This window comes from Astyanax mexicanus, chromosome 17 (assembly GCF_023375975.1).
Source record: "Astyanax mexicanus isolate ESR-SI-001 chromosome 17, AstMex3_surface, whole genome shotgun sequence".
NCBI lineage: Eukaryota > Metazoa > Chordata > Actinopteri > Characiformes > Acestrorhamphidae > Astyanax > Astyanax mexicanus.
Window position 1 is genome coordinate 30,286,846 of NC_064424.1, and position 123,155 is coordinate 30,410,000.

General features: G+C 39.9%; 1 protein-coding gene and 1 long non-coding RNA gene across 2 annotated transcripts; both read right to left on the minus strand.

Moving 5' to 3' along the window:
• Window positions 1-58,153: 58,153 nt before the first annotated feature.
• Window positions 58,154-58,926, minus strand: LOC125782447 (uncharacterized). The gene is made up of 2 exons (XR_007425135.1): window positions 58,763-58,926; window positions 58,154-58,273 (listed from the first exon to the last, which is right to left on the minus strand). It is a non-coding gene; the product is annotated as an uncharacterized LOC125782447 (long non-coding RNA).
• Window positions 58,927-66,128: 7,202 nt separating this feature from the next.
• On the minus strand, window positions 66,129-119,807 carry tnfrsfa (tumor necrosis factor receptor superfamily, member a). Its single transcript, XM_007237223.4, has 10 exons — window positions 119,530-119,807; window positions 82,092-82,251; window positions 78,709-78,837; window positions 76,399-76,510; window positions 75,486-75,628; window positions 75,298-75,387; window positions 72,482-72,522; window positions 72,053-72,361; window positions 70,844-70,880; window positions 66,129-70,136 (listed from the first exon to the last, which is right to left on the minus strand). Exons 1-10 carry the CDS (start codon window positions 119,557-119,559, stop codon window positions 69,847-69,849), a joined length of 1,341 nt encoding a protein of 446 aa, XP_007237285.3. The 5' UTR covers window positions 119,560-119,807; the 3' UTR covers window positions 66,129-69,846.
• Between the last annotated feature and the right edge of the window lie 3,348 nt (window positions 119,808-123,155).

The window sequence follows — 123,155 nt, forward strand, 5'->3', positions numbered from 1 at the left end:
GCCTGTAGCTGGGCAGAAGCCTGTGAATGGGCAGAAGCCTGTGAATGGTCAGAAGCCTGTAGCTGGGCAGAAACCTGTGCATGGCCAGAAGCCTGTGAATGGGCAGAAGCCTGTAGCTGGGCAGAAGCCTGTGAATGGGCAGAAGCCTGTAGCTGGGCAGAAGCCTGTGAATGGGCAGAAACCTGTAAATGGAAAGAAGCCTGTAGCTGTGCAGAAGCCTGTAGCTGGGCAGAAGCCTGTGAATGGGCAGAAGCCTGTGAATGGGCAGAAGCCTGTAGCTGGGCAGAAGCCTGTGAATGGGCAGAAGCCTGTAGCTGGGCAGAAGCTTGTAGCTTGTCAGAAGCCTATAAATGGACAGAAGCCTGTAAATGGACAGAAGCCTGTAGCTGGGCAGAAGCCTGTAGCTGGGCAGAAGCCTGTGAATTGGCAGAAGCCTGTAGCTGTGCAGAAGCCTGTAGCTGGGCAGAAGCCGGTGAATGGGCAAAAGCCTGTTGCTGGGAAAAAAGCCTGTTGCTGGGCAGAAGCCTGTGAATGGGCAGAAACCTGTGAATGGTCAGAAGCCTGTAGCTGGGCAGAAACCTGTGAATGGGCAGAAGCCTGTGAATGGGTAGAAGCCTGTAGCTGGGCAGAAGCCTGTGAATGGGCAGAAGCCTGTACCTGGGCAGAAGCCTGTGAATGGGCAGAAGCCTGTAGCTGTGCAGAAGCCTGTAGCTGGGCAGAAGCCTGTGAATGGGCAGAAGCCTGTGAATGGGCAGAAGCCTGTAGCTGGGCAGAAGCCTGTGAATGGGCAGAAGCCTGTAGCTGGGCAGAAGCTTGTAGCTGGTCAGAAGCCTGTAAATGGACAGAAGCCTGTAAATGGACAGAAGCCTGTAGCTGGGCAGAAGCCTGTAGCTGGGCAGAAGCCTGTAGTTGGGCAGAAGCCTGTAGCTGGGCAGAAGCCGGTGAATGGGCAAAAGCCTGTTGCTGGGCAAAAGCCTGTAGCTGGGCAGAAGCCTGTGAATGGGCAGAAGCCTGTGAATGGTCAGAAGCCTGTAGCTGGGCAGAAACCTGTGAATGGGCAGAAGCCTGTGAATGGGCAGAAGCCTGTGAATGGGCAGAAGCCTGTACCTGGCCAGGAGCCTGTGAATGGGCAGAAGCCTGTACCTGGCCAGAAGCCTGTGAATGGGCAAAAGCCTGTAGCTGGGCAGAAGCCTGTGAATGGGCAGAAGCCTGTGAATGGTCAGAAGCCTGTAGCTGGGCAGAAACCTGTGAATGGCCAGAAGCCTGTGAATGGGCAGAAGCCTGTACCTGGTCAGAAGCCTGTGAATGGGCAAAAGCCTGTAGCTGGGCAGAAGCCTGTGAATGGGCAGAAGCCTGTGAATGGGAAGAAGCCTTTACCTGGCCAGGAGCCTGTGAATGGGCAGAAGCCTGTACCTGGCCAGAAGCCTGTGAATGGGCAAAAGCCTGTAGCTGGGCAGAAGCCTGTGAATGGGCAGAAGCCTGTGAATGGTCAGAAGCCTGTAGCTGGGCAGAAACCTATTCATGGGCAAAAGCCTGTAGCTGGGCAGAAGCCTGTGAATGGGCAGAAACCTGTAAATGGAAAGAAGCCTGTAGCTGTGCAGAAGCCTGTAGCTTGGCAGAAGCCTGTGAATGGGCAGAAGCCTGTGAATGGGCAGAAGCCTGTAGCTGGGCAGAAGCCTGTGAATGGGCAGAAGCCTGTAGCTGGGCAGAAGCCTGTAGCTGGGCAGAAGACTGTGAATGGGCAGAAGCATGTAGCTGGGCAGAAGCCTGTAGCTGGGCAGAAGCCTGTGAATGGGCAGAAGCCTGTAGCTGGGCAGAAGCCTGTGAATGTGCAGAAGCCTCTAGCTGGGCAGAAGCCTGTAAATAGACAGAAGCCTGTGAATGGGCAGAAGCCTGTAGCTGGGCAGAAGCCTGTAGCTGGGCAGAAGCCTGTGAATGGGCAGAAGCCTGTAGCTGGGCAGAAGCTTGTAGCTGGTCAGAAGCCTGTAAATGGACAGAAGCCTGTAAATGGACAGAAGCCTGTAGCTGGGCAGAAGCCTGTAGCTGGGCAGAAGCCTGTGAATTGGCAGAAGCCTGTAGCTTGGCAGAAGCCTGTAGCTGGGCAGAAGCCGGTGAATGGGCAAAAGCCTGTTGCTGGGCAAAAGCCTGTAGCTGGTCAGAAGCCTGTAAATGGACAGAAGCCTGTAAATGGACAGAAGCCTGTAGCTGGGCAGAAGCCTGTAGCTGGGCAGAAGCCTGTGAATTGGCAGAAGCCTGTAGCTTGGCAGAAGCCTGTAGCTGGGCAGAAGCCGGTGAATGGGCAAAAGCCTGTTGCTGGGCAAAAGCCTGTAGCTGGGCAGAAGCCTGTGAATGGGCAGAAGCCTGTGAATAGTCAGAAGCCTGTACCTGGCCAGAAGCCTGTGAATGGGCAGAAGCCTGTACCTGGCCAGAAGCCTGTGAATGGGCAAAAGCCTGTAGCTGAGCAGAAGCCTGTGAATGGGCAGAAGCCTGTGAATGGGCAGAAGCCTTTACCTGGGCAGAAGCCTGTAGCTGGGCAGAAGCCTGTGAATGGGCAGAAACCTGTAAATGGACAGAAGCCTGTAGCTGTGCAGAAGCCTGTAGCTTGGCAGAAGCCTGTGAATGGGCAGAAGCCTGTAGCTGGGCAGAAGCCTGTAGCTGGGCAGAAGCCTGTGAATGGGCAGAAGCCTGTAGCTGGGCAGAAGCCTGTAGCTGGGCAGAAGCCTGTGAATGGGCAGAAGCCTCTAGCTGGGCAGAAGCCTGTAAATGGACAGAAGCCTGTGAATGGGCAGAAGCCTGTAGCTGGGCAGAAGCCTGTAGCTGGGCAGAAGCCTGTGAATGGGCAGAAGCCTGTAGCTGGGCAGAAGCCTGTGAATGGGCAGAAGGCCTGTAGCTGGGCAGAAGCTTGTAGCTGGTCAGAAGCCTGTAAATGGACAGAAGCCTGTAAATGGACAGAAGCCTGTAGCTGGGCAGAAGCCTGTAGCTGGGCAGAAGCCTGTGAATTGGCAGAAGCCTGTAGCTGGGCAGAAGCCTGTAGCTGGGCAGAAGCCGGTGAATGGGCAAAAGTCTGTTGCTGGGCAAAAGCCTGTAGCTGGGCAGAAGCCTGTGAATGGGCAGAAGCCTGTGAATAGTCAAAAGCCTGTAGCTGGGCAGAAACCTGTGAATGGGCAGAAGCCTGTTAATGGGCAGAAGCCTGTACCTGGCCAGAAGCCTGTGAATGGGCAGAAGCCTGTACCTGGCCAGAAGCCTGTGAATGGGCAAAAGCCTGTAGCTGAGCAGAAGCCTGTGAATGGGCAGAAGCCTGTGAATGGGCAGAAGCCTTTACCTGGGCAGAAGCCTGTAGCTGGGCAGAAGCCTGTGAATGGGCAGAAACCTGTAAATGGACAGAAGCCTGTAGCTGTGCAGAAGCCTGTAGCTTGGCAGAAGCCTGTGAATGGGCAGAAGCCTGTAGCTGTGCAGAAGCCTGTAGCTTGGCAGAAGCCTGTGAATGGGCAGAAGCCTGTAGCTGGGCAGAAGCCTATAGCTGGACAGAAGCCTGTGAATGGGCAGAAGCCTGCAGCTGGGCAGAAGCCTGTAGCTGGGCAGAAGCCTGTGAATGGGCAGAAGCCTCTAGCTGGGCAGAAGCCTGTAAATGGACAGAAGCCTGTGAATGGGCAGAAGCCTGTAGCTGGGCAGAAGCCTGTAGCTGGGCAGAAGCCTGTGAATGGGCAGAAGCCTGTAGCTGGGAAGAAGCCTGTGAATGGGCTGAAGCCTGTAGCTGGGCAGAAGCTTGTAGCTGGTCAGAAGCCTGTAAATGGACAGAAGCCTATAAGTGGACAGAAGCCTGTGAATGGGCAGAAGCCTGTAGCTGGGCAGAAGCCTGTAGCTGGGCAGAAGCCTGTGAATGGGCAGAAGCCTGTAGCTGGGAAGAAGCCTGTGAATGGGCAGAAGCCTGTAGCTGGGCAGAAGCTTGTAGCTGGTCAGAAGCCTGTAAATGGACAGAAGCCTGTAAATGGACAGAAGCCTGTAGCTGGGCAGAAGCCAGTAGCTGGGCAGAAGCCGGTGAATGGGCAAAAGCCTGTTGCTGGGCAAAAGCCTGTAGCTGGGCAGAAGCCTGTGAATGGGCAAAAGCCTGTAGCTGGGCAGAAGCCTGTGAATGGGCAGAAACCTGTGAATGGGCAGAAGCCTGTAGCTGGGCAGAAGCCTGTAGCTGGGCAGAAGCCTGTAGTTGGGCAGAAGCCTGTAAATGGGCAGAAGCCTGTAGCTGGGCAGAAGCCTGTAGGTCGGCAGAAGCCTGTGAATGGGCAGAAGCCTGTAGCTGGGCAGAAAACTGTAGCTCGGCAGAAGCCTGTAGCTGGGCAGAAGCCTGTAGCTGGGCAGAAGACTGTGAATGGGCAGAAGCCTGTAGCTGGGCAGAAGCCTGTAGCTGGGCAGAAGCCTGTGAATGGACAGAAGCCTGTACCTGGGCAGAAGCCTGTTAATGGGCAGAAGCCTGTAGCTGTGCAGAAGCCTGTAGCTGGTCAGAAGCCTGTAAATGGACAGAAGCCTGTAAATGGACAGAAGCCTGTAGCTGGGCAGAAGCCTGTAGCTGGGCAGAAGCCTGTGAATTGGCAGAAGCCTGTAGCTGGGCAGAAGCCTGTAGCTGGGCAGAAGCCGGTGAATGGGCAAAAGCCTGTTGCTGGGCAAAAGCCTGTAGCTGGGCAGAAGCCTGTGAATGGGCAGAAGCCTGTGAATGGTCAGAAGCCTGTAGCTGGGCAGAAACCTGTGAATCGGCAGAAGCCTGTGAATGGGCAGAAGCCTGTACCTGGCCAGGAGCCTGTGAATGGGCAGAAGCCTGTACCTGGCCAGAAGCCTGTGAATGGGCAAAAGCCTGTAGCTGGGCAGAAGCCTGTGAATGGCCAGAAGCCTGTGAATGGGAAGAAGCCTTTACCTGGCCAGGAGCCTGTGAATGGGCAGAAGCCTGTACCTGGCCAGAAGCCTGTGAATGGGCAAAAGCCTGTAGCTGGGCAGAAGCCTGTGAATGGGCAGAAGCCTGTGAATGGTCAGAAGCCTGTAGCTGGGCAGAAACCTGTGCATGGGCAAAAGCCTGTAGCTGGGCAGAAGCCTGTGAATGGGCAGAAACCTGTAAATGGAAAGAAGCCTGTAGCTGTGCAGAAGCCTGTAGCTGGGCAGAAGCCTGTGAATGGGCAGAAGCCTGTGAATGGGCAGAAGCCTGTGAATGGGCAGAAGCCTGTGAATGGGCAGAAGCCTGTAGCTGGGCAGAAGCCTGTAGCTGGGCAGAAGCCTGTGAATGGGCAGAAGCATGTAGCTTGGCAGAAGCCTGTTAATGGGCAGAAGCCTGTAGCTGGGCAGAAGCCTGTGAATGGGCAGAAGCCTCTAGCTGGGCAGAAGCCTGTAAATAGACAGAAGCCTGTGAATGGGCAGAAGCCTGTAGCTGGGCAGAAGCCTGTGAATGGGCAGAAGCCTGTAGCTGGGCAGAAGCTTGTAGCTGGTCAGAAGCCTGTAAATGGACAGAAGCCTGTAAATGGACAGAAGCCTGTAGCTGGGCAGAAGCCTGTAGCTGGGCAGAAGCCTGTGAATTGGCAGAAGCCTGTAGCTGGGCAGAAGCCTGTAGCTGGACAGAAGCCGGTGAATGGGCAAAAGCCTGTTGCTGGGCAAAAGCCTGTAGCTGGGCAGAAGCCTGTGAATAGGCAGAAGCCTGTGAATAGTCAGAAGCCTGTAGCTGGGCAGAAACCTGTGAATGGGCAGAAGCCTGTGAATGGGCAGAAGCCTGTACCTGGCCAGAAGCCTGTGAATGGGCAGAAGCCTGTACCTGGCCAGAAGCCTGTGAATGGGCAAAAGCCTGTAGCTGAGCAGAAGCCTGTGAATGGGCAGAAGCCTGTGAATGGGCAGAAGCCTTTACCTGAGCAGAAGCCTGTAGCTGGGCAGAAGCCTGTGAATGGGCAGAAACCTGTAAATGGACAGAAGCCTGTAGCTGTGCAGAAGCCTGTAGCTTGGCAGAAGCCTGTGAATGGGCAGAAGCCTGTGAATGGGCAGAAGCCTGTAGCTGGGCAGAAGCCTGTGAATGGGCAGAAGCCTGTAGCTGGGCAGAAGCCTGTAGCTGGGCAGAAGCCTGTGAATGGGCAGAAGCCTCTAGCTGGGCAGAAGCCTGTAAATGGACAGAAGCCTGTGAATGGGCAGAAGCCTGTAGCTGGGCAGAAGCCTGTAGCTGGGCAGAAGCCTGTGAATGGGCAGAAGCCTGTAGCTGGGCAGAAGCCTGTGAATGGGCAGAAGCCTGTAGCTGGGCAGAAGCTTGTAGCTGGTCAGAAGCCTGTAAATGGACAGAAGCCTGTAAATGGACAGAAGCCTGTAGCTGGGCAGAAGCCAGTAGCTGGGCAGAAGCCGGTGAATGGGCAAAAGCCTGTTGCTGGGCAAAAGCCTGTAGCTGGGCAGAAGCCTGTGAATGGGCAAAAGCCTGTAGCTGGGCAGAAGCCTGTGAATGGGCAGAAGCCTGTGAATGGGCAGAAGCCTGTAGCTGGGCAGAAGCCTGTGAATGGGCAGAAGCCTGTAGCTGGGCAGAAGCCTGTAGTTGGGCAGAAGCCTGTGAATGGGCAGAAGCCTGTAGCTGGGCAGAAGCCTGTAGGTCGGCAGAAGCCTGTGAATGGGCAGAAGCCTGTAGCTGGGCAGAAAACTGTAGCTGGGCAGAAGCCTGTAGCTGGGCAGAAGCCTGTAGCTGGGCAGAAGCCTGTGAATGGGCAGAAGCCTGTAGCTGGGCAGAAGCCTGTAAATGGACAAAAGCCTGTAAATGGACAGAAGCCTGTAGCTGGGCAGAAGCCTGTAGCTGGGCAGAAGCCTGTGAATGGGCAGAAGCCTGTACCTGGGCAGAAGCCTGTGAATGGGCAGAAGCCTGTAGCTGTGCAGAAGCCTGTAGCTGGGCAGAAGCCTGTGAATGGGCAGAAGCCTGTGAATGGGCAGAAGCCTGTGAATGGGCAGAAGCCTGTAGCTGGGCAGAAGCCTGTGAATGGGCAGAAGCCTGTAGCTGGGCAGAAGCCTGTAGCTGGGCAGAAGCCTGTGAATGGGCAGAATCCTCTAGCTGGGCAGAAGCCTGTAAATGGACAGAAGCATGTGAATGGGCAGAAGCCTGTAGCTGGGCAGAAGTCTGTAGCTGGGCAGAAGCCTGTGAATGGGCAGAAGCCTGTAGCTGGGCAGAAGCCGGTGAATGGGCAAAAGCCTGTTGCTGGGCAAAAGCCTGTAGCTGGGCAGAAGCCTGTGAATGGGCAGAAGCCTGTGAATGGTCAGAAGCCTGTATCTGGGCAGATACCTGTGACTGGGCAGAAGCCTGTGAATGGGCAGAAGCCTGTAACTGGCCAGAAGCCTGTGAATGGGCAATAGCCTGTAGCCGGGCAGAAGCCTGTGAATGGGCAGAAGCCTGTGAATGGGCAGAAGCCTGTAGCTGGGCAGAAGCCTGTGATTGGACAGAAGCCTGTAGCTGGGCAGAAGCCTGTAGCTGGGCAGAAGCCTCTGAATGGACAGCAGCCTGTGAATGGGCAGAAGCCTGTACCTGGCCAGAAGCCTGTGAATGGGCAGAAGCCTGTAGCTGGGCAGAAGCCTGTACCTGGGCAGAAGCCTGTGAATGGGCAGAAGCCTGTAGCTGTGCAGAAGCCTGTAGCTGTGCAGAAGCCTGCAGCTGTGCAGAAGCCTGTAGCTCTGCAGAAGCCTGTGAATGGGCAAAAGCCTATAGCTGGGCAGAAGCCTGTGAATGGGCAGAAGCCTGTGAATGGGCAGAAGCCTGTAGCTGGGCAGAACCCTGTAGCTGGGCAGAAGCCTGTGAATGGGCAGAAGCCTGTAGCTGGGCAGAAGCCTGTGAATGGGCAGAAGACTGTAGCTGGGCAGAAGCCTGTAGGTGGGCAGAAGCCTGTGAATGGACAGAAGCCTGTACCTGGGCAGAAAACTGTAGCTGGGCAGAAGCCTGTGAATGGGCAGAAGCCTGTAGCTGGGCAGAAGCCTGTGAATGGGCAGAAGCCTGTAGCTGGGCAGAAGCCTGTAGCTGGGACGAAGCCTGTGAATGGACAGAAGCCTGTACCTGGGCAGAAGCCTGTGAATGGGCAGAAGCCTGTAGCTGTGCAGAAGCCTGTAGCTGGGCAGAAGCCTGTGAATGGGCAGAAGCCTGTGAATGGGCAGAAGCCTGTAGCTGGGCAGAAGCCTGTGAATGGGCAGAAGCCTGTACCTGGGCAGAAGCCTGTGAATGGGCAGAAGCCTGTAGCTGTGCAGAAGCCTGTAGCTGGGCAGAAGCCTGTGAATGGGCAGAAACCTGTGAATGGGCAGAAGCCTGTAGCTGGGCAGAAGCCTGTGAATGGGCAGAAGCCTGTAGCTGGGCAGAAGCTTGTAGCTGGGCAGAAGCCTGTAAATGGACAGAAGCCTGTAAATGGGCAGAAGCCTGTGAATAGGCAGAAGCCTGTAGCTGGGCAGAAGCCTGTGAATTGGCAGAAGCCTGTAGCTGGGCAGAAACCTGTAGCTGGGCAGAAGCCAGTGAATGGGCAAAAGCCTGTTGCTGGGCAAAAGCCTGTAGGTGGGCAGAAGCCTGTGAATGGACAGAAGCCTGTACCTGGGCAGAAAAGTGTAGCTGGGCAGGAGCCTGTGAATGGGCAGAAGCCTGTAGCTGGGCAGAAGCCTGTAGCTGGGCAGAAGCCTGTGAATGGGCAGAAGCCTGTAGCTGGGCAGAAGCCTGTAGCTGGGACGAAGCCTGTGAATGGACAGAAGCCTGTACCTGGGCAGAAGCCTGTGAATGGGCAGAAGCCTGTAGCTGTGCAGAAGCCTGTAGCTGTGCAGAAGCCTGTAGCTGGGCAGAAGCCTGTGAATGGGCAGAAGCCTGTGAATGGGCAGAAGCCTGTAGCTGGGCAGAAGCCTGTGAATGGGCAGAAGCCTGTGAATGGGCAGAAGCCTGTAGCTGTGCAGAAGCCTGTAGCTGGGCAGAAGCCTGTGAATGGGCAGAAGCCTGTGAACGGGCAGAAGCCTGTGAATGGGCAGAAGCCTGTAGCTGGACAGAAGCCTGTGAATGGGCAGAAGCCTGTAGCTGGGCAGAAGCTTGTAGCTGGTCAGAAGCCTGTAAATGGACAGAAGCCTGTAAATGGACAGAAGCCTGTGAATGGGCAGAAGCCTGTAGCTGGGCAGAAGCCTGTGAATTGGCAGAAGCCTGTAGCTGGGCAGAAGCCTGTAGCTGGGCAGAAGCCTGTGAATGGGCAGAAGCCTGTAGCTGTGCAGACGCCTGTAGCTGTGCAGAAGCCTGTAGCTGGGCAGAAGCCTGTGAATGGGCAGAAGCCTGTGAATGGGCAGAAGCCTGTGAATGGGCAGAAGCCTGTAGCTGGGCAGAAGCCTGTGAATGGGCAGAAGCCTGTACCTGGGCAGAAGCCTGTGAATGGGCAGAAGCCTGTAGCTGTGCAGAAGCCTGTAGCTGGGCAGAAGCCTGTGAATGGGCAGAAGCCTGTGAATGGGAAGAAGCCTGTAGCTGGGCAGAAGCCTGTGAATGGGCAGAAGCCTGTAGCTGGGCAGAAGCTTGTAGCTGGGCAGAAGCCTGTAAATGGACAGAAGCCTGTAAATGGATAGAAGCCTGTGAATGGGCAGAAGCCTGTAGCTGGGCAGAAGCCTGTGAATTGGCAGAAGCCTGTAGCTGGGCAGAAGCCTGTAGCTGGGCAGAAGCCGGTGAATGGGCAAAAGCCTGTTGCTGGGCAAAAGCCTGTAGGTGGGCAGAAGCCTGTGAATGGACAGAAGCCTGTAGCTGGGCAGAAGCCTGTGAATGGGCAGAAGCCTGTAGCTGGGCAGAAGCCTGTGAATGGGCAGAAGCCTGTGAATGGGCAGAAGCCTGTAGCTGGGCAGAAGCCTGTGAATGGGCAGAAGCCTGTACCTGGGCAGAAGCCTGTACCTGGGCAGAAGCCTGTGAATGGGCAGAAGCCTGTAGCTGTGCAGAAGCCTGTAGCTGGGCAGAAGCCTGTGAATGGGCAGAAGCCTGTGAATGGGCAGAAGCCTGTAGCTGGGCAGAAGCCTGTGAATGGGCAGAAGCCTGTAGCTGGGCAGAAGCTTGTAGCTGGTCAGAAGCCTGTAAATGGACAGAAGCCTGTAAATGGACAGAAGCCTGTGAATGGGCAGAAGCCTGTAGCTGGGCAGAAGCCTGTGAATTGGCAGAAGCCTGTAGCTGGGCAGAAGCCTGTAGCTGGGAAGAAGCCTGTGAATGGGCAGAAGCCTGTAGCTGTGCAGAAGCCTGTAGCTGTGCAGAAGCCTGTAGCTGGGCAGAAGCCTGTGAATGGGCAGAAGCCTGTGAATGGGCAGAAGCCTGTAGCTGGGCAGAAGCCTGTGAATGGGCAGAAGCCTGTACCTGGGCAGAAGCCTGTGAATGGGCAGAAGCCTGTGAATGGGCAGAAGCCTGTAGCTGGGCAGAAGCCTGTGAATGGGCAGAAGCCTGTAGCTGGGCAGAAGCTTGTAGCTGGGCAGAAGCCTGTAAATGGACAGAAGCCTGTAAATGGACAGAAGCCTGTGAATGGGCAGAAGCCTGTAGCTGGGCAGAAGCCTGTGAATTGGCAGAAGCCTGTAGCTGGGCAGAAGCCTGTAGCTGGGCAGAAGCCGGTGAATGGGCAAAAGCCTGTTGCTGGGCAAAAGCCTGTAGGTGGGCAGAAGCCTGTGAATGGACAGAAGCCTGTACCTGGGCAGAAAACTGTAGTTGGGCAGGAGCCTGTGAATGGGCAGAAGCCTGTCGCTGGGCAGAAGCCTGTAGCTGGGCAGAAGCCTGTGAATGGGCAGAAGCCTGTAGCTGGGCAGAAGACTGTAGCTGGGACGAAGCCTGTGAATGGACAGAAGCCTGTACCTGGGCAGAAGCCTGTAGCTGTGCAGAAGCCTGTAGCTGTGCAGAAGCCTGTAGCTGGGCAGAAGCCTGTGAATGGGCAGAAGCCTGTACCTGGACAGAAGCCTGTGAATGGGCAGAAGCCTGTAGCTGTGCAGAAGCCTGTAGCTGGGCAGAAGCCTGTGAATGGGCAGAAGCCTGTGAATGGGCAGAAGCCTGTAGCTGGGCAGAAGCCTGTGAATGGGCAGAAGCCTGTAGCTGGGCAGAAGCTTGTAGCTGGGCAGAAGCCTGTAAATGGACAGAAGCCTGTAAATGGATAGAAGCCTGTGAATGGGCAGAAGCCTGTAGCTGGGCAGAAGCCTGTGAATTGGCAGAAGCCTGTAGCTGGGCAGAAGCCTGTAGCTGGGCAGAAGCCGGTGAATGGGCAAAAGCCTGTTGCTGGGCAAAAGCCTGTAGGTGGGCAGAAGCCTGTGAATGGACAGAAGCCTGTACCTGGGCAGAAAACTGTAGTTGGGCAGGAGCCTGTGAATGGGCAGAAGCCTGTCGCTGGGCAGAAGCCTGTAGCTGGGCAGAAGCCTGTGAATGGGCAGAAGCCTGTAGCTGGGCAGAAGCCTGTAGCTGGGACGAAGCCTGTGAATGGACAGAAGCCTGTACCTGGGCAGAAGCCTGTGAATGGACAGAAGCCTGTACCTGGGCAGAAGCCTGTGAATGGGCAGAAGCCTGTAGCTGTGCAGAAGCCTGTAGCTGTGCAGAAGCCTGTAGCTGGGCAGAAGCCTGTGAATGGGCAGAAGCCTGTGAATGGGCAGAAGCCTGTAGCTGGGCAGAAGCCTGTGAATGGGCAGAAGCCTGTACCTGGGCAGAAGCCTGTGAATGGGCAGAAGCCTGTAGCTGTGCAGAAGCCTGTAGCTGGGCAGAAGCCTGTGAATGGGCAGAAGCCTGTGAATGGGCAGAAGCCTGTAGCTGGGCAGAAGCCTGTGAATGGGCAGAAGCCTGTAGCTGGGCAGAAGCTTGTAGCTGGTCAGAAGCCTGTAAATGGACAGAAGCCTGTAAATGGACAGAAGCCTGTGAATGGGCAGAAGCCTGTAGCTGTGCAGAAGCCTGTAGCTGTGCAGAAGCCTGTGAATGGGCAGAAGCCTGTGAATTGGCAGAAGCCTGTAGCTGGGCAGAAGCCTGTGAATGGGCAGAAGCCTGTGAATGGGCAGAAGCCTGTAGCTGGGCAGAAGCCTGTAGCTGGGCAGAAGCCTGTGAATGGGCAGAAGCCTGTGAACGGGCAGAAGCCTGTGAATGGGCAGAAGCCTGTAGCTGGGCAGAAGCCTGTGAATGGGCAGAAGCCTGTAGCTGGGCAGAAGCTTGTAGCTGGTCAGAAGCCTGTAAATGGACAGAAGCCTGTAAATGGACAGAAGCCTGTGAATGGGCAGAAGCCTGTAGCTGGGCAGAAGCCTGTGAATTGGCAGAAGCCTGTAGCTGGGCAGAAGCCTGTAGCTGGGACGAAGCCGGTGAATGGGCAAAAGCCTGTTGCTGGGCAAAAGCCTGTAGGTGGGCAGAAGCCTGTGAATGGACAGAAGCCTGTAGCTGGGCAGAAGCCTGTGAATGGGCAGAAGCCTGTAGCTGGGCAGAAGCCTGTGAATGGGCAGAAGCCTGTGAATGGGCAGAAGCCTGTAGCTGGGCAGAAGCCTGTGAATGGGCAGAAGCCTGTACCTGGGCAGAAGCCTGTGAATGGGCAGAAGCCTGTGAATGGGCAGAAGCCTGTAGCTGGGCAGAAGCCTGTGAATGGGCAGAAGCCTGTAGCTGGGCAGAAGCTTGTAGCTGGGCAGAAGCCTGTAAATGGACAGAAGCCTGTAAATGGACAGAAGCCTGTGAATGGGCAGAAGCCTGTAGCTGGGCAGAAGCCTGTGAATTGGCAGAAGCCTGTAGCTGGGCAGAAGCCTGTAGCTGGGCAGAAGCCGGTGAATGGTTAAAAGCCTGTTGCTGGGCAAAAGCCTGTAGGTGGGCAGAAGCCTGTGAATGGACAGAAGCCTGTACCTGGGCAGAAAACTGTAGTTGGGCAGGAGCCTGTGAATGGGCAGAAGCCTGTCGCTGGGCAGAAGCCTGTAGCTGGGCAGAAGCCTGTGAATGGGCAGAAGCCTGTAGCTGGGCAGAAGACTGTAGCTGGGACGAAGCCTGTGAATGGACAGAAGCCTGTACCTGGGCAGAAGCCTGTAGCTGTGCAGAAGCCTGTAGCTGTGCAGAAGCCTGTAGCTGGGCAGAAGCCTGTGAATGGGCAGAAGCCTGTACCTGGACAGAAGCCTGTGAATGGGCAGAAGCCTGTAGCTGTGCAGAAGCCTGTAGCTGGGCAGAAGCCTGTGAATGGGCAGAAGCCTGTGAATGGGCAGAAGCCTGTAGCTGGGCAGAAGCCTGTGAATGGGCAGAAGCCTGTAGCTGGGCAGAAGCTTGTAGCTGGTCAGAAGCCTGTAAATGGACAGAAGCCTGTGAATGGGCAGAAGCCTGTAGCTGGGCAGAAGCCTGTAGCTGGGCAGAAGCCTGTGAATTGGCAGAAGCCTGTAGCTGGGCAGAAGCCTGTAGCTGGGAAGAAGCCTGTGAATGGGCAGAAGCCTGTAGCTGTGCAGAAGCCTGTAGCTGTGCAGAAGCCTGTAGCTGGGCAGAAGCCTGTGAATGGGCAGAAGCCTGTGAATGGGCAGAAGCCTGTAGCTTTGCAGAAGCCTGTGAATGGGCAGAAGCCTGTACCTGGGCAGAAGCCTGTGAATGGGCAGAAGCCTGTAGCTTGGCAGATGCCTGTGAATGGGCAGAAGCCTGTGAATGGGCAGAAGCCTGTGAATGGGCAGAAGCCTGTAGCTGGGCAGAAGCCTGTGAATGGGCAGAAGCCTGTAGCTGGGCAGAAGCTTGTAGCTGGGCAGAAGCCTGTAAATGGACAGAAGCCTGTAAATGGGCAGAAGCCTGTGAATGGGCAGAAGCCTGTAGCTGGGCAGAAGCCTGTGAATTGGCAGAAGCCTGTAGCTGGGCAGAAGCCTGTAGCTGGGCAGAAGCCGGTGAATGGGCAAAAGCCTGTTGCTGGGCAAAAGCCTGTAGGTGGGCAGAAGCCTGTGAATGGACAGAAGCCTGTACCTGGGCAGAAAACTGTAGTTGGGCAGGAGCCTGTGAATGGGCAGAAGCCTGTCGCTGGGCAGAAGCCTGTAGCTGGGCAGAAGCCTGTGAATGGGCAGAAGCCTGTAGCTGGGCAGAAGCCTGTAGCTGGGACGAAGCCTGTGAATGGACAGAAGCCTGTACCTGGGCAGAAGCCTGTGAATGGGCAGAAGCCTGTAGCTGTGCAGAAGCCTGTAGCTGTGCAGAAGCCTGTAGCTGGGCAGAAGCCTGTGAATGGGCAGAAGCCTGTGAATGGGCAGAAGCCTGTACCTGGGCAGAAGCCTGTGAATGGGCAGAAGCCTGTAGCTGTGCAGAAGCCTGTAGCTGGGCAGAAGCCTGTGAATGGGCAGAAGCCTGTGAATGGGCAGAAGCCTGTAGCTGGGCAGAAGCCTGTGAATGGGCAGAAGCCTGTAGCTGGGCAGAAGCTTGTAGCTGGTCAGAAGCCTGTAAATGGACAGAAGCCTGTAAATGGACAGAAGCCTGTGAATGGGCAGAAGCCTGTAGCTGTGCAGAAGCCTGTAGCTGTGCAGAAGCCTGTGAATCGGCAGAAGCCTGTGAATGGGCAGAAGCCTGTAGCTGGGCAGAAGCCTGTGAATGGGCAGAAGCCTGTGAATGGGCAGAAGCCTGTAGCTGGGCAGAAGCCTGTAGCTGGGCAGAAGCCTGTGAATGGGCAGAAGCCTGTGAACGGGCAGAAGCCTGTGAATGGGCAGAAGCCTGTAGCTGGGCAGAAGCCTGTGAATGGGCAGAAGCCTGTAGCTGGGCAGAAGCTTGTAGCTGGTCAGAAGCCTGTAAATGGACAGAAGCCTGTAAATGGACAGAAGCCTGTGAATGGGCAGAAGCCTGTAGCTGGGCAGAAGCCTGTGAATTGGCAGAAGCCTGTAGCTGGGCAGAAGCCTGTAGCTGGGACGAAGCCGGTGAATGGGCAAAAGCCTGTTGCTGGGCAAAAGCCTGTAGGTGGGCAGAAGCCTGTGAATGGACAGAAGCCTGTAGCTGGGCAGAAGCCTGTGAATGGGCAGAAGCCTGTAGCTGGGCAGAAGCCTGTGAATGGGCAGAAGCCTGTGAATGGGCAGAAGCCTGTAGCTGGGCAGAAGCCTGTGAATGGGCAGAAGCCTGTACCTGGGCAGAAGCCTGTACCTGGGCAGAAGCCTGTGAATGGGCAGAAGCCTGTAGCTGTGCAGAAGCCTGTAGCTGGGCAGAAGCCTGTGAATGGGCAGAAGCCTGTGAATGGGCAGAAGCCTGTAGCTGGGCAGAAGCCTGTGAATGGGCAGAAGCCTGTAGCTGGGCAGAAGCTTGTAGCTGGTCAGAAGCCTGTAAATGGACAGAAGCCTGTAAATGGACAGAAGCCTGTGAATGGGCAGAAGCCTGTAGCTGGGCAGAAGCCTGTGAATTGGCAGAAGCCTGTAGCTGGGCAGAAGCCTGTAGCTGGGAAGAAGCCTGTGAATGGGCAGAAGCCTGTAGCTGTGCAGAAGCCTGTAGCTGTGCAGAAGCCTGTAGCTGGGCAGAAGCCTGTGAATGGGCAGAAGCCTGTGAATGGGCAGAAGCCTGTAGCTGGGCAGAAGCCTGTGAATGGGCAGAAGCCTGTACCTGGGCAGAAGCCTGTGAATGGGCAGAAGCCTGTGAATGGGCAGAAGCCTGTAGCTGGGCAGAAGCCTGTGAATGGGCAGAAGCCTGTAGCTGGGCAGAAGCTTGTAGCTGGGCAGAAGCCTGTAAATGGACAGAAGCCTGTAAATGGACAGAAGCCTGTGAATGGGCAGAAGCCTGTAGCTGGGCAGAAGCCTGTGAATTGGCAGAAGCCTGTAGCTGGGCAGAAGCCTGTAGCTGGGCAGAAGCCGGTGAATGGGCAAAAGCCTGTTGCTGGGCAAAAGCCTGTAGGTGGGCAGAAGCCTGTGAATGGACAGAAGCCTGTACCTGGGCAGAAAACTGTAGTTGGGCAGGAGCCTGTGAATGGGCAGAAGCCTGTCGCTGGGCAGAAGCCTGTAGCTGGGCAGAAGCCTGTGAATGGGCAGAAGCCTGTAGCTGGGCAGAAGACTGTAGCTGGGACGAAGCCTGTGAATGGACAGAAGCCTGTACCTGGGCAGAAGCCTGTAGCTGTGCAGAAGCCTGTAGCTGTGCAGAAGCCTGTAGCTGGGCAGAAGCCTGTGAATGGGCAGAAGCCTGTACCTGGACAGAAGCCTGTGAATGGGCAGAAGCCTGTAGCTGTGCAGAAGCCTGTAGCTGGGCAGAAGCCTGTGAATGGGCAGAAGCCTGTGAATGGGCAGAAGCCTGTAGCTGGGCAGAAGCCTGTGAATGGGCAGAAGCCTGTAGCTGGGCAGAAGCTTGTAGCTGGTCAGAAGCCTGTAAATGGACAGAAGCCTGTGAATGGGCAGAAGCCTGTAGCTGGGCAGAAGCCTGTAGCTGGGCAGAAGCCTGTGAATTGGCAGAAGCCTGTAGCTGGGCAGAAGCCTGTAGCTGGGAAGAAGCCTGTGAATGGGCAGAAGCCTGTGAATGGGCAGAAGCCTGTAGCTGGGCAGAAGCCTGTGAATGGGCAGAAGCCTGTAGCTGGGCAGAAGCTTGTAGCTGGGCAGAAGCCTGTAAATGGACAGAAGCCTGTAAATGGACAGAAGCCTGTGAATGGGCAGAAGCTTGTAGCTGGGCAGAAGCCTGTGAATTGGCAGAAGCCTGTAGCTGGGCAGAAGCCTGTAGCTGGGCAGAAGCCGGTGAATGGGCAAAAGCCTGTTGCTGGGCAAAAGCCTGTAGGTGGGCAGAAGCCTGTGAATGGACAGAAGCCTGTACCTGGGCAGAAAACTGTAGTTGGGCAGGAGCCTGTGAATGGGCAGAAGCCTGTCGCTGGGCAGAAGCCTGTCGCTGGGCAGAAGCCTGTAGCTGGGCAGAAGCCTGTAGCTGGGACGAAGCCTGTGAATGGACAGAAGCCTGTACCTGGGCAGAAGCCTGTGAATGGGCAGAAGCCTGTAGCTGTGCAGAAGCCTGTAGCTGTGCAGAAGCCTGTGAATGGGCAGAAGCCTGTGAATGGGCAGAAGCCTGTGAATGGGCAGAAGCCTGTAGCTGGGCAGAAGCCTGTGAATGGGCAGAAGCCTGTACCTGGGCAGAAGCCTGTGAATGGGCAGAAGCCTGTAGCTGTGCAGAAGCCTGTAGCTGGGCAGAAGCCTGTGAATGGGCAGAAGCCTGTGAATGGGCAGAAGCCTGTAGCTGGGCAGAAGCCTGTGAATGGGCAGAAGCCTGTAGCTGGGCAGAAGCTTGTAGCTGGTCAGAAGCCTGTAAATGGACAGAAGCCTGTAAATGGACAGAAGCCTGTGAATGGGCAGAAGCCTGTAGCTGGGCAGAAGCCTGTGAATTGGAGGAAGCCTGTAGCTGGGCAGAAGCCTGTAGCTGGGCAGAAGCCTGTAGCTGGGCAGAAGCCTGTGAATGGGCAGAAGCCTGTAGCTGTGCAGAAGCCTGTAGCTGTGCAGAAGCCTGTAGCTGGGCAGAAGCCTGTGAATGGGCAGAAGCCTGTGAATGGGCAGAAGCCTGTGAATGGGCAGAAGCCTGTGAATGGGCAGAAGCCTGTACCTGGGCAGAACCCTGTGAATGGGCAGAAGCCTGTAGCTGTGCAGAAGCCTGTAGCTGGGCAGAAGCCTGTGAATGGGCAGAAGCCTGTGAATGGGCAGAAGCCTGTAGCTGGGCAGAAGCCTGTGAATGGGCAGAAGCCTGTAGCTGGGCAGAAGCTTGTAGCTGGTCAGAAGCCTGTAAATGGACAGAAGCCTGTAAATGGACAGAAGCCTGTGAATGGGCAGAAGCCTGAAGCTGGGCAGAAGCCTGTGAATTGGCAGAAGCCTGTAGCTGGGCAGAAGCCTGTAGCTGGGCAGAAGCCGGTGAATGGGCAAAAGCCTGTGAATGGGCAAAAGCCTGTAGCTGGGCAGAAGCCTGTGAATGGGCAGAAGCCTGTGAATGGTCAGAAGCTTGTAGCTGGTCAGAAACCTGTGAATGGGCAGAAGCCTGTGAATGGGCAGAAGCCTGTACCTGGCCAGGAGCCTGTGAATTGGCAGAAGCCTGTACCTGGCCAGAAGCCTGTGAATGGGCAAAAGCCTGTAGCTGGGCAGAAGCCTGTGAATGGGCAGAAGCCTGTGAATGGTCAGAAGCCTGTAGCTGGGCAGAAACCTGTGAATGGCCAGAAGCCTGTGAATGGGCAAAAGCCTGTAGCTGGGCAGAAGCCTGTGAATGGGAAGAAGCCTTTACCTGGGCAGAAGCCTGTAGCTGGGCAGAAGCCTGAGAATGGGCAGAAACCTGTAAATGGACAGAAGCCTGTAGCTGTGCAGAAGCCTGTAGCTAGTCAGAAGCCTGTGAATGGGCAGAAGCCTGTGAATGGGCAGAAGCCTGTAGCTGGGCAGACGCCTGTGAATGGGCAGAAGCCTGTAGCTGGGCAGAAGCCTGTAGCTGGGCAGAAGCCTGTGAATGGGCAGAAGCCTGTAGCTGGGCAGAAGCCTGTGAATGGGCAGAAGCCTGTAGCTGGGCAGAAGCCTGTAGCTGGGCAGAAGCCTGTGAATGGGCAAAAGCCTGTTGCTGGGCAAAAGCCTGTAGCTGGGCAGAAGCCTGTACCTGGGCAGAAGCCTGTGAATGGTCAGAAGCCTGTAGCTGGGCAGATACCTGTGACTGGGCAGAAGCCTGTGAATGGGCAGAAGCCTGTACCTGGCCAGAAGCCTGTGAATGGGCAGAAGCCTGTACCTGGCCAGAAGCCTGTGAATGGGCAAAAGCCTGTAGCTGAGCAGAAGCCTGTAGCTGGGCAGAAGCCTGTGAATGGGCAGAAGCCTGTAGCTGGGCAGAAGCCTGTAGCTGGGACGAAGCCTGTGAATGGACAGAAGCCTGTACCTGGGCAGAAGCCTGTGAATGGGCAGAAGCCTGTAGCTGTGCAGAAGCCTGTAGCTGTGCAGAAGCCTGTGAATGGGCAGAAGCCTGTGAATGGGCAGAAGCCTGTGAATGGGCAGAAGCCTGTAGCTGGGCAGAAGCCTGTGAATGGGCAGAAGCCTGTACCTGGGCAGAAGCCTGTGAATGGGCAGAAGCCTGTAGCTGTGCAGAAGCCTGTAGCTGTGCAGAAGCCTGTAGCTGGGCAGAAGCCTGTAGCTGGGCAGAAGCCTGTAGCTGGGCAGAAGCCTGTGAATGGGCAGAAGCCTGTAGCTGGGCAGAAGCTTGTAGCTGGTCAGAAGCCTGTAAATGGACAGAAGCCTGTAAATGGACACAAGCCTGTGAATGGGCAGAAGCCTGTAGCTGGGCAGAAGCCTGTGAATTGGCAGAAGCCTGTAGCTGGGCAGAAGCCAGTAGCTGAGCAGAAGCCTGTGAATGGGCAGAAGCCTGTAGCTGTGCAGAAGCCTGTAGCTGTGCAGAAGCCTGTAGCTGGGCAGAAGCCTGTGAATGGGCAGAAGCCTGTGAATGGGCAGAAGCCTGTAGCTGGCCAGAAGCCTGTGAATGGGCAGAAGCCTGTACCTGGGCAGAAGCCTGTGAATGGGCAGAAGCCTGTAGCTGTGCAGAACCCTGTAGCTGGGCAGAAGCCTGTGAATGGGCAGAAGCCTGTGAATGGGCAGAAGCCTGTAGCTGGGCAGAAGCCTGTGAATGGGCAGAAGCCTGTAGCTGGGCAGAAGCTTGTAGCTGGTCAGAAGCCTGTAAATGGAAAGAAGCCTGTAAATGGACAGAAGCCTGTGAATGGGCAGAAGCCTGAAGCTGGGCAGAAGCCTGTGAATTGGCAGAAGCCTGTAGCTGGGCAGAAGCCTGTAGCTGGGCAGAAGCCGGTGAATGGGCAAAAGCCTGTTGCTGGGCAAAAGCCTGTAGCTGGGCAGAAGCCTGTGAATGGGCAGAAGCCTGTGAATGGTCAGAAGCTTGTAGCTGGTCAGAAACCTGTGAATGGGCAGAAGCCTGTGAATGGGCAGAAGCCTGTACCTGGCCAGGAGCCTGTGAATGGGCAGAAGCCTGTACCTGGCCAGAAGGCTGTGAATGGGCAAAAGCCTGTAGCTGGGCAGAAGCCTGTGAATGGGCAGAAGCCTGTGAATGGGCAAAAGCCTGTAGCTGGGCAGAAGCCTGTGAATGGGCAGAAGCCTGTGAATGGGAAGAAGCCTTTACCTGGGCAGAAGCCTGTAGCTGGGCAGAAGCCTGTGAATGGGCAGAGACCTGTAAATGGACAGAAGCCTGTAGCTGTGCAGAAGCCTGTAGCTAGTCAGAAGCCTGTGAATGGGCAGAAGCCTGTGAATGGGCAGAAGCCTGTGAAAGGGCAGAAGCCTGTAGCTGGGCAGACGCCTGTGAATGGGCAGAAGCCTGTAGCTGGGCAGAAGCCTGTAGCTGGGCAGAAGCCTGTGAATTGGCAGAAGCCTGTAGCTGGGCAGAAGCCTGTGAATGGGCAGAAGCCTGTAGCTGGGCAGAAGCCTGTAGCTGGGCAGAAGCCTGTGAATGGGCAAAAGCCTGTTGCTGGGCAAAAGCCTGTAGCTGGGCAGAAGCCTGTACCTGGGCAGAAGCCTGTGAATGGTCAGAAGCCTGTAGCTGGGCAGATACCTGTGACTGGGCAGAAGCCTGTGAATGGCCAGAAGCCTGTGAATGGGCAGAAGCCTGTACCTGGCCAGAAGCCTGTGAATGGGCAAAAGCCTGTAGCTGAGCAGAAGCCTGTGAATGGGCAGAAGCCTGTAGCTGGGCAGAAGCCTGTGAATGAGCAGAAGCCTGTAGCTGGGCAGAAACCTGTGAATGGGCAGAAGCCTGTACCTGGCCAGAAGCCTGTGAATAGGCAGAAGCCTGTACCTGGCCAGAAGCCTGTGAATGGGCAAAAGCCTGTAGCTGGGCAGAAGCCTGTGAATGGGCAGAAGCCTGTGAATGGGCAGAAGCCTGTAGCTGGGCAGAAGCCTGTAGCTGGGCAGAAGCCTGTGAATGGGCAGAAGCCTGTACCTGGGCAGAAGCCTGTAGGTGGGCAGAAGCCTGTGAATGGACAGAAGCCTGTACCTGGGCAGAAAACTGTAGCTGGGCAGAAGCCTGTGAATGGACAGAAGCCTGTACCTGGGCAGAAGCCTGTGAATGGGCAGAAGCCTGTAGCTGTGCAGAAGCCTGTAGCTGGGCAGAAGCCTGTGAATGGACAGAAGCTTTTTTTGTGAGTCACAATTTTTTTGGTCCCAAAATTTTTCGAACTTTTTTTTGGCTCAAAATTTTTTTGGTCCCAAAATTTTTCGAACTTTTTTTTGGCTCAATATTTTTTTGGTCCCAAAATTTTTCGAACTTTTTTTTGGGTCAATTTTTTTTTTGGTCCCAAAATTTTTCGAACTTTTTTTTTGGTCAAAATTTTTTTGGTCCCAAAATTTTTCGAACTTTTTTTTGGCTCAAAATTTTATTGGTCCCAAAATTTTACGTTTTTTTTTTTTGGCTCAAAATTTTTTTGGTATCAAAATTTTTCGAATTTTTTTTTTTGGGTCAAAATTTTTTTGGTCCCAAAATTTTTTGAACTTTTTTTTGGGTCAAAATTTTTTCGAAGTTTTTATTGGGTCAAAATTTTTTTGGTCAAAAAATTTTTCAAACTTTTTTTTGGGTCATAATTTTTTTGGTCCCAAAATTTTTTGAACTTTTTTTTGGCTCAATATTTTTTTGGTCCCAAAATTTTTCGAACTTTTTTTTCGGTCAAAATTTTTTTGGTCCCAAAATTTTTCGAACTTTTTTTTGGCTCAAAATTTTTCGAACTTTTCTTTGGCTCAAAATGTTTTTGGTCCCAAAATTTTTAGAACTTTTTTTTGGCTCAAAATTTTTTCGAAGTTTTTTTTTGGGTTAAATATTTTTCAAACTTCTTTTAGGGACAAAATTTTTTTGGTCCCAAAATTTTTTCGAACTTTTTTTTGGGTCAAATTTTTTTTGGTCCCAAAATTTTTGAAGTTTTTTTTGGGTCAAAATTTTTTAGGTCCCAAAATTTTTCAAACTTTTTTTGGGGTCAAAATTTTTTTGGTCCCAAAATTTTTCGAACTTTTTTTTGGCTCAAAATTTTTTTGGTCCCAAAATTTTTTAAACTTTTTTTTGGCTCAAAATTTTTTTGGGTCAAAATTTTTTCAAACTTTTTTTTGGGTCAAAATTTTTTTGGTCCCAAAATTTTTCGAACTTTTTTTTGGCTCAATATTTGTTTGGTCCCAAAATTTTTCAAACTTTTTTTTGGGTCAAAATTTTTTCGAAGTTTTTTTTTGGTCAAAATTTTTTTGGTCCCAAAATTTTTTAAACTTTTTTTTGGCTCAAAATTTTTTTGGTCCCAAAATTTTATGAACTTTTTTTTTGGTCGCAAAATTTTTTGCACTTTTTTTGGTCCAAAAATTTTTCGAACTTTTTTTTGGGTCAAATTTTTTTTGGTCCCAAAATTTTTCGAACTTTTTTTATGGTCAAAATTTTTTTGGTCCCAAAGTTTTTCAAACTTTTTTTTGGGTCAAAATTTTTTCGAAGTTTGTTTGCGTCAAAATTTTTTTGGGTCAAAATTTTTTCAAACTCTTTTTTGGGTCAAAATTTTTTTGGTCCCAAAATTTTTTGAACTTCTTTTTGGGTCAAAATTTTTTGGTTCCCAAAATTTTTCGAACTTTTTTTTTGGTCAAAATTTTTTTGGTCCCAAATTTTTTTGAACTTTTTTTGGTCCCAAAATTTTTCGAACTTTTTTTTGGGTCAAATTTTTTTGGTCCCAAAATTTTTCGAACTTTTTTTTTGGTCAAAATTTTTTTGGTCCCAAAATTTTTCGAACTTTTTTTTGGCTCAAAATTTTATTGGTCCCAAAATTTTTCAATTTTTTTTTTGGCTCAAAATTTTTTTGGTACCAAAATTTTTTAAACTTTGTTTTGGCTCAAAATTTTTTTGGGTCAAATTTTTTCAAACTTTTTTTTGGGTCAAAATTTTTTTGGTCCCAAAATTTTTCGAACTTTCTTTTGGGTCAAATTTTCTTTGGTCCCAAAGTTTTTGAAGTTTTTTTTTGGTCAAAATTTTTTAGGTCCCAAAATTTTTCAAACTTTTTTTTGGGTCAAAATATTTTCGAATTTTTTTTTGGGTCAAAATTTTTTGGGTCCCAAAATTTTTCAAACTTTTTTATGGCTCAAAATGTTTTTGGTCCCAAAGTTTTTCAAACTTTTTTTTGGGTCAAAATTTTTTCGAAGTTTGTTTTGGGTCAAAATTTTTTTGGGTCAAAATTTTTTCAAACTCTTTTTTGGGTCAAGATTTTTTTGGTCCCAAAATTTTTTGAACTTTTTTTTTGGGTCAAAATTTTTTGGATCTCAAAATTTTTCGAACTTTTTTTTTTGGTCAAAATTTTTTTGGTCCCAAAATTTTTCGAACTTTTTTTTGGGTCAAAATTTTTTCGAAGTTTTTTTTTGGGTTAAATATTTTTCAAACTTCTTTTAGGGACAAAATTTTTTTGGTCCCAAAATTTTTTCGAACTTTTTTTTGGGTCAAATTTTTTTTGGTCCCAAAATTTTTGAAGTTTTTTTTGGGTCAAAATTTTTTAGGTCCCAAAATTTTTCAAACTTTTTTTGGGGTCAAAATTTTTTTGGTCCCAAAATTTTTCGAATTTTTTTTTGGCTCAAAATTTTTTTGGTCCCAAAATTTTTTGAACTTTTTTTTGGGTCAAAATTTTTTGGATCCCAAAATTTTTCGAACTTTTTTTTTTGGTCAAAATTTTTTTGGTCCCAAAATTTTTCGAACTTCTTTTTGGGTCAAAATTTTTTCGAAGTTTTTTTTGGGTAAAAAATTTTTTTGGTCAAAAAATTTTTCGAACTTTTTTTTGGGTCATAATTTTTTTGGTCCCAAAATTTTTCGAACTTTTTTTTGGGTAAAAATTTTTTCGAAGTTTTTTTTGGGTCAAAATTTTTTCAAACTTTTTTTTGGGTCAAAATTTTTTTGGTCCGAAAATTTTTCGAACTTTTCTTTGGCTCAAAATTTTTTTGGTCCCAAAATTTTTTGAACTTTTTTTGGTCCCAAAATTTTTCGAACTTTTTTTTGGGTCAATTTTTTTTTTGGTCCCAAAATTTTTCGAACTTTTTTTTTGGTCAAAATTTTTTTGGTCCCAAAATTTTTTTGGTCCCAAAATTTTTTTGGTCCGAAAATTTTTCGAATTTTTTTTTTTTTGGGTCAAAATTTTTTTGATCCCAAAATTTTTCGAACTTTTTTTTGGGTCAAAATTTTTTTGGTCCCAAAATTTTTCGAACTTTCTTTTGGGTCAAAATTTTTTCGAAGTTTTTTTTTGGTCAAAATTTTTTGGGTCCCAAAATTTTTCAAACTTTTTTATGGCTCAAAATTTTTTTGGTCCCAAAGTTTTTCAAACTTTTTTTTGGGTCAAAATTTTTTCGAAGTTTGTTTTGGGTCAAAATTTTTTTGGGTCAAAATTTTTTCAAACTCTTTTTTGGGTCAAAATTTTTTTGGTCCCAAAATTTTTTGAACTTTTTTTTGAGTCAAAACTTTTTGGATCCCAAAATTTTTCGAACTTTTTTTTTGGTCAAAATTTTTTTGGTCCCAAAATTTTTCAAACTTTTTTTTGGGCCAAAATTTTTTCGAAGTTTTTTTTGGGTCAAAATTTTTTTGGTTAAAAAATTTTTCGAACTTTTTTTTGGGTCATAATTTTTTTGGTCCCAAAATTTTTTGAACTTTTTTTGGGTCAAAATTTTTTTGGTCCCAAAATTTTTCGAACTTTTTTTAGGGTCAAAATTTTTTCGAAGTTTTTTTTGGGTGAAAATTTTTTTGGATCAAACTTTTTTTGGTCTTAAAATTTTTCAACCTTTTTTTTGGGTCAAAGTTTTTTCGAAGTTTTTTTTGGGTCAAAATTTTTCCGAAGTTTTTTTGAGGTCAATATTTTTTTTGGTCCCAAAATTTTTCGAACTTTTTTTGTCAAATTTTTTTTGGTCCCAAAATTTTTCGAACTTTTTTTTGGGTCAAATTTTTTTTGGTCCCAAAATTTTTCGAAGTTTTTTTTGGGTAAAAATTTTTTTGGTCCCAAAATTTTTCAAACTTTTTTTTGGCTCAAAATTTTTTTGGGTCAAACTTTTTTTGAACTTTTTTTTGCATCAAAATTTTTTTGGTCCAAAAATTTTTCAAACTTTTTTTGGTCCCAATATTTTTCGAACTTTTTTTTGGGTCAAATTTTTTTTGGTCCCAAAATTTTTCGAACTTTTTTTTGGGTGAACATTTTTTCGAAGTTTTTTTTGGGTCAAAATTTTTTTGGGTCTAAATTTTATCAAAGTTTTTTATGGGTAAAAATTTTTTTGGGTCAAACTTTTTTCGAACTTTTTTTTTCGTCAAAATTTTTTTGGTCCCAAAATTTTTCGAACTTTTTTTGGTCCCAATATTTTTCGAACTTTTTTTTGGGTCAAATTTTTTTTGGTCCCAAAATTTTTCGAACTTTTTTTTGGTCAAAATTTTTTTGGTCCCAAAATTTTTCGAACTTTTTTTTGGCTCAAAATTTTATTGGTCCCAAAATTTTTCAAACTTTTTTTTGGGTCAAAATTTTTTTGGGTCTAAATTTTATCAAAGTTTTTTTTGGGTAAAAATTTTTTTGGTCCCAAAATTTTTCAAATTTTTTTTTGGCTCAACATTTTTTTGGGTCAACCTTTTTTCGAACTTTTTTTTGCGTCAAAATTTTTTTGGTCCCAAAATTTTTCGAACTTTTTTTGGTCCCAATATTTTTCGAACTTTTTTTTGGGTCAAATTTTTTTTGGTCCCAAAATTTTTCGAACTTTTTTTTTGGTCAAAATTTTTTTGGTCCCAAAATTTTTCGAACTTTTTTTTGGCTCAAAATTTTTTTGGTCCCAAAATGTTTCGAACTTTTTTTTGGCTCAAAATTTTATTGGTCCCAAAATTTTTCGATTTTTTTTTGGCTCAAAATTTTTTTGGTCCCAAAATTTTTCGATTTTTTTTTTTGGGTCAAAATTTTTTAGGTCCCAAAATTTTTAAAACTTTTTTTTTGGGTCAAAATTTTTTCGAAGTTTTTTTTGGGTCAAAATTTTTTGGGTCCCAAAATTTTTCAAACTTTTTTTTGGCTCAAAATTTTTTTGGTCCCAAAATTTTTAGAACTTTTTTTTGGCTCAAAATTTTATTGGTCCCAAAATTTTTCAAACTTTTGTTTGGGTCAAAATTTTTTTGGGTCTAAATTTTATCAAAGTATTTTTTGGGTAAAAATTTTTTTGTGTCAAACTTTTTTCGAACTTTTTTTTGGGTCAAATTTTTTTTGGTCCCAAAATTTTTCGAACATTTTTTTTGGTCAAAATTTTTTTGGTCCCAAAATTTTTCGAACTTTTTTTTGGTTCAAAATTTTTTTGGTCCCAAAATGTTTCGAACTTTTTTTTGGCTCAAAATTTTATTGGTCCCAAAATTTTTCAAACTTTTTTTTGGGTCAAAATTTTTTTGGGTCTAAATTTTATCAAATTTTTTTTTGGGTAAAAATTTTTTTGGGTCAACCTTTTTTCGAACTTTTTTTTGGTCAAAATTTTTTTGGTCCCAAAATTTTTCAAACTTTTTTTTGGGTCAAAATTTTTTTGGGTCTAAATTTTATCAAAGTTTTTTTTGGGTAAAAATTTTTTTGGTCCCAAAACTTTTCAAATTTTTTTTTGGCTCAACATTTTTTTGGTCCCAAAATGTTTCGAACTTTTTTTTGGCTCAAAATTTTATTGGTCCCAAAATTTTTAGATTTTTTTTTTGGCTCAAAATTTTTTTGGTCCCAAAATTTTTCGATTTTTTTTTTGGGTCAAAATTTTTTTGGTCCCAAAATTTGTCGATTTTTTTTTATTGGTCAAAATTTTTTTGGTCCCAAAATTTTTCGATTTTTTTTTTGGGTCAAAATTTTTTTGGTCCCAAAATTTTTCGAACTTTTTTCTGGCTCAAAATTTTTTTGGTCCCAAAATGTTTCGAACTTTTTTTTGGCTCAAAATTTTATTGGTCCCAAAATTTTTTGATTTTTTTTTTGGCTCAAAATTTTTTTGGTCCCAAAATTTTTCGAACTTTTTTTTGGGTCAAAATTTTTTTGGTCCAAAATTTTTCAAACTTTTTTTTGTGTCAACATTTTTTCGAAGTTTTTTTTGGTTCAAATATTTTTGGGGTCTAAATTTTATCAAAGTTTTTTTGGGTAAAAATTTTTTTGGTCCCAAAATTTTTCAAACTTTTTTTGGCTCAACATTTTTTTGGGTCAAACTTTTTTCGAACTTTTTTTTGCGTCAAAATTTTTTTGGTCCCAAAATTTTTCGAACTTTTTTTGGTCCCAATATTTTTCGAACTTTTTTTTGGGTCAAATTTTTTTTGGTCCAAAAATTTTTCAAACTTTTTTTTTGGTCAAAACTTTTTTGGTCCCAAAATTTTTCGAACTTTTTTTTGGCTCAAAATTTTTTTGGTCCCAAAATTTTTCGATTTTTTTTTTGGCTCAAAATTTTTTTGCTCCCAAAATTTTTCGATTTTTTTTTTTGGGTCAAAATTTTTTGGTCCCAAAATTTGTCGATTTTTTTTTTGGGTCAAAATTTTTTTGGTCCAAAATTTTTCAAACTTTTTTTTGGCTCAAAATTTTTTTGGTCCCAAAATTTTTCGATGTTTTTTTTCGGTCAAATTTTTTTGGTCCCAAAATTTTTCAAACTTTTTGTTGGCTCAACATTTTTTTGGGTCAAACTTTTTTCGAACTTTTTTTTGGGTAAAAATTTTTTTGGTCCCAAAATTTTTCAAACTTTTTTTTGGCTCAACATTTTTTTCGGTCAAACTTTTTTCGAATTTTTTTTGCGTCAAAATTTTTTTGGTCCCAAAATTTTTCGAACTTTTTTGGTCCCAAAATTTTTCGAACTTTTTTTTTGGTCAAAATTTTATTGGTCCCAATATTTTTCGAACTTTTTTTTTGGTCAAAATTTTATTGGTCCCAAAATTTTTCGAACTTTCTTTTGGGTCAAAATTTTTTAGGTCCCAAAATTTTTCAAACTTTTTTTTGGGTCAAAATTTTTGAAGTTTTTTTTGGGTCAAAATTTTTTAGGTCTCAAAATTTTTCAAACTTTTTTTTTAGGTCAAAATTTTTTTGGTCCCAAAATTTTTCGAACTTTTTTTTGGCTCAAAATTTTTTTGGTCCCAAAATTTTTCGAACTTTTCTTTGGCTCAAAATGTTTTTGGTCCCAAATTTTTTTGAACTTTTTTTTGCCTCAAAATTTTTTCGAAGTTTTTTTTGGGTTAAATATTTTTCAAACTACTTTTTGGGTCAAAATTTTTTTGGTCCCAAAATTTTTCGAACTTTTTTTTGGGTCAAAATTTTTTTGGTCCCAAAATTTTTTCGAACTTTTCTTTGGGTCAAAATTTTTTCGGTCCCAAAATTTTTCGAACTTTTTTTTAGGTCAAATTTTTTTTGGTCCCAAAATTTTTCGAAGTTTTTTTTGGGTCAAAATTTTTTTGGGTCAAAATTTTTTCTAACTTTTTTTTGGGTCAAAATTTTTTTGGTACCAAAATTTTTCGAACTTTTTTTTTGGTCAAAATTTTTTTGGTCCCAAAATTTTTCAAACTTTTTTTTGGCTCAAAATTTTTTTGGGTCAAAATTTTTTCGAACTTTTTTTTTGGTCAAAATTTTTTTGGTCCCAAAATTTTTCAAACTTTTTTTTGGGTCAAAATTTTTTCGAATTTTTTTTTGGGTCAAATTTTTTTTGGTCCCAAAATTTTTCGAACTTTTTTTTGGGTCAAATTTTTTTTGGTCCCAAAATTTTTCGAACTTTTTTTTTGGTCAAAATTTTTTTGATCCCAAAATTTTTCAAACTTTTTTTTGGCTCAAAACTTTTTTGGTCCCAAAATTTTTTCGAACTTTTTTTTGGGTCAAAATTTTTTCGAAGTTTTTTTTGGGTCAAAATTTTTTTGGTCCCAAAATTTTTCGAACTTTTTTTTGGCTCAAAATTTTTTCGAAGTTTTTTTTGGGTTCAATATTTTTCGAACTTTTTTTTGGGTCAAAATTTTTTTGGTCCCAAAATTTTTCGGACTTTTTTTTGGGTCAAAATTTTTTTGGTCCCAAAATTTTTCAAACTTTTTTTTCAGTCAAATTTTTTTTTGGGTCAAAATTTTTCAAACTTTTTTTTGGCTCAAAATTTTATTGGTCCCAAAATTTTTTGATTTTTTTTTTTGGCTCAAAATTTTTTTGCTCCCAAAATTTTTCGATTTTTTTTTTGGGTCACAATTTTTTTGGTCCCAAAATTTTTCAAACTTTTTTTTGGCTCAAAATTTTTTTGGTCCCAAAATTTTTCGATGTTTTTTTTCGGTCAAATTTTTTTGGTCCCAAAATTTTTCAAACTTTTTTTGGTCCCAATATTTTTCGAACTTTTTTTTTGGTCAAAATTTTTTTGGTCCCAAAATTTTTCAAACTTTTTTTTTGGGTCAAAATTTTTTCGAAGTTTTTTTTGGGTCAAAATGTTTTTGGTCACAAATTTTTTCAAACTTTTTTTTGGCTCAAAAATTTTTTTGGGTCAATTTTTTCAAACTTTTTTTTGGGTCAAAATTTTTTTGGTCCCAAAATTTTTCGAACTTTCTTTTTGGGTCAAATTTTTTTTGGTCCCTAAATTTTATCAAAGTTTTTTTTGGCTCCAAATTTTTTTGGTGCCAAAATTTTTCAAACTTTTTTTTGGCTCAACATTTTTTTGGGTCAAACTTTTTTTGAACTTTTTTTTGCGTCAAAATTTTTTTGCTCCCAAAATTTTTCGAACTTTTTTTGGTCCCAATATTTTTCGAACTTTTTTTTGGGTCAAATTTTTTTTGGTCCCAAAATTTTTCGAACTTTTTTTTTGGTCAAAATTTTTTTGGTCCCAAAATTTTTCAAACTTTTTTTTGGCTCAAAATTTTTTTGGTCCCAAAATTTTTCAAACTTTTTTTTTGGGTCAAAATGTTTTTGGTCACAAATTTTTTAGAACTTTTTTTTGGCTCAAAAATTTTTTTGGGTCAAAATTTTTTCAAACTTTTTTTTGGGTCAAAATTTTTTTGGTCCCAAAATTTTTCGAACTTTCTTTTTGGGTCAAAATTTTTTTGGTCCCTAAATTTTATCAAAGTTTTTTTTGGGTCAAAATTTTTTTGGTCCCAAAATTTTTCAAACTTTTTTTTGGCTCAACATTTTTTTGGGTCAAACTTTTTTTGAACTTTTTTTTGCGTCAAAATTTTTTTGCTCCCAAAATTTTTCGAACTTTTTTTGGTCCCAATATTTTTCGAACTTTTTTTTGGGTCAAATTTTTTTTGGTCCCAAAATTTTTCGAACTTTTTTTTTGGTCAAAATTTTTTTGGTCCCAAAATTTTTCTAACTTTTTTTTGGCTCAAAATTTTTTTGGTCCCAAAATTTTTCGAACTTTTTTTTTGGTCAAAATTTTTTTGGTCCCAAAATTTTTCGAACTTTTTTTTGGCTCAAAATTTTTTTGGTCCCAAAATTTTTTGATTTTTTTTTTTGGGTCAAAATTTTTTTGGTCCCAAAATTTTTCGAACTTTTTCTTGGGTCAAAATTTTTTTGGTCCAAAATTTTTCAAACTTTTTTTTGGCTCAAAATTTTTTTGGTCCCAAAATTTTTCGATGTTTTTTTTCGGTCAAATTTTTTTTGGTCCCAAAATTTTTAAAACTTTTTTTTTGGGTCAAAATTTTTTCGAAGTTTTTTTTGGGTCAAAATCTTTTTGGTCACAAATTTTTTCGAACTTTTTTTATGCTCAAAATTTTTTTGGGTCAAAATTTTTTCAAACTTTTTTTTGGGTCAAAATTTTTTTGGTCCCAAAATTTTTCGAACTTTTTTTTTGGTCAAAATTTTTTTGGTCCCAAAATTTTTCAAACTTTTTTTTTGGGTCAAAATTTTTTCGAAGTTTTTTTTGGGTCAAAATGTTTTTGGTCACAAATTTTTTCGAACTTTTTTTTGGCTCAAAATTTTTTTGGGTCAAAATTTTTTCAAACTTTTTTTTGGGTCAAAATTTTTTTGGTCCCAAAATTTTTCGAACTTTCTTTTTGGGTCAAAATTTTTTTGGTCCCTAAATTTTATCAAAGTTTTTTTTGGCTCAAAATTTTTTTGGTCCCAAAATTTTTCAAACTTTTTTTTGGCTCAACATTTTTTTGGGTCAAACTTTTTTTGAACTTTTTTTTGCGTCAAAATTTTTTTGGTCCCAAAATTTTTCGAACTTTTTTTGGTCCCAATATTTTTCGAACTTTTTTTTTGGTCAAAATTTTTTTGGTCCCAAAATTTTTCAAACTTTTTTTTTGGGTCAAAATTTTTTCGAAGTTTTTTTTGGGTCAAAATGTTTTTGGTCACAAATTTTTTCAAACTTTTTTTTGGCTCAAAAATTTTTTGGGGTCAATTTTTTCAAATTTTTTTTGGGTCAAAATTTTTTTGGTCCCAAAATTTTTCGAACTTTCTTTTTGGGTCAAATTTTTTTTGGTCCCTAAATTTTATCAAAGTTTTTTTTGGCTCCAAATTTTTTTGGTCCCAAAATTTTTCAAACTTTTTTTTGGCTCAACATTTTTTTGGGTCAAACTTTTTTTGAACTTTTTTTTGCGTCAAAATTTTTTTGCTCCCAAAATTTTTCGAACTTTTTTTGGTCCCAATATTTTTCGAACTTTTTTTGGGTCAAATTTTTTTTGGTCCCAAAATTTTTCGATGTTTTTTTTCGGTCAAATTTTTTTTGGTCCCAAAATTTTTAAAACTTTTTTTTTGGGTCAAAATTTTTTCGAAGTTTTTTTTGGGTCAAAATCTTTTTGGTCACAAATTTTTTCGAACTTTTTTTATGCTCAAAATTTTTTTCGGTCAAAATTTTTTCAAACTTTTTTTTGGGTCAAAATTTTTTTGGTCCCAAAATTTTTCGAACTTTTTTTTTGGTCAAAATTTTTTTGGTCCCAAAATTTTTCAAACTTTTTTTTTGGGTCAAAATTTTTTCGAAGTTTTTTTTGGGTCAAAATGTTTTTGGTCACAAATTTTTTCGAACTTTTTTTTGGCTCAAAATTTTTTTGGGTCAAAATTTTTTCAAACTTTTTTTTGGGTCAAAATTTTTTTGGTCCCAAAATTTTTCGAACTTTCTTTTTGGGTCAAAATTTTTTTGGTCCCTAAATTTTATCAAAGTTTTTTTTGGCTCCAAATTTTTTTGGTCCCAAAATTTTTCAAACTTTTTTTTGGCTCAACATTTTTTTGGGTCAAACTTTTTTTGAACTTTTTTTTGCGTCAAAATTTTTTTGCTCCCAAAATTTTTCGAACTTTTTTTGGTCCCAATATTTTTCGAACTTTTTTTTGGGTCAAATTTTTTTTGGTCCCAAAATTTTTCGAACTTTTTTTTTGGTCAAAATTTTTTTGGTCCCAAAATTTTTCAAACTTTTTTTTTGGGTCAAAATTTTTTCGAAGTTTTTTTTGGGTCAAAATGTTTTTGGTCACAAATTTTTTCGAACTTTTTTTTGGCTCAAAATTTTTTTGGGTCAAAATTTTTTCAAACTTTTTTTTGGGTCAAAATTTTTTTGGTCCCAAAATTTTTCGAACTTTCTTTTTGGGTCAAAATTTTTTTGGTCCCTAAATTTTATCAAAGTTTTTTTTGGCTCCAAATTTTTTTGGTCCCAAAATTTTTCAAACTTTTTTTTGGCTCAACATTTTTTTGGGTCAAACTTTTTTTGAACTTTTTTTTGCGTCAAAATTTTTTTGCTCCCAAAATTTTTCGAACTTTTTTTGGTCCCAATATTTTTCGAACTTTTTTTTGGGTCAAATTTTTTTTGGTCCCAAAATTTTTCGAACTTTTTTTTTGGTCAAAATTTTTTTGGTCCCAAAATTTTTCGAACTTTTTTTTGGCTCAAAATTTTTTTGGTCCCAAAATTTTTCGATTTTTTTTTTGGGTCAAAATTTTTTTGGTCCCAAAATTTTTCGATTTTTTTTTTGGGTCAAAATTTTTTTGGTCCCAAAATTTTTCGAACTTTTTTTGGGTCAAAATTTTTTTGGTCCAAAATATTTCAAACTTTTTTTTGGCTCAAATTTTTTTTGGTCCCAAAATTTTTCGATGTTTTTTTTCGGTCAAATTTTTTTTGGTCCCAAAATTTTTAAAACTTTTTTTTTGGGTCAAAATTTTTTCGAAGTTTTTTTTGGGTCAAAATTTTTTTGGTCACAAATTTTTTCGAACTTTTTTTTGGCTCAAAATTTTTTTGGGTCAAAATTTTTTTGGGTCAAAATTTTTTCAAACTTTTTTTTGGGTCAAAATTTTTTTGGTCCCAAAATTTTTCGAACTTTCTTTTTCGGTCAAAATTTTTTTGGTCCCTAAATTTTATCAAAGTTTTTTTTGGCTCAAAATTTTTTTGGTCCCAAAGTTTTTCAAACTTTTTTTTGGCTCAACATTTTTTTGGGTCAAACTTTTTTTGAACTTTTTTTTGCCTCAAAATTTTTTTGGTCTCAAAATTTTTCGAACTTTTTTTGGTCCCAATATTTTTCGAACTTTTTTTTGGGTCAATTTTTTTTTGGTCCCAAAATTTTTCGAACTTTTTTTTTGGTCAAAATTTTTTTGGTCCCAAAATTTTTCGAACTTTTTTTTGGCTCAAAATTTTATTGGTCCCAAAATTTTTTGATTTTTTTTTTTGGCTCAAAATTTTTTTGCTCCCAAAATTTTTCGATTTTTTTTTTGGGTCAAAATTTTTTTGGTCCCAAAATTTGTCGATTTTTTTTTTGGGTCAATATTTTTTTGGTCCAAAATTTTTCAAACTTTTTTTTGGCTCAAAATTTTTTTGGTCCCAAAATTTTTCGATGTTTTTTTTCGGTCAAATTTTTTTGGTCCCAAAATTTTTCAAACTTTTTGTTGGCTCAACATTTTTTTGGGTCAAACTTTTTTCGAACTTTTTTTTGGGTAAAAATTTTTTTGGTCCCAAAATTTTTCAAACTTTTTTTTGGCTCAACATTTTTCGAACTTTTTTTTTGGTCAAAATTTTTTTGGTCCCAAAATTTTTCGAACTTTCTTTTGGGTCAAAATTTTTTAGGTCCCAAAATTTTTCAAACTTTTTTTTGGGTCAAAATTTTTGAAGTTTTTTTTGGGTCAAAATTTTTTAGGTCTCAAAATTTTTCAAACTTTTTTTTTGGGTCAAAATTTTTTTGGTCCCAAAATTTTTCGAAGTTTTTTTTGGCTCAAAATTTTTTTGGTCCCAAAATTTTTCGAACTTTTCTTTGGCTCAAAATGTTTTTGGTCCCAAATTTTTTTGAACTTTTTTTTGCCTCAAAAAAAAAAGTTTTTTTTGGGTTAAATATTTTTTCAAACTACTTTTTGGGTCAAAATTTTTTTGGTCCCAAAATTTTTCGAACTTTTTTTTGGGTCAATTTTTTTGGTCCCAAAATTTTTTCGAACTTTTTTTTGGGTCAAAATTTTTTCGGTCCCAAAATTTTTCGAACTTTTTTTTAGGTCAAATTTTTTTTGGTCCCAAAATTTTTCGAAGTTTTTTTTGGGTCAAAATTTTTTTGGGTCAAAATTTTTTCTAACTTTTTTTTGGGTCAAAATTTTTTTGGGTCAAAATTTTTCGAACTTTTTTTTGGTCAAAATTTTTTTGGTCCCAAAATTTTTCAAACTTTTTTTTGGCTCAAAATTTTTTTGGGTCAAAATTTTTTCGAACTTTTTTTTTGGTCAAAATTTTTTTGGTCCCAAAATTTTTCAAACTTTTTTTTGGGTCAAAATTTTTCGAATTTTTTTTTGGGTCAAATTTTTTTTGGTCCCAAAATTTTTCGAACTTTTTTTTGGGTCAAATTTTTTTTGGTCCCAAAATTTTTCGAACTTTTTTTTTGGTCAAAATTTTTTTGATCCCAAAATTTTTCAAACTTTTTTTTGGCTCAAAACTTTTTTGGTCCCAAAATTTTTTCGAACTTTTTTTTGGGTCAAAATTTTTTCGAAGTTTTTTTTGGGTCAAAATTTTTTTGGTCCCAAAATTTTTCGAACTTTTTTTTGGCTCAAAATTTTTTCGAAGTTTTTTTTGGGTTCAATATTTTTCGAACTTTTTTTTGGGTCAAAATTTTTTTGGTCCCAAAATTTTTCGAACTTTTTTTTGGGTCAAAATTTTTTCAAAGTTTTTTTTGGCTCAAAATTTTTTTGGGTCAAAATTTTTTCAAAGTTTTATTTGGGTCAAAATTTTTTTGGTCCCAAAATTTTTCAAACTTTTTTTTGGCTCAAAATTTTTTTAGGTCAAAATTTTTCGAACTTTTTTTTGGGTCAAAATTTTTTTGGGTTCAATATTTTTCGAACTTTTTTTTGGGTCAAACTTTTTTTGGTCCCAAAATTTTTCGAACTTTTTTTGGGTCAAAATTTTTTTGGTCCCAAAATTTTTCGAACTTTTTTTTGGCTCAAAATTTTTTTGGTCCCAAAATTTTTCGAACTTTTCTTTGGCTCAAAATGTTTTTGGTCCCAAAATTTTTTGAACTTTTTTTTGCCTCAAAATTTTTTCGAACTTTTTTTTCGGTTAAATATTTTTCAAACTTCTTTTTGGGTCAAAATTTTTTTGGTCCCAAAATTTTTCGAACTTTTTTTTGGGTCAAAATTTTTTCGGTCCCAAAATTTTTTCGAACTTTTTTTTGGGTCAAATTTTTTTTGGTCCCATAATTTTTCGAAGTTTTTTTTTGGTCAAAATTTTTTAGGTCCCAAAATTTTTAAAACTTTTTTTTGGGGTCAAAATTTTTTCGAAGTTTTTTTTGGGTCAAAATTTTTTTGGTCACAAATTTTTTCGAACTTTTTTTTGGCTCAAAATTTTTTTGGGTCAAAATTTTTTCAAACTTTTTTTTGGGTCAATATTTTTTTGGTCCGAAAATTTTTCAAACTTTTTTTTTGGTCAAAATTTTTTTGGTCCCAAAATTTTTCAAACTTTTTTTTGGGTCAAAATTTTTTTGGGTCAAAATTTTTTCTAACTTTTTTTTGGGTCAAAATTTTTTTGGGTCAAAATTTTTCGAACTTTTTTTTGGTCAAAATTTTTTTGGTCCCAAAATTTTTCAAACTTTTTTTTGGCTCAAAATTTTTTTGGGTCAAAATTTTTTCGAACTTTTTTTTTGGTCAAAATTTTTTTGGTCCCAAAATTTTTCAAACTTTTTTTTGGGTCAAAATTTTTCGAATTTTTTTTTGGGTCAAATTTTTTTTGGTCCCAAAATTTTTCGAACTTTTTTTTGGGTCAAATTTTTTTTGGTCCCAAAATTTTTCGAACTTTTTTTTTGGTCAAAATTTTTTTGATCCCAAAATTTTTCAAACTTTTTTTTGGCTCAAAACTTTTTTGGTCCCAAAATTTTTTCGAACTTTTTTTTGGGTCAAAATTTTTTCGAAGTTTTTTTTGGGTCAAAATTTTTTTGGTCCCAAAATTTTTCGAACTTTTTTTTGGCTCAAAATTTTTTCGAAGTTTTTTTTGGGTTCAATATTTTTCGAACTTTTTTTTGGGTCAAAATTTTTTTGGTCCCAAAATTTTTCGAACTTTTTTTTGGGTCAAAATTTTTTCAAAGTTTTTTTTGGCTCAAAATTTTTTTGGGTCAAAATTTTTTCAAAGTTTTATTTGGGTCAAAATTTTTTTGGTCCCAAAATTTTTCAAACTTTTTTTTGGCTCAAAATTTTTTTAGGTCAAAATTTTTCGAACTTTTTTTTGGGTCAAAATTTTTTTGGGTTCAATATTTTTCGAACTTTTTTTTGGGTCAAACTTTTTTTGGTCCCAAAATTTTTCGAACTTTTTTTGGGTCAAAATTTTTTTGGTCCCAAAATTTTTCGAACTTTTTTTTGGCTCAAAATTTTTTTGGTCCCAAAATTTTTCGAACTTTTCTTTGGCTCAAAATGTTTTTGGTCCCAAAATTTTTTGAACTTTTTTTTGCCTCAAAATTTTTTCGAACTTTTTTTTCGGTTAAATATTTTTCAAACTTCTTTTTGGGTCAAAATTTTTTTGGTCCCAAAATTTTTCGAACTTTTTTTTGGGTCAAAATTTTTTCGGTCCCAAAATTTTTTCGAACTTTTTTTTGGGTCAAATTTTTTTTGGTCCCATAATTTTTCGAAGTTTTTTTTTGGTCAAAATTTTTTAGGTCCCAAAATTTTTAAAACTTTTTTTTGGGGTCAAAATTTTTTCGAAGTTTTTTTTGGGTCAAAATTTTTTTGGTCACAAATTTTTTCGAACTTTTTTTTGGCTCAAAATTTTTTTGGGTCAAAATTTTTTCAAACTTTTTTTTGGGTCAATATTTTTTTGGTCCGAAAATTTTTCAAACTTTTTTTTTGGTCAAAATTTTTTTGGTCCCAAAATTTTTCAAACTTTTTTTTTGGGTCAAAATTTTTTCGAAGTTTTTTTTGTGTCAAAATGTTTTTGGTCACAAATTTTTTCGAACTTTTTTTTGGCTCAAAATTTTTTTGGGTCAAAATTTTTCGAAGATTTTTTTGGGTCAAAATTTTTCTAGGTTTTTTTTGGGTCAAAATTGTTTTCGTCCCAAAATTTTTGCAAATTTTTTTTTTAGTCAAAATGTTTTTGGGTCCAAAATTTTTCAAAGTTTTTTTTGGGTCAAAATTTTTTTCGTCCCACAATTTTTCGAAGTTTTTTTTTGGTCAAAATTTTTTTTTTTGGGGTCCAAAATTTTTCGAAGATTTTTTTGGGGTCAAAATTTTTCGAAGTTTTTTTTTTGGGTCAAATTTTTTTTCGTCCCAAAATTTTTCGAAGTTTTTTTTTCTGGTAAAAATTTTTTTGGGTCCAAAATTTTTCGAAGTTTTTTTTGGGTCAAAATTTTTTTCGTCCCAAAATTTTTCGAATTTTTTTTTTTTTGGGTCAAAATTTTTCAAAGTTTTTTTTGGTCAAAATTTTTCGAAGTTTTTCTTGGGTCAAAATTTTTTTTGGTCAAAATTTTTTTCGTCCCAAAATTTTTCAAATTTTTTTTTTGGGTCAACATTTTTTTGGGTCCAAAATTTTTCGAAGTTATTTTTGGGTCAAAATTTTTTTCATCCCAAAATTTTTCGAAGTTTTTTTTTGGTCAAAATTTTTTTGGGTCCAAAATTTTTCAAAGTTTTTTTCGAAGTTTTTTTTGGGTCAAAATTTTTTTCGTCCCAAAATTTTTCGAAGTTTTTTTTTTTGTCAAAATTTTTTTGGGTCCAAAATTTTTCAAAGTTTTTTTTGGTCAAAATTTTTCGAAGTTTTTCTTGGGTCAAAATTTTTTTGGTCAAAATTTTTTTCATCCCAAAATTTTTCAAATTTTTTTTTTGGGTCAACATTTTTTTGGGTCCAAAATTTTTCGAAGTTTTTTTTGGTCAAAATTTTTTTGGGTCCAAAATTTTTCGAAGTTTTTTTTGGTCAAAATTTTTTTGGGTCCAAAATTTTTCGAAGTTTTTTTTGGGTCAAAATTTTTTTCATCCCAAAATTTTTCGAAGTTTTTTTTTTGGTCAAAATTTTTTTTGGTAAAAATGTTTTTGGGTCCAACATTTTTCGAAGTTTTTTTTGGGTCAATTTTTTTCGTCCCAAAATTTTTCAAAGTTTTTTTTTTGGTCAAAATTTTTTTGGGTCCAAAATTTTTCGAAGTTTTTTTTGGGTCCAAAATTTTTCGAAGTTATTTTTGGGTCAAAATTTTTTTCATCCCAAAATTTTTCGAATTTTTTTTTTGGTCAAATTTTTTTTTGGTAAAAATTTTTTTGGGTCCAACATTTTTCGAAGTTTTTTTTGGTCAAAATTTTTTTGGGTCCAAAATTTTTCAAACTTTTTTTCGAAGTTTTTTTTGGGTCAAAATTTTTTTGGGTCCAACATTTTTCGAAGTTTTTTTTGGGTCAAAATTTTTTTGGGTCCAAAATTTTTCGAAGTTTTTTTTGGGTCAAAATTTTTTTCGTCCCAAAATTTTTCGAAGTTTTTTTTTGGTCAAAATTTTTTTGGGTCCAAAATTTTTCGAAGTTTTTTTGGGTCCAAAATTTTTCGAAGTTATTTTTGGGTCAAAATTTTTTTCATCCCAAAATTTTTCGAATTTTTTTTTTGGTCAATTTTTTTTTGGTAAAAATTTTTTTGGGTCCAACATTTTTCAAAGTTTTTTTTGGTCAAAATTTTTTTGGGTCCAAAATTTTTCAAACTTTTTTTCGAAGTTTTTTTTGGGTCAAAATTTTTTTGGGTCCAAAATTTTTCGAAGTTTTTTTTGGGTCAAAATTTTTTTGGGTCCAAAATTTTTCGAAGTTTTTTTTGGGTCAAATTTTTTTTCGTCCCAAAATTTTTCGAAGTTTTTTTTTGGTCAAAATTTTTTTGGGTCCAAAAATTTTCAAAGTTTTTTTCGAAGTTTTTTTTGGGTTAAAATTTTTTTCGTCCCAAATTTTTTCTAATTTTTTTTTTTTGGTAAAAATTTTTTTGGGTACAAAATTTTTCGTCATTTTTTTTGGGTCAAAATTTTTTTCGTCCCAAAATTTTTCGAAGTTTTTTTTTTGGGTCAAAATTTTTTTGGGTCCAAAATTTTTCGAAGTTTTTTTTTGGGTCCAAAATTTTTCGAAGTTTTATTTGTGTCAAAATTTTTTTTTGTGCCAAAATTTTTCAACGTTTTTTTTTTGGGTCAAAATTTTTTTCGTCCCAAAATTTTTCGAAGTTTTTTTTTTGGGTCAAAATTTTTTTCGTCCCAAAATTTTTCGAAGATTTTTTTTGGTCAAAATTTTTTTGGGTCCAAAATTTTTCAAAGTTTTTTTGGGTCAAAATTTTTTTCATCCCAAAATTTTTCGAAGTTTTTTTTTTGGTCAAAATTTTTTTGGGTCAAAATTTTTTTGGGTCCAAAATTTTTTGAAGTTTTTTTTTGGTCAAAATTTTTTTGGGTCCAAAATTTTTCAAAGTTTTTTTGGGTCAAAATTTTTTTTGGTCAAAATTTTTTTGGGTCAACATTTTTTTGGGTCCAAAATTTTTCGAAGTTTTTTTTGGGACAAAAATTTTTTCGTCCCAAAATTTTTCGAAGTTTTTTTTGGGTCAAAATTTTTTTGGGTCCAAAATTTTTCGAAGTTTTTTTTGGGTCAAAATTTTTTTGAGTCCAAAATCTTTCGAAGTTTTTTTTGGTCAAAATTTTTTTGGGTCCAAAATTTTTCGAAGTTTTCTTTGGGTCAAAATTTTTTTGAGTCCAAAATCTTTCGAAGTTTTTTTTGGGTCAAAATTTTTTTCGTCCCAAAATTTTTCGAAGTTTTTTTTTTTGGTAAAAATGTTTTTGGGTCCAAAATTTTTCGAAGTTTTTTTTGGGTCAAAATTTTTTTTGTCCCAAAATTTTTCGAAGTTTTTTTTGGGTCAAAATTTTTCGAGGTTTTTTTTGGGTCAAAATTGTTTTCGTCCCAAAATTTTTGGAAATTTTTTTTTTAGTCAAAATGTTTTTGGGTCCAAAATTTTTCAAAGTTTTTTTTGGGTCAAAATTTTTTTCGTCCCACAATTTTTCGAAGTTTTTTTTTGGTCAAAATTTTTTTTTTTTGGGTCCAAAATTTTTCGAAGATTTTTTTGGGGTCAAAATTTTTCGAAGTTTTTTTTTTGGGTCAAATTTTTTTTCGTCCCAAAATTTTTCGAAGTTTTTTTTTTTGGTAAAAATTTTTTTGGGTCCAAAATTTTTCGAAGTTTTTTTTGGGTCAAAATTTTTTTCGTCCCAAAATTTTTCGAATTTTTTTTTTTTGGGTCAAAATTTTTTTGGGTCCAAAATTTTTCGAAGTTTTTTTTGGGTCAAAATTTTTTTCGTCCCAAAATTTTTCGAAGTTTTTTTTTTTGGTCAAAATTTTTTTCGTCCCAAAATTTTTCGAAATTTTTTTTTTAGTCAAAATGTTTTTGGGTCCATAATTTTTCGAAGATTTTTTTGGGTCAAACTTTTTTTGTGTACAAAATTTTTCGAAGTTTTTTTTTTGGGTCAAAATGTTTTTGGGTCGAAAGTATTTTTGGGTCCAAAATTTTTCAAAGTTTTTTTTGGGTCAAAATTTTTTTGGGTCTAAAATTTTTCGAAGTTTTTTTTGGTCAAAATTTTTTTCGTCCCAAAATTTTTCGATGTTTTTTTTTTGGGTCAACATTTTTTTTGAAGTTTTTTTTGGGTCAAAATTTTTTTGGGTCCAAAATTTTTTGAAGTTTTTTTTGGGTCAAAATTTTTTTCGTCCCAAAATTTTTCGAAGTTTTTTTTGGGTCAAAATTTTTTTGGGTCCAAAATTTTTCGAAGTATTTTTTGGGCCAAAATTTTTTTCGTCCCAAAATTTTTCGAAGTTTTTTTTTGGTCAAAATTTTTTTGGGTCAATATTTTTTTAGGTCCAAAATTTTTCAAAGTTTTTTTTGGGTCAAAATTTTTTTGGGTCTAAAATTTTTGGAATTCTTTTTTTGGGTCAAAATTTTTCGAAGTTTTTCTCATTTGAGCCAAAAGTTGAAAAGTGTTTTTTGTCGCATTTCTAAGCACAATTTTCTCCAATTTACCATGCATATGCATTTCCCCACTCTTTTGAGTAATTTTTCATGGAAAAAACAAGGTTTCATGAATGGACAAAATTTTCACCAAATCGACATACCGCCGCCTTACCATTTTTTCTCATTTGGGCCAAAAATTGAAAAGTGCTTTTTGTCGCATTTCTAAGCACAATTTGCTCCAATTTACAATGCATATGCATTTCCCCACTCTTTTGAGTCATTTTTCATGGAAAAAACAAGGTTTCATGAATGGACAAAATTTTCACCAAATCGACATACCGCCACCTTACCATTTTTTCTCATTTGGGCCAAAAACTGAAAAGTGTTTTTTGTTGCATTTCTAAGCACAATTTTCTCCAATTTACCATGCATATGCATTTCCCCACTTCCTTGAATCATTTTTCACCATTTTCCAAATTTTCACCAAATCGACATACCGCCGCCTTACCATTTTTTCTCATTTGGGCCAAAAATTGAAAAGTGCTTTTTGTCGCATTTCTAAGCACAATTTGCTCCAATTTACAATGCATATGCATTTCCCCACTCTTTTGAGTCATTTTCAAGGAAAAAACAAGGTTTCATGAATGGTCAAAATTTTCACCAAATCGACATACCGCCGCCTTACCATTTTTTCTCATTTGGGCCAAAAATTGAAAAGTGTTTTTTGTTGCATTTCTAAGCACAATTTGCTCCAATTTACCATGCATGTGCATTTCCCCAGTATTTTGAGTCATTTTTCATGGAAAAAACAAGGTTTCATGAATGGTCAAAATTTTCACCAAATCGACATACCGCCGCCTTACCATTTTTTCTCATTTGGGCCAAAAATTGAAAAGTGCTTTTTGTCGCATTTCTAAGCACAATTTGCTCCAATTTACCATGCATATGCATTTTCCCATTTCTATGAGTCATTTTTCATGGAAAAAACAAGGTTTCATGAATGGTCAAAATTTTCACCAAATCGTCATACCGCCTACTTACCATTTTTTCTCATTTGGGCCAAAAATTGAAAAGTGTTTTTTGTCGCATTTCTAAGCACAATTTGCTCCAATTTACCTTGCATATGCATTTTCCCACTCTTTTGAATCATTTTTCATGGAAAAAGCAAGGTTTGATGAATGGTCAAAATTTTCACCAAATCGACATACCGCCTTACAGTTTTTTCTCATTTGGGCCAAAAATTGAAAAGTGCTTTTTGTCGCATTTCTAAGCACAATATGCTCCAATTTACCATGCATATGCATTTTCCCACTCTTTTGAATCATTTTTCATGGAAAAAGCAAGGTTTGATGAATGGTCAGAATTTTCACCAAATCGACATACCGCCTGCTGCCTTACCATTTTTTCTCATTTGGGCCAAAAATTGAAAAGTGTTTTTTGTCGCATTTCTAAGCGCAATTTGCTCCAGTTTACCATGCATGTGCAATTCCCCACTCTTTTGAGTCATTTTTCATGGAAAAAACAAGGTTTCATAAATGGTCAAAATTTTCACCAAATTGACATACCGCCACCTTACCATTTTTTCTCATTTGGGCCAAAAATTGAAAAGTGTTTTTTGTCGCATTTCTAAGCACAATTTGCTCCAATTTACCATGCATGTGCAATTCCCCATTCTTTTGAGTCATTTTCTTGGAAAAAACAAGGTTTCATGAATGGTCAAAATTTTCACCAAATCGACATACCGCCGCCTTACCGTTTTTTTTCATTTGGGCCAAAAATTGAAAAGTGTTTTTTGTCGCATTTCTAAGCACAATTTGCTCCAATTTACCATGCACATGCATTTCCCCACTCTTTTGAGTCATTTTTCATGGAAAAAACAAGGTTTCATGAATGGTCAAAATTTTTACCAAATCGACATACCGCCGCCTTACCATTTTTTCTCATTTGGGCCATGTGATGACGTAAGAAGTCTCCCTCATCACCAAAGCTGTTGCTAGAGATTTAATGTTCTGTAAAGACAATTGTTTTAACAAACACATGGAGATACTTACCTGAGAAGGGGGTTCCAAAGGACTGGCAGCCATTACAGTTCCTCTTCTTGTACTAGCCAGAAGGGCCCATGGCAGTGCAGTAGAGAGGGGAGCTGGAGTGAAGAACCTGTAAAAGAAAAAGACTAAGTTAATTAAAAGGAATACTTACCGGTAGATGTTGTGATGTAATGGCCATTTTAAATCTGTTTGAGAATATGTGCACATTGTAGAAAATGTTAATGTTTGTATGCATTTAATTAGAGAGTCATTTAGTAAGCTCAGTGAAGTACTGTCCTGAAGCCTAGGCACAGTATTTTTTGTAGGGCTGCTGTTCAATGCTAAGTTGCATTATAGTCCTTTAATTTGCATTGTATTTTTTAATTCTTTATTTTTCTTTTTTTCTTTAATTACACTTTTTTTTTAATAAATTCTGCACTTTGAACTTACCTGGAGGTATCCTTTGATCTTGGTGTGGTGGATTTCGATCTCCTTCCTTGGCGCTTTCCACACGTAAATCCTTAAGTTCCCCTGGTTTCACACACCTTCCAGTGGAGAACTTCTACAGACGGTGGCAGCGGTGTAGAAACGTGAAGGCACGGCAGCGCAGACATCCCATCAAACAAGCTACAACAGAAACAAGAGGACGTCAGCAGATGACATTGAGCACTTTCTTACCATGTTTGAGCCAGTCGCTCAAACATGGTAAGAAAGTGCTCAATGTCATCTGTTTCTTTAAGCATTGGCATTCTTGGCGTTGGTAGTGCTTGGGCTGGTACTGCTGCTTGGGCCGGCACAGGTGGTTCTTGACCCAATCTTGGCGTCTTCTCCGTCCATGGCCACATATGCTGCCCTTGCTCTGCCTTCTAACAGCGGGACCAAGTGAAATGCCCCGCTGTTAGAAGGCAGAGCAAGGGCGGTATATGTGGCCATGGACGGAGAAGACGCCTGTGAGTATGAGAAGGTCAAAGAGGCCATACTGAAGAAGTATGAAATAAACAAAGAAACTTACAGACAGCGATTCCGGAGCAACACAGTGCGACAAGATGAAACCCCAAGAGAGCTCTTCACCAGACTGAAAGGTCTCTATATGAAGTGGATGATGCCGAAAGGGAAGTCAAAGGAGGACATTGGAAATGCCATCGTGCTCGAGCAGTACCTGAGGATGCTGAAACCAGAGCTGAGGAGCTGGATAACAGAGCGCAGTCCAACATCGGCAGACCAGGCTGTGGAGATGGCGGAGTCGTTTGTTGCTGCTAGACAAGCTGAGGGTGAATTCCGGTTCGGGAACTACTACGAGCAACGTCATCAGACTTTTCCCAGTAAGTTTGGGGGTGGAGCTGGTAGTGGTCCTAAGCTGCAGTATACCAAAGTAGCCACACAGGGTAACTGGCGTAATGGCAAAAACAGTGATAAAGTCACGGTAAACAGTAGGCGTCTGGCTGAAGGATTGTTAAGGTGCTTTAACTGTGACCAGGTTGGCCACAAAGCAAATGTATGCCCCAAGCTTGAGAGTAGCCACAACAGATTATGTTACATTCCTAAAAAAGACACATGTAGTGAACAACTTGAAATCAATTCTGACAGCGTAGTACCTGTAAAAATAGGTGGGAAAAAATTCAAAGCCTTAATAGATACAGGTGCTAGCCAAACTATGATTTCCACAAGATGTTTACTAGACACAGTGCCAAACTACGCCGGAAAAATACGGGTAAAATGTATACACGGCGATGAGCAGGTTTACCCAACAGCTGAGGTCAGCATAGAAATCAATGAGCAAGCTTATATCCTAAGAGTAGGGGTTATGCAGAGATCACCGTATGCTGTAATTCTAGGTAGAGACGTACCAATTTTGGTGGACCTCCTAGCGGAGCAACAAAATAGGGCAGATGTGCTGGTAGCAACTAGGCTACAAACTAAACAAGGAAAAGCTCAGGAAGAAGCAAAATCTTTGCTTAAAGAACTGCCATGTAGTGAAGTGGTAAGGACCAAGAAAACTAAACAACAAAAAAGACAGGACAAAGTAAAAGGCACAGTACTGGTCGAAAATCTAGAATGTCCAATTACCGGATCCAAAATTTTACCCAGCAATATAGCGCAACTTCAGAGCCAGGATGAGTCACTTAAACCCCTGTTTGCAAAATGTACAAACGATAGTACTGCAGGTAAAAGTGACAGTGGTCTTCTTGTAAAAGAAAACATTCTTTACAGGGTAAAAGGTGCTTATGAACAACTAGTGGTCCCAAAAACTCTGAGGCAGCAAGTAATTAAATTGGCACATTCAGAACCATGGGTAGGTCATTTAGGACATGCAAAAACCCTAAGCCGAATTGCGTGCAGGTTTTACTGGCCTAGTCAACATCAGGATGTAGCAGAGTATTGCAAAACGTGTCCTGAATGTCAACTAACATCACCATCAAAAAAGTCTGACAGAGTACCCATGATTAACCGACCCATAGTAGAAACACCTTTCTCACGTATAGCTATGGATATAGTTGGGCCTTTACCCAGAAGTCGAGAGGGTAACCGCTATATTTTGGTCATCTGCAACTATGCCACCCGCTATCCTGAAACATTCCCCCTGAGGAAGGTCAAAACACGGCAGTTAGTTAATGCACTAATTCAACTAATCTCCAGGGTAGGAGTACCTAGGGAAATTCTGACCGATCAGGGCACCAAATTTACTTCCAAGCAGTTTAAGGAAGTGTTTGCACTACTAGGCATAAAGGGCATAAGGACCACACCATATCACCCCGAAACAGATGGTCTCGTTGAACGCTTCAAGAAGACACTGAAAGGCATGCTGAAGAAGTTTGTGGCAGACACAGGGGCTGACTGGGATACATGGATCCCATATCTTCTCTTCGCATACCCTGAAGTGCCACAAGCATCCACTGGGTTTTCCCCTTTCCAGTTGCTCTATGGGAGAGAAGTGAGAGGCCCACTTGATGTCCTGAAGGAAGCATGGGAGGGTGACAACACTGACCAGAGACTGAACTGCTTGTCTTACGTCCTAAAGATGAGGGAGAGAATGGCGTCATTGACGGAGATGGTTCGAGTGAACATGGAAAAGGCCCAGCAAAGACAGAAGACGGGGTACGACAGGGCAGCAAAGAACAGAGAACTGGTACCAGGAGAAAAAGCTCTTGTTCTGTTGCCCACGTCAGAATCAAGTCTTCTGGCCAAGTGGCAAGGGCCTTATGAGGTTCTGCGGCGAATTGGCCAGACGTCATATGAGCTGCTTCTCCCTGACAAGAAGAAGAAGAAACAGGTGTTTCACATCAACATGCTCAGGCAGTGGAGAGAGCCCAAGGGGGTTGTCACTGAGCAGATGTGGATAAGAGCTGTTGAGGATGAGGAAGAAACCAGAGAGCAGTAATTCCCAATGAAAGGTGGGAGCACTTCACCACTGGACTTCTCACACCTCAAGCCGAAGCAACGTCAGGAACTGGAACAAGTCATCCCTTCAGGTCTCTTCAGAGAAGAGCCAGGCAGGACTGACATCATGCAGCACAACATCCATCTGCTGAAAGAAGACCCCATCAGGCAGACAAACTGCAGGGTGCCAGCACGCCTGATTCCAGACCTAAAGAAGGAAGTGGAGACAATGCTGGAGCTGGGTGTGATTGAGCCATCAAGGAGCGAATGGTGTAGTCCTGTGGTGTTGGTCCCAAAAGAGGATGGTGGTCTTCGATTCTGCATAGACTTTTCCAAGGTGAATGCTGTGTCGGCTTTTGACGCTTACCCTATGCCAAGAGCTGATGAACTGATAGAGAGGCTGGGTAGGGCAAAGTATCTGACAACTCTTGACTTGTGCAAGGGCTATTGGCAAATCCCATTGGCACCAGGAGCAAAAGAACTGACGGCATTTCGCACACCCAGTGGGCTGTACCACTTTTCTGTCATGCCTTTTGGTCTGCACGGAGCAGCAGCAACCTTCCAGCGGCTGATGGATGAGGTTCTCAAAGACACAGACAACTTTGCAGCTGCATACATCGATGATGTTGTCATCTTCAGTGCGACCTGGGCTGAGCATGTACAGCATGTGGGAGCGGTGCTTCGAAAGATTGCGGATGCTGGATTGACGGCCAACCCTGCCAAATGTCATCTTGCACAGGGTGAAGTTTCATACCTGGGTTACATCCTAGGGGGTGGAGTCATTCGTCCTCAAGTGAGCAAGATTGAAGCAGTCAAAGCATGTCCTGCACCGAACACTAAAAGGAGGGTGAGGTCTTTCCTGGGTCTGATTGGATGGTACCGCCGGTTCATACCAAACTTCTCCAGTAGGGCAGCAGTGCTAACTGACCTGGTGAAGAAAGACAAGCCTCAAAGGGTGAAGTGGACAGAGGAATGCGAGACAGCTTTTCAAGATCTGAAATCTTGTTTGTGCTGCGAACCGATTCTGTGGAGTCCGGATTTTGAGAAGCCCTTCCTGGTGCAGACAGATGCATCTGGTAGTGGACTGGGTGCAGTACTACATCAAGGGGAGGAAGAAGACATGAAGCCGGTCCTCTACATCAGTAGGAAGCTGTTCCCCAGGGAAATTAATTATTCCACTGTCGAAAAGGAAGCATTAGCAGTGAAGTGACTGCTGAAGAGTTAGTAAGCTCAGTGAAGTACTGTCCTGAAGCCTAGGCACAGTATTTATTTGTAGGGCTGCTGTTCAATGCTAAGTTGCATTATAGTCCTTTAATTTGCATTGTATTTTTTAATTCTTTATTTTTCTTTTTTTCTTTAATTACACTTTTTTTTTTTGAATAAATTCTGCACTTTGAACTTACCTGGAGGTAACCTTTGATCTTGGTGTGGTGGATTCCGATCTCCTTCCTTGGCGCTTTCCACACGTAAATCCTTAAGCTCCCCTGGTTTCACACACCTTCCAGTGGAGAACTTCTACAGGCCAAAAATTGAAAAGTGTTTTATGTCACATTTCTAAGCACAATTTGCTCCAATTTACCATGCATATGCATTTTCCCACTCTTTTAAGTCATTTTTCATGGAAAAAACAAGGTTTCATGAATAGTCAAAATTTTCACCAAATCGACATACCGCCGCCTTACCGTTTTTTCTCATTTGGGCAAAAAATTAAAAAATGTGTTTTTTTGTCGCATTTCTAAGCACAATTTGCTCCAATTTACCATGCACATGCATTTCTCCAATCTTTTGAGTCATTTTTCATGGAAAAAACAAGGTTTCATGAATGGTCAAAATTTTCACCAAATCGACATACCGCCGCCTTACCGTTTTTATTTCATTTGGGCCAAATATTGAAAAGTGTTTTTTGTCGCATTTCTAAGCACAATTTGCTCCAATTTACCACGCATGTGCAATTCCCCACTCTTTTGAGTCATTTTTCATGGAAAAAACAAGGTTTCATGAAAGGTCAAAATTTTTACCAAATTGACATATCGCCGCCTTACCATTTTTTCTCATTTGCGCCAAAAATTGAAAAGTGTTTTTTGTCGCATTTCTAAGCACAATTTGCTCCAATTTAACATGCATATGCATTTCCCCACTCTTTTGAGTCATTTTTCATGGAAAAAACAAGGTTTCATGAATGGTCAAAATTTTCACCAATTCGACATACCGACGCCTAACCATTTTTTCTCATTTGCGCCAAAAATTGAAAAGTGTTTTTTGTCGCATTTCTAAGCACAATTTGCTCCAATTTAACATGCACATGCATTTCCTCACTCTTTTGAGTCATTTTTCATGGAAAAAACAAGGTTTCATGAATGGTGAAAATTTTCACCAAATCGACATACCACCGCCTTACCATTTTTTCTCATTTGGGCCAAAAATTGAAGTGTTTCTTGTCGCATTTCTAAGCACAATTTGCTCCAATTTACCATGCATATGCAATTCCCCACTCTTTTGAGTCATTTTTCATGGAAAAAACAAGGTTTCATGAATGGTCAAAATTTTCACCAAATCGACATACCGCCGCCTTACCATTTTTTCTCATTTGGGCTAAAAATTTAAAAGTGTTTTTTGTCGCATTTCTAAGCACAATTTGCTCCAATTTACCATGCATCATATCATGTCCATGCATATCTGAGCAAAAAATAATAATAAGCTAGCGTTACTGCTACTGTGGGCTAATGCTGGAGATGTAGTCAAAGCATGTGTTATAGGCTCATAACATGAGAAAAAGAAAAGAATAAAATTTCATACAATTATAAACTTTGATTTTGCTCAATTGCTCCACAAAAACACTGGTACAATCTGATTTCAGATTATAGAAATATAGCACATTCAAGAGTATACTCGAGCTGTATGAAATTTTTACATACTGTATTTTTCACAGTACAATGCACACTTAGTCCTTTAATTTTCCCAAAAAAATTCAGTGCACCTTATGTATGAATTTTATCAGTTAGTTTGTAAGGAGCAGTAAAGCTACTCCACTAAAGTGCAGTGTTGTACAGTTAAACAGAGTTTCAGTGAAATTTCTCCAGCACAGAGGCTGGAGCAGTATTAGAAGTATTGGAAATCTAAGCTTACTGTAAATAAACAGAAGTGCTTTACTCAAGCAAATAAACAGTTTTCAGGAGAGAAATCTGTGTAGATTAACATCCAGCTCTCGTTTGACTTTAAAAGAAAATGTTTTTTGTAAGAATTACAGTTTTGTTTAATTTGGCGCCGCTTTCCCATTAGAAGGAAAACATGGCGACACCCCTCTTCCTTACTAGTGTAGCTAAAATGTGCCTTATAATACTGCGCACCTTATGTGTAAAAATAGACCAGAAAATAGACATTCACTGATAGTGTGCCTAAAATGACCAAAATTACCCCCTAAAAATCCAATAATTATAATTTTTCTTTTATGTAAACTGCTATCTCATTTGTTTTGCGAAACTAAGTCATTATTTTGAGATAGCATGTTATTATTTTGTGATACTAGCAAATGTGTTTGCTTTTGGGAAAAAAAAAAACATTTTGTCTTTCAAAATAATGAATTACTATCACAAAATAATGAGAGTATCTCAAATAATGAGATAGTATGTCAAAATAATGAGACTTACAGTGGTGATGATGAGGACCACCAGGGGGCGCCATACCTACAACCATAATGTTTTACTCTTACTTTCATGCACTGTCCAAATTACCCGTAACCTTACAACACCCCCCCCTCCCCCCCCACACACACACATGCACTTCTAGATAAGTCTTATATATAAAAAAAAAGAATTAGTTTTAAATAAAATATATGACCTAACACAGGAAAGGTTTATTCTGATTACATGGCAGACAGTAAAAAAACATGCATATGTTTCTTTTTTTTTATATAGTTTATGTAAACTTTCGTTTTAGCTGTGTAAAGTTTATCCGGTTATCCTACAAAATCCGGATCAATTAGATTTCAATATTTCTGACCAGGTGTTCCAAGACTTTTTTTTTTAATTTTTTTTTACAGTATTTAAATCTCCATGTTGTTTTTGCAGAGATAAAGATGAAATGAACATCACTGATTATGAGTGTTTCAGTGAAGCATGTGAAGGATGCGGGTCTCTTGTTAGACAGTAACTGACCAGTTGTTTTCTCGTCCTTTTATGTGGCCCGCGATAGCTTGAAAGGTACAGTACACAGTACACGCAGCGCCCTCTTTCTCTCTCTTTCACGCGCGCATGCTGCGCCCAATGACAGTGTATATTAACTGGACCAAGCCATCCCGCTGATTTCAACGGAGCAAGGTGAGGCCAATCGTGTCACTTCCTGATCGGCTTCTCGTGGGGCGTTAACCGGGAAAGGGAGAGACTGCGCAGGCGCCAGCATGACGCAAATCTTCCGCGTGCCGTGCAAACAACCGTACTGTTTATAGGAGCTGCACAGAACTATTCACTCCACAGTGAGAAGAGCTCCATTCCATCCCAGAATGGGGCTTTTATTGAATAAACAGCAGATAAAAACTAGAATTACTGATATCCAATATTAGTCCACGGATTTACTGAAGAATATTCATAGTGTGTCTATATAACAAGCATTTAGAAACTCTAATGATAATAATAAATGTGTAATATAAACTATAGTTTTATCTATACATTATAATTCTCATGGCCTATCTTACTTCTATTTACTACTATCCTACTATCTACAATGTATTATCACTGTTAGTAGTAGTATTATATTTGCATAATAAGAGATTACTTTGACCCGGCTCCGTACCTTTGAATTTGAAGGAGCAACTTCTCCAAACATTACAGCACGGTATTTTGGGTCGCGTTTTTTTCACGTCATCGTTAGCATAGTTGTATATAAACGTTATTTTCTGAAGCTATGAACAGATTATTAATCTTAGGGATCAAATGACAGAAAAAACGTTCTTTGCAAAAAAGAACATGGGCCGTGTCATAATCGAAAACGGCTTGGAAATACATTTATTATTGGTTCAAAGACACCCCGAAATGAATGTAAGTGAATGGACAGCTTCGCTCAATTTGTCCTCTCATCACTCAGCAGCACACTTCCGGTGGCACGTTTTGGAAGGGAAAAGCTGGGGGCCTGGCTGCGCCCTATTTATCTCTTTCTCTCACGTGCGCGCCCTGTCTCTCTCTCGCGCGCGCTGCGCCCCCTTTCTTTAGCGTGCGCGCTCTCGCGCTCTCACGCTCTCGCTCTCTCGCTCTCTCTCTCTCTCTTTCTCTCTCTCCGTCACACATGTTCTTAGCAGCTCACAAATTTAGATTTTATATTAATTAAGCCTCTTTTCAGTATGTCAAATGTTTTTATTAAAGTTAATATTATAACTTGTGTTTGATGTTATTTTTTATCGTTGATTGATGGAGTTTTTTTTATAACATGATTAATTAAAGCACCAAGAAGACATATTTCTTTTCCATGCAACTGTAATGTTTTAATTAAATAAGTAACACATTCAGAGGTACTTAATATTAAGGAGTAGTTAAATTTAGTTTATATTACACTTGGTAACATTTTGTTACATTTATAAGTTATATCCATATGCCGATGTGGCTCTCGTGAAAATAAGTTCAACATCCCTGTCATAGTGGAGGTTCTGGATGTGAAAGATCTGTGGCAGGTTTTTGATGGGGATCACATCATCATGGCTGTAGATCTGGGTTGGAGCGTCAAGGCTCATCATCAGTGTGTGAGGGGACAGACTAAAGGAAAATCTGGGCTGAACCACAGCCAGAAAGGAACAGGCCTCAGAGATCTTTAATGATGATTGAGGGAGGAATGTGTAAACCCCCTGCTGTGAATGTAGCAAAAGACCAGGCCATCATCAGAAGCAGCTACAATGAACATGCGAGTGTCAGAACTACAGTGTCAAGTCTGGACCCCAGACAAATAGAGGACAGTGGTCTAGACCAGTGTGTCCTGTTTTGTTCTTTAGTCATGTGGATGGCTGGGTTCACTGTTGGAAATCTGTTGAACTGAATTTGTTAAAGCCTAAGCTGAGTTCCTAACTTGTGATTATTGATGGTAAGAAATCAAAATTTTGTCCCACAAATACAAGGAATACAGCTTAAAAGACTTTTGTTTGGCAACACCCGCTGTTTTAGAGTCTGTTGCACACATTGTACAAGACATAGATGGTGGAAAACAACCCAAGATGTTGAATCAGATAAACTGAAGATGATACAATGGGGGTTTTAGCTGCAGTAATTTGATGTACAGGGGACCCTCATGCATAAAATGGCCCAAAGACCCCAAAATATCCAAAAAGTGGACAAAATCTGAAAACTTTAAAAGGGCAGACTGGAGAGGACCAACCATGCTCTCTGTTATCTGTAGTGCTCACTTTTCAGCACCTCTGCCAGGAAAAGCAGCGTACTGACCCACACGACAACTGGATCTTAAAACTGACGCGTTTCCAACAAAATGGGAATGTAAAGAAGTTAACGAAAGGTGTTGACGAGCCTCTGTGGTCATTAAAGTAAACAGGGTAACTGTGGTTACTTCGCCCATTTTGTGTTTGTGTGTGTTTAATTGATTTGTGTGTAGAGTTCTCAGAGTATGAGGCATGCTTGCAGAAAATGTGTGTAAAAAAATCCAGAAAAACTGTAGTCACATAATTCTACTGTGATTAATTGTAGTATTTTTTTTTTATCGATTGACACCACTATTTTTTTGTTTCATCAATTGCTTTACATAATAATTATTCTTTGAATTTTATGTTAAGGTGAATAAAATAGATTTGTTGTCTTGTTTTTGAACATATCTGAAACAACATTATATATTGTTAACTTAGTACAGAAATAGTACAGAAATTTGTAATCACTTTGTGACAGAACGGGTCTGCCAGGCTTAGTTTTTCTGTTTTCTAACCCCCCAAAACATAAAATACTGTTCTGCCCCTGTTTAGTACTCACTATTTTAGTTATATGCTAGCTTGGCCATTTACACAATTTTCATATAATTCTTACTCTTACTGCAGGATTTTGCTAAGCAGAGACAGATACTTTGGACATAATCTTTCACACTTACATGGGGTAGCAGCTGTAGTTTCTGGCAGACAAAGGGTTTGCAAAATGGTTTAACCTGGTCTTTTATAGGCCCAGGGCAAGTTGGAGCATGCCCAGTGTGGGCCAAGTGGCTTGACCTATCTTGAGGGGGAAAGAATTTTCACCTATTTTTGTTCTTATAGATTTTTTTGTTATAATAGCATTTTCTAAAACTCTGTTTAGAAAAATGTGTTAATGTTGTACCCATCTTTTTAAATCTGAATGTGGCAGATATATTTGTGAAAAAATCTGTGTTTAAATATTTGGCTCCCCCCTCCACTCTAAAATGGTATGTCCTTCCTAAATTAACCACTAGGGGAGGCCTATATAAGGAGTCAGTCTTCCATGGCTGAGAGTAGGGGTGGGAATCGTTTACTATCTCACGATTCGATTCGATTCGATTCCCATTTTGGGGGCCACGATTCGATTCAAAATCGATTTTTGATTCAAAACGATTTGAATTATAAAAATTTCTGCTTCTGGCTTATGAATCTTATTGAAAAAAAACCCTCCATAATATACACTGGTCCTGGAGCAGGTAATGTGTTACAAAAACAATAAAATGTGCAGGAATGTGGGTCCTCAGTGACAGAGGAATCACTGGGATATCACAATGACGTTAATGAACAATAAATAAATAATAAATAACACTGCTTTATTACCAGGCTACTAGCGGTGGTGTGTAGGTGACGCTGCTGGGCTGATGTGATGATAGCAGTGGAGCGCTAAAGTTCAGGAGCAGCTGCTGATTAACTAGTTAATTTAAGGTCGTTGTATTTCTTCAGAAAGGGGGCAGGAGGTGGAGAAATTAATTCATATGGTCCATTCCTTAATTCCTCTGTGATGAGGAGCTGAAATTAGCTCTGATTAGCTTATTGTATTTTTCCGTTCCGCCTTAAATGCTGCAGCCCGCTGCCACCTGTAGCGTTATTTAAGGTGGAACTGGAAAGTTAGCTAGTTAGCTAGCTAACAGTTACTGAAACTAACTACTAGCGATCTTTTTTATGCTTGTTATGAAGCATTCTGCCATAAAACATTGAAACTACACGTTAATCTAATGTAATATAGTGCTTGTTCTGCCATCTTACCGGTGATTCTCAAACACCTACGCTCTGTGTGTGTCTGGAAGATCTCCGTTTGAAAGGACAAGCGCTATCCCCAGGGTTGCCAGGTCCAACAAAAATACCCAGCCCAAAATCAGTCTAAAACCCGCCCCTCAGAATCGATTTTGGGACATTTTAAATCGATTCTGAATCGTAGTAAATGAGAATCAAGATTCTTATGTGAATCGATTTTTTGGCACACCTCTAGCTGAGAGAGTGGAAATAATTAGAAAAACGGTGATATTGTGGATCACTGCTCCTGTAAAGATTAAGAAAGTGTTTTGACCAAAAACAATCTGTGGTGTTTTTGAATCTTTTAAAATTATATATATATATACTTTATTTTATTTTTTTTGTAAATATTTTTTTCTCTTCATTTTTTTTTCATCAAATGGACTCATTTTTTTCATCAAAAGCACCAATAAACACACATAAACACACGACACTGAAACCTCGGCGCATGCACCGAGCAAACAAGGCGAACCCCTGTGTCGGGCAGCGTATCATTTTAAGGAAAACCACGTGACCGATGCAGTTCCTCGCACAGTTGCTTGCAATGATTTTCTCAGTCCAGCAGATGTCGCCATTAAGTGATACAGCAACACAGTGTCAATACAGTTTGGGAAATGTGCCATACACCCAATGAGGCTTCATCTGCCCATGACTAGAAGGTGCTATGTTGTTTGGCCAATTTTTATGTGTAGAAGTGGACATTTTTAGCAGTCCCATTTAAAAGAGGCCCACAACCCTGGCGGACTCTACTACCCGCACTGCAAAGTGTGACAAAATTAAACTCCAAAAAGCTCCAAAAAGCATACTAAGATAAGTTTTGTTAGATCAACTTTTCTCCATATTTCAATTTAAGGTGAATTGATTCAATTGAGTTATATTGACTGTAAACTGACTGAACATAATTGTGATTTTTAGGGTATATTTTATGTTTTTGGGAAGAGCAACCCTGATGAATTAAAAACACACACCTTTGGCTCCCATTGGCACCTGCTAAAGTCATAGAATTTGAAAATAGCAAAAATACGTTTTGGAAAAATAAAAATACCCAGAAAGTTTTGGAAAAGAGAGTAATTTGGTCGACAAATCTTTGTGTCTCAGTTTATCGATGGAGAAAATCTATTTGGAGTTAACAAATACATCAGCACAGAGTTAATTCAGTAACTTGAGCCTACACATTGGAGCTCTCAGGATATGACACGTTTTATTATTAAAGATTGTGTGTCTGATTCATTTTAGACCTACTAGCCTACTATAATCAATTTTAACCCTCCTGCTCTTAAATTAGCACAGGAATCATTTTTACACCACCAAATTTTTCTACAACATTTTTAGCTGTGAACAATGTCTCAAAGCTGTGGTTAACTGCAGTGAAAGTACAAATAGGCACTGAAAATGTATTACAAACTGAACATTATAAATAATAAATTGAAAACCAAAGACAAAACTCAACATTAAGGTGTGTGTGTGTGTGTGTGTGTGAATTCATGCACATGAGTGGCATGTGACACTCAGGTCAGAGTGGACCTTGCAAACATAGGCAGCACATTTGCAGCACCTCAGGCTTTTGTTGTCTCTATGGGCACAGAGCTTACATGGGTTTTTTTCCATGTATACCTGCATATTCCAGGCATAGCTGCTCCTGGCATCACTTGCTGCCCAGATCTTTATTCCATATTTCCCTGTTTTTCCCTTTTTGTAGCCTCATTGTTTGAGAGATATACTCCTGCTAAAATCAACAGACCTATGTAGGCTTGGAGGTCTACCAGGGCGATTTCTCTCCAGGTGTCCCCAAACCCACGCTTCCCCTCCAGGTTTGTCATCTCTTTAGTATAATTCCCTCAATGAACTCTGGTAAAAAGGGTTGGAGGCTGGACTTGATGTCATACCAATGCATACCGTGTTGGCCCTGGAGTCAGTGACATAACAGACACCTGTCTAGGCTGGGTGAAAATATGATGCATTGTATCATCAGGAAGTTGGTTCATGTGGGAGGATCGGGACATAAGCACGGGAAAGAGATGTGTACCCGCGAAAGACATTGTTTAATCTGAAGTGTGTGTGTGTGAGTGAGTGTGTGAGTGAGCAAGTGAGTTGGGGTGGTGTGTATGGGGATGTTTTGTGTCTGATGAATGAATATATTCTGGATACCCATTCATTTCCTATGGCGGTCACTTTTGACCAGGAACACCACATGTGTAACAAGGTTAAATAAAACACTCAAAATTCAATGAAAGAAGTGATCATCACTTTTATGTGTTCAAGTGCATAGTGTGGAGGATATCATAAGGCCTTGAGGCAATCAGATGTAAAACACAATATTTACTAGTGTTTTAAATTGTAAAACGGTCAGATTTGACCCGAATACGACAGGATGGTTAATTATAGCTTTAGTTGTGTTTTTTTTTTTTTTTTTTTTTTGTTTTATTGTCCATATCTGCACTCCTAGTGTGTTTAGTGCTGGGCCGTACTAGGCAGCAATGGGTTAACTTGAACCGGTGTGCATTTCTCTCATACCGCTAGAGGGCGCTGCGGAGCTCCGTACGGAACAAAACCGTCAGAGAAGAGGATCCAAGGCTGATCTAGCTCCGTTCTGCAGAGAAACAAGAACACCTCCTGCTGCTGTTTTTTTTACTGTACGAGTGATTTTATCCCAGTAAAATAGCGCAGTAACTACAGCCCTTTTAAATATATTAATATTGTAGCTTGAAGGATGATTAGATTGTATTTGTTAACCGGAGAAAGAAGGGCATTGTAGCTGATTTAAAAACTGTAATATCTCTAATGGCTTCAGGAATAACATATAGTAAATTTATATTAAACTTGTGCAATAGAGCTTTTGAGAAATATCTCTTTGAATACTTAAACATTGAGTAATTTAGGTTTGTTTATAGTGTTTATGGAACTATTTATTAAAATATTAAATTTTGTAAAGGGATCCGTGTTAAATTTGTTAGCATGTCTATTTTTAAAGTCTATTATTTACATTCTGTAGGTGTTCTTCTGATAATAAAGTCTGATTTCTTCATATGTTATCTGCGGTCCAATCTGAAGGGAGCTGCCTATGTAGTCATTGCCTTTAAAGGCAGCTCCCTCGTTCGGCAGCATTTTCACCCATAAGGGATCTTATAAGGCAGCGCGTTCGGGACACGCTCTGGAGTCAGCATACTTTGACAGCTTCGTAGAAATGCATGAGTAATGAAACCATAATATAATAAATATTTTGTATGAGCCAGAGCTAAATTATCAAACTAAGCTACGTTTCACACAATAGTACATTCATACACAGTCAACTAATTTTTATTATATCTTTATCTTTTAGTTGCATAAAACACATGATTCATAAACTTTATTTTTTTTTATTTACCCATACCCACTAGTTGAGATGTGATACTACAATAAGCATAGTGACAATAAACACACAGCAAGCAAAAATAATAATGTTAAGAGAGAAAACTTTATTACATTCAAAGAAAAAATATATATATTCATAAAGGGAGCTAACGCTGCCTCCAGCCGGTCTGACCAGAGTTCACCTTCCCCGGCCCACGTTCATCCCTGTGGAAAAAATAAATCTGAATTAGTAACAGCGGTTTATGGAGAACACGCTCATAATTACACTATTTACACAATTAATCACTCAGTTACAGGTAAATCTAGTTATTCCCTCTAACAATTAAACTGTTTACGCATTAAATCACTGAATTACAGGTTATTCTACAGTGTTACACTATTTACACAGTAAATCACTTAGTTATACGTAACAGTGACTTAAAACAGTTAAAACTTTTTACACTGGACGGCCAGGGTGTCTTTGTTTCCTAGCGGGGGTTTCCTCAGCGCTGCAGCCGCGTTTGGTACTCTGTAAGTCGGCTAGATGCGTGTTAGCTTACCCGGTAAATTAGCGCGATAAGCTAACGGTAGCTTCCGCCGGTCAGGTCTTACATTAAAGGAAGTACAGGCGAAAACAACTTAAAACAGTCTAAAATATGCTAGTTTGATAAACCCACGCAGCGGTGAGTGGAAATACAGGAAGGAATTACTTACATTCGTACAGAAACTCCCTCGCAATGCCGGCTCCGTCCGCCATGTTTTTAAATCTGAGCGCTGGAACTCTGAGCTGGTGAAATGCATCATGGGATTGCCTTCGCCGTGAAGGATACATCTCACGCTGCCTTCAGAATCGGGGTAAAATAAGGCAGCTTCCCAGGTAGGCGAGAAGGGTATAGCTGCAGCCTGGAGCACCTCCAAAGGGGAGGAACATACCTCCAAACAGGCAGAGCCTACCTCCAAGTAAGATGGTGCTTGGTGTTACGCGGTATGGTGTTTTTCACAATGTTTTGTGCTTGTAAATAACCCTAAAGGTTAATTAATTAATCTATTTCGTTTATTAAATGTTTGTTTATTTTAAAATGCATTTTCTAAGAGTCTAAAAGCATGTTCTGCACATTGCAGCCACTTTTTATTTATTTAAAACGTTTAAACATTTGCCATGCTGTGAATTTTTAAAATTATAAAATAGTAAAGATCTAAATAATAAAGGCAGTTGTTTATTCGTAGCCAATAATATTATAAATACATACACACTACACGTATTTTATTATATTGACATTTAAGAAATATAAATAATCAATAATTGTTGACTAATATATTTATTGCCATCCATGAGCTTTTTAATCACAGAGGACTTTTTGTGGCATTCGGCAGAGAAATGGAGCTGTGTTAAGTGAGGTCTCCCTGCCTTACGAAGTAGACTTTTATATAATATAATATATTATAATGTGATAGTACATTCTATATAACATTAAATTTGATGTAATAGAATAATAGTAATAATAATCACGGAAGACTTTTATTATGATATTCGCCGGAGCCGTGGTGAGAGCGGTCTCGCGCACAAACGGTGGACTTCCCACTTGGAGGTAAGCCCCTCCCCTTTGGAGCTGTGGACCTCCTATTTGGAGGTAAGCCCCTCCCCTTTGGAGGTGCTCCAGTCTGCAGCAATACATACTTGAGGTAGGCAGCACATGCCACCTTCCGAATGGGACAGTCCTTTTCTCGGGAGCGCGCCTATGCTGCCTGAAAATGCTGCCTAGTTGGGCAGCTCCCTTCAGATTGGACCGCAGCTGTTGTGTAATTTTGTGGGACAAGGTAAACCCAGTACTAATCAAAGCCTTAATTTAAAGCCTTAGTATTTTATATACAAGTTCTTCTCAAAAAATAGCATATTGTGATAAAGTTCATTCTTTTCCAAAATGAAAAACTTAAACTTTTATATATTTTAAATTCATTGCACACCAACTGAAATATTTCATGTCTTTTATTGTTTTAATACTGATGATTTTGGCATACAGCTCATAAAAACCCCAAACTTTTGGACCAGAAACAGCGGCAGAAGCGCCTGACCTGGGCTACAGAGAAGCAGCACTGGACTGTTGCTCAATTTTTGGATGTCATTCGGAAATTAAGGTGCCAGAGTCTGTAGGAAGACTTGGGAGAAGGAAATGCCAAAATGCCTGAAGTCCAGTGTCAAGTACCCACAGTCAGTGGGTCATGGCAGTCTGGGGTGCCATGTCAGCTGCTGGTGTTCCACTGTGTTTTATCAATGCAGCTAGCTATCAGGAGATTTTGGAGCACTTTATGCTTCCATCTGCTGAAAAGCTTTATGGAGATAAAGATTTCATTTTTCAGCAGGACCTGGCACCTGCTCACAGTGCCAAAACCACTGGTAAATGGTTTACTGACCATGGTATTACTGTGCTCAATTGGCCTGCCAACTCTCCTGACCTGAACCCCATAGAGAATCTGTGGGATACTTTGAAGAGAAAGTTAAGAAATGCAAGACCCAACACTCTGGATGAGCTTGAGGCCGCTATCGAAGCATCCTGGGCCTCCATAACACCTCAGCAGTGCCACATGCTGATTGCCTCCATGCCACGCCGCATTGAAGCAGCAAGGATTCCCGACCAAGTATTGAGTGCATTACTGAACATAATTATTTGAAGGTTGACTTTTTTTTGTATTAAAAACACTTTTCTTTTATCGGTCAGATGAAATATGCTAATTTTTTTTAGATTTTTGGGATTTTATTTTTTTCTTTACTTTTTTGCCAAAATCATCAATATTAAAACAATAAAAGGCTTGAACTACTTCAGTTGTAATGAATCTAAAATAAATGAAAGTCTAATGTTTTACGGTACATTACAAAAATAATAACAATATGCAAATTTTTTGAGAAGGACCTGTATATATTATATGTATATTTCTTTTTTTTTTCTTCTTCCTGTCGGCGTCACAGCAGCCACTTCGGGAGCAAAACACGGTGCTTATTTTTTTGTTTTGTTGTTAATAACCCGATCCGAACTTGTAACCATGCAAGAGTTCGCTATGAGAGAAACTGGCACCCATATTTACGACCGACAGACCCTCCTAAACCTGCTAAAACAACCAAAAACTGTACTTATGGACGGTTTACGAGCGGAGCTACGTGTGCTAGGCCTACCAAGATTCGCAGCGTTTCCTGAGCCTGCTGGCTGAAAAAATGGCTCCCTGCAAGTGGTGCGCAAGGAGCTGGAAATGCGGTAAGAAAGCCGGAGTCTGCTAACGGTTAACTCCAGCCGGCCAGCGGTGCCATCCATCCTGTTCTCCGACGTCTGCTCCCTGGAGAACAAGCTAGACTACCTCCGGCTCCAGCGGCCAAGCCAGCGCGAGTTCAGAGACTGCTGTGTGTTCGTTTTTACATCCCGGTTTCTGCTATTAAGTTGAGCGGCATGATTTCCTTCCATGCTGACCGCGATGAGCAGCTGTCCGGTAAGACCCGCAAAGAGGGTTTGTGTTGAATATATCAACACAGCACGGTGTGACAAAGCTGCGCCGGTCTTCAGCTACTGCTCGCCGCTGGTGGAGTTTGCTATTGTCAGAGCCAGGTTATTCTACCTGCCTAGAGAGCTAAGCAACATGTACATAATAGCAGTGTATGTAGCACCCAGTGCTAATGCTAATGCTAACGGTGCTCTGCACGAGCTGTACACTGCTATCTTCAAACTCCAGAACTCACACCCTGATGGACTGTTTATTGTTCCTGGTTATTTCAATCACAGTTACCTGAAGGCTCTGATGCCCAGCTTTCACCAGTATGTGGAATTTTCAACGAATGAAGCTAACGTGCTGGATCTTTTTTACACATTCCTGGTGTGTACAGTGCTGAGCCCTGCCCCCATTACGGCTACACGGACCACATCTCTGTGATGCTCATCCCAGCATATAGACAGCTCATGAGACGTGCCAAATCACAAAAGATGCAAGTGACAACCTGGCCATCTCTGCTCTTCAGGACTGTTTTGAGCACACTGACTGGGACATGTTCGGAGAAGGTGCTACATCTGATGACTCCATCAACCTGGAGGAGTAAACAGACTCAGTGACTGGTGACATCAGCAAGTGCATTGAGGATGTTACTATAAAACAATCACAACACACCCCAACCAGAAGCCGTGTATTACTGCAGAGGTGCATGTGCTGCTGAGAACCCGGGACAAGGCCTTTAAGTCAGGAGACAAGGCAGGCCTAAGAACAGCTAGAGCCAAGCTCTCCAGGGGCATCAAAGAGACAAGCGCGACTACGCGAAGAAAATCTACGCCCACTTCCAGGACAATTCTGACACTCCTCACATGTGGCAGGGCATCCAGACCATCACCAACTACAAGACACCTCCACCTGCTTATAACAGTGATGCCACTCTTCCATGTGTGCTAAACACCTTCTACGCAAGGTTCAGAACTATACAGAACTATAGGACAGCAAGGAAGACCACACCTCCTCCAAACGACCAGGTACTGTGCCTGTCCTCAGCTGATGTGCGGAGAACTCTACTCAGAGTCAACCCAAGGAAAACCCCAGGACCAGACAGCATACCTGGCAGAGTGCTCAGAGGATGTGCAGACCAACTCAGAGATGTTCTCACGGACATTTTCAACATCTCTCTGAGCACTGCGGTCGTGCCGACGTGCTTCAAGACGACCACCATAGTCCCTGTGCCAAAGAAGACTTGAGTGTCCTGCCTCAATGACTACCGTCCCTTTGCACTTACCCTAATCATCATGAATTACTTTGAGAAGCTGGTCATGAGGCACATTAAAAACCAGACAACAAAGCCTGCTATGTTTGAATGCTGTTCATCAGCATTCAACAGCATCATCCCTCAGCACCTGATTGGAAAACTGAGCTTGCTGGGCCTGAACTCCTCCCTCTGTAACTGGGTTTTGGACTTCCTGACTGAGAGACCACAATCAGTCAGGATTGGAAACAGCACCTCCAGCACCACCATACTGAGCACTGGCGCCCCCCAGGGTTGTGCTCAGTCCACTACTGTTCACTCTGCTGACTCGTGACTGTACTGCAAAGTACAGCTCAAAACACATCATCAAGTTTGCTGATGACACAACTGTAGTTGGCCTCATCAGCAAGAACGACGAGTCAGCATACAGAGAGTAGGTGCAGTGGCTGACGGCTGACTGGTGCAGAACCAACAACCTATCTCTAAACGTGAATAAAACCAAAGAGATGGTTGTTGACTTCAGGAGAGCTCCATGTGTCCACCACCCGCTGAACATCAACGGCTCTGCTGTGGAAATTGTGGAAAACACCAAGTTCCTCGGTGTTCACATTGCAGAGAACCTCACCTGGTCCCTCAACACCAGCTCCATAACAAAGAAAGCCCAGCAGCGCCTCTACTTCCTGCGGAGACTGAGGAAAGCACATCTCCCACCTCTCATCCTCACCATGTCCTACAGAGGGACTGCAGAGAGCAACCTGAGCACCTGCATTACTGTTTGGTTTGGGAAATGCAACACTTCAGACTGCAAGACCGTACAGCGGATAGTGAGGACAGCTGAGAAGATCATCAGAGTCTCTCTTCCCTCCATCACCGACATCTTCACCACACGCTGCATCTGCGAAGCCACCAGTATTGTGGACAACCCCACCCACCCGTCACACGGACTCTTCGCTCTGATGCCGTCCGGCAGAAGATACAGGAGCATCCGAGCCTGTACTACTAGACTCTGCAACAGCTTCTTCCACCAGGCAGTCAGACTTCTCATCACACAGAACTGGACTGAACCCCCCCACCACCCTTTACACACACAAAGACTGTACTTCTCTCTCTCTCTTACGCACGCACACACTGAAACATCACTATCCTTATCAGCAATATTTGCTGCTACTCCCAAAACCATAAACTCTCTACCTCAGTAACTGCTGTGATTACATACAGTTGTGGTCAAAAGTTTACATACACTTGTAAAAAAACATAATGTTATGGCTGTCTTGAGTTTTCAATAAGTTCTACAACTCTTATTTTTCTGTGATAGAGTGATCGGAACACATACATGTTTGTCACAAAAAACAGTCATAAAATTTGGTTCTTTCATAAATTTATTATGGGTCTGCTGAAAATGTCACCAAATCTGCTGGGTCAAAAATATACATACAGCAACAAAATTTGTCAATTTTGGTGATGTAGCGAGTTGTGTCAATCAAATTAGCTTCATGTCATGGCCTCTTCACTTCTTGTAAGTGATTCTGATTGACTACAGCTGTTGACTTCTCATGAGCCCATTTAAATAGGGCTCATTTGACCCAGTGATTAGACTCAGCTACAAAAGCTACAATGGGAAAGTCAAAGGAACTCAGTGTGGATCTGAAAAAGCGAATTATTGACTTGAACAAGTCAGGGAAGTCACTTGGAGCCATTTCAAAGCAGCTACAGGTCCCAAGAGCAACTGTGCAGACAATTATACGCAAGTATAAAGTGCATGGAACAGTTGTGTCACTGCCACGATCAGGAAGAAAACGCAAGCTATCACATGCTGCCGAGAGGAGATTGGTCAGGATGGTCAAGAGTCAACCAAGAATCACCAAGAAGCAGGTCTGCAAGGATTTGGAAGCTGATGGAACACAGGTGTCAGTCTCCACAGTCAAGCGTGTTTTACATCGTCATGGACTGAGAGGCTGCCGTGCAAGAAAGAAGCCCTTGCTCCAGAAAAGGCACCTTAAGACTCGGCTGAAGTTTGCTGCTGATCACATGGACAAAGATAAAACCTTCTGGAGGAAAGTTCTCTGGTCAGACGAAACAAAAATTGAGCTGTTTGGCCACAACACCCAGCAATATGTTTGGAGGAGAAAAGGTGAGGCCTTTAATCCCAGGAACACCATGCCTACTGTCAAGCATGGTGGTGGTAGTATTATGCTCTGGGGATGTTTTGCTGCCAGTGGAACTGGTTCTTTGCAGAAAGTAAATGGGATAATGAAGAAGGAGGATTACCTCCAAATTCTGCAGGAAAACTTAAAACCATCAGCCCGAAGGTTGGGTCTTGGGCGCAGTTGGGTGTTCCAACAAGACAATGACCCAAAACACACATCAAAAGTGGTAAAGGAATGGCTAAACCAGGCTAGAATTAAGGTTTTAGAATGGCCTTCCCAAAGTCCTGACTTAAACCCCATTGAGAACATGTGGACAGTGCTAAAGAAACGGGTTCATGCAAGAAAACCATCACATTTAGCTGAACTGCACCAATTCTGTCAAGAAGAGTGGTCAAACATTCGACCTGAAGCTTGCCAGGAGCTTGTGGATGGCTACCAAAAGCGCCTAGTTGCCGTGAAAATGGCCAAGGGACATGTAACCAAATACTAATGTTGCTGTATGTATATTTTTGACCCAGCAGATTTGGTGACATTTTCAGCAGACCCATAATAAATTTATGAAAGAACCAAATTTTATGACTGTTTTTTGTGACAAACATGTATGTGTTCCGATCACTCTATCACAGAAAAATAAGAGTTGTAGAACTTATTGAAAACTCAAGACAGCCATAACATTATGTTTTTTTACAAGTGTATGTAAACTTTTGACCACAACTGTATGTCCTATATGTTACAGTATGTTACACATACTGTAACTATGACATTATTATATCGTATCGGTACTGCACTGTCCTGTTCTTTTTTTTTTTTAAATTGTCTAGTTTTTTTAATTGTATCGTTACTATTGCACTTTATGCTGTCTTCTTCTAGCCGTCTCATGTTGCACCATGGCTTTGGAGGAACATAATTTTACTACACTGTGTACCTGTACTTAGATGTAATGACAATAAAAGCCTCTTGACTTGACTTGATATCTACTCCTAACGGTACAGTAACTCACAAACCAATAATAAATCCCAGTCATGAAAAAAATAATAATACAAATACAATTGTTTCTTTGCTTACCATCAGTGTGTAGTCCCTTCCCCTTGGCTACTTCCAATGTGTGTTAATTTGAAAGTTGAGATGTGATGCAGCTAGCTAACCTGGCTTCACCTCTTAACTTACACAACAGAAAGAGCACAAAACAGTCACTTCATATCATTACATATTTCAACATAGTATGAAACTTTTATTCAAAAATGAAATCTACAATCGCATTTGCAACAGCAAACATCTTAAATTTATTATTGAGCAAACTTTTGTCTAATGGGAGGACATGTTCTAAACACAGAGCTAAAGGTGGATGAGCTAGTGCACAGGGGCTTAAAAAAAAGTTAAAGCGGACATGGGGCGGCATTAATGAAAGTAGAGGAGCTACTAAAAGTGAAGCTTATCTATAGTAGATCACGAATGTGCTCTCTTTAGAAACAAGCTAAACAAGCGAAACCCTATGCATGAAGCTGCATCAAGGCGTAAGAAGATAACTGAAGAAAAAAAAAAGAAAAAAGAAAAACAATCATCAAAAATGAGAGGACAGGAGAAAAAGTAAAAGAAACAGGTCCCTTGAAATTGATGCAGGTATCTTTTTCTTTAATAAAAACAAAAAACAGTTTTAATCTTGGTCACTAGGTGGCAGTGCCTGCACTGTATTTGAATAGACGCTGAACACAGCGATGCTCCAAGAGCCATTTCCTGCTGGTCTGGATTTCTTCACTTAGGCATATTCCAAAACCACGCATTTACAAAAGCTACGACTGATCCAGGATCTGCTTAGAAACTAAATCTAGAGCTATGAGGATCAATTCATACGGCTAAAATGTTCTAAGCTATGGTCCTATAGCTGAGTCGAGCTTAGCTCATTTATAGTACCAGTCAAATGTTTGGAGCCACCTGACTGAATGTGTTTTTATTTATTTATTTATTACCATAAAGGCTTGTGCTTAACATTTGTATGGAAGGCATGTATTGAAGTGAAGTATTGCATACTATGCAAGTCTATCCTATCAATTCCTACTTGAGCCCTTCCAGCAAGTAACCATATATCCATATCTAACTGTCTTACATTCAACTTCTATTTCTTCATTCATAAAACATTTAACATAAAATAACTTACAATCATAAAGAACATTACTGAATTCTTCTTAAGGGAAGAAGGAAACTCGAAATATGGTGCTTCATTGGAAGGGCTTAATTAGGGGAGAGCGGGGCACAAACTAATAATAATAAAAAAAACAAAACAAAACAAAAAAAAAACAAACAAAAAAAACTTTTCCACTGCATGGTACCTACACCACTCGACTGGACTCAAAACGTATTCTTATTCTAATCAAATTTTTATCAAACGTAAGACCACCTGTGGTTAATTGGATTGGGAGATTTTGGAGTGGAAAACTAGGGTTCAATTCCCAGTCTGGGTGACTATGTTGTGCTCCACCAATAAGAGTCCTCTTCAATAACGGTTTCTATAAATATGATAAATCTCTATTAATTTAACCACCTTTTTTTAACCTGCCACCAATGTAGCTTTACTCAGCAGCAATCACACTCAGAGGAAAGTGCTGGCTTCCCAGCTGTGATACATGAGCCAAAAGATGCATGTACTGGAAGCTGAGCCACTCTGAGCCGCCCTAAAACTGATACTTTTTTAGTACCTGCTCACTTGAGTTTCTAAGCAAACTCTCAGTAGGGCCTCAAAACAACATTTTTATATGGCTGAGAAAACAGTCAAACCAAGAACCTAGAACACAATCCCTTCAGCAGCCTTCAGTATTACTGCTGGAAACAATAGTGTTTTGCAATGTCACCAGATACATTTAGGGTTGTAAGCTGTGGTAGTGGAAAAAAAACAGGTACTACTTAACAAAAAAACAAACAAACAAGAAAAGTCAAATAGAACAGAGTAATGTAGATACCATGCAGTAGATTAGCATCATAATTGTAGTTTAAATATCAAATCAATATTTTTTCACCTGAAGACTAAAAGTGTCTTTGTCCATGATAAGTGAACAATATATGCCTGATACGTTAGCCCTGTATAGAAGTCACAAAATGCAGTCCTACAATATTTGTTAGCTGTAATAGAGCAATGTTTTAAGCAGGTAAAAGATAGCTAGGCTAAAGTACAGCGTATAAACATGGTGGAGGTAGTTTCACTCTCTTTTACAGCTAAAACCCCCAACATAAGTAAAAAACAAAACTGAATAAAAAAAAAAAATAATAAAAAAAAATAAAGAAATTAAACAAAGAAATAAAATAGAGAAATAAGTGCCCCACACTCTCCCCCATTTGTGGCAGGAAAGTAGTTTAAAGAACCCTGAACTTAAATTTTTAATCATTTTAATCAGCTTTTTGATACTATTCATGCTTGGGCAAAATGAATCATGAATGGTTGTTGCTATGCTCCATCTAATCAAACTGTTCAGTAGAAGGTCAATATTTGCTATTTTTAAATATAAAATGTATAAAATACTCCATGTGTCCAAACTTTTGACTGATACACAAAATGTGCCAATGGGAGCTTTTTTTAAATCTTTTTCAAGAGAACCCCATAAATTAATATCCATCCGTTCCTTCGATTCATAAGCTCTGTTTATACTTCATTCTCTTCAATAAGGGTTTCTATAAATATGATAAATCTCTATATTTGGAAGAATAGGGATTCAGTATATGACTATTTACAACCCAGGCAAGAACGAAAGCATCTTGGCCTAAATAAGAAGGAACAGAACGGTCCTTCATCTTTTCCGTGAGAACCCTTGAGAACGAACGACGAACATACATGAACGTACCAGTGCACAGCAGCACAGCCATCTTTCAGGGGACGGGGAGATAGCGAGGTCTCCTGAGAGCAGGATCAGGAAATCCTCAGATGGTGAACAAAAGTAATGCAGGCAGTGAAATATCATTTGTGTGTTTGCATTCAATGGGATGATCAAACGGTGCTCGTCCAGCGTTTTGAGGTGCTCTGTGGTGCCTGCTAAGAAATGCAAGAGCTTGTGGACCTCCAGAGGAAGAGCGTTTTAAGCTGAGCGCTTTGGCATCTCAAAACGAGCGAAAGGTCTGGCGAAAAGGACGCTCTCGCTCTTAGTCACAGTGCCTGTCGGCACAAGGCAGGCTTAGCAATCTTAACCAAACAATCTGATATTGTTAACAGGTATAAATAATTAGACGCAGTTACGTTACGCCAATAAATACATTACGTGTCTTTCTATAAATAAGGAAATGGCAGAGACTGAAGGCCCTGCCGCTCGATATTTCCTTAACAAATACAGTATGTAGATACTGGTAACATTGAACGTCTGACTGCATCACTGTTTTAAAAAAAGTTGTGAATGTGATTCAACAATCAATTTCCTACAAATTTGTTCACTTCGGCTGATGGCACTCACTCTTGCCAGCCATTGCTAAAGTTTTTTTTTTTTTTTTTTTTCTTTTGTTCAAAGTCAACTTCAACTAAAAGCAGAAGACCATGACTCAAGTCCTGACTGTAGTGTAGTCCAGGGGTTCAACTACCTGTAGTTTAAACTATTAATGTGCACTGAACAAGTCAACATGTAGTCACAAACAACTCAAAAAATGCCTGTTGGCAGTGCATTGCTTGAGGCAAAGCCCTCCAGGTTAAGAGAGCGACTTAAAAAAAAGTTGTCTCTTTAACCGGTGCTGGCGTTCGCCCGAGTCCAGTGTTGGCTTTGAAAGCCGCTTGTGGTTGCGACACGGAGCCGAGCATTGAAGCTCGACCATGAATCGTCAGTCCACATCTGGCCAACGGCCGTTTTGGGGGAGGAAGGCAGCTAGGCTAAAGTCCTCCTCTTCCTCTGCAATCTTTTTTTTTTTCAATCCATTTTGCTTTTACGAGTTCGCAAGAATGCCATTCGGTTTAATCAAAGTCACTCGTATTTGTAGTAGCCCCGCTCCACTGCCTTGCAGGAGATCTGTTCGGCGGTGTAGCGCTGGTCCAGCTCCAGCAGGGCCTGCAGCAGGTCGTTGATGTTGGCCCGGAGGCCCTCGCGCTGCATCCAGCTACGTAGCAGCTCGTAGACTTTGTCTCCGGCGTTCTGCGACTCGGCCAGCTTAATGGCATTGTCGCTCAGGCCGATGCTGCGGAAGAACTTGTTGTGCATGCGCACGTCTAGTGTGTCGAACAGGTCAAAGCTCTTGCTCAGGGACGTCTCCTCACCTGGGAAGGGAAGCAGGTAGAGAAAAGTTTCTTAGAAGGACAGTAATCCAAGAGTAGATCATTGATATCATCCAAAATCTTCTAGGATAATGTAGGCGGAGGAAGTCTCCAAGGGTAAGATGCTGGTCTTGTTTCTGTTTACGATTAAATGATGGCGCCATACACTTTTAGTGAATGGCTATGGTAGATTATAGTCCTTCTAAATATATTATAAATTATATATTATGTTGCCTGGGCTAGAAAAGGCCTAAATTTAGCAATTTATATATATTAAACAGAGCTCTAGCCCAAACACAGAGAAGTTAATACATGTATAGGTTTGAACCAAAACCTAACATCTGCTATCTGAGCCCAAAACTAGGCCAAAACTTGTTTTGCTATCTGGTACCAAAACTGGGTCACAATTTGTTTGTTATCTGTGTCCAAAAATGGGCTACAATTTGTCCGTTAAACAAGGCTACTATTGGGCCACAATTTGTTTTATTCTATTTGGGACCAAATATGGGCCACTCAACTCATGTATACATTATCTGAGCAGCATCTAAAATTACAACTATATTTTAGATCTAAAATATACAAACAAAGGATCCTATCCTCTCAAAGCTCATATAAGGTTCTTTTAAAATGTGCAGTCAGTCACACATACTACTGGTCTTGGATGTGAATAGAGGTTATCTGAAAAGCATTTGTTGGGAAAAAGTTATTACCAAGTAGCGGGATGAGCTTTCTGGGAGGGCCATCATCCTGTGAAAGAAGCAAATCATTAGTGTTCAGCTCTAGTAAAGATCACAGAGAGAAGAAAAGGACCGCTGACTTTATCATGATTCATCAATAGGGACTGCTCGAAATTCTTATCGGCTTTGACAAGTCTTTCAAAAACAAGTTTAGACATGTAAATTGCAGATCTGTAACTCCAGCTAATCTAAAGCAGATTCCTGCTTCTGGAAAGAGCTCTGTCTTGAGGTTCAGCTCCACCCTCGTCCAACACGTCTGGTCCTGACAGTCAAGGGTTTCAGGAGCGTCTGATTGTTTTCTCAGAATGTTTAAACCTTGATGCATTTTACTGTGTTTATATTTACTGGTATTTATCTGTTCTATTGTGATTTGGAGTTTTGACAGTAAATTATGTAAAAATATGTAATTATGTGCTTAGGATCATAGGGTAAATATATACACTGGCATGGCAAACAGCAGTATGTAAAGTTATCTTAAAAAGGTTAAATGGGCTTGGAAACGCCCATAAGTAACTGTCATTTACTTATTTATTATTATTATTATTATTATTATTATTTTTAGCATTATTAAACTGTTTTAATTTTAGTAAAAAAATGTTAATTTATTTGCACTTATTATTTAATATGCTATCCCTTTTCTTTTTTTTAACCGTTTTCTAGTTTATATTTTTGTTATTAAGTTTATGGTCTTATTTTTGATGTCCATGCTTAAATTTTACATGTATGTGCACTTTTTAATATCCCTTGTGTATACAGTGCTTGGCTACATTATATAGCCCTGAAAAAAGAAGAGACTACTTAAAAATACGTTTCTTTTATTTTACCAAATTAAAAATCTCTGAAATATAATCAAGAGATTTTTATTCATAAGCATTTTGTACCAGGAGTGGCATCAAGTTATCCAAAAGCAGTGTGTAAGACTGGTGGAGGAGAGATGCATGAAAACTGTGATTAAAAATGATGGTTATTCTACCAAATACTGATTTCTAAACTTTATAATATGAGCTTGTTTTTAGCATAATTTGAGGTCTGAAAGCTTTAAACGCTCTAAATAACAATATTTTTATTTGGAATTTGAGAGAAATGTTGTCTGTATTTGGGGAATTCACTTTAAATAATCTAAATCCCAACTTTTGACTGAAACCAGTATTTGTACACCTTAATTAGGGACATTTTGCTAACCTTCGCCCACGCCTCAGGTTCCTTCTCCCCATTACACATCGGTCTCTGTGATCGAGGGCTGTCGCGAGGGGATTCACCCATAGAGGGTGTGGTGATGGGCAGTGCAGACAGACTGGTCTGAGAGGAGCTGGTGGTGTTGGGCAGGCTGTCCCCCAGTCCCCTGTCCTCGTCCTCCACCGGTATACTTTTACTGCTCAGTCCCTGAGTTTCCTGCAGCAGGGGGCGGGACTCCGGCCGCGGCTCCTCCGCCTCCAGCCCGGCGTTGTGGCTGTTCTCCTTCTCCTCCTCTGACGGAACGGGCAGCCCATCCTGAGCAGAGCGACAGTCGGTGTCAATCACAGACAGCATATTTTTGATTTAAAACAAGAATTAAGTTGACTGTCAATTCATACTATGTTTTGTGTATAAAAAAAAGAAAAAATTACTTACTATTGGAATCTTCACCTCGTCATTTTTATCTACTGTGCTCGCTGAAAGAGAGAAAATACATGTATCATCATCATCACCATCACCATCCTCATCAACACTGCAGTAAATATTATAGAACTATCCCTTATTATGAACTATTATTCTATTTTCTTAAATCCACTACGAATTACACTATATCTATAATAAATGTAGTATCTACTAAGTAATAGGGGTGGGCGATATGGCCCTAAAATAATATCACGATATTTCAGGGAAATATCGCGATAACGATATTTTTGACGATATAAAAAAGATATTTTATTAATTTCAAGAAAACAGTATTGCAGAAAAAAAATTATGTCTAAGCTTTATTTAGTATAAATGCATTTCACACTTAAATATTACTTTTTTTTGCCTTTTCAAGACTCTAATGTAACAAATATCACAAACTCCTTAAAAAAAATTTGCATGATTTAAAATTTTACCTGCAACAAATTATACTAAAATATTCTAAAGCTTCAAAGTCAACAGAAGAACAAATATAAACTAAACATACAGATGACATCTAAACAACTCCACGGATATAGGGAATTATCATGTGATCTGTTTGATTTTCAGACGCTTTGGGTTGAGTGAGGAGTCGACTCACTGAGTGAATCTATTCACAAGTCAATGATCCGTGATTCAAAACATTGTTTACAAGCTCAAGCGTTGATAGCCGCAGAGCCACGGAGAAACTCAGACAGTGGATTAAACTTAAACGCGAGTTTCTGACTGAAATAAGGACTCTAAAGTTAAAACGTGAAGGAAACAGAAGCGCACATTATTGTTTAACAATATATCTAACCGCACAGCGATGACTCTGCAGTTTTTAGAAACGGTAGGATTACGAATTTCACATCGCTGAAGTAATATGTCCACTATTTTTCATTACTTGCTCGGTACCTTTCTGTTTGGCTGCGTTTGGTAAAGCCTTTCTTCTCAACAGTTTAAATTGGCATCATATCCTAAACAAATCATATCCTATAGCTAAACAAAATGCGATAATTCAGTAATTTATTTCCAGCGTTTGCTCTTTCTGTCATAGGGAGTGTATATTTCCAAAGCTGTGGCGATGTTGTGCTGAATCAGCGTAGACTTGTCTGCTTGGAGTAGCGTTACTCACACTGGCCACTGCAGTCACTCCGCGACTTTTTTGGCTTTCCTCGTACTGAACTGGGTGTTTCTGTTTTGATATTATGCGCTTCGGACATACCTTACATATTACAGTGTGTATCAGATATTTTGTCACCAAATCACTGCCACACTACTTAACTGGCTCTCCTATTCCGAACGGGCTTCTCCACAGCAGAGCCGCTTTCTGACATACTTGTTGCTGTGTCCAAACGCCCCACGTAATGAACGTACGCCACACGCGTAACTGTATGACGTACATACGTAAACAACGCAGAATACCGCTAATATCGCGATATTTATTTTTTTGTACCGTTTTAAAAATTATACCGGTATTATCGTGAACGATACGGTATAGTACACCCCTACTAAGTAACATTTTTAATTATTTAAAATATCAAATATAAAATACACTAAGCAACTCTGAATTGTTTAAATTCATCTTCTACTATTAACTATTTAGGATCTATTAAAAATATTCAGTAGTTACTATTAAAGTATTTTATTTTCCTGCATCTAAAAAAAAATAATTTTGATTTGCACTACTAATTACTTTGTACCTATTATGAATTATTCAGCACAATGAATTCCCACTAACTAATCAATATCTACTATGAAACATATTTAGTATTCATTATGATTTAGAAGGTATCAGGAATTAATTATTCAGTATCATCTTATATAGGTTACCGCTATTTTTTTTGTATCCACTATTGTTAAATTCTTCTTCTTCTTCTTCTTCTTCTTCTTCTTAAATCTCTACTATTTATAATTTAATAACTACTATTAAATGTGTTTAGTATCCATTATGAATTTTCCAATTTTTAGTAAATTTAACTTATTTACTTAAGTATCTACTATAAATTATAGAGTATCTACCATGTCTTATTCAGTATCTACAATGATTTACATGATATTATTTGTTCAGTATCCACTATGAATGACTATTTTTTTACTATTATCTATTAAGTATGTTTTAATAAAAATATGTACTATTCTATTATGCAATAGGAAATATAGTATAAAATATTCACTATTTACTGTGAATGTCCAGCTTCATTTGTTCAGTATTCACTGTAATTCAGTAGCTACTATGAGTTATTAAGTACCTATTATTAATTATTCAGTACCTACTACGAGTTATTCAGTATCTATTATTAATTATTCAGTACCTGCTATGAGTTATTGAGTACCTGCTATAAGTTATTGAATATCTATTATGAGTTATTGATTACCTTCTTTGAGTTAATGAGTATCTACTAGGAGTTATTCAGTACCAAATATTAATTATTCAGTACCTCTAATTAATTATTTAGTACCTGCTATGAGTTATTCAGTACCTGCAATGAGTTATTGAATATCTACTATGAGTTATTAAGTACCTACTATCAGTTATTGAGTATCTACTATGAGTTACTGAATACCTACTATGAGTTATTGAGTATCTACTATGAATTGTGAACTGTGGATCTGTACCATAGGACCGCTATACTTGAACATGGTTGCTGCACACTTTTAAAAAATGAAATGTAACTCTTTGAAGACTTTTAGACTGTTTAGAAGCACGATAGGACTTTATTTAAGTCCTATTAAATAATTAATTAATTAAATAATGAATAATTTCCTGTATATTTGTATTCCAGTTTTGCGCAGGGGTGTTTTACCTTGTCTTGCACAAGGAAGCTTCTTCTTCTTATTTAACCACACGAGTACGATTATGATTAAGATGACGAGCAGAATCACGACAACCACCACTGTCAAAGAAACAGAAACAAAAGGCAGGTTTTAGTGGAAGCAGATCTCGGCACAGTTGCAGACGTGCGTTAACAGTGCGAGTAGCTTTTAACGGTACCTGCAACAACAGCATCGCTGTTCTGTGGTGCGGGAGACACTGTGGGTGTGCCGGTGGGGTCGTGAGGCGAGGGAGGGCGTTTCTTGCACTTGGTGTTGGACGTGGGTGTGCACTTGCGCTCCTCAGTTTCGTCCGCTTTGCACCTGCCAAGCAGACCAGACAATAGTTACACCCTTTAAAACAGCGAAGAGTCACAAAAGCAGCTCAGCCTCATTGTTGGAGCAGACAATGGAGATGTTCTGGAAAAGATCAGCTAGGGAACATCTCAGCGCTGGAAAGATCTGATGCTTTTCTTCTTTGTACTAGAAGTCAACTGTCACTCAAACCTTGTCTGTACATAGACGCACCCAAGCCTTTTAGCCTGTGTCTAGGTCTTCATTAGGATGACCTGAATAGTGCATGTGCTTTAAAATGAATTATTTGTAGTGAACTTGATAATAAATAAACATTTTTTAGCTAAATGATGGGGACAGCTGCGTTAGCCAACAGGTAATCTGTCATCACTAGGCCTATTGCTGATTAATAATGTGGGGGATGCTATTTGATGCACCATCGACAATTCACCAGTACTGCAAAAGCTGCCTAAAACTATGTATACTTTCAAGATGCATGACACGGAACACCACTAGGAACCTCTACAACTTCACATGCATTACACATGTGTTACACACATCTGAAACTTAATTCTGGATGCAACTTTTATTATTATATTTTTTATTATTATTAAGATGATGAGTGTATTTGTCTCACAGTGACAGTCCCAAACACAGCTTGCTTCATTCAATAGCCATTTAAAAAAAAACGATTTACACCACAAGTGGAAACCAAGTATAAATGAACGATGTGGGCAGGTAGGTGTTCAGGTGAGTGACTTCAGGGGCTGGGCAGGACCTAGGTAGGCTCTGAAGCTCACCTGGTGCACTTCTTGCACACTTCGCAGGGCTCGTCGGGGATGCAGAAGAAGCCGGGCTTGCACTCGCACTGAGTGTTGGTACTGCTTGTGCACTCCCGCGTCGTTATCTGGTCTGTGGTGGTGATAGAAAGATAGAGATAGAGAGAGAGAGAGAGAGTTAGGCCACTATTTGAAGGAAAAATCAGTTCACAAGCAGTAGTGACACGTCAGATTGCATTGTCCTGATCCACACACCCACACACCTCAATGAATCAGCATCCACCTTCATTATGAGACAGGAGAAAATAATCCCATGCAACACACCCTGCAACCTTCTCTTACTCTCTCTCTTACTCTCTTTCTCTCTCTCTCTCACATACACACATACACACACAGACACAGAGACACACACACACACAAAAGGCCACAAAAAGAGCACAGGAGATAGCCACACCCTGACCGCGTAACCCTAGCCGATCAGATTCCCATGAGCGAGGCCTCCACCAGAGGAAACTCTAAACTCCGGCTATTGGCCGATTCTTCCCTGTCCTTTCACTCCGGCTTCCATGGGAATCCTATGGCGCTCCTATGGGAGAGGCGCTGCTCTAAGCTGACAGGCTGTGTGGCGTGTTTATAAGAATATGCGCTGTTTACAGCAGAGTCGGGCCTCGAACACGCAATCCGGAGGGAAAAGCAGGGAGATTCGCATACAGGCCATGAACACAGGATGCTCTCATAATAAACAAGACCTCTTCATAACAATCAGAGAGAGCGTAACAGCGAGAGAGCAGAAGAGTGAGAGCTGCTTTGTAGGAATCCACAAAATCTTCACTGCTTTTGAAAGACTATATTATTAAAGGACATTAGGGTTGCAATGGTATAATTATAGATTTTCATAGTATAATACTTATCATGTCTGTATCATGGTAATAAACAGAATTACAAACTAAATGTGATGATCACCGATGAGTACACACACTAGATGGCTGCTATGGGATTTAAACTATGAGATTTCATTTCTAAAAGTTTTTTTCCTGTTTTTCCAAGCTGGATTTCTCGCTGGTAGTTGTTGACAGACCAAGGGCTGGTTAGTTAGAGTAAGGCCTAATCCCATTTCACCCCTTTGAGTCATCATTTAGCCCTACTCCTTTGCTTTGTGCATTCCCACCTACAGGTAGGGGTGTCCCGATTTTTGTTAGGCTGGAGGCGTAAGGGGAAGTGTTGGGCTACATTGCCTATTAAATGGGGCTCACTCAAAACAGAGGGCTATAAGAATCACTGGCAGGTGATCAAGTTTTAAGTAGCTGGTTAGTCCCCACGCTAACAGTGAGCTTAGTCAGGTTAAAGCAGTGCTGCTAATAGACACACCACCTGGCCACAGGAGGGGTTGAGTGGTTTAGCCTCAATGCTAACAGTCTGCCTTAGCAGGTTAGAAGCAGCAATGGTTAGCCACAATGCTAACCAATTCTCTACAATTCTCTTATCTTTGTCTTTTTCTCCACTGTGTGTGTGTTTGAGGTTGTTTCTCCGCTGTGTGTGTTTGAGTTTGTGCATGTGCAAGTAAGAATCTCTTTTTTTCACTAATATCGGCAATAAGCTAACATCCATGGTATAATACCATGCCTTTTTATACCACAGTTTAACTTGAAACCTGTTACTGCTGCAAACCATAATGGTCACATTACTGTATTAGAAAGGGGAAAAGATCAAAACTCAACCAAGGAATGCATTAGTAATTCAAATATGTGCCCCGCACTTAACAACTGGCTCCGCGGACAGTTACATCATCGCTTCAGAGCATACCAAGTGCAATTACTCATCTCATACTGTACAGGCATTTAAGACATTCCACCAAGCTGAGAGAGAGAGAGAGAGAGAGAGAGAGAGAGAGAGAGGCAAAAAGATATGGCAGTTTGCTGGAAAACTAATACATTATTCCAGCATCAGAGACTCTGCCTGCTTGCCTCAATCCATCACTACATTTGGTACTTTGGACAACCGTGAACAAACTACATTACCCCTGTTGGATCGTCCGTCACATCTGGTTATAGGGGAGACTTTGGATGAACAATGAAAAACTACATTACCCACAAGGAGCCACCCCTAAAGATAATGTAAAAAAAACAAACAAAGAAAAACATGCATAGGTGTCCCTACTACTTTACTTTCAAGGGAAGTCAATGGAAAAAGACTCAAAGTAACTATTGGGCATTTCTATTGGTCTTCTATTGGAAAACTACCAGAATTGCATTGTCAAAAAGTGAATAAACACAAAAAAATATTTTTTGAATGAGAGTGAGGCTTTGGAAGTAATATGAAAAGCTCCATTACCCATGTGGCACTGGCTGCACTGTAAGCACTGCTCCATGCCAGTTGGATGCTCCGCGTAGGTGCCCGGCTCACATGGGGCACACAGGCCTTTCTCCTGATCAGTGCTGCACTTCTCCTTCACGTAGGTTCCTGCAGAATGAATTGAGAAAGGTGTGTTAGATGTTATTAGTATTTATTATTAGTATTAATATTATTATTATTAGTAGTAGTAGTAGTGCACTTTATGCTAATGCTGCATTCCATTTAGCTCAGAAGTTGGAAGTCAAAGCTGGGCATTTTGTCACACACAATTGATAGGGTGACAGTGAAACATATCAGATAATTGTCAGATAAGTTGTGGTTTGGAAATGTTTTGAAATATTGTACAATTAGTTACCAGTGTTTTTTGATGAACCCAATCAAAATAGGTCCCAGTTTAGCATTGTTAGCCCTCTACAGGATGGTGTTGCCCTCAGGCAACAAAAACACTTTTTCAGTTATTACTTTGACCTCTAAATGTTTTGATATGTAAGGAAGCATATTTAGAAATCCTATTTTAAGGTCCTTTTTTGGCTGTGTTGCTTTCATTTAGCTCAGGTATTTTTTTTTACTTGTTGCCTCAGGGCAACACTACACAGTTAGATCACAAGGCAGTCATGCTAAGCAGTGGTTCTCAATTGTTTTGATTGATATTACAGGTCCCCCCACAAAGTCCTAAAAAGTGGTCTGATTTTTATTCTCAACAAATACAATTATCATGCAATAGAGGGTTAGCCTTGTCATAAGTTAGCATTGCTAGCAATACCACTTGATGGCACATTATGCAGTATTTTGCACATGTTGACATCATGGAAACATGTAATGACAGATCATGGACATAGTGTACGACTAATTTATTGAGATACAAATACATAGAAGGGATAACAGCAGTAGAATTCTAATGCTTTTACTACTTTTGATTTTGATATTTTATTATATCATGATGAATTTGCTATTGTGATAAATGATACGCATCTGCTTACGAATATTGTGAATTAAAAAAATAAAAAAATCAATTACAAATTTGATTACAGAAAGTCGAATTAGTCTTGTTTATTTGGATGAAATTAAGTCATATTTGAATAACAATTACTGTATTTAAGTAACAAAAATGTAATAAGCATTTTTCAAAAATTCTGATACTGATAGGGTTGTGCCATATCGTATTGTATGCAACATTTTCAAATATTGTTATCGCAAAAATACCATGAAATACTGTGAAATTATTTTAGGGTACAATTTTTTTGTTGTTTTTAGCAAAAAGAAAACTTATACTGTTCTCATATTCTAATAAATATATATGTGAGACAGGTTATATCAGTCCATCATCATTTGTTTTACTCCAGTCCTGTAAATAGCATTATTAGTATTAGTATTGTGATGTTGATTTTGGATAATTGGCTTCTGTTACAATCTGGTGAAAATCTTAATTAGGGATGTGCATATCATACTGTATACAATGATATCACTAAATAATATTTTATATTAGTTTTGTTACATTAGTGTATTCTTGAAATACCTTTTTTATCTAATATTTTGCCATATCACCCAACCATAGACACTACTTGTGTATCATAGAACAATATTTTTATAGCCATCTTGGTGAGGCTCTCCCAACATTTCCAGCAGGCAATCTGACATTTGTGGAACTATTGTAGTTGTGTTTTAATTTCCTACTCCTTACTTAGACCATAGAGCTCAAACAGAACGCAGAATAAATGTATAGTAACAAATATATAGTATGCAGACTTACAGAAGACATGGATGGGACAGATTTGTTCTATTAATGGCATGTTTCTCTGCGCTCTGGAACAATGCAGTGCGGCTCAGTGTGACCCTGTGCGCTCTGAAAGCACTAAACGCAGGTATCCAGTTACTCCTGCTTTGTCTCACTTCATTCAGCCTCGCTCTCTATTCATGTCGAAAATAGCACACACTAAGAACTCACTATGATGGAGGAAAAAAAGCCTGCTTGGGTGTCTTCTCCTCAATATCAGTTTTAAAACTACTGGCAGGGTTTATCAGCACTTTTGGGGGGTGGGGACAACGTTAAAAGAGCTGTGACACAATGAACACAATAGAATTTATTTATTGGAAAGGTCGTTTCTGGGTTCAAATATTGAGCGTTTACAACTGAGAGCACGGCTAAACGTTACCCTAATCAAACCAACAGAGATAGAGACTGACGAGTGCGAGAGATCCTGTATCTGTGCATTTAGAGTGACTACATACTTTTCTGGGGTTCTCTCTCTCTCTGTTGTACAAGCGTAGACGTGGCAACTTTCCATTTCAACACTCTCTGCTCTCCTACTGAATGAAAGTTTTGAAATTTTAGTATTTTAGGCACTTTATGAGACGAACCTTAAATTATTTTATTTTCCCAAAATACCCATCAGTACACCTTATAATCCGATGTGACTTATGTATAAATTTTACCAGTCAGGTTTTAAGGAGCAGTAAAGCCACTCCAATGAAGTACAGCGTAAAGGAGTTTTAGTTTAGTTCTCCAGCAGTATTAGCATTAGTCACTATCCATGCTAAGCACTAGCTTTTTCGCAGTTCACAGGTAAGTATCATCGACCTGTAGCCTACTGCTAACCCTGGCTAGCACTGCTGGAGCAGCATTAGCATTAGTCGCTAACCACGCTAAGCGCTAGCTCTTTGTACATTCATAGATACGTATTATCGGCCCGTAGCCTGCGGCTAACCCCGGCTAATAATAGGCTAAAATTAGGCTACATTTACACAGCAGGTACAAGTGGGCCAAATGTGATTTTCTGACCAAATCTGATATACAGCTGTGCTCATCAATGAGAATTCAATTCAGCCTCGCTGAAAAGGACATATTTTTTAATTTCCTTTGACGCTGCAGCCGCGATCTGTAGCAGCATTTGGCCAGTTCATTAGGAACACTGCATGGCTGTGACACGAGCCTTTTAATATTACTGGAAGAAACACATCAGTACAGTATCTCATTTCCCCCTCTCAAGTCCAAGTGTTTAATGTAAATGTTGCATGAATAAAGATTTGGCAGTTTAGACATGGTGCTGTTGCTGTAAATCGGATATGTATCGGATTTTAATAGCACATATTGAAGTTACCCAAATCAGAATCGATAATGTCATATTGAGAGTATCGTTGCTGTTGTTACATAGCCACAAAAACGACATGCCTGTGTCACGTGTGACGTAAAAGATCAGATTTGGGCCACATTTGGGTGCTGTGTGAACATAGCCTTAGTTCCGCCATTCAATTTTGTCTTGTTGCCTCAGAGATGTGTGTTACAGAACCACAAAAGGCTCTCTGAAATGGAGCCCTCATGCAATCTATCCTGCATGTCCGTCTGCAGTTTCTTCAGCACTCACCAGCCTCGCAGTTCTTGCAGCAGAAGCCCATGTGTGGGTACTGCTGATTCTCCAAGCATGCCTGCTGCCGGGCCGTCCGGTTCTGGTGGGATTCTATAGGCCAGTGGCTCTCTGCTGCTCCACTGCTGACCACGCTCAGCATCAACAGGAGGAGAGGAACCTGCAGCGACACAGAAAGAAAGAGGCAATCCATTTAAATCAGTTCTCTATAGGTGTGGCCAGGTGTCTGGTACATTAACAGCTTTACTTATAAAGTAAAAAAAAAAAAAAAAAAAAACACCAAAAAAACAAAAACAAGAAAACGCAACTCAGGATGACTGACACGAGGTGTGTGTTCAGGCAGATTTAATCGTTTATAAGATCAGCACAGGGAGACTGGGGCACTCAGGTACTTTCACATTCTCAGCAAAACCAGTTCAATCAGGACTGAGGAAAGTGTCTGGACACGTCAATCGCACAGACGCTTTAACATCAACAGTTGACACTTGTGATGCGTCTGATTACAATCACTACTTACTCATGCAAAAGGATTTCCCTGCTAATCATATCTCCACCACAGCTAACAGACAGACAGATACATACCCTAACAGACAGACAGACAGACAGACAAGTAAATACACACAGACAGACATGTAGAAGAAAATATCAGAAAACTAAACAGAAATACAGACAGATGTGTGGCTATGTAGACAGTAATACAAAAATACAGAAAGATAAAAATATAGATGTACAGAAAGACAGCTACACAGAAACATATGCAGCAGAATAGGATAAAGAATAACAAATATTTATCTATTTTGGCCAAATTAACTCTTTATATATAAAGAAAGGGAACATAAAAAGACAGATTGACAGACAGACAGAAAAACAGAGCGACAGAAAGATAGGAAATATAGATAGACAGACAGGCAGACTGACAGACAGACAGAAAGTCAGACAGACAGACAGGTGTGTAACATTTATGTCAAAGATATCTGACAGGAAGTGAAAAAAAAGATAAACATAGACAGAAAGGTAAATATATATAAATACAGACACACATCAATAGATAAAGAAATAGAAAACTAGACAGAAATACAGACAGACACATGTCTAGACATATAGACAGTCAACTAGAGAGACAGACAGAAGATGAGCAGCTACACAAACAATAGACGAATAGACAAATTGACAGATAGGGATATAGACAGACTGACCAAAAGACAGACGTACTGACATGTGACAGATACGTTAAAGATATGTAACAGGAAGTGAAACAAGAAGATAGACAAAAAGGAAGACAAACAGATGGAAAGAGAGACAGGCAGAGCAATAGATAGATAGATGGACAGAGAGAGCCAGGTAAAGCAACAGACAGTCAGGTGAATAGACAAACGGACAGACAGAACTATAGATTCACAGAAAGACAGACAGACAGAAATACAGACCAACATGTGACAGACATGTTAAAGATGTGTGACAGGAAGTTAAACAAAAAGTTAGACAGACAGACAGACAGAGAGACAGGCAGAGCATCAGACAGGTAGATGGACAGTCAGGCGAATAGACAAATGGACAGACAGAAATATAGACAGACAGACAGAACTACATGTGACAGATACGTTAAAGATATGTGACAGGACGTGAAAGTCAAAGACAGACGAAGGTAGACAGACAAATAAAAATACAGATATACAGACAAACAAAGATGGATACATTCAAATGGATGAACAAACATTAATACAAAAGTATTAATACAAACAGCTCTCTGTCTCGCACTCTCTCTTTCACACACACACACACAGGTCTTTGTCTGATCTGAAGACGAGTGAAGGCTCACGGGAGATGAGAGTAGAGGAGCGGTCAATTCTTCTCCTGATGGACCTCGTGTGAGCAATCTACCCTTTAATTTAAACCATCTGATGATATAATGAGAGCAGCTGCAGAGCAAAGCAAATTAACACAGACTCTCCTGCAAAAACATGAGTCTAAACTCACACAGGGTTACCATAGTGTCTGACACACACACACACTTACTCTATCTCACACGCACACACACTCTCACTCTGCTGATATGGACTGGGGTCCTTGGCCGCTGTATCAGAGGCATTTCTGGGGAGTTCAGAGACGAGTGACGGGATTGGCCTTCAGAAGGCTTCACACGGGCCTACTGTTCAGACTTCCAGTGAAAGAAGACTAGAGGAATTCAGCTGCACAAAAGCTCAATCTTCCCCCTCTAACCCCAGATGGAGTCTATCAGTGAAAACACATTTGATGTCTGATTTGCAGTGCTTTTAGTTTTATACTGGAGGTAAATGCTAACATCGCTAACACAAGCAACACAAAATAAGAGACCACTTAATAAAAATGAGGAGTTTCTCTGATTTTACCAAACTGAAACCCTCTGAAATATATAATGAGGAGGAACATGGATGACCACAAGCCATCAAAACAAATTTAACTGCTTGCATTTTTACACCAGGAGTGGCATAAAAGTTATCCAAAATCAGCGTTTAAGACTGGATGAGGAGAACATGCCAAGATAAAGTAAAACTGTGATTAAAACCAGGATCATTCCATCAAATATAAAAAAAACTTTATGAATATGAATTTGTATTCTTTGCATTATTTGAAATTGCATTATTCTTTGCATTATTTAAAAGCTCTTTATATTTTTTGTTATTTCTAATTTTCTGCAAATAAACACTCTAAATGACAATATTTTTATTTGGAATTAGAGAGAAACTCAAAAATCAGAGAAACTGATTCAGAAACTGAAGCGATCTCTTAATTTCTTTCCAGAGCTGTAGAACAAGAAACATCTGGCCAAGTTTGAGTATTTTTATTTACAACTTTCAGTAGTAAAATACCTCAAAATGGGCTAGGCGGTTTACTGTTTAATGGAATTTATTTGTATAGATGTCCTTCTCTAAATCCTCCTTGCATCAAAGGTGGCCACAATTTTGAGGCCTGGTCCTCACAGCCTGGAACAATGACCCTAGATAACAGCAGAAGTGTTTGAGACAAACGAGTAAATCAAATATATTTGAAGAATCCAGAAGTGAAACATTTAGCATTGTTTTTAGCATCAGGTGAAGCAAGTTATATACTATTCAGTTCTGTTTATGCTGTTTTGGTTCTGGATTAATATGAGGAACATCCCAAAATGAAAAGCCACTCTTATCCCACAAAAACATTGTAAACATTGTTTACCGTACTGGGCTATTTTTTTTTTTATTTGGTGTCAGAATTTAAACTGGTTATAGCTCTGGTCTGCACTTTACACTAGGTTTAAACCTGGTTTAAAGCTGGTGTCCATGCTTAGCTAAGCTAAAGGCTAATCTTTACGAAACCAGCTTTCCCTTCCATATGTCCACTAATGCTACCTCAATAACGTGATCTGAGACTCTTCAAAAAATAAGCACACTGCGCTTTTATTTTCTTCTGAAAGATGACAGAAATGTCCCTCAGTTCCTCAGCTAGCTAAATATGCTAAAGTTAGCCTGACACTAATAATATCAGGTTCATATAGAGTGTGAGAGAGTAAGAATAGGTAGTTCATAAAGTGTGTGTGTGTGTGTGTGTGAATAAGCTGGAGAGAGAACAGCAGGTTTATGGAGTGTGTGTGTGTGTGAACAGTAAGGATAATGGTGAATGTGTATAAAGCTGTAGCTGTATTCGAGCGCTTCGCTCACTCCCTCAGGCGCTTCTCTTTATTCTCCGCTCCTTTCAGCCGGACACAATGAGACGGCCTCATTTACGGCTAAACAACACGCCTCAGAGCCGCCACTTCAAATGACCCACATTCTCCCGGCCACCGGACACCTGGGTAGAAACGCTACACCGCCGCTAACGCTAACGGCCTACATTCCCCATTGTCCTGCGGCACAAAGGTGCGCAGGCAGGGGGACCGTCCGGCCTGCGGAACAACAGGCTGCATTATCCACCCCGTCACAAAAACTCCAATCTGCAAGTGTTTAAAACACAGACGGATTCAAACCGTCCAAAACAACTATGCTGAAGTCTGCTTCTGCTTCTAAACAAGTAATATAGGAAGGCTGATGTCCATGCTAGGCTAAAGGCTAATCTCAAGCTAGTCTTTAAGAACTTTAAGAGGTCTGCTACCTCAAAAAAGCTGGAGGAACTGGTTTTTAAAAAAGGAAATAGTCAAATTTAACCATCCTATATTATAGCTGGGAGGCTAATGCAGCTAACAAGACACTTGTACATGTACAACAACTGTGTTAGACAGGGCTTGAGGAGCAGGCCCAGAGTTCACAGTATTCAAGGTTCAAGATGAAAGAGAAGTACAGTAGGAAGGTTCAAGCCCATGCTAGGCTGAAGGCGTAACCTTAAGAGACCAGCTGTTCTTTACATTTGTCCGCTATCTCGAAAAACAAAAAGTGCTGGACTGATTAACTAGTTACAGAAACTGACTAAAAAGTCAGAAATCAGTTTTACCTCTTTCGTATTATAGCTAGAAGGCTAATGCAGCTAACAAGACACTTGTACAACAGCTGTGTCAGACAGGGCTTGAGGAGCAGGCCCAGAGATCACAGTATTCAAGGATCAAGATGAAAGAGAAGTACAGTAGGAAGGTTCATGCTCATGCTAGGCTAAAGGCTAATCTTAAGAGACCAGCTGTTCTTTACATTTGCCCGCTATCTCGAAAAAAACAACAACAAAAAACAAGCACTGGACTGATTCATTAGTTACAGAAACTGACTAAAAAGTCAGATATTAATTTTATCTCTTTTGTATTATAGCTAGAAGGCTAAAGGAGCTAGCTAGGTACTTCTGTATGCACAGAAGAGCATCAGACAGGACTTGAGGACCAGGCCAGGGAAGTATCAAGAGGTTTAAGATAAAGAAAACTACAGTAGGAAGGTTTATGCTCATGCTAGGCTAAGGGGTAATATTAAGAAATCAGCTGTTCTTTACATTTGTCCGCTGCTGGACTGATTCATTGGTTACAGAAACTGACAACTCAGCCTTTTCTCTCTTTCGTATTAAAGCTAGAAGGCTAAAGAAGCTAGCTGGGAGCTAGCTAGGCCTCATCCACACAAATCTGGCTAAGTGTGGGAAAAACATCACACAGCGAGTGTGCGCTGGTTTGTTTTTTGCTTAGCCTTTTAGAATGAGCCTGAAACATGGACAGCGCCTGGATTGATCCTGTTCTCTCTGCGATTTGTGGATTAATAACACGTTTACAGCTTAATTTAACATTCCTCTTACATTATCTAGAATCCCTTCAGTCTTTGAGGGAAATGATTCAAAACAACTGTAATGAGATCGCCTGAGGATGTTCATTTTTAGCATTTTTGAGTAGTATGGCATTTCTCTTTCTTTCTCATATTATAGCTAGAAGGCTAAAGGAGCTAGTTAGTCACTACTGTGTCCACAGTGGATCATCAGACAGAGCTTGAGGACCAGGCCCAGAGAACACTGTGATACAGCAGTGCCTGGAAGGTAGCCCAAGAGGAGGCTAGAATACAAGCTAAAGGCTAACCTTAAGAGACAAGCCGTTCTTTCCAAATGCACAATATCAAAAAGGCTGTAAGCATAAAAAGAAATACTAACAAAATTTAGCTAGTGTCCTCATTTTCTATATTGCTGCTAACAAGCCGTTTCTTTCTACATGTCTGTTACCTACAAATGACTGGAAAAGCTTTTTTTTTTCATACTTTAGTATAGCCAGGTTATTTTCTTTTTGTATTATAGCTAATGAGCATATGCAGCTTACCTCAAGAAACCAGCTGTTATTTCCAAAAAAGAAAGAATACCTCAAAGAGATCAGTCAAACACAACTTTAGCCAGTTTCCTCCCTTTTAACATTACTCTTATTTTAACATAAGAGGCAAATTCAGCTATCTGGATAAATACGCTAAATGCTGATTTAAGTGTACTGGCTCATCAGTGCATCTCAAGCTCTATTTCCCTCCATTTCTATATTATTGCTGGGTAGGGAGAAGTAGTAAAGCATCGTACTTACTAAAAACTAGACAATATTGATCACATCTAAATTTCTCACTTGTGCTTCCATTTAAGACCTTTCTTACTATATTATAGCTAGAAGGCTAATGCATTGTGCTACATGCTTCAAAATACCTTAAATGTTGATTCACGCCTTAATTTCAATTTCTCAAGTCATTTGAAGTATCAGTGTTTCTTACACACTCATGCTTTTATTTATGATGGTCACACAGGACTGTATCCAGTTGCCTTCATTTCTATATTAGCTCATAGCTAGGGGCTAGGATGCAGCTAGATTTGGAAGATTATACCCCACCAATTAGCATAGTGATAACTGCATGCCTACGCCACCTGTTCAGTAATATCTAATAGACTTGCTAATGTGGTTTTGGACACTTTTATGTACAGTATAAACATAGAGGCGCAACAGATAAAAAAAAAATGGTTGAAGCCTGATAAGTGTCCATGTTTATAGATAACAGTGTGCCACATAGAGTGTCAGAAACCACACAGTCAACTGATATAGCTTTGATATTATATTTTGATATATTTTACATTATGTGGACTGGCAGAGGACTTGGCAAACTGCTCTGTCCTTAGAAACAACGTTACTAAAAGAGGCTCAGATTTAGCAGAAACAGCTGCACGATGCTGGGAGCATTAGTGTGCATGAAACGATGTAATGGAGCCCGTAACACTGTTCCCCTCGCAGATTAGGGCTTCCCACAGCGCCGCGGGCTCGTACACTGCCCTACAACTAAATAAACAAATATAAAGCAGGCTGTTCTACACATGCTGGCAAACTCAGTACTGCCTTTAAGGCTGAATGGGCTTTAGATCAGTGAGAGCTGAATCAGTGCAGTGCTATTCATAGACAAGAGTGCTATTCTACAGGGTCTGAATGAGATACCAGTTCCACTGTTTAATATAATAATATTAGTAACTTCGTAATAACATCTTAACTTGTACGTAATTGGCTGAGTAAATGGTAAGAAACAGCCAGCTAGAACAATATACTGTATTATTTGCACCATAAGGCACACTTAAAATACTAACATTTTTCCAAAAATCGAGTTTCAGTTTAGTTCTCCAGCAGTATTAGCATTACCCGCTAAACGCTAGCAATTCAGCCATTCAGAGGTGAGTATTATAGGCTTGTAGTCTGCTGCTAACCACGGCTAGCACTACTGAAGCAGTATTAGCATTACCCGCTAAATGCTAGCCATTCAGCCGTTCAGAGGTGAGTATTATAGGCTTGTAGTCTGCTGCTAACCCCGACTAGCACTGCACTACAGACTCAATACATGTCTTTTGTGATAATTCTCTATTCATAAAGTTCTCAAAAACTGTTTAATTACAAAAAAAAGTGTTTACTTTACCTCCAATCAAACAAACGCATTTACTGTGTTGCTAGAACGTTTTGTAACCCCATTAAACTGGTTGGTTGGATAGTTTGTATTTCTGAAGAAATTCAACATGATTTGATCAAACTAAGAGACCACTTCAGTTTATGATAGTGATTATAATGTTCTCTGATTTTGCTATTTATAGGTATATGTTTGAGTAAAATAAACATTGTTGTTTTATTCTATATACTTCGGACAACATTTCTCCCAAATTCCAAATAAAATAGTCATTTAGATCATTTATTTGCAGAAAATGACAAATGGCTGAAATAACAAAAAAGATGCTGAGCTTTTAGACCTCAAATAATGCAAAGAAAACAAGTTCATATTCATAAAGTTTTAAGAGTTAACCCTGGTTTTTATGCGTCTTGGCATGTTCTCCTCCACCAGTCCTACACACTGCTTTTGGATAACAGTTCAGCTTGGTTTAATGGTTTGTGCTCATCCATCTTCTTCTTGGTTATATTCCAGAAGTTTTCAATATGGTAAAATCAAAGAAACTCATTATTTTTAAGTTGTCTCTTATTTTTTGTCCTCAGAGCTGTATACATAAACATATGGTTCTAAGTATGTGAGAGTTTGAATGGCAGTTTTTAAAGTTTTTTTAGCTGCTGATATGGATGCATTTTGTCTGTTGCAAATATTTAGATAATATAATGTATCATGAAAATGTCTTTTATATATATTGTGATATAATATTTGTACCATATGCCCCAGCTCTAGGTTATAATATTACTAATGCAAATCAGTTGTGAAAGCACTGAGCGAATGAGGAATGCGAGGCAGCGGAAAGAGATAGAGATGTATAGGAATTCAGTGTGCATGTGCAAGAAATTAGAACATTAGGAGTGTGTGTGGCGAGTGTGCATGAGTGTGTGCGACTGTGTGTGAAGACTAAGCCATGCCTCGGCTCCAAAGGAACTCTCTGGAAGGCCGCCATGCCTTGTTGTTCTAAGGGAGTTTCCTGGACTAAGCAGCGCTGTCGAGACACACTCTCCCCGCTCACGTCAGAGTTTCCACAGGCTCTCGCTCTCTCTCTCTCACACTCTCTCTCTTCTGCTCCTGCTCCCACTCTCTCTCTCCCTCTCACACACACACACACTCTCGCGCACAATCGCGCCATTAAGAGCGAGCTACTGCAGAGTGCGGCGATGAGCGAAGCAAGACGGATACAAAAGACGGAGTGTGAGAGATGGAGCAAGAGAGGCTGGAAGTGTGAGAAAGGGCATACGCGAGAGAGCGCAAGAGCTACAGACAGGCAGAGAGAGAGAGAAAATAAAGAAATGCAGTGAGAGCACAGATTCCTCTCTCTTCACCAACACACTGCAGCCATTCAGGCGCTAGGAACCGTAAAAGTCTTCCTAATGAGCTGCACTAAAACTCTGTCTCACTCTCTTACACACACACACACACTCAGCTTGTAAAGCGTTTCTCCAGACAGTCTCTATGCTGAACACTCGACATACAGTGCAGCAAATGTTGGGTATCTGCGCTAGGCTTGCTGCGGCGGAGACTGAGGAATTAGTGGTGTTAATAGGCCGCACCTGTTGTGCTGCTGCATATGGGCCTCGGACCTTATATAGAGGCATCTGGGTCAAAGGTCACTGCTGCTTACTGTAAGAATGCAGGAGTAACTGGAACAGATGCAGTAAACTTTGCCATTTTAAAAAACAAAAACGTATGAGCAATTTTTAATGCTATAGATAAGCCATCATAAGCACCAAGTGTCCAAGTGCTGTGTATGTTGCAAGCTATAGCAGTGAAGTGAAACTGCTAGAGCATAATAAAAACTACGGCGCACTAGGCTTCATGTAGTGTATTAAAGGTCTGTCAGAATGACTGTGTGGAATATATGAGCATTACAGGGCATTATAGAGTGCTCCCTATGCTTCCTGTAGTGTATTACAGTCTGTCAGAAGGACCATGTGGATCATATGAGCTTTATAGAGCATTATAGTGCACCCACTATGCTTCCTGTAGTGTATTACAGCCTGTCAGAACGCACCATGTAGATCATATAATCATTATACAGCATTATAGAGCACCATCTATGCTTCTTGTGGTGTATTACAGTCCTTCAGAAGGCACCATGTGGATCATATAAGCATTATAGAGCCTTATAGAGTGCTCTCTATGCTTTCTATAGTGTTTCCTGTAGGGTTTTACAGTGTCAGAATGCAACATGTGGATCATATGAGCATTATGGAGCATTATAAAGCACCCACTATGCTTCCTGTAGTGTATTACAGTCTATCAGAATGCACCATGTGGATTATATAAACATTATAGTGCATTATAGAGCACTCACTATGCTTCCTGTAGTGTATTACAGTCTGTCAGAATGCACCATGTGGATTATATAAACATTATAGAGCATTATAGAGCACTCACTATGCTTCCTGTAGTGTATTACAGGTGCTGGTCAACGAATTAGAATAATTAGAAATAGTGCAATCATGAAATTCTTTGAATGCATTTTTTGTGCAGAAAGCAAATCAGGTGTTCACCGCACCTGTCCTACTCGTTAGACTAATCACAGAACTTGTTACCTGGAAAAAATTTGCTCAGCTGAGCTTTCCAAAAGGCCCATTTAGGCCATTTAACTGTGACACTGTTGTTTTATTGAATTAGAATAATGGAGAAACCGTTTCATTGAATTAGAATAAATGCTCAAATTTTTGTTTTCTGTGAAGAGTGTTCACTGTGCAGTATAAAGTCAGGGTTGAGTAGAATTTCTAAGTTGTAAAATCAATCATGGGTAAGCAGCACGACCTCTCAACCGGAATAGTGGCTCAAATTCAAGCCCTTCGCCAACAAGGCTTGACCCAAACTAAAATTGCTGAGCAGCTCGGCATCAGCCAGTCTTCCGTCTGCAAAGCTCTCAAGAAAAACTGCAGCAAGCGCACCAACTGTTCCGGCGTCCGAAAAACTTCTGCTCGCGACAACAAGCAGCTGAGAAAGATCGCAGTCAGCAACCGGTTCAAGTCCACTTCCGAGCTCACCGACTTGTGGAACAAGCAGACCGGCGCTGACGTCTCCAGATCAACCACTTACCGTCGTCTGCGCGAACTCGGCTTCAAATCTCGCGTTCCAGCAGTAAAACCGATGCTGAACAAGAAACAAATGGAGAAACGGCTGAAGTGGGCCAAAGAACACGGCGAGTGGACTGCTGAAGACTGGCAGAAAGTGGTCTTCAGTGACGAATCACGCTTCTGCATCCCCTTCGGTGACCAAGGTCCTCGTGTCTGGCGTCGTGGTGGCGAAACCTACAATCACGAGTGCGTGAAAAGATCCGTCAAGTTTCCCCAGAGCGTTATGGTCTGGGGATGCATGTCCGCTCGAGGTGTAGGGAAACTCTGCTTCCTCAAGAAGACTGTCAATGCTGCCGTATATCAAGATGTTCTAGAAACGTTCCTGATTCCGACTGTTGAGGAACAGTTCGGCGAAGAAGACTTCATATTTCAACAGGATCTTGCACCGGCTCATGCGGCAAAGTCGACCAAAGATTGGTTCACTAAAAAACAGCTTGAAGTTTTGGCATGGCCGGCCAACTCGCCTGACCTCAATGTCATTGAAAACCTTTGGGCCATCGTCAAGCGGAAAATTCGCGACAGAAAGCCTACTACGCTGGACCAACTGAAGCAGAACATCGCCACTGCCTGGGAAGCTGTGAGTGCGGAAACTTGCGACAAGCTGGTCAAATCGATGCCGCGGAGACTTCAGGCAGTCATACAAGCCAAGGGGGCAGCCACAAAATACTGAGAAAGTGATGATTGTAATTATAATAAAAATTATTCTAATTCAATGAAACTGTTTCTCCATTATTCTAATTCAATAAAACAACAGTGTCACAGTTAAATGGCCTAAATGGGCCTTTTGGAAAGCTCAGCTGAGCAAATTTTTCCAGCTAACGAGTTCTGTGATTAGTCTAACGAGTAGGACAGGTGCGGTGAACACCTGATTTGCTTTCTGCACAAAAAATGCATTCAAAGAATTTCATGATTGCACTATTTCAAATTATTCTAATTCGTTGACCAGCACCTGTACAGTCTGTCAGAACAGAGTGCATTTAATATGCTTCCTGTAGTGTACTACAGTTTGTGAGATTGACTTATTTTTGTTGCTTTTTATGTTATATATGGTCTTTCAGTAAACATTGTATCTTTTTTCATATTTATACAGAAAGTAATATTTTAAAACGATTGGCACGTGTGCTAGGTAAGTACCTTTATCACATTAGGAAATGTGGTCATTTTAGGATGAAATTTACCACTCACATTCTGTTTTAAATAAAAATGAGAATATTAACAAGGATAATCATGCCTACAGTGGGAACATATGCATAAATTATAAGGGTTTTGAACTACAGCTCCATAATGAATCATGTTTTTTTTAAGCTATGATGACAGCACAGAAATGTAGACCTTACAAAATGATTTCCAGTACCAACACTGGTGTGATCAAGTAAAGGGGGTGGTCCTAGCTACTGGGTGGGACTTGAACAGGATTTGACTGGGAAAAAGAAGAGAAAAACAAGCGAAGAAAATAATCCATGAATAATAAGTCTGTGGGTCTGTCTGTCTGAGCGAAACCTCACATCTTTAAAATGGTAACTCTGCAGAGGGACAAACACTTTTTTTCCCCTGAACTTTCTAAGCTAATCTTTTCCACAGCTCAGTTTCCTCATAGTTCTCTGCACGTGTGTGTGTGTTACAGTGGAGCAAGCCTGTTGTTTTAGGCAGCAGGGTGGTGCGTCTGCACCACCCTGCTGCCTAAAACAACAGGCTTGCTCTTCTGGGTTGGACAGCTCAACCGTCCGTGTGGAATCCACTGATTCACCCGGCCTGGAATGCGCCAGCCAGGCACAGGAAGTGACATCATTTCCCCCCACTGTCTCCCGCTGCTCTGCAGCTCTGCAGAAGACATGCCACCTGTCCCCTGGCGTCACACAGGCCACAGTTTTCCATGCCTTTAGCCCAAAGCTAACATTTAAACGTGAAAAAAGTAAAAGTCCTTGACATTTCAAGCCTTTCAGCGCCTACTTCAAACACTGACTTTCAGATAGGGCAAACTCTTTGGGCTGAAATGTGGTTCAAAACATCTTTAAACAATATTATAACTAAAACAATAGAAATCATATTGCCCTTTACACTTCCTGTAGTGTATTACAGCCCATCAAAATGAGTGTTTGGATCAAATAAACACTATAGAGCTTTGGAGAGCACCCCCTAACAGACATTGCAGAAGATTAAAGAGCATGTTTTGGCTCATTTTCTGCAAGCTCATTTTGGGGCAACGGGAAATGCAAAGTAAAGTGTAATCCATAAGAAAAAAAAGGGCCAAATCTGTCCAAATCTTAGCTAACGCTAAGTGTTTTGCTTTTGGATGAATTTTCGTAACCCTGGTTTGGATCTGAACAAGAATTCCGATATAATGACTCAAACCTCAAAAATGACGAATCACAAACTTTAAATGACTAGCAAACCATCTCCCAATTTCAGGAATGCCTTGCCGACACCGCTTTTCCCAGCCAAGACTGACGTTTGTCAAACAGTCAGGGTTAATAAAAGAATGCCTGACATTCCATAAGACCGCCTGCAATCATTTTCGGAGGGCCAAATAAAAAGACGGTCAATAAAACGCCTGAAATATGTTTATATTAACAAAGCAAAAGAGGACTGATGATTGTAGACCAGTCAGACACAGAGCTGCACCAGTTTACCCATTAAGTCAGTGAAGTCTGAGGTTTACGATTTACAAAACTTGGATTCCATACAAAGGCTACTTAACCAAGACTCAGTTTCCCATAATGCTGTATAGGCTGTGCTGTGCATGCAGTAAAGGTCATATGATCACGACGGCCAGCTAGACAGTGAAGGAATGTTTCTGTCTGGTATGTTGTGCAGGTGTTTGTCTGTAAAATACAGCCATGCTTTTACTTCATAGTGGAAAAGGAACACAGCAGTCATGTCTGACAGTTCAATCATTTCAATCGATTCAAAGCCACATGAGACATTTACTAGGGGATCAACAGTGGCAAAAAAAAAGTTTTGAAAGTGTTACAGGCATTACTTTGCCTTATTGCACCAGACAGATTTAATACAACAAAACCAAGTCTTCAAAACCCATCAGGTAGTGTCTCCTCAAATACTTTTCGGAACACATTTTTGCAAAGAAATTTTTATAAAAGTTTTATAAAAGTAAAGGCATATAAGTGTAAAAGAATATTACACTTAATAGTCAGTTCACTGGTTCAATTCCTAGACCCCAGTAAAGGCCTTACAGAAGCAAGCTTGTTATAGTCAGTTTGCTGGTTCAATTCCCAGACCCCAGTAAAGGCCTTTGAATAGAGGGCATGTTATAGTCAGTTCACTGGTTAAATTCCCAGACCCCAGTAACGGCCTTAGAGAAGCAAGCTTGCAATAGTCAGTTTATTGGTTCAATTCCCAGCCCCAGTAAAAGCCTTAGAGAAGCAAGCTTGTAATAGTCAATTCACTGGTTCAATTCCCAGACCCCAGTCAAGGTCATGAGCAGTAGGCTTGTAATCGTCAGTTCACTGGTTCAATTCCCAGACCCTGGTAAAGGCCTCAGAGAAGCAGAACTGTCATCATTAGTTTACCGGTTCAATTCCCAGACCCCAGTAAAGGCCTTAAAGAGACAAACTTGTGTTAGTCTGTTCGCAGGTTCAATTCCTAGACCCCAGTAAAGGCCTTAGATAAGAAAGCTTTTAATCATCAATTCACTGGTTAATTTCCCAGACCCCAGTAAAGGCCCCAGAGAAGCAGACTTTTAATTGTCAGTTCACTGGTTTGATCCCCAGAACCTGCAGCCATGGCTGATGTGTCCTTGAGCAAGGTACCCAACACCAACTAATCCGAACATGTGTTTGTACTACCCTAGTCAATAGTGTCAGTGTGTGTGTGGTCACTGCCACAGATGGGATAAATGTTCAGCTTGAATGTCTTTGTGCTGCTGTGCAATGCTTTGCTGTGGTAAAGCATGGTTTCTCTTAAAGTGGAACAGCAGCCTTTTTCCTGAAGACCTGCAGGCTCTCAATCAAACTGGGCTCATTTAAAAGACGAGGACCACCCCCACACCCTCATCCAGGAGGTAGAATCACTCGTAAACATTATGAGTAATGGTTGATTACCATGGACAACAATTCTGAAGCAAACAACTGTTTCCAAAACAGATTTACAATAAAAAGTAATGGGCATTTAGCCACACTTCAACACCTGCCTATTGGCTTCCACTGTTTGTGTGTTTCAACTCAGCGGCCTATTTTCCACTGCATGCCAGAATGGTTATGAGTATGGAGGGAACCCATTCTAGTGGCTTTTCCACACAGACACAGTTTGGCTTTGTCTAGTTTTCGCAACATGGCAACTGTTCAATGGGAGGGCTTAATGACGTAGGGATCTACTGACTGGCTAAACGTGGGCATCACCATTTTGTCAAAAAAAGATCCATAGGTCAGTGGTAACAGATATAAATCAAGTTAAGAAGCAGCAGACTCTTCCTTCGAAGCCTATAACAGATCCTATTAGCACAAATCCTTTGTTATCATTTTCTTCCAAATCTGTTTCCCTTGAGAAACTGAGACGTTACGCTGCTGCAAAGATAGAGAATTCACTCAAAAGCTCTTCTGAAAGATGAATGTTCCCATGCATAATGTTTGTGTGTGTGTGTGTGTGTGTGTGTGTGAAGCACGAGGAAAGCCTCTCTGTGGATGAGGGATGCAGTTCAGCCAGCAGGCATGACCGGGTGCAACCTCAATAAGACAGGACCTAGATCAACACACACACACACACACACTCACACACACATCCTGCTTTCCCATACAACCCCATCACACCAGCTGGTTTCCATACACAGAAATGGTTTATATGTGTAAAAATATATGCCATTATATTGTACATACTGACAAGTCAATGCCAAGCCTAAAAAAGCCTATTATAGAAAACCTAAACTTTATATGTAATACATTTAATTAATAACTCAAATGTCCAAAGTCTCCCGAAAGTTGCGGTAGTCTACCTCAGATCAATAACCGCTCCCTGGTGCCTGCAAGTCAGATAAAATCTTCAAGAATCTTAATTTAATAATCGTAATTTTAAAATGATTCTACTATTAAAATTAAGGCTGGAATTTTTATATGGTAGCTGTGAGCCAATATTGATCATATTTTTCATGTGGGCACCAGCTGCATAGCTTGGATCTTGATAACCACCAACTAGCTAAGTGGCTTACTTTCCGGCTTACTTGCTGCTCTGCTTATTTGCGGTCTTTGGAATGTTCAATGATGGTTAGGCTGAGGTACTGTAACGTCATGGCAAATATTAAGCTTGCTCCTTATATGTTAGGTTGTGTTTAGATGTTTAGAATCATAATGGTGAAATGATGATTTTGTTTGCTTACAGAATTTGCTGACATTTAAGTGACTAATTGTTCTTTCTACAATTAAAAAGTTGTGTGTGCCACTGGCGGCAACGCAAGCCCAAAGCTTGGTCCATTCATCACCATGCATAACAGTTGAAGAGGTGTTCTTTTCATTAAATTTGACACTTAAAAAAAAAAAAGAAAGAAATACAGGGCGCTTAGAGAAGTCAATGGCTGCTGGTAGTTGGGAACACTTTACAACACTTATTAAGATTTAAAATCTGCATTACCTGACATGCAGATTTGAGACCTTCTCTGGCACTTTTGGGTACCCAAATGGTAGCATGCTTCATGCTTCTTTCCCTTTTTTCACACACTCTAAAATAGTTCTTGTTACATATTTAACTTGTATATGTCTTTATCTTCGATGTACACTGAAACAACAGTTAGCGGAGGAATTGAACACACACACACACACGCACACACACACAGGCCAGACTGCGGTGCAGTCAAGCTGTAATAGGTGGTTAGGGTGCAGACCAGCGTGGTAACCTTAACCTCACTGACGGGAGCTCTCCCAAGCCACAATCACTTCACACTGGCAGCTCACCAGCGCACTCCAACACACACACACATACACAGCAAAACACACTCCTCCAACGCATCATACCGAACCACTGAACCACAGCACACAGCACAACACTCACTCCTTCAACACTTCAACACCGAGCCACACCACGCCGTCCTACAGCTCAGCACAGTCCAGTCCAGCCACCCTGAAGCAGAACCTTACGTATATCATAGAAGGTATTTCTGTGACCTTATAAAGATCGAAAATTCAGTTAATTAGGAAATGGTCAAATAATGAATCGTGATTTTATCTGATTTCAGTTTAAATCAAATCATGCACTGATAACACTCTGGTGAATTATATAGACAATAAAATCAGCTTTATAAACTAGTCTATAGTAATGAACTTTTTTTTGCCTCATAAATGTGTGTATTTGACTAGTATAAGCCTTTTAATTTCTTAATACACGTGAACAGAGCATGGAAAAAGTTCACAAGAAGAACTGCACTGGACTTCCAGCATCACTCTTCTTAGTAGAAAGTATGACACATAGAAACAAATCAAATGTTTGCAACGCCTTTGGGACATCATCATCCTTTAGGACCCCTCTCTATCATAGGTAAGTTTAAAGTTCTAAATCACTTTCTATCCTTTGTGTTTATCTGCCTCCATAATTACACAGAGAAAAAGAGAACTTATAACTTACAGCATCAACTTACAACAGTCCACAGAAATCCACAATTTCTGACCAAAGCTGAATATTAACTTATGGTTGATTGCTTGATTCTAATGACCAAGCAACCAATTACACACATCAACCATTTCTGGTCTTTTCTGCTAATAATTACCTCAGCTAACAGACAATTGTGCTTGAACCAAAGTCATTAACCCAACCTCTGATATTGCATTTCTTTTTATGGTTCAACCAGTGCTCACATTTCGGTCAAGGAGCCGAGTTCAGCCAAGAAGTTCATCCACTGAAATTTTCTAAATAATAATCTCTTATTTAGATTTCTCTATTTTTAAAATCTTTCTAACAGTGGGCCAGAAATGGCTAATGTGTGTATATCATCATGGGTAGCAAACATGACCACCATCTGATATTTAGCTTAGGTCAAAAACTAATACAGAAAAACACAATGATATCAGTTTCTACTGCCAAAATTGGTCATAATATGAGAAAATTCTCTTTTAAATTGCACTGCAAGTGGCAATCATCGGGCCCAAGAAAATAATAATTAAATACCAAATAAAAATAATTCTATTTTAGATAGAAGTTTTTAAATGATGAAAGTCTGTTTTTTTCTGTAAGTCAATCAATCAATCAGTCAAACAACCTTTATTTTGACTCGGAGGTACATTGAAGGCAACCCTTATTTTTAACGTAGTCACACATTTACAAATATAGGGATTGACATGACAAGGAAATGATAACTACATTTAAAATATCATCTTAAAATATCAGTAAATAAAATATAAAAAAAGATAGATACAAAAAAATAAAAAATAAATAATAATAATAAAATGATTTAATTGATAAGAAATTAAGATCAAAAGATAGTCAAAATTAAGCTAAAACTAACTTTTACGTAGTACAAGAAAAAACACAAATAAATAAATGAATCAAAAATAAATAATAATAAATAAAAAAAGTGTTTTAGAATTGTCAATTCCATGTTTTCTGCATGGAATGAGGCCATTGAATCCTCAACAAGGGTCTACGATTTCAATGCTTGAGTTTTCATGTCTGTAAAAGTGTAATAAGGACCACTGATAAGTTTTTATCCCGCAACCTCCCAAAGAAAATTCCAGCACTTAGACAGCTGCGCCACCTGGGAGCCACACAAGCATGCAACACATTACTGAAATATGTTTTTATGCAACAACCCTGAAGCATGGATGCAGTACACCCTTCATCTCTTCATAAAACACACCCCATCAGCACACCAGCTTTATTAAGAAATGTTTACAGTTACAGAATGTTTGCAGTCTCGCACCAGCATTCCAGCACGCGCGACACTCCTGAGGCCATGTGACTTCGGTGTGTGTGTTTAAACTCACTGTTAATCGCTCACCCCGATGCTGTGGATGCTCCAGCAGTGTTTGGAGCAAGGTAACGACAGCAGAGACAAAAGGGTAAGAATCCCCTCCAGCAGCCGGGACAGCCTGCCTTCTGCACCTCGTTTCACACTTTATCTCCGTGCTGACGGACACGCCGTGCACACACACACACACAGTTCACACATACAGTACACTACTATACAAGGTAAGTTACGCACAATGAACTGCAGCATTGCGATAGATAGATAGATAGATAGATAGATAGATAGATAGATAGATAGATAGATAGATAGATAGATAGATAGATAGATAGATAGATAGGTAGATAGGTAGATAGGTAGATAGGTAGATAGATTAGATAGATAGATAGATTAGATACACACTTCAAACACCCAGCAGGTCCACAACAGTGACCTTGAAGGGAGCCGGCTTTTACTGTATATGTGTGTGTGTGTGTGTGTGTTTGAGCTTCCTGTGCCGTTTTCAGCCTGAGAGCAGGAAGCCTGAGTGGTGAAGGATCAGTGTGCATAAACACACACCAGTGGAAATGGAGATTGTTTGCAAATGCTCCACTTCCACATTACAGCTGTAGGACAAACTGCTGCAACTCCAACTAAACACACACACAAACACACAAACACACACACACACACACACAGATGGAGAAAGTGAGTGTGTAAACTGTAAAATACAAAACAAAAAAAGCAAAGCATTTCCTGTAGACCGTACTCACTTTCCTCAAAACGTTAGAGTGGCAAGGCCATAATAAAACAATGTATAAAACACATTCTATATAAGACTGCTGTTAAACATGGTGGTGATAGTTATCCTTCATTGTTGTCGGATTTTGCTATTTGCAGGTATATGTTTGAGTAAAATTCCAAATAAAGAAATTGTCATTCAGATAATTTGTTTACAGAAAATGAGAAATGCAGAGTTTTCAAACCCTGGTTTTTATTCACAGATTTCATGCATCTTGGAAGGTTCTCCTCCACCAGTCTTACACACTGATTTTGGATAACTTTATGCCTGCACTCCTGGTGCAAGAATTCAAGCACTTTAGCTTGGTTTGATAGCTTGTAAAAGTGTTTCTACTGTAATCAAGAAAACTAATTGGGCATTGACTTCTAATATATTGCAACCTGTGGCCCACTTGGTCCATTATTAAACATATAACAATCAACCTTGTCAATTGAATTAAATGGCAGACTTGAATTGCTTCAGAATCATTTACTGTCAAAGACAATAATGTCAAATATATAATAGATATAATGTTTCAGTTTAAATGATGTCTATCACACTCTGTTTTAAATTAGTTGGGGGGAGAAACAGCCCACTTGCAGTACAATCCACTGGTTGAAAACCACTGTAATAGGGGTTATCCCCTATTTTTGCTATGATAACAGCCTCTGCTCTTCTAGGAAGGACTTACATACTTGATGTTGGCATTTGCTGTACTGAGAATTAATTTGATTGTTCTCAGCCACATCACAGAGCACCAGTGAGATCACCCCATAAGTACTGGATAGAGCTTTATAATTCAAAAAAATGCAGTTCCACTGTTTTAAAGGGGTTTTTTGCACAACCCATTCCTAAAGTCCCATTCTACTGTCAGTGCTTTTCTATATAACTTATTATTAAAAAACACACAGACATAGACATCCCTATTACCGCAACAAGAAGGAAGCCACTCATACCGGCTTACTGTACTGAATTGAATTCGGACACAGGGTACACACGGATACACTACTCGTGTGTGTTCAATTACGGTTTGATCGCCCTACAGTGAGCGCCGTACAGTGAGTGTTATTGTAAGTGACAGAGGATCAGTATTGGAGAAGAGGAAGGATGTATGATTTAGAACAGCTGGTTTCTATCTGAGTTTTCTGCTAAGCAGAGACATGCCGCGCTTCATTACCAACCAACGGAACAGGAACATCTCCTCGCTTCATCATGTGCCTCCACTTACTACACCGCCCCTATTCTCCTACACACTATTCACACAGGATGGCCCCGAGATGGGAAAACACGCACCATCAGGTCTGGAATGAGAGACGGGATTCTTATCAGTCGTACAGTAGAACCTACAGTGAATAGACTCCTATCAGATTTATAGAAAAGAGTTCCTGCTCCCCCTTAACTCTTAACTCCTGTGACTATTAGCATTCACAATTTAAAGAGGGAAATTCCACTGATTTAAAAAAAAGGAATTTAGTTCACAAAAGAGCATGAGTAGCATTTGTAGCTTTGGTGCGCCCATTTGAAAATGAGCAAAATACACCCGCAATGAACTGTGCACGCTTGCAGCCACAAAACAAAATGTACAAAACTCACTACAGTATGTTTACCCTATGGTGGCCTGAATGACTGGATTTGTATGTTTTTTGATAATTGGAAGCATTTACACTTGTGCTTTTAAGTAGATTGACTTGATCTAGACATAATCCTGAAATTTAAGTCGCATAAAATGATCATGTGTCAACATAGTCTGAGACACTTTGAGACACAGTTTTACTACAGTTTTATTGAAAAGAATCAGGTCTAGATTTACAATCGAGGAATATATGCAGGGTATCATACAACAAACAAGTAGTCCCTTAAAGTAAGGTATAGGTTGTTGAATTACAATTTCAGGCATTACAAGCATGCAGTGCATTTCAGACCACCCTTTTAAAGTGTCCTAAGTGATTGGATTTGTATCTATATTAGTGTGAATTGGGTGCATTTTCATTTATGCTTTTACATGGATTGACTTGATGTACATATAATCCTGAGGAATTAAATTTCAGGCATTACAAACATGTAGTGTGTCTCAGACCACCTCCTGAAGTGGTCTGAGTGACTGGATTTGTATCTTCTTATGGTTTATTGGGTGAATTTACACTCATACTTTTAAGTGAACTGACTTGATCTAGATCATGCAATTCAAGACGCATGAAAGAACCATGTGTAAATGTAGTCTGAGACACTTTGAGACAGTTTTACTATAGTTTTGAAGAAAAGGGTTAGAGTCACATTTCATGCATTACATGCACCTTTCAGCATGTGTTAGATATCTCAAGACGCATCCCACATTACGATAAAGCTACTAAGCTAACAAGGTCGTTGGTCATTGGTTATAGAGTAATGCCACATAGAGAGTATTGCATTTTAAGAGACATTCCTGGATCTGATAGTTAGCATTATTAGCCTAGCATCTCCTGCTGCAAACTGAAGATGTAAATGTCAGATAACAAGAACACAAACATTCACACACACTCACACTCTAGCAATGTCTCCTTCAGCGTTCTGTGACATTTTAAAAGTTTAGTATTTAGTAAAAAGGTTTTTAGGGACACTTTGCCCTTTCGAGCAACCCCCTAGCAACCCACACACACACACATACACATACACACACTTGGAGTCAAACACATGACCTCAGTCTGACCGCAGATCATGTGCAATGCGTACACAAAACCACAAGCGTCAGACACCCACACACACACACACTCTTGCACACATAAAAATGTATAAATGAAGCGACCCCAACACATATACACACAAACACACACGCTATGCACCCCCACCCCCTCCCCCTGTGTCTCTCTGGAGGAGCGTGTGAAAACTTGAGTGTGTGTCCTCTCTGGGAACACAGGAAACCCTGAGACAATGCAGAAGCTTCGCACGGGGGGCCAAGCACCGGGTCACCAAACAACCTCCATTACCAACTACAACATGGAACAAAACACACAAACACACACACACACACACACAGGTGTCTACATGTGTGTGTAATTTTTCTTATTTTGACTGTAGAGTCTGAAATAATTGGCTAAAGATTTTCAGCACACAGACAGACACAGAGAGAAACAGACACAGGAAAGACACACAGAGAGACATAAAGAGAGACACAAAGAAACACGCAGTCACATACAGACACACAGACACAGAAACAGACACACAGACACTGTCGTAGATACAGAGACACACAGACACAGATACAAAGACACAGAAACAGTCATAGATACAGAGACATAGACACAGAGACATAGACACAGACATATACAGATACAAACACAGAGACACAGACACAGACACAGAGACACAGTCACACACAGATATATGGGCTAAAACAATATGACAATTATATTAATTAAGTCCTCACTATATTATCAGTTTTAAGAAAATTAAGAGATAACTTCAATTTTGAATCAGTTTCTCTGATTTTGCTATTTATAGGTAAATGTTTGAATAAAATGAACATTGTTGTTTTATTTTATAAACTACGGACAACATTTTTCCCAAATTCCAAAAAGAAAAAAATATTGTTATTTAGATCATTTATTTGCAGAAAACGAGAAATGGCTGAAATCACAAAAAAGATGCAGAGCTTTCAGGCCTCAAATAATGCAAAGAAAACAAGTTCATATTTATAAAGTTTTAAGAGTTCAAAAATCAATATTTTGTGGAATAACCCTGGTTTTTAATCACAGTTTTCACGCACCTTGGCATGGTCTCCTCCAACATTCTTACACACTGCTTTTGGGTAACTTTATGCCTGCACTCCTGGTGCAAAAATGTAAGAAGTTCAGCTTGGTTTGGTGGCTTGTGATCATCCATCTTCCTCTTGATTATATTCCAGAGTTTTTTTTAGTTTGATAAAATCAAAGAAACTTATAATTTTTAAGTTGTCTCTTTCCAGGGATGTATATAAGACATAAAAGTGTTTACTATCCTTTAAACATAGTTATTTCACATCTGTTTTGCAAATGAAGTCCTCATACATTGTAGCCGTCATTGCCTCGGTCTTCACTTTCTGACATTAGCGAACACTGGCAGTTGTTTTTAACAGTAAAGACTACTGCCAGAGTCTGGATATGAGCTGCTCAGTGGGGACCAGCATCTGCGGCTGAGTCAACACACCTCACACTGAGATCCCAACTAAAAACATAAGACTTTCTTTTTTTAAAGGAACAACTGTTACCACCCCCACACACCCCCATTCCATCCTTAGATGGGTCAGCAATCACACTCTGGGGCCCTCATACCTAACCCTTACATCCAGTCAACTAGTGCTGGGCAATACGACTTCAAATCAATTTGTACGATTAAATTAAATATTTTCACTCTGGTTATAGTAAACGAATGAGTAGCTATTTTAATTATCTCATTTTACAAGCTGTTTGTATGGGTTAGTTGATTTTTGGCATGTCACAATAACTTTTTAAGATTTTCTGAACAATAGATTGTAAAAATTACTGTTAATTAATAATTTAATGCCATTAATATTATGATAATATAATAAGATTCTAATACATTTACACATTATTTTTTAAGAGCAACTACTTTTTGATTAAATCAATACAGAAATGTTTAAATATTCAAAATAATAAAATATTAACTAAATTAATCCACTGTTTTTAAATGAAGTGAAGTCTAAATACAAATTCATAACTCAGGAAGTTATAATCAGGTTTTTATCATCTTTTTTTTTTTTATTAACTGTCCAGCCCTACCATCAACCCCCCACCTCCACCCATCAAACCCCCACCACCCTCACACATTACACAACACTGACAAAACCTATATTTACTGAACCCTCCACATCACACACACACAGACTAATCAGTGCATCTGAGAGCCATTACTTTAACCATTACACGCCAGCTGCGCCAGTTTAATTACTCCGAGGCCTAGGCCTCCTCGACGAGCTGCACCCTGGGCCCCACGGCGCTTTGGTTCCGCGGAGGTGCTGCTTGTGAGAGTGCGTGCCGAGTGTGTGAGGGTGCGGGAAGGCGGCCTGCTGTCGCCCCGCACGCGTGGGAGGATATTAATAGTGCAGGAAAGACACGGTTTCACAGCCCTTCCACGTTTCAAAGCCTTCCTCCACCCTCCTCCACCCCGGCTTCCCGGCTTTAGACGACTGGCGTCTGACTGAGACCCATCTAGATAAGCCTGACTGTCAAAAGAGTGGAAAATAAGACAGAAGGAAAAGAGAAAAGAGGAAAGGAGAAAGAGAGAGAGAAAGCATCTGAGGGAGACAGACAGTGAAACTCGCAGAGCCAGATGATTTACAATGCACTTCCTGTGTAAAACCGCACTTGCGGCGCTATGTGTAAGTGGGTAGGGAAGAAAAAAAAAAAAGAGAGAGAGAGAGAGAGAGAGAAAACCCACACCATTGTGCCTGAGCAGAGATGGCATCTGCCATCTGCTGTATAGCTGGGTATCAGTCTTGGGTAAACTGATAAATCATCAGAAATATTCACTTCTAATACTACTGAACCAGTTTTAACGATACCTAAAATGAGGATATTAAGGCAAAATTACAACTATTTTACACCAATACTAAAAAATATATGTTTAATATATAAACTAAGAACGCACAATATCAGTTAAAAAAAAACTATTGTGATATTTTGTAGTTCTGCGATATACATTGTAATAATAAAACTATATTTTCACCAGGTTTCAAAAGAAATATAATAAAATATAAACCAACACATTTAGAGCAGATTTGTGTGACATGCCCTGTTGTAAAGAAACTAACTAAATCAGTATTGTTCACAATGGTAGTGAATAGATGTCCAAAAGCTTAGAGATTCTGTAAAAGCTCCTTCAGAAAAAAAAGGAAATAATGCCAAAATTAATAAAAACCTGCAAAAGCATGCACTGTGCCCTAAATGATTTATTTTCTTAAGTTTTAGCCAAAATGCTGAAGGTGAAGTTTCAGTGAAGTTTCTCCAGCATTGAGGCTGGAGCAGTATTAGCATTTGCCGCTATCCTCAGCGCTAGCTCTTTTGTCATTCAGACGTGAGTATATTGGACTGTAGTCTGCGTGTTTACCATAGTAAAACAAGCTACGTGAGACGAACCGCTTGCTGATAGTGCCCTGGCTTACCTGAACACTCAGGGTTTCTCAGTGTAGCTCTGTCAGACTACATTTACTAGCACTAAGTGCTGCTAACCGTGCAAGTGCTGCTGCTAACCGTGGCTAGCGCTCCTGCTAACCATGCTGAAATACTGAAAATCTAAGCTTACTGTAAATAAACAGAAGTGATTTACTCACACAAATAAACAGTTTCTGTTCTGGTGAGAAATCTGTGTAAATTTACATCCGGTGCTCATTTTAAAATTAAAAAATTATTTTTTTAAGAATTACAGTCTGTTGAAGGATCCCCCCCACCCACTTGCGACGAGACCTGCTAAAATTTAAAGGGAAACCATGTGCCTTATGTATGAAAATTGACCTGAAAATAAAACAGAAAATATACATTGGCTTGTGTATCGCACAAACAAAATGCATCAAGAAACCCCAAGGTTTGAGCAGGATGGTATAATTTCTCTAACTTCTTTAATTTGTAGTATTTCTTGTTTTCCACCCTGAAAAAGCCTAAATAAAACTCATTCTAAAAATGTCCAAATGTCCTACAGCGAGCAGCTAATGCTATTTCTTTAATTCCAATTTACATTCCTTCTCCCGGCTCCGATCCACACTTGCCCTGAAGATCTCAGACGGCCTGCTTCACGCGGCTTATTAAAGCCAGTCGAAACCCAACTCGCTTAACAGGAGAACATTGAATTTGGAGGCTGAGGAAGGAGTGGGGACTTGATTAGGTGAGACAAAAACATGTTACGCTGATGAGATCAGATGCTGGGAGAGAGTCCGAGTCCGAGTCTCAGGACAGAAGAGGAAAAAGGACCATCGTTCTGGAAACCTTGACTTCAAGAGAACAGTCACCAATTCAATTACAATAAAAAAAAAAATCAGGGCCTTAAAAGTTTGGAGTGTTTATGATTGTCTCCATAGAGGCGCGGGACGGGAGGAGCGGGGGGGGCAGAATAAATATTCCCAGGATGAGTCAGAGATCAAAGTGCTCCCATGTCAGCTTCTTCAACGGGGGTAATGACACGGCAAGTCTTACAAAAGACTATGTGCACTTTCAATAGGCTTCAAAAGAGGCTTTACTGGAAGCGACCTCGCCGAACTCGCGCTGCGTACCAAGTGGACCGATGGCACCAGCGGATTGCCGAAGAAAAGTGCTCTCTGTCAGAGTGTTTTAATGACACTTTCCACCTCTCACTTTTTCTGCTCCGCTCTCCTGCAGCACCTCAGCTCCTTAGCAACAGAAACACAAACAGCCTGCCTAAGATGACTGATGGATGTTTTTGAAAATGCTGGTGCCGGAAAAAAAAGCTCAAGTCATTCTGTTGGCATTAGCCCTGTGCCATCCTGGGATTCTCATTAGCATTAGTGACTGATCAGAGTAATTAGACAGTGGCAACTCTTACTTTTGAGATCATACAGTCAAAGACTTTACTCTGCCATCTTTTACCTTTTACTCCTGACCTGGAATTAGATTGTTAGGGATGGTCATAGTCCCCCGTCACATGCAGTAATAGCTTTCAGTAGTAAGCATTAGACATTCAATTTAGGGATGTTCTGATCCTATTTTTTCAATCCCAAGTCTGAGTCTTTTGATTTTTAGTATCTGTCGATACTTTGGCAATGCAGTAAAAAACAGAAAGAACATATCAAAGTTGTCCCTTATTTAAAAAAAAGAATAATAAAAAACAATTCTCATAACAAAATAAACAAGGACTAAATAGCCACATAAATGGTTTCCATTTAAATATCACGAAAAAAAAAAAATTATCGTCTACAGGCCGATAATACTCACCTCAAAGCGCCAAAAGAGCTAGCGCCTAACGCAGTTAGCAGCTAATGCTAATACTGCTTCAGCCTCAGTGCTGAAGAAACTTCACTAAAACTCCTGTATAACGCTGTACTTTAGCGAAGTGGCTTTACTGCTCCTTACAGCCTGGGGCCCTGGATTATTAGGCGCGGTGGCGATTTTTGGGAAAATTTTATTATTTTAAGTGTGCCTTATAGTGTGAAAAATAAGGAAAAATATAGCAAACTTTTGACGCTTTTTAAAAAAGAATATTATTAAATTATTAAATAGTAATCATTTTTGTAAATTAGTAATTTTCTAAGCCACCAATCTGGCATTAGATGTTTGATCTACAATCAGATGTATCAGTTCATACTTGGCCTTTTTTTATTTTTTATTAATTTAGCATTAGACATCTGATTTAAAATCAGATATTCAGAAGCACTGGCTAAAAACTGCATAACTTTTACATTAGGCACTGCATTAACCTCTTCCTTTTTATATCAGTCAGTCAGTCAAAACAACAAAACATTGCTAACTTTTATCTTGAACCTATCTTCTATCTTGAAATCAGACAGTTAGGGACTGCTGCATTAGATATTAACTTAGCACTAGACTTTGATCAATGATTAGATTATCAGACTTTTCTTTTTGAGATCACAGACAGTCTGATATTTACAGATATGTGTAGTCAAATACAGCCAAACTCTGCTACATTTTATCTTGAACTTCTCACCTGGAATCAGACAGCTGGGGGACTACATTACATTACATCACTTTTGTTAGCTACCAACCTGACATCAGACACATAGTTTCCTACAGCTGTGGATGTAGGAAGGGACATACCCTTCACATTAGCCACTGCCTTAGAATTAGACAGCAGTTGCTATTCATTTATCAAACGACCAAATCAGATCAGATCAGGCAGCCAAAGATATTTCACTGCTCATTTGTCTCTTAAACTGCTGACTAGGGGTGGGCAATATGGACCCAAATAATAATATCACAATATTTCATGGTATTTTTGCGATAATAATAGCTATACTCTTGGCGATATGACAAAACACTGAATTAAAAAAAAGAGAGTTAAAGAATACCCCACTGTAACAAAATAAAAATGACTTATTTAGTTATTGCATACGATATGATATGGCACACCCCTAACCTAACTGAGACATTAAAAAAATACAAAAATTGTATCAGTTTTGTAACAGAAGTCAATGATTCAGAATGTTTTGATACTAATAATGCACTCCAAATATCTACATATATAATAGATTAAAGTTAAATAAATGATACTGGACAGATATAATCTGTCTCTAGTAGATATATAATGGGAAATTAGAACAGTGTGAATTTTTTTTTTTGCTAAAAATAAAAGTAGTACCTGATGTGATAGGTAGGTGATATGGCACACACTATAATGGAATTAGACAGAAACTGCAATTTTTTTTTGCATTTTTTAGATCAGACAGCCAAAGACTTATTGCTTTTCATTTTTACCTCAAACTGCTGATCTGGAATCAGACAGTTCAGAACTTTTACAGCCTGTGACATTAATTAGCCAACATCCTGGCATTAGACATTAACGTGCTTAAGAGTTTCTGTGGGTGCTGATGATGAATCAAGATGTCGTGTAATTCAGTCAAACTAAGCTATTCTTGTACGTCGTCACATGACTGACTCAATCACACTATTATTCACAGTTTCATTACAAGACTTGGATGCCCCCCCTCACTCTACTACTCTACTGCACACTGCTGCTACATACCATCAGCTACTGACTCGGGATCAGACAGCCATGACCTTTGTGCCGCATACCATTCCCATCTCTCACACGAGATACAGGCTCAGTGCTGAATACAGGGAATGTGTTCCACAGATTAGAGAAGCAAAAGGAGAATAAAAGATAAATCCTGCTGGAATGAGGCGGAGTAATCCCTAATATAAGAGAGACGACAGCAAGCCCGATGACTGGAGATTAGTCACTGGTTAGGTACGCTTCACAGTGGAGGAACCGGTTTTAGTTAAAGGAAAAGTAACACAAAGGCTGTAATAATTACGGGAAAGTTCAATAGAGATGCCTTGGGTAAACCAATTGAACTACATATAGGATCTTAATAACCATATTTCTAAAAGAAGTTCTATTTTTCCTTTTATGCCAATAAGTTAATCATCAACCAAAAATGAATGTTAGGTATTGGAGGATTAATGCCAGGACAGCTCACATGCCAGATATGTGCTTTCAGTCCAGCAAGTGATAAGAACTAGATCAGGGTTCCAGAATGTTATAAATGACTGTCTGTGACTTATGCAAGATTACACTGCATTTTATGGAAAGTACACACAGTTCCTTAATAATGAAAAACATTTTTTATTGAGTAAAATATAAACTTTTGAAATGTTCTATTTTCAAATTTTATTAGTCTAAATGTTCAGTTATGACCAGTTAAAACTTCAGGCTTTTTCCTAATAAGTTTTAGATTTCAGTAGCTTCAGAAACCTGATATTATTAATCAAAATCTATAAATAATGTTAGATATTAGGGTATTGATGCCAGAACAGCCCATAGGCCGGATAAGTACTTTTTTTAGTCCAGTAATTGATAAAAACTGGATCAGGGTTCCAGAATGAGTTTAGGTGGACAAATGTCTAGAATGTCCAAAACATTTTAAACCATGATTAATAATAGATTACACAGCATTCTATAAGACGCCTTTTAAAACTTTTACTTTTATGCTACAGTTAAATTATGCAAATGTTTTTTTTTTTTTTTTTTTAGTACAATGTAAAATTCTTGGTGCTGCAAAAATAAAAAAATAAAACCTGGAATTGTGTCAAATTAAAAAAAAAAAAACATTTATTAGTAAAAATATATTTTTACTAGAATTGACTTGTAGAATTTGCAGTTTTACTACAAAAATGTTAGGCTTTCCCAATTCAAAAGTGAAAAAATAATTTTAGTATGAAAAGTTATTTTGAACTAGTAAAAAGTAAAAAGTGATTAACCTAAATATTAAATTTTACAACACTTTTTAAAGAAAATATAAAAAAAAGCAATACCATACACATTTAAATGATTAAGTGCCCACTGGTACACATCAAATACAAATACATGACATTTTTAGTTATAATATTTTATATTCTATTAAATTGGGATAACTAACTTAATTATTGGCACTAATAAGTTCAGAATGTTGTTAAAATCTGGTTTTAAAATAAAGTAAATGTTCAATGTTCCTCGGACAGGGTTGGAAAGTAATACAATTTTTATTCATATATTTTGTGATAGAAAATGTTCCAGTAAAATATTCATATTTAAATACTGTGGCCATTTTCTTTTGCAATTTTGGTTTACTACATAATTTTAAACACACAAACTGTCAATTACACTGTGTCAAATATTTGTAATGAATAGACCAATTGAAAATCTCCAAAAAGACCTGACATAAATTATTTTTGAGCGGGTTTTATCTCTTTCTTGTAAAGTTGCTGTTTTGGAGATGCATGTTTTTCATTGGACAACAATGATATACATTATTTACAGCAGTTGTCAATGACTTACATTGAATTATTTCTTTTGTGGGCGTTCTTTTTTTATATATCATATCAATTTATTATCAAATTAAGACACATCCTGTGATATACATTTGAGCCACATTGTTCAGCTCGATCACTGAATGCACTATTTGACCAAACACCTGCATGACTCTTCCTGAACACACACCTTACTTCCGGTGTAGCTGAGGACTATCTTACATATAATACCTACATACTCCAGCTCTCACCTCAACAACAGGAAAAGAGAGGGAAGAGCGAGGGTTTATGTTTTGAAGAAGCAGAGGAAATGAATCACAATAGAAAAAATACTCTCACACACTCTCTTACAAACACACACACACACTCTAAACCTTTATCACACTACCTGAACAACAGGTGCACCATCTATATGTGTAATACACTGCTCACACTAAAGCCATGTAAAGGGTGTGGCCACTATCCTAATGATCAACGCTGACAGACAATCCGTCCTCCGCCTGCCGCTTTGAACAGGACAAAAGCTGAGAGTGAAGAGCTCAGCTCTAGAGTTACGACCTTTACAAAAACCTCAGAGCTGCTGAGCACTTCTTCACTTCTCACTGCGCCTAAAATCACACAAAGTTCAGGACGGGGGAGAAATTATTTAGATTGCTCTGCCAGGGCCTGAGCGATATATCGATAACCTGTTAAATCAGCTGATTTTAATGATGCCCACATTACACAGACATAATAAACCCATATGGCCCCAACAAATACAAACATTTTGTAGCTAATAATAGGGGTCTGCCATATTAGATACAATAGTAATAATAATACATTTTGTATTTGTTTTGATATTTACTGTATTTATATGTTTATATGCAGGCATTAAATGTGCTGCACTTTATTTTAGTTCTAGATTTTATTATATTACATTGCATTTTAAAGCTGTAAACAACAGTAAAGAACATTCAAACTTAACCTTTAGTACAATAAAACAAAATCAAATATATATTGTAACACTGTATGAGGGAAAAAAATACTGAGGTAACAACAAAGGTTACAGAAGTCTGTGTTTGGGCCCTTTAGAATTGCTAAAACAATTACAGTACAGAGAAATCTGGTGTGAAAATGATGTGATGTGAAATACTGCGCTTTTAGACGATTTCTACTTTAACTCCAACTCCAGTGCTGCCATTTTTAAAGACTTTACTTACTAATAAGACTATTGGGATTAAAGAACTTGATCATCATATTAGTCAGTAGTCAAGCTCAAATCCAATTAAGTTATTTAATTCTTCAAATATTAACACTTTTTTTCAAAGGTGTTAACCCCTTAAAATCAGTAAAATCCTGATATAGCAAAATTTTGGCACTTTGTGCCAAGGGGCAGGGCAACATAATTAACCTTTATAAGTAATTATTGCAAATACATTACATTAGTGTTGAGGACAGAAATTACACAAAGTGTTGGGGACAGAAGCGCAATAGGTGATGGGTAAATAGCTCACTTTCTCAGGTTACACTCGACTTAGCTTGTGTCTCCAAATGTGCCCAAACTCAACATATTACATATCTACTCACTACATATCAGTAATTTACACATTCAAACAACATTTTTACATTTAAATGCCTTTAAATCTCAGGTTCATCTGTTTCTATTTTTTCTGTTTTTAGAGATGGACAACATGACAGAAATAATTGTTGACTAATCGAAAAAAAAAAATCAGATTAGTTGACTAACAAAACAATCAGAGCTTTGAAACTTCTAACAAATCTGCAGTGTGTGTATGTGTGTACAGGACACTACAAATGTGTTTAAATCCCCTGGGTGAAGAAAATGAGAGGGGGCATTATCTACACAGATAAGAGCTGCTGAGGGGCGCAGTCTGGGTGAGGCATTCTCCCTCTGTAAACACGTCTAATGACCAAAATTACTCCTTATTCCACTGCGGTTCACGTCCACACACAGACACACAAACACACACACACTACCACACACACACACACACACACACACACCTGACCGCACACTCTGATAATGGATGTCCCCCGATTGCATCACACATATCTGCTCCATCCCCTGGACCCCGCTATAAACACAGGATGGCAGAAATGAGGCGGGAGGGGGGCCGTTAACGAGCCGGGGGCAGGCGGGACGCGGCGGAGGGCTTTCTTCTGGAATCCTAAGCAGCAAAAAACACTCACTCTGTTTGGATTTGAGAGATACAGAACACACTTCCTGTCCATGCCCACACCCCGGAGAGAGCCGCCGATAACATCGGCATAAGAGTGTGTGTGTGTGTGTGTGTGTGTGTGTCCGTGTGTGTGTGTGCACGTGTGAAAGAGCTGGGAACAGAACAGAGGTGAGAGAAAAAAGACAGAGAGAGAAAGAACAGCTGTGTGTGTGAAAGAGAGGGAGAGAGAGAGAGAGAGAGAGAGAGAGAGAGAGAGAGAGAGAGAGAGAGAGAGAGAGAAATGTGACTGTGAGAAAGAGAGAAAAAAATAGCAAGAAAAAAGAGAATAATAAGTGAGTGGGAAAGAGAGAGAAAGAGAGAGAGAGAGAGAGAGAAAGTGAGAAATGTCAGCTTTTTGGGGGCCCAGTTCTTGACTGTATTTGAAGTGTGTGAGTGTGTTTGTGATTGGAAAGAGAGAGAGAGACAGAGAGAGGAGAGGAGAGAGAGACAAACAAAGTTACAGAGCAGTGAGAAAGAGAGCAGCATGCAAGCTTTTGAAGACTTGTTCTCGATTGCATCGACAGTGTGTGTGTGTGTGTGTGTGGGAATTGTATACAGAGCTCTGATTCCTGTCACTAACATCTGCACTGACAGGAAGTTTACAATAGGAGCGGCACAGTGCTGCACCCCCACCCCTCTTCCCCCTCCCTCCTCCCTCCCCCTGCTCCCTCCCCTCCTTTCTCATCCGCTCGGGAATGCGAGCCCCGATTCGGCCCGGCCCGGGACGGACCTTCCATCATCATAGCAACCGGCCGACACACAGCCCGGCACAGTTTACACTCAGCATAAACACCGACAGGCCAAACAATCCCAGCTATTCCCTTTCAATAAACAGCGTGGGACGAGCGGCGGCGTCCTGCTCGGCTGTCTCCCAGCTCGGGATATCTGACCGCTCTGGACTTCAGAAAGAGCAGGGTCAGAGGAGACACTCATACCTGCTGTTCTGTTAGTGACGGATGATCAGCTTCACAATGACTCAAAATCATATAGTGTTTTCCCACCATAACTCCAAAGAAGTGGAGTTTAGCTTCTATAGTTTAACACTTGTGCTATGAGGCACAAGTAAATGTAAATGCAGCAAACAAACAATTAAATCTCGTTTACGTGCAACACTTAGCATGATGCTAACTGCTCAAACTGTGTGGAAAATAGCAGCAATGTACAATGAACAATATTTAGGCCTAATCCAATTTCACCCATTTGCCCTACCACTTATCCCTATCCCTTAAGTGTTAGGTAGGCCTGTGATATTGTCCCAGAAATTATTGCGATACACAATATTTTTTCATTTTAAGACTATTAAAATGCCACTGACACAATGATAACAGAATAGCATAAAATGCAATTATAGACTTTTTAAAGACAACTAAATTTAAAGTAATGGTGTACTATAATAAGTTTATATTAGAAATATACCTATTTCTTCACTTATTTTAGTCCACACTGTGTGTATGGAGTCACAGTTATTGAAGCATGACTGGTTAAAATACTGTTCATTGTTATATATGTGAACAAACATGAAAATAATCACAATAGATGATATCACGATTATAAAAAATGACTGAGGTCACGTTCATTTATTGTAACACGATATTGCAATTATTGTGACAGGCCTAGTGTTAGGGATAAATGGTCCTTAAAACTGAGATTTTTCCAAGGCACACTCAAAACAGAGGTTTAACTGGCAATATGGCAGAACCAACAACAAAGGAAAACCACAAATTTTAGTATTTTCTTTGTTAAAAATTATGACAACCACTAGATTACCATAGTTTAATGTATAGTTTTAGTGTTTTTATGGCCATTTTTACTAGTGATGTGCAGGGTTGTCCCAATTATATTAAGGGGTGAAATTCTCTCTTTTTTTACTCAAAACCAAACAAAACAGGGAACAAAAGGGGTATTACAGAGAAATGTGATCAGCCCTTACTGTAGAGGTAGACAATGAGACAAGATAATAGACAGTGGGCTCATATTCATTGTTGAGTATATTCAATATGTATTAGAAATAAGTGTAAACAGAATTGTGTGTTTTTTTGTTTCAGCCAATACTCATACAAACACCAATTATGGATGGTGTTGAATAAACTGTGCAATATTTATTGTAAATGACAACTGATGTGGTGTTTTGAGAATGAGACCAAAAAAAAGAGAAATTAATATTTCAGGCTGAAAATATCATATTCATCATATTCATTAGACAGCTAATAATCTTAGGCAAGATGACTAATTTATAATATCTTGGGCTGACATTCATTGTAGGGCTCTACAGACACGTCTTTAATTTTCAATGGCCAATGGTTAACAATAGTGAACAAGACTCCTAACCCATAACCGAAAAAATATATAGGGCCAATATTTGTTAATGTTGTTGTCAGTAGACTGATTAATTTATTTTTTTAAACATCTGTCTTTATATTATTCCAAACCCACACTAAAACCAACAGCAATCCAGGACTGTTCTCTCGTGTCCAAGATTTTAACAACTCGCTCTTTTAAGGCGGCACGTGTAGAAAGCAAACGATGCTGGCTCCGGCCTGGGGGAGCTCTTTTTTCTGAAGGTGTTCAGCAGGACTGCGTGTGTGAAGCGTATTTATGGTGGCGGCTTTTGGCAGAGCTGGGCTGGAAAAACCAACACAGGAGCCGTGAATGGCTCTTTCAGCGCAGAATAAAGCTCACACTGGCATCCTTACTCTGAGAAAAGCGCCCCTCTCCACATCTGAGGTGTTTGAAAGGAGCAGGCTGGGGCCAGCAAGTTTGTCATGAAGGGCCTGAATTGAAGACACGCAGTGTGGTCATGCCAGATAGGTGGACGGTTCCTGTCACAAACTGCTGGACTAACTGTAAGTTGTGACCGCACTCAAACATTGTGAGAGTTTTTTTAGGACAGTACCTCCAAATAACTTAGAACGGCTTGAAATAGTGGATTGTATTTGATGTTTTTAAACATTTTTTAATAAGCTGACCTTGAAATGCAGACCTCCTTCTGAGAGCAGCTTTCTTTGAAACAATCCTTATAACTTCAGGTGTTTTAGCAGCTGTGCATCCATATACAAACTACATATACATATAAAATAAAACAATGATATAGAGTAATTGACCCTTTATGATCTAAGGGTGCATCCAATGGTGGTTCAAGTTCAACCACCACAAATCCACTATGCCTGGAAACAAGCTGGTGCATTGAACAGAAGACTATTTAAGCATCCAGACTTTGTGCCCTAATTGCATACACAGGCCTTTGACCCATTAACTTTTCAAGACTTACAGCAATGAAGCTATAGCCTGTAACTTTGGTAACAAAGATCTAGGCAACCATTAATGGTTCATATTTAAGGTCTCCTAAGCCCATATAACAAGGAAATCTGTTTGAGTTGTACTTAATAGTTAGCTAGTTAACTTAATTTAGCCTCATAGCTATTGTTAAAAAAGGCAACCCTCCATCAGGCAGCAAACGTTTGGTTATTACACCATATCATACCTTATTTACTTATTTATATATAGCTCTGAAAAAAACAATGATGAGTTTATTTGATTTTACAAAATTAAAAACCTCTGGAATATAATCAAAAGGAAGATGGATGATCACAAACCATCAAACCAAGCTGAACTGCTTGAATGTTTCAACCAGGAGTTACATAAAGTTATCCAAAAGCAGTGTGTAAGACTGGTGGAGGAGAACTTGCCAAGATGCATGAAAACTGTGATTCTAAACCAGGGTTATTCCACCAAATTGATTTCTGAACTCTTAAAACTTTATGAATATGAACTTGTTTTCTTTGCATTATTTGAGGTCTGAAAGCTCTGCATCTTTTTTGTTATTTCAGCCATTTGTCATTTTCTGCAAAAAAATGCTCTAAATGATAATATTTGGAATTTGGGAGAAATGTTGTCTGTAGTTTATAGAATAAAAACAACAATGTGTTTATTTTACTCAAAAATATACCTATAAATAGCAAAAATCAGAGAAACTGATACAGAAATTTAAGTGGTCTCTTATTTTTTTCCAGAGGTCTGTGTATGTGTATATATATGTAACTCACAAAAAAAAATGTAAAAAAATAAAAAAATAAACAAAAAAATAATTGTGAAAGGTAAAAGTGCAGCTGGTAGGTTGTATGTTGTATGTGAGAGCACGTTTTGACACTTTAAGACACACACACAAAAAGTTTTTCGTTCTTGGAATGATCCGTTCCACCTTAAACAGTGCACTGATTCCATTTGAGCACCGCGCAGTTAACTTGTGCTCTATTTAAGGTGGAACGGAGAATTCCAAAGACAAGACAACTTATCCTCTATCCACTGGGAGAGTTGAAGTAAAATAACTACTCGTATCGTTTTCTCAAACCATAAACAAACAAACAAACAAACAAACAGTCAGTTTAAACACTTACTTAAAACTGAGTCGCATTCACAGCCTTTACATTTGTTTTTTAAAAAGAGCAAACCGTCCATTTCAAACAAACGTTAAAATTAGGATTCAATTAGTAGTTTTCCCTTTTCTCTCATTAATAACACATTCCCGAACACCTCAGACCGATAACAAGCTGCGAAAACAAGCGAGAATATAACAAAAATACGCGTCCATCTTAGTATTTCCACATGCTGACATCGTACCCAGAAGAACACACAGTATATTAGTGTATAATGTTGTTTTCTTACCGCGAGCATCATGAGCGAGGTTTTGCCCATCCCGCTCCAGGACGGAGTGTTTTTCCTGAATTTTCCAAACTTTCGCCCTTTTCCAGCGCACACAAACACACGGTACGGAGCGGATACTGTTCAATAGCTCCTCCAAAGCTGCCGGGGGGCGTCCGGTTATCCTGTTCTCTCCATTTCAGCGAGTTAAGCGCAAAAAGTTGCCAAAAAGCCGAAACTGTAGCCTTGCCGACACGCCGTCAAACCACTGAGAGAGTCGCTTCACTGAAAACTTTTGGTGGGCGGGGCTTAGAGCGCGTTCGTCACCTTACGTCAGGGAGGCGTGCAATCTCAGCTATCGGAGTGCAGTGATTTGTAGACAGTAACGCTTTATCTGGGTAGATGATCCTGTAAACAGAAAGAAGTGGCAAAAAAGAGTAGAAATACAAGGCTGTGGTAGGTGTGTGTGTTTACTCATACTCATACATTTTTATTTACCTTATTTACCTCAGACAAACGGAAGAAGTACAGTATATACAGCTCTGGAAAAAAATAGAGTTTCTGAATTAGTTTCTGAATCAGTTTCTGTGATTTTACTATTTATAGGCAAAGGTTTGAGTAAAATGAACATTGTTGTTTTATTCTATAAACTACGGACAACATTTCTCCCAAATTCCAAATAAAAATATTGTCATTTAGAGCATTTATTTGCAGAATAGGAGAAATGGCTGAAATAATAAAAAAAGATGCAGAGCTTTCAAACCTCAAATAATGCAAAAAAAAAAATAAAGGAATTAATATTCATAAAGTTTCAGTAATCAATATTTGATGGAATAACCCTGGTTTTTAATCCGAGTTTTCATGCATCTTGGCATCATGTTCTCCTCCACCAGTCTTACACACTGCTTTTGGATAACTTGCAGTTCAGCTGTGTTTGATGACTTGTGATTATCTTTCTCTTTATTATATTCCAGAGATTTTGAATTTGATAAAATCTAATTAACTTATAATTTTTAAGTGGTCCCTTTTTTTCTAGAGCTGTATATGTTAATTAGGATACACTTTCTCATTTAATATTTTAGTGTCTTTATTTTTTATGCATCGTAAATTAATGCTGAAGTCAGTAGCTAAAAGTGTTAAACAAACTGTGAACCATTTAGGTGGCTCTTATCTGAGGTGAAGTATTTTTTTAAACTTAATTGAGTTTTTGTTTTTGCCATAATATGGATTAGACCATTACTCAAAAAGGGCTACTAACTGTATACCAACTCTACCTCTTCACAACTTCTTCACAACTAATGCTCTCAAACACAAGAAATTTAAGTAATTAACTCTTGACAAGTTCAGCGCATCTCATAAAACAGCCTGACTGAGAAAATCCAACGAAGATGTGCAAAACTATCTTGCCTACTTTGAAGAAGCTAAAATATAAAACATATTCTGGTTTTTTAATACTTTTTTGTTTAGTAAGTAATATTTTTTTCATAGTTTGGATGACTTGCATAGTTTGGATCAAAAATGCAGTGCATTTTAAATAATGAAAAACATTGAATTTAAGGTGTGTGCTTTTTTTGCTCACATTTAGGTTACAATTTGAACACACCAACTGCCCCTAAAAACTGTGCTAACATTTTTTGGTCAAATAAAAAAATGCCCTGAAATAAACTCTTTTTAAATTGCTTTCCATTCAAATCTTAGAAGATAACTAAAACAAAACAAAACAAAACAAAATAGGATCTGTGTTTCTATTAAAGTGGCCAGAGAGTGGAAGCACAGTGTAGTAATAGTAGAATGTGTTTCTAATAAGAAAAAGTCAGGAAGCAGAAGACTGTGGGTGTTTCTATTAATTAGCCAGTGATTAAAACTAGAAGGTTGACGTTCTTAATAAAATGTCAGTTAATTAACCAGAGACAAGATAGTTGTAGGTGTTTATAATAAAGTGGCCAGTGAGTGAGCGTATGAGGTGGTGGGGGGGGGGGGGGTTTATTAAAGTGGCTGCTCTGAGTGTATTTCAGGCTGTTTGTTTTGTAAAGGGCTGGAGTGGTTTAAGGTCAGTGTAATTGCTTTAGTGGACCGTACCATGGCTATTATACATATTAGTTTAATTGAATTACTGTAATCTTATTTCAGCCTCTGGCTTCACAAATATGTGGACTGTCGTAATGAGTGCACCTTTTTTTCTGAGTGACCTCAACACAGGCCATCTCCATTAGTTCTGTGAAGGGAACTGAATTGGGCTCACCTCTTATTTGCCAGATTAATAGGTGAATTGATGAGCATGGATGTGAGAGATAAGAATGTTTATATAGGACAGGGGGGTTTCCAGAGTTAGGGCATAAGAAGCTGGTTAATGCCTAATGCCAAAGATATGATGCAATGCTCAAAGGTTGAGAAGGGAAGGCCTCGTGACTCGAGGAGTGGCACTACACCTCATTGGTTGACTTGTCTGTACAAGTGCCTACAGACCAAAAATAAATGTTTTAGCAGTAAGTCATGATAACTTAGCTTTTTTATTTTTCACAACTCATCAAATTAAGTTTTGTGTGATTTCAACTAGAGTTAATAAGCTGTCAGCCTTTCAACTTAGGGTTTTATGTTAATTTAATGAAGTGGAAATTTGGAATTTGGAGTTAAATGAACTTAAAACTGTTACTTATAGCTCATATCATTCCTATTGACTCCTGAAGACATTTATTTGTATAGTGGGTGTGTATATCTTTCCCTTTTACCCACCATCAGTGTGTAGTTGTTCCCACCAAGCTTCCTTCTCTGGTGTATGCTGTTACTCTTTGTGCAAAAATTGATTGATCAGCCTCTGTGTTGATGGTTACTGTAATTGTTTCACTATAAGGTCAAAAATGTCAAAGAACATCTGTTTTCTGGTCTATTTTCACACATAAGGCACACTGGATTATAAGGCCCATTATGCAACACTAGTAAGGAACAGGGATGTCACCACGTTTTCCTTCTAATTCAGTAGGTCTCGCCACTGGGTGGTGTTAGCGGGAGTAGTTTAACTTAAGTAAAGTTAAGTAAAGCTAGCTAAGTAAACAAAATTGTGTTCTTTATATATATATATATATTTATTTACAGTAAGCTTAGATTCTCAATTTTCTCTAGGACTCTAGACTGGAGCATTAGCCGCTACCCGCTAGCGTGTTCCAATAAGCCAGGGCGATATAAGCAAGTGGTTCGTCCAACGCAGACTACAGTCCGATATACTCACCTCTGAATGGCGAAAGAGCTAGCGCTGTGGTTAGGGGTTAATGCTAATGCGGCTCCAGTAGCGCTATCCTGGTTAGCAGCAAGGTACAGGCCGACAATACTCACCTTTGAACAGCCAAAGAGCTAGCGCTCAGTTTGGTTAGCGGCTAATGCTAATACTGCTCCAGCTCCAGAAAGTCCTGTTCTATTGGTGTAAAATGCATAAAATTTACCGTGGACTTCTCTACTGGAACGTTTTAAACTTTTTAGCCTATCAGGCTGAAGGCAGTATAAGTAGTTTCTAGGTCTGTGTGTGTGTTGGCCTCCAAATCTGCACACTGCCAATCCTAAAACAGTTTCATTTTCCTTCATATTTCAAATATGAATAATAATTTGCATCAAATACTACAATTGACTGCTTCTACTACACTGTAACAAATGAGCTG

What these genes read in the sequence shown, in the direction of transcription:
- tnfrsfa (XM_007237223.4), bottom strand. Translation starts at nt 119,559, where the DNA reads ATGGGCAAAACCTCGCTCATGATGCTCGCG. An exon ending in GTGTGCAAGAAGTGCACCAG is followed by an intron (nt 75,629 to 76,398) that starts GTGAGCTTCAGA and finishes TCTGCTTGGCAG; the next exon opens with GTGCAAAGCGGACGAAACTG. An exon ending in GCTTCCTTGTGCAAGACAAG is followed by an intron (nt 72,523 to 75,297) that starts GTAAAACACCCC and finishes TCTCTCTTTCAG; the next exon opens with CGAGCACAGTAGATAAAAAT.